General features: G+C 40.4%; 1 protein-coding gene across 2 annotated transcripts; it reads left to right on the top strand.

Annotated features, from left to right (window-relative positions):
• Nucleotides 1–42632: 42632 nt before the first annotated feature.
• LOC140739411 (sideroflexin-1) lies at nucleotides 42633–122459 on the top strand. 2 transcript variants are annotated; one of them, XM_073067693.1, is made up of 11 exons: nucleotides 42633–42767; nucleotides 79280–79451; nucleotides 81504–81674; nucleotides 87777–87875; nucleotides 88132–88207; nucleotides 92390–92475; nucleotides 96874–97001; nucleotides 100167–100216; nucleotides 105289–105338; nucleotides 113949–113996; nucleotides 121478–122459. In XM_073067693.1, exons 2-11 carry the CDS (start codon nucleotides 79288–79290, stop codon nucleotides 121572–121574), a joined length of 969 nt encoding a protein of 322 aa, XP_072923794.1. In that variant the 5' UTR covers nucleotides 42633–42767; nucleotides 79280–79287; the 3' UTR covers nucleotides 121575–122459. The 2 variants fall into 2 exon arrangements, with proteins under 2 accessions (XP_072923794.1, XP_072923795.1); XM_073067694.1 differs by lacking the exon at nucleotides 42633–42767 and adding an exon at nucleotides 68675–68694.
• Nucleotides 122460–144179: the final 21720 nt, after the last annotated feature.

The following is a 144179-nucleotide window of genomic DNA, read 5'->3' as shown; positions in this document are numbered from 1 at the left end:
CATCCATAGGAATAAATTCCTGATCGTCTAAGGGGAGCTTGCATCATTAAATTTAATTAGCATTTAAGAATGGGGACAAAACAGTTTCGATGGCAGAGGTTTCCCTGAAGAAATCTTTGTATGAAGAGCAAAGTGGAATCACCATCACCAGTATGGCTTGCAAGTCAGGCAGCATCTATGGGATGAAAAACAGAGTTAATGTTTCAGGTTGAAGACAAAGAGTCTGACAAAGACTCTTCAACCTAAAACATTAACTGTGTCTTGTTCCTTAGATTCAGCCTGACGTGCAAGCCATACTGGTGATCGGTGGCTCCAATTAGCTCTTTATTTACACTTTACAGTATTTCCAGCATTTTTTTGGTTTTATTTTTAGATTTCTGAAATATGCAATTTTTCTTATTATCAAAATAATTTAATGCTATTATGCATTAGATTAATCTAAAATAATCTAATATTGCCTCTCATTGTCCTATGTACCATTCTAAACACAAGAGATTCTGCAGGTGCTGGAAATCCAATGTAACACACACAAAAAGCTGAGGAACTTAGCAGGTTAGGTAGCATCTATGGAAAGGAATAAACTGTCGACACTTCAGACCAAGACCCTTCATCAGTACTGGAAACAGGAAGAAGCCAGAATAAAAAGGTGGGAGGAGGGATGGAGTACAAGCTAGAAGGTAATAGTTGAAGCTAGTTTGGTGGGGGAGGGGATATGAAGTGAGGAGCTGGGAGGTGATAGACGGAAACAGAAAAGTTTCCTCCTTCTTCAGCCTGATAAGAGGAGAGCGGACATTGGGAGAAAGGGAAGGAGTGAGTGGCATCCTGGATAAGCAGGTAAGGAGAATAGAAGAGGTAAGAGGAGAGCCAGAGTGGGGAGTTAGAAGGGGAGGGGGAGAGGGAAACAATTACCAGATGTTAGAGAAATTGATGCTGATGCCATCAGGTTGGAGGCTATCCAGAGAGAATATGAGGATTTTGCTCCTCCAACCTGAGGATAGCCTCATTATAGCAGTAGAGGACTTGTCAGAATGGGAGTGAAGACTGGAATTAAAGTGGTTCGCCACCAGGAAATCCAACTTGTCATGGATGGAGTGAAGGTGCTCGACAAAGTGGTTCTCCATTCTACATCGGGTCTCTCCAGTGTAGAGGAGGCCACGTCAGGAGCACTGGATACCGTAGACAAACCCAACAGGTTCAGAGTTGAAATGTTGCCTCACTTGGAAGGACTGTTTGGAGCCCTGAATGGAGGTGAGGGAGGAGGTGAATAGGCAGCTGTAGTACTTCTTACACTTGCAGGGAAAAGTGGCAGGAGGGAACCTGCTATGCCTGCCATGGGACCTAGCTATGCTTGCCTTTTCATTGGCTACATGGAATTGTTCATGTTCAAAGCCTTCTCTGGAAATCCTCCCCAACTCTATCTGTGCTACACTGATGACTGCAATGGTGCTTTTTCATGCACCCATGCAGAGCTCGTTAATTCCATCAGCTTTTCCTCCACCTTCCACTCTGCCCTTTAGTTCACTTGGTCCAATTCTGACACCTCCCTTCCCTTTACTGATCGCTCTGTCCCCTTCTCTGGGGACAAACTGTCTACTGGTGTCTTTTATAAACCTACTGGCTCTCATAGTTCTCTTGACCGTACTTCTTCCCATCCTGTCATCCATAAAAATACCATTCCCTTTTCTTGGTTCCTTCATCTCTGCAGCATATTTCCAGGATGAAGTTTTCCTATCCAGAATGTCAGAGATGGGTTCCTTCAAACAATGATGTTTTTCTTCATTCAACTTTAATGCTGCCCTCAACCGTATCTCCTCCATTTCCTAGACATCTGCCCTCACCCAATCTTACTACCGCCATAACAGAGGTACAGTTCCTCTTAACCTTACCTACCACCCCGTGGGCCTCCCCATCCAGCATACCATTCTTGTAATGTCCACCATCTTAAATAGGATCCTACCACCACCAAGTTTATCTTTACCACCCTCCCCAACTCACTGCTTTTTGCAGGGAATGCTCTCTCTGTGATTCCTGTCAATTCGTCCCTTCCTGTTACCCTTCTTAGCACTTATATCTGCAAGCAGAAGTCCTACACCTGCTCTTTCACCTCCTCCCTCATCTCTAATTGCCCCTAAGGAGCCCTTCCAGGTGAGGCAATACTTCAAATCTGATCTTGCTGTCTACTGAATCCGGTGCTCCAAATGCAGCCCCCTCTACAATGGTGAGACATGACATAAATCGAGGGAGGCTTTATCAAGCAGCTTTCCTCCACCCACTAAAAAACAGGATTTTTCAGTGGCCAACCATTTTAATTCCAATCCCTACTCCCATTTCCACATGTCAGTTCATGGCCTCCATGATGAGGACACCATCAGGTTGGAGGAGCCACACTTCATATTCTGTCTGGGTAGCCTCCAATCTGATGGTGTAAATGTCAATTTTTCTCCCTCCCACTTCCCTCTTCTTCCAATTCCCACTCTGCCCCCCTCCCCCTTACTTCTTCTCTTCTCCTTACCTGCCTATCAACTCCCACCAATACCTCACCTCCTTCCCTTTTTCTCCCACGGTCCACTCTCCTCTCCTATAAGATTCCTTCTTCTTCAGCCCTTTACCTTTTCCACCTGTCACCCTCCAGCTTCTCATTGCATCCCACCTGGCTTCACCAATCACCTTCTAGCTTGAACCCATCCCCTCCCCCTCCCACCTTATTATTCTGGTTTATTCCACTCTCCTTTCCAGACCTGATGAAGGGTCTCAGCCCAAAACACCAACAATTTATCCCTCTCCGTAGATGCTACCTGACCTGCTGAATACCCTCAGCATTATGCATGATGTACCTTCTGAAGCTGGTACCCATACGATGATTTAATGCGTTATCAATACTTTTCCGTGTAGCTTAGACTGCTTTCTGCTTTCATTGGATTTAGATTTGCATTGCATTCAATGACTTCTAAATATAGCAAACAGCTTTAATAACAGCTATCAGCAGTACTACCATATGTTGATCTTGACCCTCTAGTGACTGAGCTTTCATCCTTCAGAAGTGATGTCATTTTGGCATGTTTCCCTCCTTGCCTCATGAAATGAAGATATTTTGAACATGCAGTCAGGCTTTGACAACAGTATGGATAGATTATTAACATTTAAGATTGTTCTCTATGAAGCAGGGATTACAATAAAAAACTTTAAATTCTCCCTCCTTCGCTCACGTCTTTCTCACCCAACATCTTCACTCAATGCCTATTTTCTCTGAGTTTCCTTTGTAAATGTGTTTTCTCTCACTCTCCAGCTGCCATCTCCTCACTCTCCCTTGGGCTAGTGCCATTCCCTGCACACTAATTGCTATATTTTACCCCTCCTGACTATTTCCTAATTGCCTTTCCCTTCCGTCCTAGTAGCACACTGCTCATGCCTATACATCCTCATACCCCACATTTACATACCCCCACTTCCCCATCATCTAAACTTTAGGCAGATCTTCAGCCATGCTCCTGCTGCAGCCTAATGTTAGAGTCATAGAATAATACAGTATGGTTGAGTTGGGCCAAAAACAGATCCTTTGGCCCAAATTAACCATGCTGACCATAATGACCAATTAAGCCAGTCCCATTTGCCCAAAATCCCTCTAAAGTTTTGTTATACATGCACCTGACCAAGTCTCTTTTAAAATGGAGGCAGTGGTCACCCTGTAGCCTTTGGTGGGTTTGGCACCTATTTGGGCCAATTAGGATTTATTCATCCTTCAGGAGCAAGAGCTGTTAATTAAATCATTATCTTAGCAGCCACCTCTTGTAAGGTTGGTCATCAACAACAACAAAATCTATTCTGCCTCCACGGTGTCAGCACAGCCTTCCACTGTCTGAGGATAAAAGTGTTCGAATACCATGACCTCAAAACCAGAACCAAGTTCATAGTTGACCAGATGGCAGTGATCCTTGTCCTCATCTACACATTGGCAAGATATGCAGCTTACATTATACATTTCAAGACACAGGAGATTCAACACCAATGTTGCCTTTGCAAAATGCTCCAACCAATTAGTAGGATAGACAAAGAAATGTCAGTCCTTTCTCAGGCTAAAATCACCAGTGATGAGACACAGGTCATGTTAATGCTGCTTTGATGGGCAGGTCATGTTAATGCTGCTTTGATGGGCAGGTCATGTCACCCCATACTTTCCAAACACCCAAACCAAGCACTATACTTTGACCTCCAGAACAGCAATTGAAGGGAAAATCCTTCAAGAGTATCAGTTTAGACTGTTTTTGTTCAGTGCCATTTAAAAGCAGCTTAAAAGCCTTTGACAACAGAAGCTATCAAGGAAGACCAGTGTAGGATCCTATGTTGGATAGTTGCATCAGGACTGCCTCTGCTCTAACAGGACTAACAGGGCTGCAGCAAGTTAGTGTGGTCATGGAGAATTTTGTGGATGGGAGGCCAAATGCAATTAGATCCAGACACCCAAAATAATTCATATTCTAAAAGTATTAGCTTATCATAAAATATAACAAATAATGAAAAAATAGAAAACTTTAAAACTACAACTTAGCATTGAATATCACCATCCTCTCAAAGCTAATCAATAAGCTTCAAGATCTTGGACTCAACATCTCCTTGTGCAATTGGAGCCTCTATTTCCTAACTTATGTATCCCAGTCTGTTCGGATTGGCAACATCTCCTCCACGACCTTCATCAGCACAGGTGTACCACAAGGCTGTGTGCTTGGGCCCGTTCTCCTCGCTTTACACTTATGACTGTGTGGATAACCACAACTCTAGTGCCATATTCAAGATTGCTAACAAAACCATTGTCACAGGTCAAATCCAAGGTGGTGATGAATCAGCATGTAGGAGGCAGAGTGAAAATCTGGCTGAGTGGTGCCACAACGACAATCTCTTACTCAATGTCACTTTGAACTTTGAAATGACATTTTAAAACATTAAAAGGCATGCGAACAAAAAAAACAATTAAAGTTCAAAGTAAATTTATTATCAAAGTACATATATGTCACCATATACAACCCTGAGATTCATTTTCTTGTGGGCATAATCAATAAAACCACAATAGACTAACCATAATAGAATCAATGAAAGACTGCACTAACTTGGACATTCAGCCAGTGTGCAAAATACAACAAATTGCAATTATAAAAATAAAAAACTAATTAATAAATAAGTAAGCAATAAATATTGAGAACATGCGACAAAGAGTCCTTGAAAGTGAGTCCATAGGTTGTGGGAATATTTCAATGATGGGGCAAGGGAAGATGAATGAAGTTATCCCCTTTGATTCAAGAGCCTGATGGCTGGGGGGTAATAACTGTTCCTAAACCTGGTGGTATGAGTCCTGAGGCCCCTATACCTTCTTCTTGATTACAATAGCAAGAAAAGAGTATGAACTGGATGGTGAGGGTCCCTAATGATGAATGATGCTTTCTTGCAACAACGCTTCGTGTAGCTATGCTCGATGGTGGGGAGGATTTTATCCATGATGGACTGGGTTGCATTCACTTCTTTTTGTAGGATTTTCCATTCAAGGGCATTGATGTATCCAAACCAGGTTGTGATGCAGTCAGTCAATATATTCTCCACCACACATCTATAGGAGTTTATCGATGTTTTAGATGACACACTGAACCTTCGCAAACTCCTAGGAAAGTGGACGTGCTGCCATGTTTTCTTCGCAATTGCATTTACATGCTGGGCCCAAGACAGGTCCTCCGAAATTATAGCACCAGGGAATGTAAAGTTACTGACCCTCTCCACTCCAATCCCCTGATGAGGACTGGCTCATGGACCTCTGATTTCCTCCTCCTTCAGTCAATAATCAGCTCCTGGATCTTGCTGGCATTGAGTAAGAGAATGTTACTGTGGTGCCACGCAGCCAGATTTTCAATCCCCCCCCCCCCCCAAATGCTGATTCATCACAACCTACAACAGTGGTGTCATCTACAAACTTGAATATGGCATTGGAGCTGTGCTTAGCCAGACAGTCATAAGTATAAAGTTAATAGAGCAGGGGATAAACACACGTCCTTGTGGTGCATCTGTGCTGATAAAGATTGTGGAGGAAATGTTGTCGCAATCCGAACTGACTGGGGTCTGATTGGGATCAAGGATCCAATTGCACAAGGAGGTATTGAGGCTTATTGATTGGTGTTAAGGGAATGATAGTATTGAAAGTCAAGCTGTAGTCAATAAAGAGCATCCTAACATCCAGGTGTTCCAGGATTATGTGCTGAGCCAATGAGATGGCATCTGCTGAGGACCTGTTGCTCTGGTAGTCAAATTTGAGCAGAACCAAGTCACTTCTCAGGGAGTAGTTGATATATTTCATCACCAACCTCTCAAAACACTTTATTACTTTGGATGTAAGTGTTACTGGATGATAGTCATTGAGGCAGGTTACCACTTCTTAGGCACCGATATCAGTGAAGTCTACTTAAAGCAGGTGGGCACCTCAAGCTGCCAAAGTGAGAGGTTAAAGTTCTCAGTGAACACTCCAGTTGATAGCCCAGGTCTTTAGTACGTGCAACACACACAAAATGCTGGTGGAACACAGCAGGCCAGGCAACCTCTATAAGGAGAAGCACTGTCGACGTTTCGGGCCGAGACCCTTCCTCAGGACGAACTGAAAGGAAAGATAGTAAGAGATTTGAAAGTAGTGGGGGGAGGGGGAAATGTGTGGCCAGGTACTTCATCTGGCACAGGTGCTTTTTATGGGTTCACCCTCCTGAAGGTTGGTGGTCAAAGCAAGCACAGAATGCATTGAGTTCAGCTGGAAGTGAAGCTCTGTTGCCGTCTTTGTCACTTAATTTTACTTTATAAGCAGTGATAGTATTCCAGCCCTGCCACAACTGTTGAGCTTCTTTTATTGATTCGAGTTTAATCCAAAAATGCCACTTCAACATAGTTACTTGCCATGCACTAGAATAAACATCCTTGATGACTGCCTCATCTCCATTGAAATCAATAGAAAGATAGTCCCCAAGGAAGTTTGTACAGGATCTGCAATGTAACTGAGCATCAGATCACACAAAATGGCAATTGCAAACAACTAATTACAACTTTGGGAAACTTCCCATGTTTGCATGGAAATCCCAATGCTACAATTATGCTGGCAAATGCTGACATTCAGCATATTAGCATAAAACAATAATTCATATTTACCAGCTTCACCACCTCTGGATGCCTCAAATAGTTGCTGAAATGCATACCTTTATTTTTATGTGGGAAACATTAAGGATCCACAAGCAGAAATGACTATTTTATTGCTAGTTAACTGATGGAAGATTTGATCATGTCATTGAACAAACTTTCCTTCTTTGTTTAGAATTGGAACTAATCTTGGCGTTGATAATAACAAACGCTGCATCATACAAACAGAAACTTAGATGAGGAGTGAGTAAAAGTAGGTCATTTGAACTTTCAACCCTGCTTTGCCTTTAAATCAAATCATGACTGATGAATCACATTCAAGACTCTATTTCTACTTTCTTCCCTTATTCCTTAATCCATTTAGCAGTAAGAATAAAATAGACTATTGTGAATATACTTAATGACTTGGCTTCAATTGGTATTGGCAGTTGAGAATTCCATAGATTCGTCACTCACTGGTTGAAGAAATTTCTCCTCATTCAGCCCTACATTGTCTGTCCTTTATCCTCAGACTGTAATCCCTAGCACTGGACTCCCAAGCCATCAGGAAAGTCCAATCTGCATCATTAGTTTTGCTAGAATTTTGTGAGTTTCACTGTGATTCTCTCTCAGTCTTCAAAACTTGAGCAAATATAAGCGTCATCCACCCAACCTAAATTCATATATCTGCCCTACCCTTCAAAGAATCAGAAAGAGACACAAGACACTGCAGATGCTAGAATTAGGGACAATATACAAAGCAGTGGAAGAACTCAGTTGGTCAAACATTTATGGAGGTAAATAGACAGTCAATGTTTTGGGTCAAGACCCTTCATCTGAAAGCAAAACTGTACACAGTTCTCAAGGTGTGATTACACCATGGCCCCTGATCAATTGCAGCAAGATATTCTTGCCCCTCTACTCAAATTCTTTCTACATTTATTTGCCCTTTTACCCACCAACTGCATCTATATAAAGTGATTAAATGGGCTATAGGTTAATCGGGCAGCCACTTATTTGGGATAACTCTTAAAAGAGCAAAACCAAATTAAGAAAATAACCAATATTCCCTTCATTTATTTGGGATGCTTTACCATTTAATTGGGGGCAAGACACTGTTAACTAGCGTCAGACATGTGCACTTCTGTGGCCATCAGACACTACTCTATGCTTAGAGTGAATAGTTTTTAAAATAGTGTCAGTTGAGTGTGCTTGTGTTCAAAATGCAGTGATTTTTGTTATTGATAGTTGGTGAGAAATTAGCGGTAGAACAATTAAGAACTGTTTTGCTCAATGTGGTTTCAAGCATTAAGGTTTGGAGATGCCAGAAACAACTGAAAGTGAAAATAAAATTATTTCACTACTTCAACAAGTTAGAAACTACGCAGAATTTGAAGGTATTGACATCACCTTGAATGTTACAAAGAAATTTAAGATTTTGAGGATGAAATCATTGAAAGCATTATGAAGGCAGTCCATTATCTGCATTACGTTACTGTGCTGATTTTGTTCATTTATAGTCAATCAGAAGAACACAGCAGCATACATGTATGCTGGATGAGTTCCACAGTCGATAACAATTAGGAGCTAATACATTTTTGTGGTACAGTAATAGTATTGACAGCGTTTTAATTTGTTCTGTATTTCATTTAAATACATAATTTGTTGCTCAGTTAATTGGTAGTTTGTCTGTTTTATACATGTTTGACTATTTCCATGAACCTTCAGAAAGTTGGGGCAGCCACTCAATTGAGTCAAAATATACTGGTCCCAATGTGTCCCAATTAAACAGAATCCACTGTACTTTCTTGCAGTGACTTGTACAGGTGCACACTCAGATCTCATTGTATTTTTCCTTTCCCAATATATCACCATTTAGATAATATTATGGTTCCTGTTTTAGCTACCAAAACAAATAGCATCACATCATACCACATCTGTCCATTCCCTCAACTTGCCCCAATCACACTGCAGCTTTTCAGTATCCTCCTCATGGCTTACACTCTGATCCAGCCTAGTGTTGCATGCTGACTTGGATATATTTGATTTAGTTTCCTTGTCTAAAACATTCCTTGTGAATACCTGGGGTTCTAACATTAATCCTTACAATACACGATCAGTCATTATCTGTATTCCTCTTCTTTGTTTCCTGTCTGTCAACCAGTTCCCTATCCAAGTTATTACATTACCCCTAAGCTATAAACTTTGTACACTAGGTGGGGCCTTATATAGAAGGTAAGCAATGCCACAGATAGCACATTGTTCAAGCTTTTCTGCTCTCAGGTGTTTGCAGAGGATGGTCAGAAGGAAAATGCTCCAGAGTATTTATTTCTGAGAATGATTTTATTGCATTTTTATGTCTGGTTGGTTGTAGATTAAGCAAAAGAAAGATTGGGAAAAGAGGGATGAAAGGGTTAAGAAGTGCCTAATCATGATGTTTCACCCTTCATGGGCATTGTAAGGTTGATGAGCCAGCTGGCTTTTAGCTGCTTATGCTTTGTGTGTTCACATAAAGCCTGGGTTTAATTTCTCATCTCACTTAGAAAACAAATCTGTAAATATGCAATGCCATTTTTGATGATAAGAGGGCATCAGCTGGCTCTGTTCTTGTTTCACAACAATAGAATTGTGCAATGTGTAGAGAAATTCACCACAGTCCTATCAATTCCCCACTAAAGATTACAATCATAACATTATTCATGCACAACATCTGCCCCTTGTTCCATGGAACCTTCCTGATGTTCAGATCTGTGTCTTTAGCCTTTTTCACCATTTAAATGAAGCTTGAAAATATACAATTTTTTGAGCAATCAACAGATTCCTAAAAAATCATAATTTTTAATGAATTGGCCATTTATATCCCTGTCTAGATTATGCATTTGAAAAAGCACATTGTCTGTTTTCTTACTTTCTCTTTTTTAATCACAAGAAAGTCTGCAGATGCTGGAAATCCAAAGCAACACACGCAAAATGCTGGAGGAACTCAGCAGATCAGGCAGCATCTATAGAAATGAGCAAACAGTTGACATTTCAGGCCGAGACACTTATCGAAGAATTGAGGTTTAATTAAGACTCAAATATCACATTAGATATGCTTTCTTTGCAATTGCTTCTTTTCTAGTTAGTTAATCAAATGTCGACTCTTTATTCATTTCCATAGATGCTACCTAACCTGCTGAGTTCTTCCAGCATTTTGTTTGTTTTGTTTTCTCTCTTGCCTCCTGCACCAAGAAAACCACTTTGAGGTTTTGCACACCTTCCTGAGCTGTGTTTGGTTTTGTTAATTGCTCCATTATTGCCCTTGTGTTATTATTTCTTTTTCCAATTAATCTTCTGCCCACGCTTTCATAGACTTTCCTTTTATTCTTTTCCCCATTTCTGCCTTTCCTAGCTTCTATGCTTCCATAAAACCAGTCACATTTCATTCTTTTTCCAGAATAAAGGTAATCACAATTGTAAATATTCACTTTTTTTCACTCACCACTTTTGCTGCCTGACCTGCTGAGTATTCTCACCATTTTCTGTTTTAATGAAGAATGCGGCATTCCTTTTAAGTTACTAGGCAAAATAATTCCAATAAATAGTCTATCGTGATTTTAAACAGGTATTTTTGCCCCTGATGGTTCTGTAACAGTCATATGGATTTTGAGCACTCTTAATGATAATTTTGGTTTAAGACTCAAATATTAGATATACATTAGATATGCTTCCTTTGCAATAACTTCTTTTCTAGTTAGTGAATCAATTAATAATGCAATGTACAATTTCAACAAGATCTGTCATTTTGTTGATAAAGGTTCATGAGGGAGTTAAATGTTTTCTGTACATTAAGATAATAATTGGATCACCTTAAATAGTTAAATATGAATCTCGTTCAGATATCCATATTGTCTAAATTAATTGTTTACCGACTCACCCATTGAAATCTGATTTCATCCATTTCTGGTGCTCTAACTGGTTCCAAGACTTTGTTCTAATTCCTAAAAGGGTTTCATCAAAACAAAATTGCCAAAACTAGGACAGCCTTACTTTTAGAAATTGCTTTTATGGTTTTCTCTCTTTAAAAGCATTAGAAGCTGACTTGAATATTCACAGTCAGCAGCTGCTTGCTGAGCTCACAGCTTCTGTCTCACATGAACACTTGCATCTGGGAAATGGGTCAGCACTGTTAAAGATGTCCCTCCGAAATAGCCATGGGCTTGAGGGAAAATAGGGTGGTGGTAAAAAAGATGTATAGGGTGGAAATAGAGGGAGGGAGGAAACTGAGGGAAAGCAGGAGAAAGGGGGTAAGAAATCAGGGTAGCTAAGGGTTAAACATAAGAGATTCTGCATATGCTGGAAATTCAGAGCAACATACACAGAATGCTGGGAGAATTCAGCAGATGGGCACCTTCTGTGGAGAGGAATAAACAGTCTACATTTTGGGCTGAGACCCATTAAAATGATTTGTTGGTTAACTAGCCCCCATTATTATGAAATGGCCACATTTTGCACCATCCTGAGATATGATCCAGTATCTAAATGGACAGTTTCTGTTCTGATCATGAGAGCCACAGATTTGAGCATCTAGTACCCAGACAATGCATTTTTTTTATCAGTGCTGCTTGTCAAACACTAATGAGGGAACTCAGCAAACACAGAAATAATATCCTGTTGGAAGTTTTTTTTAATTAAATACAATCACTGAAATTCTTCATGATGTACTTTTTGTTTGATTGTAAGTGAATAAAAGTAATATATTTTCCATCTTTACATCTGATTACAGTTGGTAAATCAAAAATGCTCACTGAAAAAGTTGATATCATCATTTATGCAGCATAGAATGGGGAAATGGCACCCATGTTAGAATGGATTTTCACTGAAATACTTAACCCGGTATCCTAAAGGGAAGACTTCTGCTGGAAATTGATGCAAAAAAGAATTAAAACATGCACAAAATAACTTACACGTACAGAAAAAAAGTTTTATCCTTCTATCCTAATTTTCAGGCTACAGGGTCTTACTTCCACCAAGAGCTTTTTATTTATCAAGGAGTACATAAAATATTCCATCAGATCCTTCTGCTCTAACTCGTTTTCTAAATGTATTATCTTTACCTATATCAGGGATGGCCAACCTATGGTGCATGTGCCAAAAGTGGCACATTGCACCCCAGTGATAATAATAAAAAAGTAAGCCTACTCATGCAAAAAGTATTAACCAAAAACCGATTTTAACAGGAATTCAAGTAGCTTAGAGCTAGAAATGGGTTTTACTGAGAATAAATCTAAAACTTAGCAATTATTTTTAGCGATTTTATTATTTCATGCACATCTTTTGATGAATGGTATTTTCTTTCACATTAATCTGTTTTCAATTTTTAAAAAATTTTCAATGAATCAAAGTAGGAAAGAAAGTTTTTTGTTCTGCAGTCGTTCCATAACTGTTCAATACACGTTTGATACTTGTTTGATCCTGAGGCGCCAGGCGTCTGCACCAGCGGTGCGTCGCAGGTTTTTGTCAGTCAGTTTACAATTGACACTCGTGCGCTACGGAGTTGTGCTGCATTCGTCCTTTGCGAACATTTGCAGTTTTGTACTTTTTCAAAAATTAAGCCTTGTTTTTACATTCAGTTACCCATCACAGTGCAAAAGAAAATGAGCAAAAGAAAAGCAGAAAGTGATAGTAAGCGTGAATTCAATGAACAGTGGGAAAATGAGTTCTCGTTTATAGCGGATCCATCAGGAAAACCGTTGTGCGTTGTTTTTTGAAAATACTTCCTCACATAATAGAAGACATGATCTTAATAGACACTATAAAACACAACATCAGAGTGAAATAGAAGGAAAACTGAAGCTAGTGCTTGGGTCTGAGTTAGAATATGTGATTAAGAAAAAGGAAGAAATCAAAAGAAGACAAAATATATTTGTTCAAAGTCTCATTAAGGTAAGTAATGTTTATCTTGTTTTTATAGTGAATCAATATATCATGTAAAATGCTAAATATGTTTATATTAACATATTTTACAAGAATTGAGTGGGGGTACAAGAGTTGTATGGCGCATCTGAACTCATGCGTGAAAAACTTGACGAATGGAATGTGAAAGGTTGGCCCCCCCCCGATCTATATCTATATAATGTGTGTACAGGTAATTTTTGGAATTTTACTTTACTTTCTGACCTGTAAGTTATTAATAAAAAGAAACTTTATATTCTTGAATAACTCCAATGATATAAAACCTAAGGCTTTCTGGTGAGATTACACAAACATGCATATCCTGCATTTGTACATAAACTAGCTCAACAATAGTAAAATAGACAATCTGTAATCTGTTGAATTGGTTTAAGTATATACAAATTAACAAGTCAACTCACTAGAATATTGTATTTACATATTTTAGGTTTATATTTGAAAAATAAAAAATTGCTTTACCCCTTTGATGTTTAATCACAATGTGAGAATAACATATGCCACACCATTCTGACAATTTCAATGTTTTTTTTAAATCAGTTTTTTTTAAATCAGTTTAGGATGAAATTACCCCACTGCTCTACTCTCGCTACACTGATGCCATCTACAGCTCGAATGCCATCTATAAATTTCCAAAAGACAACCACTGTTGGCTGAAATTTTGGATAGTGATGAGAAAATGTACAGGAGTAAGATAGATCAACTAGTTGAGTGATATCACACCAACAACCTTGCACTCAACATCAGTAAGACCAAAGAATTGATTGTGGACTTCAAGAAAGGGTAAGATGAGGGAACACACATCAGTCCTCATTGAGGGATCAGAAGTGGAAGGAGTGAGCAATTTCAAGTTTCTGGGTATCAACATCTCTGAGGATCTATCCTCAACCCAACATTGATGCAGCTACAAAGAAGGAATGAAGGTGGCTATATTTCATTAGGAGTTGGAGGAGATTTGTTATATCATCAAAGACACAATTTTCTACAGATGTACTGTGGAGAGCATTCTAAGCGTCTGCATCACCATCTGGTATGTGGGTGGGAGGAGGGAGTGGAGGCAATGCACAGGATTGAAATAAGCTGCATAAAGTTGTGAATTCAGTCAGCTACATCATGGGCACCAGCCTCTTCAGCATCCAGGACATCTGCAAAGAGTAAGGTCTCAGAAAGGTGGCATCCATCGTTAAAGACCCCCATCACCCAGGACATGTCCACTTCTCATTGCTACCATCAGGGAGGAGGTACAGGAGCCTAAAGACACACACTCAATGATTCAGGAATTTGTTCCTCTGTGCCAGCAGATTTCTGAATGGGCATTTAACCTATGGGCAATATCTCACTACTATTTTTTCCTCTTTTATTTAATGCAAATTTTAATATACATATATGTACTGTAAATTTGTTTTTATTATGTATTGCAATGCACTACTGTTGCATAACAACAAATTTCATGACATATGCTGGAGATATTAAATCTGATTCTGAAATTTATCCTAAAAATGTAAAACATTTAACACAGATATTTTGGACAAAATTGAGAAGTATTCAGTCTATATAAAATTAAGATAAGGGCAGGGCAGTAGCACAATATTTAGTACTATGCACATAGTCCTGCCTGGGTATTTTGCACATTCTCCCTATTAACCACATTGATACCCCACCCCCACAAGTGCTCTGCTGGTTCAAAAGATAACTGGCTGCTGTAAATAAACCCAGCTGCAAGTGGCTGGTAGGAAAATCCAGGATGAGGTTAACAGACATGTGGCGGGTAGGTTACAGACAAATTAGTGGGAAAAGGGATTGATGGGATTGAAGTATGGCTAATCCAAGAAGGCATAATTTTAAGATGGTTGGAGGAAAGTATAAGGGACACGTCAGAGATAAGATGTTAACACAGAGAGTGGAGTGCACTGCCTTGGGTGGTGATAGAGGTGCATACTTTAGGAAGATATAAGGGAATCTTAGATGTCACATGGATAAAAGAAATACAAGGGCTATGTGAGAGTGAAGTGTAAGATTGATATTGGAGTAGGTTAAATGGTCGGTAGGAAATTGTGGGCCAAAAGGATCATACTGTTGTATGTTTCTCGTTCTAAAAGCCAGTATAAGACTTGACAGGCTTTATGACCTCCTTCTGTGTTATGAGAAAATATGAGATAATTACTTCATGTGAAGGAAAAACATTCAGGTGTGGATATATACAAGGTTGAATAAAGAACACATCCAGATAGAAGACAACCTTTCAAAGTGTTCACCTGAGCACTTAATTATTCAAAATTATGCAAGTCCCAGTCTGAATATTGTCCTAAAATCACTGTACTAAGTTATTGTTTTAGCATATTTGTGACATAGCAAAATAGCACAGTCCACTGACTTTAGTAGGAATAACTGCAAGTTCCAAACTGCTAATTAAATTTGCTGATGATACTATACTGATTGGCCCAATCTCAAATAATAATGAGGCAGCCTACAGAGAGGAAGTCATCATCCTGACACAGTGATGTCACGAAAATAACCTCTCCTTCAATGTTGCAAAAGCAAAGGAGCTGATTGTGGACTACAGGAGAAAAGGAGGCAGGCTAAACCTTATTGACATCAATGGATCTGGGGTTGAGAGGGTGAACAGCTTTAAGTTCCTCAGCATAAGCATCACCGAGGATCTCACATGGACTGTACATACCAGCTGTGTGGTGAGAAAGCACAACAGCACCTCCTTCACCTGAGACGGTTGAAGAAGTTTGGTATGGGCCCCCAGATCCTAAAAACTTTCTTCAGGGGCATAATTGAGAGCATCCTGACTTACTGCATCACTGCCTGGTATGGGAACTGTACTTCCCTCAATCGCAGGACTCTACAGAGAGTGGTGCGGACAGCCGAGCGCATCTGTAGATGTGAATTTCCCACTATTCAGGGCAGCTACAAAGACAGGTGTGTACAAAGGGCCCAAAAGATCATTGGGGACCCAAGTCACCACAACCTGTTCCAGCTGCTACCATCCGGGAAACAGTACTGCAGCATAAAAGTCAGGACCAACAGGCTCCGGGACAGCTTCTTCCATCAGACTATTAGACGGATTACTTCATGCTGATACAATTGTATTTCTATGTTATATTGACTGTCCTGTTGGACATACTATTTATTGTAAATTATAAATTGCACATTGCACATTTAGATGGAGAAGTAATGTAAAGATTTTTATTTCTCATGTGTATGAAGGATGCAAGTAATAAAGTCAATTCAATTCAATTCAATTTTAAGTTAACTCAGATGTTTCTTGTGATTCTTTTATGTACTCTTAATAAAATTCTGCAAATGATTTACTGTTGTTCATACTGCGGTTAAAAACTAATATAAATTACTTTGACTATTTATCTTTGAGTAAAATGTAAGACTGATTCACTAATGATGAGAACTTAAGAAATAGGAGCAGGAGTGGACCATATATTTACTGAGGTAGGCTCCACTGCTTCGTTGGGCAGAGAATTCCACAGATTCATCATTCTGGGAAAAGCAGTTCCTTCTCATCTCCATCCTAAACCTACTGCCCCAAATCTTGAGGCTATGTCCCCGAGTACTAGTCTCACACGCCAGCGGAAACAACCTTCCTGTCTCTACCTTATCTACCCCTTTCATAATTTTATATGTTTCGATAAGATCTCCTCCCAATCTTTTGAATTCCAGCAAGTACTTGGTTACTCTTCGGTCGACCCCCAAATAATGATGTCATCCACAAGTTTTGATGATCTATATATCATATATTAGTTGGTTGCTTCATAGGAAGAGGAATTCTCAAAAGCCAGTGAAAAAGAGATGCTGCTTACAATAACAAGCATAGAAAGCAGTTGTATTTGGCAATGAAAACACTAAATTACTCAGGATGACACAACTGTGTCCATGCTAGAGTGTATTACTGAGACCACATCACAAAAGAGTGAAATATACTTTGGATACCATACTGATTTTGCCAATTTGTAGTTTGACATCATGAGGGAATATTCTGAGTTTCTGTATTAATCTTGGGTTCTGATTAAATTGCGTATGCACAACACTTTCCCGATGCTTTGCAGTTCCCAGCTAAGAAGGCAATTAGACCGGTTTGCTTCAAAGATCATTGTCAGGAATTGAGCCCCGAAGATGCTTATGCAATGTCACAATATATGCAATATCTCACTCAAATATTCAAGGTGATGAATGCTTTTCAATTGTTCTATTCAATGAACTGTACCAATGGCCCTAAAATTCACCTGAATCATTCCATTTCCATTATTCACTTATCCAGAATCACGATCGTTAGAACTCACAGTCATGAACATTGTCTGTTCCTATTCTTATGAAGCATCCCTGCATTCTGACTTGTGTTCTCAGTGTCTTTCACTGTTAAAAGTGAAGTCTGAAAATTTATAGCAACACACACAAAATAATGGAGAAACTCAGCAGGCCAGGCATTACCTATGGATAAAAATTACAGTCGACGTTTTGGGCTGAGAGCCTTCTTCTTGGGCACCCTATAGCTTTTTCTGAACTCAGCAAGACCATAATCAGCTAGCAATGTTCCAACCATTTACACCTCTTTCTCACCTATTCAAATATTCTTCATATGTCCTTTACTTTCTCCCTTCCCTGCATTGAGCATGCAGAAAAGTACACCCAGTAAAAAAGCAATTTATTTCACAAGTGAAAGATACTGGAAATCCAAGCAACACACACAAAATATGCTGGAGCAACTCAGCAGGCCGGGCAGCACCTATGGAAAAAAGAACAGTCGACATTTTGGGCCAAGACCCTTTGGCAGAACTGGGAGAAACAAAAAGTTGATAAGCGAAACCGAGGGGGAGGGATGAAGTAAAGAGCTGGGGAGTTGATTGGAGAAAGAGATACAGGGCTGGAGAAGGGGAGTCCAATAGGAGAGAACAGAAGGCTGTGGAAGAAAGAAAAGGGGGAGGAGCACCAGAGGGAAGCGATGTACAGGCAAGGAGATAAGGTGAGAGAGGGAAAAGGGGATGGTGAATGGTGAAGGGGGAGGGTCTATTACCATAAGTTGGAGGTCAATATTCATGCCAACAGGTTGGAGACAACCCAGATGGAAAATAAGGTGCTGTTCTTCCATCTTGAATGTGGCCCCATCACGACAGTAAAGGAGGCCATGGATTGTCATATTGGAATGGGAATAGGAAGTGGAATTAAAATGAGTGGCCACTGGGAGATCCCACTTCTGCTGGCAGGTGCTCGGCGAAACAGTCTCCCAATCTACGTCAGGTCTCACTGATATACAGGAGGCTACACTGGGAGCACTACACATAGTACATGACCCCAGCAGACTGTATGGGGCTCTGAATGGTAGTGAGGGACGAGATGTCAAGGCAGGTGTAGCACTTGTTCTGCTTGCAAGGATAAGTGCCAGGAGGGAGATCAGTGGTGGGGGAATAAATGGACAAGGGAGTTGCATAGGGAGCAGTCCCTGCGGAAAGTAGAAAGTGGGGTGGGGGGGCAGACGTGCTTGGTAGCGGGATCCCACCGGAAATGGCAGAAGTTCCAGAGAATTATGTGCTGGATGCTGAGGCTGTTGGGATGGTACATGAGGAAAAGAGGAACCCCATCCCTGATAAGGTGGTGGGGGAATGGGTTAGAGCAGACGCGCAAGAAATGGAAGAGATGCAGTTGAAGGCAGCATTGATGGTGGAGGAAAGGAAGCCCCTATCTTTGAAAAAGGAGGACATCTCCATCATTCTAGAATGAAAAGCCACATCCTGAGAGCAGATGGGGTGGAGACAGAGGAATTGAGAGATGGGGTTGGCATTTTTACAAGTAACAGGGTGGGAAGAGGTGTAGTCCAGGTAGCTGTGAGAATCTGTGGTTTATAATAGACATCAATGGATAATCTCCCTCCAGAGATAGAGACAGTGAGATTGAGAAAGGGAAGGGAGGTGTCAGAAATGGACTAGGGTATAAGTTGGAGGTAAAGTAGATGAAGTCAACGAGTTCCACATGAGTGCAGGAAGCAGCACCAATGCAGCCAATGCCATCACCCTTCTCTCAATTCCTCCACCTCCGCCGCATCTGCTCTCAGGATGAGGCTTATCAATTCAGATGCTGGATGTTTGAAGAGTTACCTATGCTGGAAGAGATCCCTATTCAGTATATCTACATAGAACACTTCCTGCTTTCCATAGGGATCACTCCCTAAGCGACTCCGTTGTCCATTCTCAGAAACTGCCCCCTTCAGAGGACTCAGTGCAGTGCTCCCTTCTCCTTCCTTGGAGATGATTGTCAACCCGGATGGAGTCGCAAGATCCTCAACTGGGTCTTTGGCTGCCAATTAATCTTTAATTACACTTGATTACCCACAGTGGAACGTGGTTATAAGGGTGCCAACCATGCTGTACCTCCCTAGTGAAGAGGGATATGTCTGCACAACTCGGGAGTACCTTTACCAAATGCCATTGCCCAGGCAAGAGCTTTGCCAGAGAGATGATATAGGCCACTTTGCAGCAGTCAGAGGGGAATGGTGGGTTGCACCTTGAAAGCCAGATAACACTGAATAAAAAGCCCTCTCCAGGTCACTGGGTGGCCATTAAATCACTCTGGCACCAACAGGTTCAGAGACTCAGTAGTTGGGATGGCAGCAGGGGTTTACTGGCTCAGCTAGATGATCTCAGTGAGAGTCTGCAGGGCACCTAAAATCCACTGGACCACACAATTATGTCCACTCCTAGCTGGCAGCGCTGGTCAGAGATGCTCATATTCTGCTGGCTTCACGTTGCTGCAGCAGAGGAGGGTGCCAGGCTGAGTTGAACCAGGGTTGTTATGGCAAAGGTCCACATCTTTAATTTGTGGACTACCAGGAGAGACGGAGACCAGGTTGCAGAGGAGACAAGGATGATGTTGAATATCTTTATTTGAGGATTGGTTTGCAAAAGATGCAGCCAAGGACGCAAGAATCACCACACACCTGATAGATAAACTCAAGATAAACAAAACACAGGTAACTTAGAGAGAAAGCGAGCAAAGTACAAGTGCACAGATAACTAAAATAAGACACAGGTGAAAATAATCAGGAGAGGAGGAGTGTCAGAGCCTGGAAGTCTCTGGCACCTCCTGGTGATCAGACCAAAGCATGATATTTCTATGCTTAATCTTGAGCAACAATTTTAAATCCCTAAACTGACTATTTTTTTAAGTTCAAAGTAAATTCATTATCAAAGTACATATATGTCACCACGTACTACCCTGAAATTCATTTTCTTGCAGACATTCACAGGAGAACAATGAAATATGACAGAATCAATGAAAAACTACATACAAAGACTGATAAACAACCAATGTGCAAAAGAAGACAAGCTCTGCAACTACAAAAAAAGAAACAAATAATAATAATAATCATAATAATAAATTAATAAGTAAATAAATAATACTGAGAACATGAGTTGTAGAGTCCTTGAAAATGAATCCATAGGTTGTGGAATAAGTTCAGTATTGAGGTGAGCAAAGTTCTCGATGCTGGTTTTGGAGCCTAATCATTGAAGGGCAATAACTATTCCTGACCTGGTGATATGGGATTTAGGGCACCTGCACCTTTTTCCCAATGGCAACAAAAGGAAGAGAGCACGGCCTGGCTGGTGGAGGTCCTTTATGATTGATACTGCTTTCGTGTGGTAGTGCTCCTTGTAGATGCGCTCAAACGTACAGAGAACTTTTCCTGTGATGGACTGGGCTATACCCACCACTCTTTGGTAAGCTCTTCTGTTCTTGAGCGCTAGTGTTTCCACACCAGGCCATGATGCAACCAGTCAGGATGATCTCCACCGTGCATCTGTAGAAGCTTGTCATCTCTGAAATGGTAGTGCCAAGGAATTTAAAGCTATTGTCCCTCTCCAGGTCTGATACCCTAATGAGGACTAGCTCACGGACTCACCCCCGTTATCTTCCTCCTGTATTCAATAATTTTCTCGATGGTTTCACTGATGATTAGTGACAGGTTGTTATTATAGCAGCATTCAACTAGATTTTCAGTCTTGCTCCTATATGCCAATTCGTCACCACCTTTGATTCAATCAACACCAGTGGTGTCATCAGCAAACTTAAATATGATGTTGGTGCTGACTTAGCCTCACAGTCACAAGTATTGAGCAAGTGGTGCAAGAGCTAAGCACATAGTCTGTGGTATACTTGCTTATGGTGATTATGGAGGAATGTTGCTGCCAGTCTGAAATGACTGGGACCTGGTAGTGAGGAAATCTAGTATCCAGTGCTCAAGAATGTATCAAGGCCTACGTCTTGCTTATGGATTAGCTTCAAGGGAATGACAGTCTTGAATGCTGAGATGTAGTTAATGAAGAGCATCCTGATGTATGAATCTTCACTGTCTAGATGTTCCAGAGCTGAGTAAAGAGTCAATGTTGTGACAGGAGGCAAATTGAAGTGGATCCAACTCACTCCTCAGGCAGGAAATGATATGCTTGATGACCAACCTCTCAAGCACCTCTCACAGTGGATGCAACTGGATGAAAGTCATTGAAACAGGTTATCACCTTCTGCTTGGATACAGCTATGACTGATTCCTGCTTGAGGCAACAGTTAATAATGTTATAGCCCATTTGCAACTCTGTCTCATCCTCACTTTTTTAATTGTTCCATTCCTTTTTAGCCTCCGTCCTCATTTATTTTGTCAATCAGTTCTTAGCTTCCACTCTGTCACAAACTCCCCCTTAACATTTTCATCCGCTTTGCATCTTTTCAGACCTTTGTGCTTCAGTAAAGTAGGATAATGTGAAATGGAACTGGCTGGGGGAGTGGAGGGAGAACCAGATAAGGAAGGATGATGAGCAGATCACGGGGATAGGAGACACATTGTAGTCGATAGGAAGATGGAACCAGAAGGGGATGGGGAAAATATTGTCTAACAGTGTTTAGTGGAAGGGTTTGGGTTAGGAAGGAGGGGCTGAGAGTACCTAGGCAGATCGGGAGGGAGAAAGGTACACTGAAGATATGTGTTACCCAGAAATGGAAAATTCAGTGTTCATACCATTGGGCAGTAGACTACCCAGGTGGAATACGAAGTACTGTTCTAGCCTACATTTGGCCTCACCATGGAAGTGGGTAGGCTGAGAACACATAGGTCAGAGTAGCAATAGCCATCTTAAGCTATCAGTTGCACACCATTTCAATTCCCCATACCATTTCCAACCCTGTCTGTCTTCAGCTTTTTATCTCCCTTCTATACTCTGTCTTGATGCAGGGCATTAACCCAAAAAACATCAACTATCTCTCTACCTCCACAGAATTTGCCTGACCCACTGAGATCCTCCAGCAATCTGTTTACTTCTCTAGATTCAAGCATCTACATTTTCTTGTGTCTCTATGGTCCTTGTGGTGTTTAGGACATTGTAAATCATGTACATCTAATAAACTGCTTGTTATTACCTTTGTCCTTTTCTCAAGGTTCTTTTCTTAAGTTTTCCTGCTTGTCATCTTTCTTGGAGATTTACAACAAATCCGTGCCATCAAATAAATATTTACACCCTTTTATCCACCTAAATGTGTATTTATTTTAGTTATAACCATGGAATTCATTGTGCAAAATACAAATCATTACTATCATTTCTAGGTATCTATTAGTCTCTACTTTAATACTGTATTTACTAAACAACTAATAATTACAAGTAAGCACTATCTATTCTTGTTATGTGATACTCTCATTGTTTTGTTCAAATACTGCATCCTGGCTGCTCAACAAAATATATTCCCTTATATAAAATTCTCTTACTTTAGATTTATCCATACCATAGACCTTTTCTTAAAATGAAGTCTACCGTCAAACTAATGATAAATCCTGAAAATTAACCTTTAAGTTAATATTTTGTATTAACTCATCCTCCGATTTACCAGTTTCCAGTTTTAAAATGTAAGTGGAGTTAACAGTTATTACAAATCAGTTCCAGGTCTGAATCAGTACTGTTAAAGAATCACTCTCTTTTCAGAGATCTTTAACCTACTTTGAGTAGAATATTCTGTTACTTTTGATTCTCATCAGCATTCAAGATCATCGAAACATCAAATAATTGAAACATTTCAGTAGTCTTTAGTTAAGAAAGGCTCTCAAACAAATGTAATTTAACCCCAGGCCAGGAAACAATAACTGATTTCAGATATTCATCTAATTATAATTTTATTTATTTGTTGAACATTTAATTTTAGAGAGAATTCTTTTCCATTCCTGACTTTCCATGATTCTTATTTAAGGGCAGGATTAGAAAATTCCCTACATTATTTCTGCTTAAAATTATTCCTGCAACTGTACAAAATAGACTTAATCTAATGGTCAAAGTTCTCACTTCAGTAAGCATGGTCAAATGGGTAAGTTAAAGCTTTACACTGGTTTTCTCCTGTGTAAGCCTTATTATTAATAATTCCATCACCTAACCACTACAGCTAATATATTTTGTCAGTCCTTTATAGAATCATAGAGTCATATAAAAGTACAGCACAGAAACAGACCCTTCAACCCATCTAGTATGTGCCGAACAATTTATTCTTCCATTCAGAAACCAACTGCAGCTTTTCGATTTCTAGCAAATTGAGTATATTTCTGGCTCCGTGTGCAACCAATTACACTGAAATGAATGCCTCTCTGTAAGAACTGCAGTGACATCTGAATTTCCTTCCTTCCACTCCCTTGTTCTACATTCCTTTGTCAGTACAGTATGTCCAATGTTTGCATAGTTAATGAAATCTGTACTGGAAATAAAGCAACTCATGCAGATTAAGATATAGGAGCAAAACTAGGCTATTTAGCCAATCACGTCTGCTCTACCATTTCATCAGGGTTGATCCAATTTTCCTCTCAGCCCCAATCTCCAACCTGACCCTACTTAACCCTTCATGCCCTGACCAATCAAGAATCTGTCAACCTCTGTCTTTTATATACATTAAGGTCTGGCCTCCACAGCTGCCTGTGTCATCAAATTCCACATATCCACCACTCTCTGGCTGAAGAAATTTCTCCACACCTTCAATCTAAAAGGACTTCCCTCTATTTTGAGGTTGTGTCCTCCGGTCTTAGGCGCTCCCACCACAAGAAACATCCTTTCCACATCCACGCTATCAAGGCTTTTCACCATTTGATAGGTTTCAATTAGGTCACCCTCATTCTTCTAAATTCTAGTGAATACAGGTCCAGAGCTATCAAATGCTCTTCATATGACAAGCCATTTAATCCTGGAATCGTTTTTGTGAGCTTCCTTTGAACCCTCTTCAGTTTCAGCACATCATTTCTAAGATAAGGGGCCCAAAACTGCTCACAATACTGCAAATGAGGCCTTACCAGTATTCTATAAAGTCTCAACATTACATCTTTGCTTTTATATTCTAGTCCTCTTGAAAGGAATGCTAACATCCCATTTGCCTTCCTCACCACAGACTCAACCTGAAAATTAACCTTTAGGGGATTCCTGCACAAGGAGTCCCAAATCCCTTTGTGCCTCAGATTTTTGTATTTTCTCTCCATTGAGAAAATAGTCATCCTTTTCATTTCTTCTACCAAAGTGCATGACCATATACTTCTTGATACGTACTATATTCCATCTGCCATTTCTTTGCCCATTCCCCTAATCTGTCTAAGTCCTTCTGTAGTTTCCCCATTTCCTCAAAACTATCTGCCCCTCCACTTATCGTTGTACTGTCTGCAAACCTTGCAACAAAACCATCAATTCCATCATCCAAATCACTGACATATAATGTAAAAAGAATCAGTCCCAACACATTTCCCTATGGAACACCACTAGTCACTGGCAACCAAGCAGGAAAGGCTCCCTTTATTCCCACTCTTTGCCTCTTGCCAATCAGCCACTGCTTTATCCATGCTAGAATCCTTCCTGTAATACCTGTTAAGCACCCTCCTATGTGGCACTTTGTCAAAGTACTTCTGAAAATCCAAGTAAACAACCTCGACCGATTCTCCCTTGCTATTTCTTCAAAGAATTCCAACAGTTTTGTCAAGCAAGATTTTTCCTTGAGGAAACCATGCTGACTACAGCCTATTTTATCATATGTCCAAGTATCCCAAAACCACATCCTTAATGATCAACTCCAACCACTGAGGTTAGACTAAATGGCTTATAATTTCCTTTCTTCTGCCGCTCTCCCTTCTTAAAGACTGGAGTGACATTTGCAATTTTCCGGTCTTCCGGAACAATTCCAGAATCTAGTGATTCTTGAAAGATCATTACTGATACATAACTTGTGCATCAAACATTTCCTATCATATCTACAAACAATTGCATATAGAGAACTAGATTTTAAAATGAGTAAAAAAGGTCAGAATAAGATTTTAAAATGAGAGAAAGATCTCTCCTGTGTTGACAGTGTTTGTGATTTGCTATTACTGTATATTTTCCATTTTCTCCAGAATTACATTATATAAAGGCATTATAGGGGAGAAAGTATTGGGGGGATGTTAGGGGTAGGTTCTTTACACAAGGAATAGTAGTGTGTGAACATCTTGCAAAGAGTGGCAGTAGAGACAGATACATTAGTGGTATTTAAGAAACTCTTAGGGACATGGATGACAGACAAATGGAAGATTATGTAGAAGGAAAGGGTTAGATTGATCTTAGAGTTGGTTAAAATGTTGTCACAACACTGTGGGCCAAAGACCCTGTAATGTTCTATGTCCTATGTTCATTATGCTAAAATAATAAGTTTAAACCCTTTATAAATATAAGGAATTTACCCAGTCAAGGATGAATGAATTATTCTCATTAGTAAGCTGAAAACAATTTAAGTTCACAAATTTTTGTCAGCGGTCTGAGGCATTAAAACCATGCAAATCAGTTTCCTTCTTTTCATGATATATTGCAGCATCTATTGGGGAAAAAAAGATTACAATTTTCTGACAAATTACGGAAAATTCCTTAATCTTCTATTAAGAAACCACGAGTCAACATGAATTGAATGCAAAGTAAATTTTTATATATTCATTTTACCTTTCATGTAAGTTACACAAGGACTATGTAAGTCAGCAACTTTTGTTGACTTTACATTTAACTGAGGTCAGTCATCTAACTAGGACAGCAGAAGCATCTGCCACCCTTTCAGCAAAATTCCAGCAGAGGTCAGTACATTACCCAAAGGTAGATGTTTAAAGGTGTTTGAAATAACAGCTTGCCAATTTACTCAATGCTGAGTAATGATGAAAGATAGTTCTCAGCTGAGTATTTCTGGCTATTCACCAATAAGTACACAATTTATGATAGGTTTTTGGCAGAAGGTATAGATAGCTATATTCAAAAGAAAAAACAAAACTCTTTGTTAGCTATCAATAAACAACACTTAATGTACAATCTAACCTTAATCAATCAATTGATATGAAAGAATGACAGTGCAGTTACTGTGAAATACTACTTGCATACTGCCCGGTTTGCTGCTGGTGTTTAGGGGCACATTGAAGATCCTCCATCTGTCTGTATAGAAGGATTCTTCACTGGTTTCCTTAACAATATTTTTTGAGCAGTCAGAGTTGTTAGCCCTGAGCCGGATCGCTCAACCTCGAGGGCCGTTGGACCACTCTTAGTCTGGCCTCTACCTTTTGACCTGTTTGGCATGGGTGATATTACTAAGAGCCAAAGCACAAGGCCCTGACTCTGGCCAACATAGCTCTCCTGGTCATTGAGGTACGCATGCTTACAAAGCCTACAAGGTTGTGGTCATCCTGGAGATACTGACAGAAGAAAGCTCATAAAAGTAGGAACAATGAGCTGTTCAAAAGTACAGTAAGAAATTCCAAGGAGAACAACTGTGCAGAGCCTGAAACTTAAGAAATAGAATTAAAATACTGAATTAAAAGAGTTAAAGAGAATGTACAACCCTGGAGGAACACATGGAGGTAAATTAAGTAAAAAGTCAAAGGTTGGAGAGTAATTCTGCAAGATCTTACAATGATCAACATATCTTGTCAAAACATAAATGACAGAGGGACATGAACCTGCCTAGGCAAAAAATAATTGATAACCTGTAGTTTCTAACAGAGGGAGCTAGGAAAACAGTTAAGGAGAACTTGGAGAAATCTCATCTCAAAGCAATAAATAAATGATTATGTCAAAGAATTGTTGAGTGTTCTGAAAGAAAGAAGTCCGGCTAACCCATGATCAGAATCCGGGGGTCTAGGCCCAAAGGTCAAACACATACTTGGCAAGTCCTGGAGCAAATTCCAAAGTTGGAGGCCCTAAGGCTGAGATCCTGTGAATCCGGGACTAAGGACTGGAGGCAGCCTGTCTTAGGATTGGAGGCCTATCTGTGTATGTGAGAGGGTGGGTGGGAAAACAAGTTGGTTTGCTGTTGTGGCTTGTACTGTTCTATTCAACATTGTGGACATGCTAGGCTGGTGTTGAAATGTGTGACAACACATGTGGCTGCCTCCAGTACCTTCTTGAGTGTGTTGGTTGTTACCATAAATGATGCATTTCACTGTAGATTTCAATGTACATGTGATAAATAAGCCTGAATCTGAATTTCTTAGCTGGAGGAAATTTCCCCAGAATGAAGTTAAGCTTAATCTTCAATAAATAAGACTTTAATTTTCTGGCATCATCATTATGTGCCACGTCGTATGACTGGGAGATCATGATCTATCCATAACCATGATTGTTCTTGGCAAATTTTTCTACAGTAGTGGTTTGCCCTTGCCTTCTTCTGGGCAGTGTCTTGTAAAGATGGGTGACCCCAGCCATTACCAATACTTTTCAGACATTGTCTGCCTGGCATTAGTGGTTGCATCCCAGGACTTGTGACATGCACTAGAACTCATATGACCATAAATCACCTGCTCCCATGGCTTTGTGTTACCCTGATTGGGGGGGGGGGGGGCTAAGCAGGTGTTACACCTTGCCTAAGTGTAACCTGTAGATTAGCGGAAGAAAGAACACCTTGCACCTCATTTGATAGAGATATATCTCCGCCCCACCACCTAGTATTAACTAATTTTAAAAAACTACATCCTGAAGATTTATTTGAGAAAATATTTTCGTTTTGTTTTTCTAATAAAACTGTAAGCAATAAATTACAGCCATGTAGAATTTACATTTCTCTTCAGAATGCTGTATTTTGCTTTCAAAAATCTTAAATAGATTGCTGACCATTTCAGTTGGCTGTGGGTTAGGCTGATCAGAGCATGTTAGAGAGAGGAAGTACCAGCAGGAATGGAGCAAGAATCTGCCATAGGAAAGGAAGAAAATGGTGACTTTGCTCAAGGAGTAAGAAAGAACTAAATTGCAAATATCACAGAGCTGATTTACATTAGGTTACCTGCAAAAGTACATGCCAGATTTCAGAGCGCATATACAGTACCTCATGTGTAAAATGCAAACAATTCAATGCCAACTTCCAGATCAATACTGATATTCCAAGCAGAAATTGCTTGAAAGTAAGTATGAAGCAAAGGACAAACTCACTCAAAAAATTGTTCAGGTGATTGTGAAAATGGGAACAACTTGGAGAACTGATTTGCAAAAGAGTCCCTTCTTGAGAACCCTGTCACATGCATTCATTGATCAGTTCTGAACTAAAAAGATATTTTTCGGTTTGCCAGTCAAAGAGCTTCATATCTCTTGTCAATAAAAGACACTGGACATGAAAGAACCCTTGTTCATCAACTAAATCCCATACTGGGAATGAGAATTAAAATTGCATTTCAACAATAATATGTAGAATATTTAGTGTTTATACATCTAAAATCTATACCTTGCCGGTTCTCCAACCATTCAATGTATGTGGAAAAACTTGATACATCTTTTAACTCTGTTCTCCTGTTTATTATTTGAAAACTTCAAGGCTAAATAAGACTCTTTGGTCAGGCACTGCAGTTTCAGGGCAAAGATTCCTTTGAATCATGAGTTTCCAACCTGGATCCACAGACCCTTCAGTTAATGGTAGCAGTCCATGGCATAAAAAATGTTTGGAACCCATTCTTTGGATTAATGTAGATGTTATAGGCCTTATATTTAAGAAATAAATTTCCCAAAACTTTGAAGATTACAAATTAATCTTAAACTATTTTTCATGTATATGATAAACAGGCACTGCCAAATCAGTTTATAATGTATTCTAACTCTAGCCTCTACAAATCAAGATGTTAGAATATTCTGGAAAAAGCACTGTGCACAATGGCCAGATTTTTGCTGTTGTAAACAAAGCCACTACCCTGTTCAAATGTGGTTCCTTTTCTCAGATTGATGACAGCAAAGGAAGAGCATCAGTATCTGCAAATAAGTATGCCATGATTTATTCTACTTGTCTTTTTCTGAAGCTTCGTTTTAAAATTGGCACTTCAATCTTAGGTTTGATATTTACATCTTAACATATATATTTTATTTTAATTATCCTGTACACATTTTAAGTAAGTAATATCGTAAGAGTAAAAAAAACCAGGATAATCCAATGAATTAAATAAAAATGTATATTATAAAATTGAGTATGCATTTACTGTTATTCTGTTTATTGAGACTAACATTTTGTACATCTATTAGTATTGGTTTATTATCATATGTACTAAGATAAAATGAAAACCCTTTGCTTTATGAGCCACTCAAATAGATTATACCATAATAACTACATTGAGATAGTAAAAAGAAAATAGAATGCGGAATATCATGTTGCAGTTACAGAGAAAGTGCAGTGCAGGTAAACAAATAAAGTACAAGGGCCATGATGACGAGATCACGAGGTCATCTTTTAGCATTTGAGAGGGCCATTCAAGGGTGTGATAACGGTGAGATAAAAGCTGTCCTTGAGTTTAATGGTACATGCTCTCAAACTTTTATATCTTCTACTTGAAGAGAGGAAGACAGGGATGGGAGGGGCCCTTCTTTTTTAACAACTTTCATGAGGCAGTGGGAGATGTTGGTGGAGAGAAGGCTATTTGAATCATATCCTGGGCTGTGCTCAGAACTGTTTGCAATTTCTTGCAGTCTTGGGCAGAACAGATACCACACAAAACTGTGATGCATCCAGATTGGTAAGAGTCATCGGTGACATGACAAATATCTGTCGCTTCCTGAGGAAGTTGAGGAGATAGTGTGCTTTCTTGGCCATAGCATCCACGTCATCTAATTGACTAAAGGTTTTTTCTGCAATCTAAATTATCTAAGATAATTTACCTTTAGTTCACCTAAGTGAACTTTGGTGAAAAAATAAACCACACCATACTGAACCAAAATAAAAAGAAAAGAAAAACATTAAGATGAACGGACAGAATAAAAAGATGATAATCTTTTATTTATTAGTCATTTAAAATTTATAGATTGTGTTAACATTATTCCACACATTTTATGTACGCTGCATAGTAACTCATAAAGCAACAAAAGTTTAAAATGAATAACAATATACAACCTCACTGTTCCATGAATTTATTTGCATATCAAAGGAATAAACTCAATCTGCTAAAAAGATCTAATACTTGCAAATTAGTAACATAATTAGGTAATTTTACTGGATATCTAAAGTATTATGAAAGAACAATTTACCGAAGTTGATCATTCTTTTGCTATGTAAATTAATACCACATGCACAATTTGATCCTATTGTTCAAATTAATATATTCTTAACAATAAGCTGACTGATTTAGAAAAGAAGGATCTGATTTCTTCTTTTAAAAATTAATTTTATTGCACTAATCAGATTAGGTGAACTCCACCATGGATGCTCCCCGGCTGCAAAAGGAGGAGGGTTGGCATCGAGCTAGCATCCCCATCTGTAAAATTCCAGGGCTGCAGAAATTACACAGAAGCTCCAAAGACCTCATCCCTGGGAGGGAAAGGATCTTCAAAGATGGGCTACACCTGGGAACACTTGAAAGACTGACCCAGGGAACAGAGGAGTCCTGTGTGCAGCTGTTGGTGGCCAATGCCCCTGTAGGGGTTATGGGCTGAAGAGGGATCAGATTAGGTACTGTATTTCCAAATGCCTAATATCTATTTAGATAAAATTTTCAACCAAGCTATTGGCTGGACAATTGTTTTATGGTGTTTACAATTTTCTCCTGAGTCAGTGAAATGCAATCAATTTTATTAACTATCCTTCCTTCTTTAAATGACTGTATTGACCCTTTTAGCCTTCTTTACTCAACGGAGATGATTAATTTAATTTAAACTGATGCAAGTCCACAATATATCCTTATGCTTTTCCATAAATTCACTCTACACTGTTGACATGGAGTTCATCCATACAGTTAACTCAAACAAGTTATTGGGTTGAATTCCTTTCCTTTTAGCTGTTTAAAGCTACAACTGGAATAACATTTGCTGACATGAATTGCTGCAAATCCATTGCAATTTCTTCTTGGATATATATTTGCTATCAGATGATTTTAGAGTCATAACATTCTGTGTTATATCTTCAAGTATTAGACATACAGGGTATTATATTTGAAGTACTCCAAAATGACCAGGAAACAAGCGCTTCTGTGAAGTGGCACATGGCAGTGGCCGATATCAAAATATCAGCGGCCAAAAGCTCTCTCGCTCTTTCCAGAATTTCAAACGCATTCCTGTCAGAAAAGCAAAATTGATAGTCAAACAGCCCACGAGACTTGTTAAAGCTGAATAGAAGAATCATACATCTTTATACTTGTTTGCTGCCCACTGCCATCTCTGAGAATGGAATATACATGAAAAGTTTAATTATCCACAAGTGGTTAGACTGCAGGGCTTTGATCTCATTTCTTGGTTCTGAGATCACTTGGCTCTTACATGCAGGCTTGGTTAATTAATATTCATGTAATCGTGTGTTGCACCTTCAAAAGATAGTGAGGAATAATTACATTACAAGACCAGTGCTACACCCATTAGGTTGACGGGTTTACTATACACCATCAGGATAGATCTATAGAGTCTCTCAAAAGCAGAGGTGGAGGAGTATGCCTCATGATCAACTCCTCTTGGTGCACAAATATATCAGTGCTGTCCCAATTCTGCTTACCAGACCTGGAATATCTTGCAGTTAAGTGCTGTGCATTTTACCTATTACAGGAGATTTCTGTGATCACTCGGGTAGTGGTTTACATTCCTCCTCAGGTCAATGTCAATCAGGCTTTATATAATCTAAGCAATGGGATCAACATGCACGAAACAGCGCATCCTAATGCCTTCACCATCGTTCTGGGGGATTTTAACCAGGGCAATCTGGAAAAGAGCATTAAGCAATTACCATCAACAGATTATTGCAATTCTAGAAGAAACAACACACTGGACCATTGTTACACCACCATCAAGAACACCTACCGTGCTATTCCATGCCCTCACTTTGGGAAGTCTGATCAGCTGGCTGTACTTCTACTCCCAGAGTATAGGCAGAGACTGAAGACTGCAGCACCAGTAGTGAGGAGAAGAAGGTATGGACAAGGGAAGCACAGGAACACTTACAGGACTGTTTTGAATCCGTAGTCTGGACCATATTCAGGGATTCATCTTTGAATCTAGATGAGTATGCTGCAGTTGTTACCGAATTCATTAAAACCTGCTTGGATGAGTGTGTGCCTACAAAGACTTACTGTACATTCCCAAAACCAAAGCCATGGATGAACCAGGTGATACGTTGTCTGCTGAAGGCTAGATCTGTGGCATTCAAGGCTAGCAACCCAGAAAACCAGGTATGATTTGTGGAGGGCTATTTCAAGGGTGAAGAGGCAATTTCGTATGAGGTTGGAGGCAAAATCAGATGTATGACAACTCTGGCAGGGTTTGCAAGACATTACTTCCTACAAAGCGAAACCCAATAGCATGAATGGCAGGAATGCTTCACCACCAGATGAACTCAATGCCTTCTATGCCCGCTTTGAAAGAAAGAATATAACTACAGCTGTGAAGATACCTGCTGCACCCGGAGACCCTGTAATCTCTGTCTCGGTGGCCAATGTTAGGCTGTCTTTAAAGAGGGTGAACCCTCACAAGGTGGAAGGCTTACCAGGAGTACCTGGTAAGTCTCTGAAAACTTGTGCCAACTGTTACGTATCCCGTAACTGGATCACTTACCAGCAAAGATAGAGAGGTCCACTGAAGTCTGATGGTACCATTTTTAAAAGTTTTTATTTATAAAGGGGCACAAAAGGAAGGTTAATACAAACATTCAGATACCATAAGTCGTCAATACACAATCTAAAGCGCAGGTATAGTAATGATCAATCAGAAATAAGCTCTATCGTTGTCTAGGGGATAATATCTTGTCCATTTGGAAAAATATAACAGTCATTCAAAAGTCGGCAGGCTTCAGCCTTTTGGGAACCGCTGAGTTTCCCGTGTTGGAGAGAGAGAAAGAGATTGGTGAGAAAAGGAACACTTGCCCAGGTCCTTACGAAGCAAAGCTGTGGAATCAGGAGAGCAGGCTTTCCTGTTGTTAGTTAAAAGTGATTGTCCGTGATTCCAGCCACAGACTCCCGATTCGGAATCTAACGCACGTGGCTTCCTTCAAAATGGCTTCCCGCTACGACGGGATCGCTATCATGTCTCCTTGGTGCGTCTAAAGGGGTCGTCCCCCCCAGACCCTCCTTTATACTTCCTCACGGGATCACAGGTGTCAATCTCTCTCTCAACCAGCCCACTTTGACCGAGGGCTTTACACGTGGTCTTCATGAGACAATAGTCAGGGTCGCTTTATTCTGCATCCCGGTGGAACGTGGTATTCAGCACGTCTCTCTCTCTCTCTTGGGTCATTGAACCCCCCCCCCCCTTCACTAGGGCTCTTGCGATTCTCGCAAAGGAGGGGGCTGGTATCATAACACCTCCCCTCTTAAACGTTTTTTACCAGCGGTTAAAAACAGTGGTATAGCGTCTTACAGGATTTTTGGAACCTACCACCATACACAAGCTTTTCTTTTCACAGAGTACTACTGTTATACATTCAAGTCAGTATCTAAACAGTTAACGATTACAGTGTCCCTTTCTTTAATATCTTAACATCGCGTACCGTACTGAAAATCTTGTAGCATCAGACTTCAATTAACCGTCGCCTCTTTTTCGGGGAGTCCCCCCCGTGGGGAACTTGAGTAATTTGGCGTGGTGAACTCCCGCCCGTCTCATTCATCGGGGTCATCGTATTAACACCACTTAGACCATTTCCACCTAATTCTGTAATTTTACCCAGGCAGCTAGCCCTTTTGTCAGGACCATGCAGACTGATGGGTTTCAGTTCGAACCTTTCCCTCAGGCCGCATTTAAATTCCGGCTTTTTCACAGCGCTCTCTTGAATAACAACAGCGGGTGGGCACCTTTACATTCCAAATCAACCTGTAATCGATGCGCAGGCACCGCATTACCAAGCCCTCGTTTCTGTAGCTTGGTTGCTTCTTCTGACACCAATCTAAACTTTAAATTTTCTTCATTCGATTTGGGAACTACAAACTTCCCATTCCCTTCAATAATGATGTTTATTCCCCCATGGTCGAGTTCCACTTTAAGGTTCACCACCCCTTCGTGTACCAACACCTGGGAACCCTCCCTTCCCCCAATTACCAGGGTTAACCCTGTCTTCACTAAACCCAGTCCATCTGACCCACAGGGACTGCATTCCTTTTCAACTGAATCAAATACCTCAGACTTGTTCTGAGCTCCATTACTAGGTTCAGTACCACGTGCATCCACATCTTGGACACACTCAAACGGGACATCTGCCTCTCCCAGGCTTTCAATACCCGTACCCTTTTCAAATTCTAAATTCCCCTGATCCTCCCAGTTCCTCTCTGGGCAACTCCCTTCCGGAGTAAATTCAACCCCGCGGGCTGAAACAACCTCGTCTGCCAACCCAGCGGACCTCTCCAAGGTAATGGCATCCTTTTCACCTAGGACTGCCTTCATCTCATTATCGGGAACACTTTGATAACTCTCAACTTCTTCAAACAGGGCTGCCACCCCCGACAGATCATCCATGTCCAACTCTGGACCTTTTAACAACTTTTCCCGTCTCTCATCTTTATTTCCTACCTCTAGGACCTTTCTCTTCGCTAAGGGAAGATCTCGCTCCTCTCCCTTAACCCCTTTTACTTTACTGCTCTTCGGTTTACCAGCCTCAGAACCCTCGTGGTACAGGGTCGGTAGGACCGTCTCGGCCAAATCAATATTGGCCAGATTTAAACTGCTCGCTTTCTCAGCTGCCTTTCTCGACAGGCTGCGAATGCTCGCGCCTGTGGTACAGACTGGAGATGTGAGGGGCGGGGCTGCAATCCTCACAGGCGGATTGAGCCGGGTCCAAACTTGCCCCGCGGCTAAATCATTTCCGAGGAGGACGTCCGCGTCAGTTCTCGGGAATTCTGCTGGCACCCCTATTTCGACTGGTCCAGATACCAGCTCACAATCCATAATTACCTGATGTAGGGGCACCATTTCTATTCTTGTACCTATCCCCTTCACGGCGACCATTCCCCTTCCCCGACCGAAATCTAGTATCTCACGGCGGATCAACGACAGCTCCGCCCCGGTGTCTCGCCAGATTCGGACGGGAATGGGTGGGTCTCCCCCCTTCACGGACACAGTTCCGGGTGACAGCCAGGTCTCTGACCCTTCTCGTACTCTGTCTACCCAGGGCTCTCTCGTCGATTTACTGATTACCACAGCACACCCGATAGGGACCGCTGCTCTCCCTGTTTCTGGCTCCTTTCTCGGAGCAAAGCACCTAGAGGCAATATGTCCTCCCTTCCCACAATTAAAACAGGTCAAGCCCGGAAATCTCGGGCCGCCTGGCCTTTCCCCCACAACCTTACCACTAGCTCCCGGCGGGACCTCTGCCTCAGCCGGCGGACTTTCCCTACCATTCCGACGGTCTCTCGGGTAACCTTTTGGCGAGGAAATCTTTAGGCTGTGGGTTAGGGCATATTCATCTGCGAACCTAGCAATTTCTGAGATGGACTTATTCGCCTTCTCATTCAAATACATCCGGATCTCCTCCGGAACACACCCTTTTAATTCCTCGATCAGAAATAACTCCCTGATACGCCCATAATCCCCATCCACCTGTTCCGCGGTGCACCAACGGTCCAAGAGCACACCCTTTTCGTAGGCTAGCTCGGTATACGTTTGATTCCACCCTTTCCGTAAATTTCTGAACCTTTGTCTATACGCTTCAGGTACTAGCTCGTAACTCCGGAGAATGGCCTCTTTTACTTTGGCATAATTTTCCGCTTCCCCTTCCTCGATGGCCAAGGCCGCATACGCTCGTTGTGCCTTCCCCTTTAACACACTTTGTAACAATGCCACCCACTGCTCTTTGGGCCACTTTTGATTTACTGCCACCTTTTCAAAAAGCAAGAAATAACTATCAACATCTGACTCTTCGAATGGAGGTACTACCCTCAACTCCCGACTAACATTAAACCTCTCCTCTCGATCTAACCCTAGATCTCTTCGCTCTTTCTTTAACTTCTCCATCTCCAAGTCATGTTCCCTCTGTTCTCGTCTGTCCTCATACTCTTTGCTTTTCGGCTCGTTCCCTCTCATTCTCGGCTACTTCTAGCTCTTTTAGCTGAATTTCATGCTGTCTTTGCTTTTCAGCTTGGTCCCGCTCTTTTCCCACCTCTAACGCCTTTAGTTGGAGCTCCTGGTCCCGTTTCACCTCTAACTCCTTTATGTGGAACGCCTGCTCCCTTTCTTTCTCAGCCCTTTCTTTCTCTCTCTCAGCCGCTTCCAGCTGCTTCATTTTAAATTCATGTTCCAACCTTAATTTCTCCAACTTTAGCTGATCCATTCCACTCGCTGGTACTTTTTCAGGGATATTTTCCAAGACCCCAGCTTTGAACACTTTCTTCCCAATGTAATACCGAGTTATGACCCCTCGCACCTCCCGCTTTTTCATGGACGACCTCACTTCTGCGAGGTCCAATCCCTTCGCCAAATTTAACAAGTCTGATTTGGTGGCCGCCTCTAGCGCCTCCACAGTCGGGTTTTTCATAAATTCATCCACGTCCATCTTTGCTGGTTTCCCGTCTGGCTACCCACGTACCAGATCCAATTTATTTTATTTATTTATTTTTTTGACTTACAAACCCAATTCACTGCCCTCCCAATTAGGTTTCAAATCTCGAGACGAGGCACCCACATTGTTACGTATCCCGTAACTGGATCACTTACCAGCAAAGATAGAGAGGTCCACTGAAGTCTGATGGTACCATTTTTAAAAGTTTTTATTTATAAAGGGGCACAAAAGGAAGGTTAATACAAACATTCAGATACCATAATCCATCAATACTCAATCTAAAGCGCAGGTATAGTAATGATCAATCAGAAATCAGCTCTATCGTTGTCTAGGGGATAATATCTTGTCCGTTTGGAAAAATATAACAGTCATTCAAAAGTCGGCAGGCTTCAGCCTTTTGGGAACCGCTGAGTTTCCCGTGTTGGAGAGAGAGAGAGAGATTGGTGAGAAAAGGAACACTTGCCCAGGTCCTTACGAAGCAAAGCTGTGGAATCAGGGGAGCCGGCTTTCCTGGTGTTAGTTAAAAGCGATTGCCCGTGATTCCAGCCACAGACTCCCGATTCGGAATCTAACGCACGTGGCTTCCTTCAAAATGGCTTCCCGCTACGACGGGATCGCTATCGTGTCTCCTTGGTGCGTCTAAAGGGGTCGTCCCCCCCAGACCCTCCTTTATACTTCCTCACGGGATCGCAGGTGTCAATCTCTCTCTCAACCAGCCCACTTTGCCCGAGGGCTTTACACGTGGTCTTCATGAGACAATAGTCAGGGTCGCTTTATTCTGCATCCCGGTGGAACGTGGTCTTCAGCACGTCTCCCTCTCTCTCCCATTTCCTGTGCCTATTCAGCACGTCTCTCTCTCTCTTGGGTCATTGACCCCCCCCCCCCCCTTCACTAGGGCTCTTGCGATTCTCGCAAAGGAGGGGGCTGGTATCATAACACAACCAACTGGCAGGATGTATTCAAGGACATTTTCACCCTTTCACTGCTACGGGCAGAAGTTCCCACTTGTTTCAAAAAGGCAACAAATATACCATTATGTCTAAGAATAATGTGAGCTGCCTTAATGACTATCGCCCAGTAGCACTCACATCTACAGTGATGAAATGCTATGAGAGTTTGGTCAGGACTAAACTGAACTCCTGCCTCAGCAAGGACCTGGACCTAAGGCAATTTGCCTATCGCCACAATAGGTCAATGGCAGACGCAATCTCAATGAATCTTCACATTGCCTTAGACCACCTGAAAAATACAAACACCTATGTTAGGATGCTGTTCATTAACTATAGCTCATCATTTAAAACCATCTGATTTAAACCATTTAAACCATTTAAAAAAATCTGATTGACAAGTTTCAGAACCTGGGCCTCTGTATCTCCCTCTGCAATCGGATCCACAACTTCCTAACCAGAAGACCACAATCTGTGCAAATTAGTGATAATATCTCCTCCTCGCTAACAATCAACACTGGTGCACCTCAGGGATGTGTGCTTAATCCACTGCTCTACTCTCTATGACTGTGCAGCTAGGCATAGGTAGGCATAGTACATTATTATACTCTCTGACATGACTGTGCAGCTAGGCATAGCTGAAATACCATCTATAAATTTGCTGATGATACAACCATTATTGGTAAAATCTCAGATGGAGATTTGAGGGTGATGTGAAGGTGTTCAGGGATGAGATATACCAACCAGTGGAGTGGTGTCACAGCATCAATCTTGCACCCAATGTCAGTAAGATGAAAGTGTTGATTGTGGACTTCAGGAACGGTAAGACAAGGGAACACATACCAATCCTCATAGAGGGAATCAGACGTGGAGAGAGTGAGCAGTTTCAAATTCCTGGGTATCAAGATCTCTGAGGATCTAACCTTGTCCCAGCAAATCGATACTGTTATAAAGAAGGCAAGAAAACGGCTATACTTCATTAGGATTTTGAAGAGATTTGGTGTGTCAACAAAGACACTCAAAACTTTCTATAGATGTACAGTGGACAACATTCTGACAGGCTGCATCCCTGTCTGGTATTTGGGGGGGTGGGGTGGGGCTACTGCACAGGACCGAAAGAAGCTGCAGAGGGACATAAATTCAGTGGCCTCCACCTTGGGTACTAGCAGACAAAGTACCCAGGACATCTTCAAGGAACGGTGTCTTAGAAAAGTTAAGGACCCCCAGCACCCAGGGCGTGCCCTTTTCTCATTGTTACCATCAGATAGGAGGTACAGAAGCCTGAAGACACTGGGTGATTCAGGAACAGCTTCTTCCCCTCTGTCATTCAGTTCCTAAATTGATATTGAACCTGTGACCACTACCTCACTATTTAAATATATATTATTTCTGTTTTTGCTTGATTTTTAATCTATTCAATATACGTATACTGTAATCGACTTATTTATTTATTTATTTTCTTTCTATCGCCGTGAAATTTGTTAACTTATGTAGTATTGTATTGAACTACTGCTGCTAAGTTAACAAATTTCATGACATGTGAAGGTGATAATAAAACTGATTCTGATTCTCTGTAGCACTCTTCATTGAATTTGAGTTGATCCCCTGACTTGATAGTATTGGCAGAGAGAGGGATATACCAGACAAAGAGGTTACAGATTGTGATAGCGTGCATTTCTACTGCTGCTGATGGTCCACATTATTGCCTCATTTTAAGCTCCTAGAGATGTTCCAAGTCATTCCCATTTAACATCAAACATGATGAAGGCTGTTCTTGGTGTTATGAAAGGACTTTCCCTTTGCAAGTCACCTCTACATGTTATTATGTGGAAGATGCATCTGCCACAGATACATTGATGAGTGTGTCATATTGGTACCCCCCCCCCCCACTATCTTTTGCAATGTGGCACATCTATCTGTGACGGTTTGTCCAGCAATGGTGTCACCAAGCCATCTTTAATGATGGACATTGAAGTGCCACACTGAAGTTCTTCTTTCAAATGTTATTCAGCACTGAATCATCTATTGAACAGGACAGCAAATGGTAATCAGTTGGTGATAAAGAGTATGAGACTTCATGGGGCCTAGATGAAAGACTGAAGATCCCCAGTCTACCTATTCTCACCTGATTCCTGACACAAAATATTAACTATCCATTTACCTCCACAGATGCCGCCTGACCCACTGAGCTCCTCCAGCTATTTGTGTGCTCTCCACCTATAGACCCTATCCCACTGTTGGTGAGATGGGATGTACCCAGCAATTATAATGGAGAAATCTGGCACGTCATTTGAATGATAATCAGACTATTGCTGGATATCTTTATGAGGTAACTTTCCTATATCAGAACCCGGATGTTTGTAAAGAGGACTTTGCAGGGTTAGTTGGGCGTGAAACCACATTGCACCATCCAAATTCTGTGCCAAGGTCAATGCCAGGTCATCCATTTTAATCATTCTTTATGTCAACATAGTTTCTAATGTTAAAGCTGGAGATGATACAGTTTGTTAGTACTTTTCAGATAGTGCTTAATTTAAGAACAACTTCTCAGTTAGTTCTTGAGTTAAACAGGCCAGACAGTAAAGACAGCAGATTCTACTCCCATCCCCCCCCCCCCCCACCCATTCTATGGCATGAGTAGATGAGTTTTTTAGGGCAATCGAGTAATTTTGTGGTCATTGTAACTAATGCCCAGTGTAACATTTCATATATTCCAAACTGACAATGTTGGTATCATCTGTAAACTTTTAAATATGACCCCCTTCCATTAGGAAAATTCATTCATATATACAATGAAAAACAAAGGACCTTACAAAGAACCTTGTGAATACCCACTACATGGAAAAAAAAACTACCTTTAGTTACCACCCTTCACAAACCTTTCCCGTTTCCTATGCTTACTCTGTCCATACACATAAAATAATGGAGGAACTCAGCAGACCAGGCAACATCTATGGAAAAAAGTACAGTCGATGTTTCAGGCCTGCTGAAGGGCCCGAAATGTCAACTGTACTCTTTTCCAAAGTTGCTGCCTCCAGCATTTTGTGTGTGCTGCTTGGACTTCCAGCATCCGCAGATCTTCCCTTGTTTTTGATTGGCCTATTCTTGTCAAATTACTTTTCAATCTCCCAGTCCTCTAGTTCTGATAAAGGCCAGGGCCTTCACTTTGTTCTCACTGCAAATCTGAAAAACTTGCAATATATTGTATCCTTGCCAGGTGACTCAAAGATGTTGAAATTCTGTGTTTTTATATATATATATATATATACTCTTTTGATGATGGTATCACATTACACTGAAGCTAAGAACAAGCCAAAACCCAAAGGCAACTGCTTATAATCATCTGCATTCCAAAGCATATACAACAATTAATTGGTCACTAGCGACCAAAAGGCATGTTTCAGATTATTCAGATGTGAATAAAGTCCATCTTAATGCTGTGAGCACAACCCATTGTGGTGTGAATGCATTTGCATCATTTTCCAAATGTTCTAGATTTAAGCAATGTTTCATATGCGATCAATGTATACAATCGTCACAGTGTAAAACAATGCCACTGATTACTCAACAAAAATAACTGATCATTTATCTTGCTGATTTTGCATACCTTGCCAAGTAAATTGGCTGCTATTTTGCCGATGCAGCAATTGGACTTCAAACTTAATTAACTGTGAAGTGGTGTATGGTGATATGGAGTGGTTGTATAAGGTGCAAATTAATGTTCAAACCTACTTTGTCTGTCAAAATATTAGTCTATCTACTCAGAAATGTGCAAAGAGCTAATGATCAAAAGTGAAAAAAACACACGGTTTTATGGACCTATAATTTTGAGAGGTTACAAGAGGACTAAAATAGGAATAGGAATAAAAATCTTATTGCTCTCAGAAAGGGCCTTACTGAGAAAATACCTGGAATGTTGTGTACTGTTTTATTTCCATAAAAGGATATCCTTGCCATATGAGTGCATCAAAGATTCGTCAGAGTGGTTCTTGGGGTGCAGTATGATTGAATAAACACCCTGTATGCTGCTGTTTAAATTGGTGAGCAACAAATCAGAATACAGTACAGGCTTAAGCTACTCATTAAGGTTGGGAAAGATGTTATGAGAGATCCTGCAACATACTAAATTCCTAGAAGTGCTCTATCACATAGATGTGGGGATAATGTTCCCCGAGATAAGGAATCTAAAAATAGGGGTCACTTTCTCGGATAACGAGATAGGTTATTGAAGATAACCGAGACAAAATTTCTTCATTCTGATGGTGATGAATCCATGCAAACCTCTATCTTAGAGAGCTGTGAAGGATTAGTTCAGTTAATAGATTTCGCAAGATTAAGATAATTGAAGGACATGGGGATAGTGCGGGAAATTAAATCTCATCTTCTGCAATAAGCCACAATGCATTTGGTCTGAGGTAGAACAGCAGCCTTTGAATGGCGCAGACTGGACCCGGCACCGGGACGAAACTGCCCCTCACGCTTCCATCGGAGGCATTCATTCCGATTCTCATTCACCTGTCACCGTCGCCACTCCGGGGTCTCGGCCCGGCTCGGCTCACGCGCAGGCAGGCGCTTTCACGCTCACGCTCACGCTCACGCCCCTTATCCGCGTGTCGGGAGACCCCGGCACCCGGAGCACCCCACCCCCTCCCTCCCTCCATCCCGAACGTTTCCCCATGCACGTGTCCGTTTAGTTGGGCTCGCGCGCTGTCAGCGGCAGCACTTCCGGGTGAAGCGCTTCACCGATCAGTGGCACTACTGACTGGAAAGTGGCAGCGAGAGCGGCGAGCGGTAAGTCGGCGGTCGCTGATGTCCGTGATAGACTGTAGATTGCCGTTTCCCGTCGTGAGGTGACGGAGTGGCTTTCTCCGGGGGGGTTTGAGCGGGGTGGGGGGTGTCCCGCGAGTTGAGCAGGACCGAGGCAGTAGCCGCCGCCCCTCAGGACCCTCAGCCCCTTCAGTCACTTGGTGATCAGGGAGGGAATCCTGTCCCAGGCATTGGCAGCCCGGGATTCCGATGGCCACTGGTAGTGTTCAGCGCTGAGTAAATCACATGAACGGCCTCACCATTGCAAGGATTCCTTGCTCATTTGATTTGGCTTGTTCGCTTAGCAGCTGCTGCAATAAATGTTGGCAATGTATGTTTGTACAATACAATTATGCGCGATATAGCGAATGGGCTCAGTTGGTCGGTTTTCTTTCTCCTCGCCAGTCAGTTTTGATTGATCGACACTGTAGGCAATTTAGCCGTGTATTGTGGATTACTAGGAATCGTGTTCACGTTGCTTACGTGTCGCGGAAAATTTTGCTGACTGCCTATTTTAATCCTTTGGAGCTCCGTTCAACTATTATAGTGATGCACAGGCTTCAGTATTTCTGATGGAATGGTTTCCTGAGTTGCACCAAAACAGCTTGCATCTGAGATGAAAATGAAGCTCTGGAATTGATCTATCAATTGAGGGCATGTTACATAAAAATAAAATCAACTCAGTAAGCTGGCTTTGCAATAATTGGTTTAATTTTTGTTGATTTCAGTTTCAGCACGCATCTCTGGTTGGTATAGACATTTACATTCTAAATTATGTTTTCTGTTCGTAGCTAAATGTAAAAGATTATTTTTGATCCCTGTAGTTTCATATGCTGTAGTGTAAACTGCTGACTGTTCATACTTGTTTCATTTACAGCCCATATCATATTAAATATTAACTATCAACTCGTTATCTTAGGTTAAAGCTTGCAGTGTTTCACAAATATTTTATTATTTAATTGTCCGTTCACAATGTAAAAATCTTTTACTAGGAAACATGCTATAGGCAAAATAATAGGCTGATAAATCTCCAAAGGCTGTTAACTCTCCAAGACCTGACTGATGGCTCACACCTTTGGGACAAATGGCTGCAATGATAGTGGATGCAGCAGTTACAATCTGTCAGAATTCTTTATGCAGTATTCTGTAGAGATGTTAGAAGATTAGAAAAATTATAGATGTAACTTCACTGTCAAGAAAATCAGGGCAGACACTGGCAATGACTGAAGTGATAATGAGAAAGACAGAAAGGTGATGTTGAGGTCAAGGTTAGATTACCTTTGAATGGATTGAAAGGTGGAATAAGCACATTTGGTCAGTTTGGCATACTCCTGCTTGTGTCCTTGGACTATTTTTGATTAATTCAAAATTATTTTGTAAGTTGGAAAGAAATGTTTGTCGGTGTAAAGTGAAAATTTAATGTTTAAAGTCTGAATGAGGTAGATTTGCGTTAAGAGAAATTATCTAAGTTCTAGTATAACATTTTTTCCAGAGGTTGGGCAGCGTCCCTCTTCCATCCATACATAAGATTTTTTTCATAAACAATGCAAATTCCTGTCTATTCCTCCTTCCCCACTGATCTCCCTCTTGGCACATATCCAAGGGAAAGCGGAACAAGTGCTACACTTGCCCCTACACCTCCTCCCTCACTGTCATTCAGGGCCCTAAACAGTCCTTCCAGTTGAGGCAACACATCACTTGTGAGGCTTTTGGGGTCATATACTGTACTGTGTCCAGTGCTCCCAGTGTAGCCTCTTGTATTTCAGTGAGACCTGACATAGATTGGAAGACCACTTCCCCAAGCACCTACGCTCTGTCTGCCTGAAATAGCAGTATCTCCCGATGGCCACCCATTTTAATTCTGCCCATTCCAATATGTCTATCCCTGGTCTCCTCCACTGTCATGAAAAGGCCACATTTGAGTTGGAGGAACAACGCCTTGTATTCCATGTGGGTAGCCTACAACCTGATGGCATGAACATCGATTTCTCAAACTTTCAGTAGTGCCCCCACCCCCTTCTCCTTCACTATTTTCCATCCCCTTTTCCCTCTCTCACCTTATCTCCTTGCCTACCCATGCCTAATGCTGCCTGGCTTGCTGAGTTCCTCCAGCATTTTTTCAAGGAATTTGCCTGGAAAATGGATGAAGGCAAGGCAGTGGCTGATTTTGTCGTGGTTACTTGAAATGACCTGGAGACACAGACAGTTCTTCAAGAAAATTAAACCTTTGTTTGCAAACAAAGGCTGAGGCAGTCAATGAACTTGTCACCGAAAGCCCACCGAGCTCCGGTGTACAGCATTCTTTATAGTAATTTCTTATCTCAGTTACATTTCGGTTTCATCAGCATACCCAATCAAGTTTTAATTGCATATCATCTATATATGAATTAATTAATCGTTCTTGCCTAGCCCGTGGTGCGCCACCATTATATTTCACCCGTTCGCATTGGGGCCTTATTCGTGGCCAAGATTATGTTTTCCAGACAACCTCCCTCACATTACATTCCTGCTCGCAGCATCCTGTCCGCCACCGTTATCTCGTACTAAACAAAGGCTGAGTGTAATACATGGGATGCATCTCAGCTAATAGTGCTGCTAACCAAACAGGTGTTCTGTAAGTGCCATAGTATGCAGCTAAGAGAGTACAAAGTATCTAGTGAAAACAACACATAGCAAAATGTGTCTAGTAAAATAATACATATTAATATTCAGTACCTAGAAGTGAGTACATAGTATAGTAAATAGCTAATACATAGTGATTATATTTCAGGTATATATAATGATTATGTCAGGTATATTTCTCAATATAATCCCCCCTTTGAGACCCACAGGGTCTCACACAGAAAGAGGACACTCAGAGGCCGTGCACCAAAGCCAAAATAAAGTCCAGCATTTTAATCCCAAATTTGGGTCAACTGTAATTTCCATACTTGGAGCTCAAAATGATCTCTCTCTGTTACCCTAGGCTGTTGAGCCAAAAACCTGTCCCTCCATAGCTGAGACAGGAAAAAAGACTCGGACACCCTTACAGACTAGTGTCCACATCATTAACACCCTCCAGTCCGCTTGATGCATCGTGCAGACTGTAACAGTACATCATCGGTTTTTCCCCTTGTCTGGGGTCAGATTCAACAATTTCCAGGAGCATCGGGAATTGTTTGGCTGTCGCACGCATTATTAAAGTCTTGAGACATGGAAGAAAACAGCACAGAATAAATGCACAACTTATCAGCACAATGCCTGCAGTCATTGCCAATTTAGTCAGCCACGCACCCCATCCCCCTAGTTTGCTTTCTAACCAGTCAAACCACTGATGCCCAAATCCTGCATTCTGTTTGACCTCCTTCCGCAGATCCTTTAATTTATTCATTGCTCTGGTGAAAGACCCTTCTGGGCTAGTATTGTTCGGTATGAAAGTGCAGCATTGTTCTCCAAACATTACACACACACCCCCTTTTTCTGCTAATAGCCAATCCAGTACCTGTCTGTTTTGCCACGCCATCCTGCTAGTTGCATCCAGCTGTTGCCCTAAGGCCTCCAGCGCATCATCGGTGTAGTTGATGAACCTCTGTTGATTGTAGTATATATAATTTATCCATTCAACATTTTTGCTTATCCCTATCACAGGTATGAGAGCTTCCCACCCTGCAGCAATCTCATTCCGTGCCTTGAATTTGTTAGGTATACCTCTCGGCTGTCCTATACTGTCAATCCGGATTGTCGGGTTAGGTTCATATTTTCTCTTCCGCCGTAGCAGTGTCCGCTGCTCAGGGAAGTTAGCGCTGGACTGTACTTCAGGGGACAGTATAACTTCCTGAAGCAGCATGACATGCGTACATGTTCCTGCCCAATTGAGGGGGAGCGTAGATCTCAGATCTCCTTTCTGTCCACACAGCCACCAAGTGTCTGCTAATGGGATAGTTTGAGAGTCCAATGCTCCCTCAGGAGGAGGGGTACCCATTGTATGTTTTTTACCTGGGGTGACGTCCCATGTCTGAGTGCAGTTGCCTTGGAAATGGCCAACCGGGCGAGTGCCCACCCACATGAAGCATTCATAACTCAGATGACCCTGCATTATAAATTGTTCCTGCATAGGTGTTTGGCTCCTTTTATTTATAGCCCAGGGTCTACTATAATTACAGTGATAGGCAAGCCTGTTTTGGTCAAAATGCGAGGACGCCTGATATAGCATACACCAATATGGGCACATGGGTGCATTGTTCAGACAGTTTCTATAACAGGGATCAGTGTTAACACAAATCCTCATGTAACAAGCCCTGGCACTGACTGGACCAGGACATCGTTGCCCACATCGCTCCCTGTGTTCCCTACGCCACTGCGCACAAGTGGAAGAATTATAAGGCATGGGGACTACATGCTGCGCAGGGTTTGCCTTTGAGCACAGGTAGCAATTCTGTCTTTCCATCGTGCTTGCTGTATACATTGCCCATTGGTACCATGTGTTCTCCTGTCGTGGCAAAACGGTGCGTGCTACTTCTCTTACTGCGTGCTCCCGAGTTTCCCAGGGTTACATCATTCCCATGCCATATCCTCCATGTTGATGGTTTCCAAATCTGCACTATAGTAGGCAGGTGTGTTATTCTGTGGGGCAAAACTGATTGTACCCAAACCATCCCCATTATCTGGAGGAATACTACTATTCCCAACTTCATTCCCAGAGTCATCAGAATTACCAAAGACCTCCCTTACCACCTGGTCAAATTCCTGTGCTGCAGTGTCGGCTTCTTGTTCCTCCTGGCTGGTCTCTGCAATTTGCTCCTCCTCACCACTTACCTCGGGTTCCACCTCTGACTGTACCTGCGGAACTGCCCTAGTGCAGTGGTTGAGATGATACCAAGTGGAACGCCCTTCCACCTGAACCGCAGTGGGTGATGCCTTGATTACCGTGAAAGGCCCTTCCCTTCTTGGTTCGTTCCACTTCCTTCGAAACGCTCGCACGTAGACCTGATCTCCCGGTCAGATTGGTCCTTCCCTTTGGACAGTCTCCGGCTCTTTCTGTTTTTCCTGTGTATAAATAGACTGATGTATCATAGTTAATTGCCACATATATTGTCTTAGTTCAAGTTCCAATTGCTCTAAACTGGGTCCCTTATATGGTCCCCTCCATTGGGGCACTGGCATGGGCCTTCCAGTTAGCATTTCATGTGGTGTCAAGCATGTTACCCAATTAGTCTGCATACGGTAACTCATTAATGCTAACGGTAATGCATCAACCCAATTCAGTCTAGTCTCTGCACAAATTTTGTTCAGCTTGGCCTTCAGAGTGCCATTGATTCTTTCCACCATGCCCTGTGACTATGGGTGGTACACACATACAAATTCTCAGTATTTGTAATACCAATTTGACCACCTTTTGGATGAAGGCCGAACCGTTGTCCGAGCTGATTTCCGTAGGTATTCCAAATCTTGGGATCACTTCATTTGTCAGGAACTTTACCACTGTTCCTGACCCTTGATCCTTCAAGGGTATTGCCTCTACCCATCTGCTGAACCTGTCAATTACCACCAGAATGTATCTTTTCCCTCTTACCGTCTTTATCATATCTATGTAGTCGATCACCAGATGTCAAAATGGTCCTTCAGGCACGGGTATGTGACCTATTGGGGTTGCAATCCCCCTTCGAACATTATTCTGTGCACAAACCTCACGTTGTGCTAAAACATAGTCTACCGAAGCCTGTAAGTAAGGCGACCAGAAACCATCCTTTTTTATTTTCCCTATTACTTCCCCCCTTGCACAATGGTCCACTCCATGTGCTTCTGAAATTAGGATAGTCAACAAAGGAGTAGGTGCTACCCACAAACCATCCTCCGTGCTCCACAGGCCTTCTGAGTTCTGCTTGGCCCCCCGTCGCCTCCACATTGTCTGTTCTGCCAACGTTGCCCTACCTTGCATTTCAACCAGGTCCTCTATCATGGGTTCTGGCTCTAGGCTTACCTGGGGTGCAATAATAACTGATGTACACCCAGACGCTTTCCTGGCTGCTTCATCTGCAGCTTGATTTCCTTTTGTTATCATACCATTCCCTTTCTTGTGTGCCTGGCATTTCACTATAGCCAGTGCTTGGGGTTTCATAAGTGCTTTTATTAAGTCTGAAATTTGCTGACAATACTGAATGGGGTCTCCATTACTTTTCCTGAAACCTCTCTGTTTCCACACTGCCCCAAACAGATGACACACCCCATGGGCATATGCCAAATCAGTGTAAATGTCTACTTTCTCACCTTCCATCATCTCACATGCTGCTGTTAAAGCCTTAAGTTCTGCTAGTTGGGCAGAGCACGGTTGTGGACAAGCTTCCACTCTGATGGTCTTGAAGCTTGACTGGTCCTGCTGTACTATTGAGAATCCTGCATGATTTCCATCATAATCCCTATAGCAAGAACCATCTACAAACAAAACCTTTTTATCCGAATCCTCTAGTGGCTCTGACTGTAAATCTGCTCTCAGCTTGGCAAATGTCATTGTTTTCCCTACACAATCATGGGGTTCTCCTTCGCAGCTCAAAGGGACATAATCAGCTACGTTACTGGTGGTACATCTTTGTATGGCTACATTTGGAAATGTCAACAGCATCTGATACGCTGCTATCCTGGCTGGTGTTAACACAAATTTCCCTCTATCCAGCAATTCTGCTACCTTGTGGTGTGTGTACAGTGTCACAGGATAACCCATAGTTACAGATGATGCCTTCTCATACGCATAGTACAGTGCTGCCAATCCCTGATAACAAGGTGGATACCCCTGGGCCACCTCATCCAGTTTTGCACTGTAGTACGCTATTGGCTGCTTCGCTTTCCCTGTACCTGTCACTTGTGTCAGCACTGCTGCAGCATAGCCTTCCCGTCGATTAGATACATACAAATGGAAAACCTTTTCATAGTCAGGCAATGCTAATGCTGGGGCTGACTGCAATTCCTGCTTAATAGTATTGAAAGCTATCTCCGCCTCCTCATTCCACTGCAGGCTAGTTCTCAAATTGGTATGGCCTGCTTCCTTCATTATCTTCCTCAATATACAATCTCAGCATATTCTCCAATCCAATCTGAGCTATATCCTGTCATTCCCAAAAACGTCATCATCTGCCCTACTGTTTGGGGCTTTGGAGCATTCGTTATCGCCTCAATCTGACTCGGCGCTACTGCCTTTACGCCTTTAGATACCATCCTTCCTAAATATTCCACCTGCTGCTTACAAAATTGCAGCTTTTTCTTAGATACTTTATGTCCTCCATATGCCAGTTTCTCTCAAAGTGTCACAGTATCCCGTTCACACTGCTCTTCACTTTCAGAGCAAATCAACAAATCATCCACATACTGTATCAGTGTACTTTCCAGCGGAATGCCATCCAAATCTTCCTTCAATACTTTATTAAAAACATATGGTGAATGCTTAAATCCTTGTGGCATTCTAGTGTAGGTGTACTGGCTGCCTCTGTATGTAAATGCAAACAAATACTGACACTGTTCGGCTAGGGGAATGCTGAAGAAAGCCAAACACAAATCAATTACTGAAAAGTAGCTTGCTTCTGGCGGGATGTTAGTCAGCAGTGTGTGTGGATTCGGGACCACTGCTGCCAAATCCTCCACTACCTCATTCACTGCTCGTAAGTCATGCACCAGTCTCCATTTAGACCTGTCCGCTTTTGGGACAGGCAACAGCGGAGTATTGCAGGGGCTGTTTACTCTCTTAAGCACTCCTGTCCCTAACAGTCCCTGTATCGTCGGCGCTATACTTTCCTCTGCTTCCGGTCTTAAGGGATATTGTGGTCTCCTAGGTGGAACTGCTCCTTTCTTTAACCTTACCTCCACCGGACTGGCTGTTTTTATTTTCCCCACGTCCGTGTCATGTTGCGACCACAGAATAGATGGCAACTTGTCCAATATTTTATTTTTCTGCCGACCCTTTGCCTTCCCCAACAACGGCATGTGTGGCTGAGGAGTTACTTCAACTTCCTTCATAGTTCCTGTCACATTTATGTTTACCCCTATTTTAATGTAGTTGTTGTCTCCGGATATCCATACCTCAGGCATAACCTTTCTCCAAACTGTTACGGTGCTTACCTGCTTTACTAGGGGTCCTAGGTCTTTAGACTGGTATCCCTCATTTACCAGCAGGGTTATGTGGGGTACAGCTTCTGGCATCCTGTACCATTCCTTCAAGAAGGTATTCCACTTGATTTGCAGGGCTGCCCCCTGCTTCCCAATTACAATGGCTTCCCCTTTTAGGTGTTATCGAATATCTGTCCTCATGTTCCACCTCCTCTCTACCTCCTTATTCTGAGCCTCATCGAAAATTACAGTACAATGTAACTCAGATTTGGGTGCTACAGCCTCAGGTAATATGGCCTGCACGCCCTGTTTCCACTTTTCCCAGGTATCCCAGATCTGATCTTCTATGTCCCCTATCCAAAAAACATTGGCTCTCTTATCTTCTTGCACTATTAATTGAGCCCCTGCTCTTTCCACACTTAACCCATTTCTGGTGCATTCTAATTTTAATTCCAGTTTCAATAGAGCATCTCTGCCTAACAAATTAATCGGAGTTCCTTTAGATACTAGTACTGGTAAGACAATTCCTTTATTTCCCATTTTCAAATGCACTGGAGCCGTGCACTGTGTTAACTGTGTTTTCCCCGAGAACCCTACCGTCTTAATAAATTTTCCTGACATGGGAAGGTGAAGGGCATACTGTGGCTGTACGCAAGTGTACGTGGCTCCAGTATCTATCATCATTGGTGTCAGTTGCCCTTCTAAAATAACCTGAACCATAGGTTCCTCCTCTGCCTCCCTCATTATCATTGGGTAATGTCCCTTCCCACTCGAGTTCTCGGGGCACCCCTAATACCTTGCATAGGGGTTTACAGGTCCGCTCGGACCCCCAGGAGCCGGCATGTGGCCAAACTGTGGCTCCCTTGCCATCGGCTCCTGCTGATACGAGACAGGCCATGGTTTAAATGGGCAGTCTCTCTTCATGTGTCCAGGCTGGTTGCATCCCCAGCACAATCTTTCTATCTGTCTTTCCCCCTGTCTCCTCACTAATCCTCTCTGCCCATAACTCCTCTGTCCCCCTCCTTGGGAGTTCCAGTCCTGTCTGGGCTGTTGCTTAACTCTACTCTTTCCCCAATAGGGCAACTGTGGAAATGCTCCGCCGAAGACATTCATTATTGGCATGGGGTTTTCTGGCCCTTGACTGACAGAATGACCGGTTCCTCCATCTAATGGTGTAATGGCTGTACTCACACTAGTGGTGGCTGGCAGCATCTTTTTGCTTTTTTCTTTGTCCTTCTTTTTCAGTTCTTCAAGCTGCATTTGCAATAGCTTTCGCTGCACCTCTTCTTGCTGCTCAGCCAGCTTTCGTTTGTCTCTTCGATATTTCTCCACCGCGTGGACTACGTGATCACTGAATGCTCGTGGGGTCAGTGATGACAGCCCAACCACTTCCTCCAATTTAGACTTGACCTGCGGAGGCATTGCATCCAAAATGCTCTGTCGGAACAGTGAGTTCAGAAACAAGCTATTTTCCACCTCTTGCTCAGTCTTCAGTCTCCACCTTTTCAACTGGTTTTCTACATAGGCTGCTGGGTTTTCAGTGTCTCCCAGTAGTTCCCCCTTTAAGGCTTTGGGGTCTACTCTGGGTGGATAAAGCTTCCTGAGGGCCTGCCATACCCTCTGTCTTACTGGATCAAAATTGGCCCCATCAGTCTGTGGGCTGTCCACATTCTGCAAGCCAGCCATTTCCATCAGTTCTTTCAACTTGGAAGTTCCGCAATCTTATCAGCAGTGCCTTCAAATCTCCCATAGCCAACAATCATCCCGTTGTTTCCTCCTCAAAGGCTCTAATCCACTTTCCTGCCCCCTCGTGCAGTCTAGGCAGAGTACTTTTTCAGCCCTTCCAGGTCCTGGGATCCCCAAGGGATATACTGTACTTGTCCTGATCCCTTTACCAGCAGTGGCAGCATTTCCTTCTCCCCGTTCCATGTAATCAAGCTTCCTTCCTCACTTGGTTCTTTATCTATTGCTGGCCCTAGTACTACTGGCTGCCACTCATACCTTCCTGGGGTATACCTTCTTCCTTGCTCCTTCTCCACTCTAGTCCCCTCTTCCATCTCCAATATCTGCCTTTCCGTCTCTCTCGTATTTCCTCCAAACTCTCGTCTCCTACCTTCCTCCAACTTCCTCTCAACTTACTCCATTCTTGCTGTCTAGATGATTCCTGTTCTCTTCTAGTCTGTCTGTCTCTACAGTATAACCGATACTCCTCATATTCCCTCTTCTCTCTCAGCTGCTGTAGCCTTTCCACTTCTCTTTCCATCTTCCTTCTTTCCTGTTCTACCTTTATCTTTTCTCCCTCTATCTCGTTCTTCAGCACCTCTCTAACCTTCTCATATTTCCTTCTTTCCTCCTCAGGGTCCCAGACCTCTACTTCCCCCTGCAGGCTTACTGTTCCTGATATAATGGGGCATTGCTTGGGCATTCCCTGCTCATGATAGGGAGGGGGTCTTTCTACTTCTTTCAGATCCAGGTATAGAGCTGAAGCCGGGCTTCTGTTAGATTTTTCCTCTCCATCACCCAACTGTTTTTCCTGTTCCCTTTTGTCTTTTTCGTTTATTATCAATATCCTGCCTGTTTTTCTCAATCTCTCTCCGTCCATCCTAAAAAGTTTCAATACTTCTATCTCCTGCTCTCTCCTTTCCTCCCTTTTCTTGGACTTATCGTTTGGTTTATGATTTTTAATTAGTGCTTCCATCTCTTCACACAAACTTACATCGAATGTCCCTTCTTTTGGCCATTTCGTGCGCAGGTTTTTGGTTCTTTTTTTCCCATTTCTCTGAAATTGCAATAATCTCACCTCTACTTACCGGGAATTTCTTGCACAGTATGTCTACTGCTGTTCCTTTTTCTTCCACCATGGTGTTTTCTCCTTCTCTTAGGTACTATTTCTTAAAAGTCTCACAGTTCAAATACTTCCCTGATCCTATCTTTACACCTAGCCCTACAGTTTATTCTACCAGTGTTTAAGCAATTTCTCAAATACTTCTTGCCTTCTATTCCGTTCTGCCCGAACAGCCCTCAACTTAGGGCATTACTCACAGAAGTTTCTCTTCACTCTCCCTGCCCGTTCAGCCCTTCGCTTTGTGCGAAGCAGTATCCACAGGGATTTGCTCTATTATTCCTTGCCCTGCCCGTTCAGCCCTTCGCTTTGTGCGAAGCGGTATCCACAGGGATTTACCAACACCACGTGGAATTTTCTTTACTCAACTTCTTGTTACCTTATTCGTACTTACCCCCACTGCAGTGTTCTCGATCAATCCTCTGAGCCTCCTGTCAAACCCTCAATTCTGCCAGATTCTTTGGATCGGAGAGACCCTTCGGCAGTTGCTACACACTTCTGAGTCCCCGAGACCCCCAAAACCAACAGAATTTTAATCCAAATTGTCGCAAAGAGCGCTTACCTTTTTCTGGGTGCACCCGTAATTCTGTTAGCTCTGTAAGGGCTCCCGAGGGACCGGGAAGCAGCCTCAACCCGCCAAATCTTTTCGGCGGTTCTCTTTCCGGTCCTGCTGCGGTCGCCAATTTTGTCGTGGTTACTTGAAATGACCTGGAGACACAGACAATTCTTCAAGAAAATTAAACCTTTATTTGCAAACAAAGGCTGAGGCAATCAATGAACTTGTCACCGAAAGCCCACCGAGCTCCGGTGTACAGCATTCTTTTTAGTAATTTCTTATCTCAGTTACATTTCGGTTTCATCAGCATACCCAATCAAGTTTTAATTGCATATCATCTATATATGAATTAATTAATCGCTCTTGCCTAGCCCGCGGTACGTCACCATTGTTTTTCACCCGTTCGCATTGGGACCTTATTCGTGGCCAAGATTATGTTTTCCAGACAACCTCCCTCACATTACATTCCTGCTCGCAGCATCCTGTCCGCCACCGTTATCTCGTACTAAACAAAGGCTGAGTGTAGTACATGGGATGCATCTCAGCTAATAGTGCTGCTAACCAAACAGGTGTTCTGTAAGTGCCATGATATGCAGCTAAGAGAGTACAAAGTATCTAGTGAAAACAACACATAGCAAAATGTGTCTAGTAAAATAATACATATTAATATTCAGTACCTAGAAGTGAGTACATAGTATAGTAAATAGCTAATACATAGTGATTATATTTCAAGTATATATAATGATTATGTCAGGTATATTTCTCAATATTGTCAGTATGGACTTTAGTAAGGCATTTGACAAGGTGCTGCATGGGAGGCTTGTTAAGAAGGTTCAGTCTCTCAGCATTCAGGATGAGGTAGTAAATTGGTTTAGACATTGGCTTTGTGGGAGAAGCCAGAGAGTGGTAGTAGAGTGTTCCCTCTCTGACTGGAGGCCTGTGACTAGTGGTGTGCCGCAAGGATTGATGTTGGGTCCTTTGTTGTTTGACATCTATATCAATGATTTGGATGATAATGCAGTAAACTGGATCAACAAATTTGCAAATGACACCAAGATTGGGGATGTAGTGGACAGTCATAAAGGCTATAATGGCTTGCAGAGAGATCTGGATCACCTGGAAAAATGGGCTGAAAAATGACAGATAGAATTTAATGCAGACAAATGTGAGGTTTTACATGTCGGTAGGACCAACCAGGGTAGGTCTTGCACTGAATGGTAGGACACTGAGGAGTGTGGTAGAACAAAGGGATCTGGGAATACAGGTGCATAATTCATTGAAAGATGGGATGTTATATTGATGTTGGTGAGGCCTAATTTGCAGAATTATGTGTAGTTTTGGTCACCTACCTATAGGAAAGATATAAACAAGGTTGAAAGAGTGCAGAGAAAATTTACAAGGATGTTGCCAGGTGTGGAGGGTCTGGTTATAGGGGAAGATTGACTAGGTAGGACTTTGCTCCAAGGTGGTCAATTTGGTGCATGACTTGAGCCATAATTCCTGGAGCTAGTTAATCTTTTCAGCATTCTTGAAGCTTTTGCATTCCATCTATAGCACAGCTCCTAGGGTTGGACACTCTAGGAACTGCACTATTGGAAGAATGTGGATGGACAAGAATCAGTGGATGTAGTGTATTTGAACTTTCAGAAAGCTTTCAGTAAGGTTCCAGATAGTTTTAAAAAACTGTGTAAACTTAAAGTGCATGGAATTGGGGGAACATACTACTGTGGTTAGCATGTTGGTTAGCAATCAGGAAACAGTGTAGCGGGAAATGAAATCTATTCTAAGTGACAGAAAATGACTCATTGGCTACTGTAGGGTTTCATACTTGGACCTCTGTTATTTAAATCATGTATAAATCTTCAAGATAAGTGAAATAAATGTAATAGTGTGGATCTCTGTGGATGACAAAGCTGGGATGGATTTTGTGCTAAGAAGTTCCAGTTTAAACAGGTCAAGTGAGTGGGGAAATACCGGGAAGATAATTTGTTATGTGCATAATTGTGAAGGTATCCACTTTGGCAAAAAAAAACAGGAGGGAAGATTATATGCATGGCTAAGGACTAGGGATGAGGGAGTTGCAATGAAACATGGATGTTCTTGTAACCCAGGTGGTTAGCAAATGTCCATTGGCCTTCATGGTGAGAGATTTGCATTCAGGAGGAGGTTGCCTTAATACAGTCATATATTGGTTTTTGGTGAGAATTGTGTGTAGATTTGGCATCCTTACCTGAGAAAGGATGTTCCTACTATGGAAAGAATGAAGCAAAAGTTCACCAGACTGACTTCTGGGGTGTCAGAACTAATACAGTATATGAAATGAGATTGAAATTGCTTAGTTTCTGTTTACTAGAGTTTAGTAGAATGAAAGATGACCTTGTTGAAACACACAAATTCCTGATGGAGTGAACAAACTTGATGCAGGAAGAATGTTCACAATCAGGAGTAAGTCCAGAATGGAGGGCAAAAGTAAACGAAATAGGATAAGCTGTTTAGGACAGGAATGATCAAGATGGCGCTGGTGAACTATGGTGATGTATTGTGGGCTACTTACAAAACTTCTAAATCTACCTCGCACTGCAATCTGCGGCCTGTAATTTCCCTTTAAGCAACAAACTTTTGAACCATCGTAACGAACTGGAGATTTGACAATCTTCAGGTGAATTTGTCAGATTTAACTCTCAAGCATACAGATGGAGTACCTTTAAGTGAACCAAAGCTACATTGTCATGGCCAGAAGAGAGGGAGGAGGGAAGGACTCCAAGTGAGGTCAAAATGCCAAGGAATGAAAATTCCTCTGCCCAGCAACTTGTTAACAAGTTGCTGGAGAATAAGACTGAGAACCTATGGTCAAGATTGTTTTATCGGAGGAAAATGAGAGATTGCTCTCTCTTTCACTGAGACATGGCTCACTCTGGACATGCTGAATATGTCTGAAAGACCCAAAGGCTTCTCAACACACAGGATGGACTGGACTGCTGACTAAGAGCAAGCAGAAGGAGGGGTCTGTGATTCATGATAAGCTCTTCATGGTGCTTGGACATAGTGATTTTGTTGCACTCTTGTTTCACCAATCTTGAACATATGATGATCAAGTGCCAACTGTTGTACTCAACAAAAGAGTTCTCCTCTATGATCCTGGCCACAGTTTACATACTGCCAAAAGCCACTGTTAATCAGGCACTGAAGATATTGAATGCTGCCATTACCAAACAGGAAACATCCCACCCCAACACATTTCAAATCATAGTCGGGAATTCAGTCAGGTTTGTTTGATGAAATCTTTCCCCAATTATCATCAGCATATAATCAGCAGCACACATTCAACCACTGCTATACTATGATTAAGAATGCCTACCATTCCATGGCTAGACTGCATTTTGGGAAATCTAATCACTTGGCTATCCTCCTCTTGCCTGCATGCAGGCAGAGGCTGATGAGCAAGGCTCCAGAGATGAGGACGACAAAGAGGTAGTTGCGGAAAGCAGAGGAGTGGCTACAGGACTGCTTCAACTCGGCAGACTGGGCTGTGTTCAAGAACTAATCAGGATCTGAATGAACACACCACAGTTGTCACAGACTTTATAAAACAATCATAGACAAGTGTGTCCCCATCCAGAAGCCCTGGATGAACTTTGAGATCCACAGTCTGCTGAAAGCCAGATCAGTGGTGTTCAGGTCTGGTGACCATTTCACATACAAAGTAGTACCGTAGATTCCGGACTACAGAGCGCACCTGATTAAAAGCCGCTGGCTCTAATTTTAGAAATAAAATCATTTTTTAAATTATACAGGCCGCTTCGGATTTTAGGCCGCACCGAATTTCCAGCGGAACGGATTTTCAGCGCACTGGATTTCCGGCGGACCGGATTTTCGGCGCACTGGATTTCCGGCGGACCGGATTTTCGGCGCACCGGATTTTCGGCCGCTTGTAATATGAGATATTTACACAGAAAGATATTACACGTGTTGGGCTTCAAATTCTGCCCTGTGTTCGTTTTGGAAGAGAGACAACCAACACCGGATTACAGTGCAGCGTGGCTTTATTGCAGAACGCGTTTTGCCTTCCCCTTACATTCTGCTCTTATTTATACTCCTTTTTCCCCCAAACCAAACCCTCGCTACACATATTTGGTGAGGCTAAACTTTGTTATACCTACCGGTATTTGGTAACATCGGACACTTGTGTCCTTATTGGCCCGATACCATTCACACACGAGTTTTACTGTTTTTTTGTTTACTGAATCGCTAGCAGTTTCGGTGCAGCGGAATCCTCAGTTTCGCTCCCTCCCTCCCTTGTACTGCTGTCTAATATCACGTGAGCCATTCCTGACCTGAAGCGGCAGTCCCAAATTAAATCTCCACCGTCTCACCATCGATTCATGTATGCCAAGATTACGCGCAGCAGCTCGATTTCCTTGTTCAACCGCCAGATTGATTGCCTTTAACTTAAAAGCTGCATCATATGCTTTTCTTCGAGTGTTTTCCATGTTGATGAGGGTGAGTACAAATGGCTGATTTACAATAATTTGTGAAGTGCGCTTGATTTATCGTACAATTTCATTGGACCTCTGTGAACTACTCATCAATTTTATTGGTCTACTGTTACGAGGCAAAATGTTTTGGCGGCATGGGAAAAAACTTTCTATTAGCCGCACCTTATTATAAGCCGCTATGTTCAATGCTGTTCAAAGCATGGGAAAAAAGTAGCGGCTTATAATCCGACATCTACGGTAATTCCAGACTAAACTTGAATCACTGAAGGATACTCGACTGCTGTAGCGGGGCTTTAATGCTATTATCTCTGACAAAGTGAAACCAAGTAACAGGTGACAACAAGGCTTCACTCACAGATGAACTCGATACCTTCTTTGCTCATTTTGACCATCAAAACATGGAGGAATTTTTACAAACTCACATCCCCTTATAACCCTGTGATTTCATTCTCTGAGGCCGATACGAAAGCACCCTTCAGGAATGTGAACCCATGGAAAGCATCGGGCCCAAGGGTACCTGGCCGTGTATTAAAGACCTGTACTGATCAATTGGCTGGAGTGTTCACTGATATCCTTAACCTCTCGCTTTGGCACACTGAGGTCCCACCTGCTTCAATCAGTCTTCAATTATACTCATGCCTAAGAGGATCATAGTAGCCTGTCTCAATGACTATCATCCAGTAGCAATTACTCCACTGTGATGAAGTGCTTTGAGAGGCTGGTGATGAAACATATCAACTCTTGCCTGAAAAGCAACTTGCATCTACTCTGACTTGCCTTCCATCACAACAGGTCCACAGCAGATGCCATTTCATTGGCTCTTCACTCAACCCTGAAACTTCTGGATAGCAAAGGTACATACACCAGGATGCTCTTTATCAACTACAACTTGGCATTCAATACTATCATCCCCTCAAAACAAATCAATAAGCTTCTAGACCATGGTCTCAATGAGTCTTTGTGCAATTGGATCCTCAATTTTGTCACTTACAGACCGAGGTCAGTTTGGATTTGCAACAGCATCTCTTCCACAATCTCCATCAATACAGGTGCAACACAAGGCTGTGTGCTTAGCCCACCTGCTCTAGTCACTTTTCACTAATGATTGTGTGGCTAAGCACAGCTCCAATGCCATATTCAAGTTTGCTGATAACTCCACTGTGGTGACAGCAAAGGTGTTAATGAATCAACATATGGGGGGGGGGGGGATTGAAAATCTGATGGAGTGTGCTGCAACAACAGCCTTACTCAATGTCAACTAAGGCCAAGGAACTGATTATTGACTCCGTGAGCCAGTCATCATTGGAGGATCAGAGGTGGAGGGAGTTAGAATCTTAAAATTCCTTGGTGTTGTCATTTCAGAGCATCTATCCTGGGCCCAGCACGTAAATGCCATTACAAACAAAGCACAGCAATGTCTCTACTTCCTTAGAAGTTTGCTAAGATTCAGCATGACATCTAAAATTTTGACATATGTCTATAGATGTGTGATGGAGAGTGTATTGACTGGTTGCATCATGGCCTAGTATGGAAACACCAATGCCCTTGAGCGGAAAATCCTACAAACAGTAATGGAAACAGCCCACTCCATCACGAATAAATCCCTCCACAGGTTTGAGCATATCTATGTGGAGTACTGTCGCAGGGAAGCAGCAGCTTTCATCAAGGACCACCACTGCCCAGGCCAATCTCTTTGTGCTGCTTCCATCAGGAAGAATGTACAGGATTCCCAGGACTCACCACCAGGTTCAGGAACAGCCATCAAGCTCTTGAACCATAAGGATAACTTCACTATAGGGAAACTATTCCCACTGAACTGGACTCGTCTTCAATGACTCTTCATCTCATGTTCTCTATTTATTGCTTATTTATTTGTTGTTATTATTGTATTTGCACAGGTTGTTGTCTTTTGCACTTTGGTTGTTTGTTCGTCCTGTTAAGTGTAATCTTGCATTGATTTACTGTGAATGCCGGCAAAAAAATGAATCTCAGGGTTGTATACGGTGACATATATGTACTTTGATAATCAATTTACTTTGAACTTTTGAAGAATTTCCTCACCCAAAAATGGTAAACTCTGTATCACAGAAGGCTGAGTCCAAATCATTAAATATATTTATAATTTCAAAGTATAAATTTGGATATGTTACCTTTCACTACCTTGAGATTCAATTTCTTGCAGGCATTTACAAGAACTAAATTTATATTTATACTTTGAAATTTCCATAAAATTTATGGAAAACTACATATAAACAGACAAAGACCCTTCTTTTGCACATGGGTTGTTTGACAAACTTTGCAAGTACAAACAGAAATATTGAGAACATGAGCTGTAAAGAAGCCTTGTAAGTGAGACTATGGGTTGTGGAATCATTTCTGACTGGTGATGTTGCAGTTACCCATTCCTGTTCAGAAAACTGATTGTTGTAGGGTAATAACTATTCCTAAACCTGGTGATGTGGGACTCAAGGCTTCTTTATCTCCTGTCCAATGGAAGTAGAAAAAAGTGAGCATGGGCTGGACGGTAGGAGTTTTTGATGATGGATGCTGCTTTCTTGTGGCCCCATATAATTGTATACTCAGTGGTGGAGATGGTTTTGCTTGTGATGAACTGGGCTGTATCTACCACTTTTCTGTAATCTTTTCCATTCCTAAGCATTGGTGTTTCCATACCAGGCTGTGATGCAACCAATTGGGATGCTCTCCACTGCACATCTATGGAAGCTTGTCAAAGTTTTGGTGACATGCCGAATCTACACAAAGTTCTAAGAAAGTAGAGGCACTGTAGAGTCTTTGTGATGATACTTGCCTGCTGGTCCCAAGACAGATCCTCTGATTTGTTGACAACAAGGAATTTAAAGCTACTGACCCTCCCCACCTCTGTTCCTCTAATGAGTACTGGCTCACTATCGCTGGCTTCTTTCTCCTGTGGTTGATAATGAGCTCTTTGGTTTTGCTGATGTTGAGTGAGAGGATCTTCTTGTAGCATTCGGCCCGAATTTTAGTCTCCCTCCTGTAAGCCGATTAAATATACTGATTAGATTTAGATATGACTGGCTGTCCATTGTATTTGACAATGACAATTAGATTTGTTCAGTTCTTCAGATGATGTGAACTATATGAAGAAAACTATGTGGGAGAGTGTTTAAAGTGGAAGCCGTTAACACAGGGGTGGTTCCACTCTCAACCTCAGAAGTCTGGGTCCAGTGGTACAAGTAGTTATCACAACTGGAGTCTTCTTTGGTTGCAGTCGATGACCATGACTACTGCTATGCCTTGTCATGTCCTTCGCTATCCAAGAAGCATTGTAGAATCACCTTCCTGGCTGTTGGATCTTACTGTTGATCTCATCTGCCCAGTCAACCAGATCTGACTACACATGCTTGGACAGGCATGTCCATATCTCAGCGGGGTAAGAAGCCCAAAAGTTACCCTCTCCTGGTTTAGGCTGCCTGTTGAAGCAGTGTACTGCAATGTGGCTGCTGTCACTTGCAAACAGCTAGATGGGAACCAAGTGTCCAGAGGAGACCAAAGGTGAGTGAGCTGGCCCAAAATGGACATGACCAACCCCTTCAGCAGAGGTGCTCCCCTCCCTGAACACTGCAGATAAGAAATAATTCTGACTAAAGAGATTAAGAGATATCGAATAAAAGCAGGAATGGGATAATCATCTGTAATTGTATTAATGGTGGAATAGGCTTGAAGGTTCAAGTGGCCTACTAATCTCAAATCAGATTAATTATCACTAATTTAGGTGAGGTGAAATTTGCTGTTTTGCAGCTGCAGTACAGTGTAAAGATAAATATTACTACAAATTACAAAATAAATAAAGTGAGAAAGAAGGAATAATGTTCATAGGTTTATAAACTGTTCTGAAACCTAAAATATTCAGTTTGTTTTCTGTAATCTGTCCTTTGCAATGCATGGAGTTGATTAAACTAACCTGGTGCAGGTTTGGTGTTGTATTCCCTTTGTAAGATCTCTGAAGTCAGTGCTTTCTTCCCTTATCCTCAGAGGCTATTTGTCAAAACCCCAGTGAATACCCGTAAAAGAAGTTAGGGACTTGTAGTTTTTTGTCTGTATTCAGACTTCATGTGGAGCTGTCAGTATTTTTTTTTTTGAAAATTGAGGTGTACACTGTGGTTATGATAAAAACAGTATTTTCCTAATGTCTGCCTAGATTTTACACTCCAACATTGGGATATTTAAAAGATAATCACTTCACATTGGTTTGAATATTGATTTGTTAATCTGAAGCCACAAATTGATGCTGGGAAAAAAAATAAGACTGTTTACTTTGATTTAATTTTACACTACCATAAACCAAACATTGGTATATAGAACTCATGGCACTCCAACAGACCAATCTGCCCAAATAGTATAAAGCAATACTTGCACACGATATGACTACTTACACCACACAAAGTGTGCATACAATGCAGAAGTAGACCATTGACTCTTTCAGTTTGCTGTGCTGTTCAGCAACATTGTGGCTGATTACCTCCAACTTCATTTCTTGCAGTATCCATGGACCCATTGTTTCCCTAAATATCCAGAAATATAATGATATCTGTTCTGGATAAATTTGACTGAATCTCCAGTGTTCAGGGTAGAGAATCTCAAAGATACGTTGCTCTCTGAATTAAGACTTTTTTTTCTTCTCCTATACAATATTTATTCTGAAACTACAACCCCTGAAAGATTTTTAAGTTTTAGTGAATTCAGTGTCATGATGATGAGGAGTTCCATCCATCTCTTTCAATTATCTCTTATCCTACTAATGAAATGTGTTAGTGCTATCTGGTTCAATCATTCATTTCATGCATCAGCAAGTTACATTTGCTTCCTGCTCTCATAGCAAACTGTCAGCCAGATTACAGCCTTTCAGTTCACAATCATGAGCATAATTTTATCTTCCAATATCCATTAAATATTCACTGTATCTTTAAACTTAATCTTTTCCAATCAAGTTTCCACATATAATACTACACTGAAAATATCCTGATCAAACCTAAAAATGAGGTACATTACACTGTATCGTTTGACAAGTTTGACTACACATTCCTCCACTGCACCTCTTTTATTATTTGGATATATTGAGCTCAATTTCGCATTTCCAATTTGCATATCTATATGGCCAAAGAATCCAAGGCATCAACTTCTTTCTCAAATCTAAATCTTCCAAATCAATGTACTGTATAAATATTTTCTGTTTGTGCTATTGTGTTTTAGTGATATCATCTGAAAGCAAGTTATGAATTTCCACAAATGTGCTTATGTCATCCAGCTTTGCCTGACTGATACCTCCATTGTCTCTGCTGTCAGCCAGCTTGTCCGATATATAGTCCTGACTGGGGTGCACTTTCTTACTGCTAAGCAAATCCCACTTTTTAGCCATTAATTCCATCCCATTTCATTGACACTGCCAAGACTTAACTTCACCATTTGCATTCTATCTCACCATAAACTGAGCAGCAGCTAACCCCATATTCCCTTTATCATAACAAAACGTACTTGTCTTAATCTTATTCTGCTGAAGTACTCATTCATATTAACAGTAGTACTTCGGCTGCTGCTGTCCTGGATAATATTCCTCCTCCTGATCTTCCTAAAATTATTAGTTCACTTCATCCCAACAGATTCTATATATTGTGCATCATCACACCATAGTGGTTTCTGATTCACCAACACCCCATTAGTTGCCAAGGGGCTGGTATCTGAAAGTTACCCATTTGAGTATGATCTCGTCAATTATGCAATGGTGTACGTAATGGAAGTTTCAGGATAAACTTCATAGGTATGATCTGATTCATTTTATAAAAAAAAAAGATAAATCCAATATGTCTACTCTCAATTATCAATAAAGTCTACAAACTGCCCACAGTTGTTTGCTTGGGCTACTTGACAGCATTTTTTAAACCTAAAGCCTCAACTACCTAGAGGGAAAAGGAAGCAGTAGCATAAAAGTGCTGTGACTGGCAAGGTCCACACGAAGTCATGCTCAACAATTTAAAAAAATATTCTGCTAGTCCTTCATGGTCATTGGGTTTAAATCTTGAAACTCACTATCAAACATGACTGTAGGAGTATCTCTCCCAGAAGGACTGTAGGAGTGTCTTTCCCAGTTGGACTGTAGTAGTTCAAGAAGGTGGCTCACCACCACTTTTTCAAGGGTATCTAAATATGGTCACTAAATGTTGGCCATGCCAATGAGGTTTTGCATGAATTAGATTTAATAGCAATGATGATCAGCATGCCATTAATGGGAATTTTAGAGAAGTAATGTCTGGAGGGAATAGACAAAAAGATTTTGGAGCTAATGTTGCAGATGAGGATGCAGCATTTTTGTACCATTTCATCCCAAAATGCATTGAAATAGAAAATTCACATGAAATCTTCCTTCATCTTTTATTCAAAGGCCTTGCTACAAGTATAAGTAATTTATTGGCTGTTGTGCTAACATTATATGTTACCTTTTGTTACATTTTGTTCAGTGCCAGTTTATCTTGCACCAGCATGTTTTTTGTTTGGCTAGATCCCAAAAAAATGAATATGTTAAGTTAGCTCAATATGAAATAAACGAGTCATGTTTAGTAGAATTGAACTTTTGGAGAGAACAAAGCAATCTCTTTGAAATTCCATTGAATATCCAACAAATCTTTCTTTAACTTCAACTTCCCACTCCCCAGAATTTTGTTCAAGGTGATGAGTTCACTCATCAAATATATCCATCTCCTTCTGGAACATTAACACTGAAACCTTAAGCAGAAGAGATTCTGCAGATGTTGGAAATCCAGAGTAATACATACAAAATGCTGGATGAACTCAGCTAGTTAGGCAGTTAGGCAGAAAGGAATAAACAGTCAATATTTTGGGTCAAGTTCCTTTAAAGAGACTGGAAAAGATTGAAGAAGAGGCCTGAATAACTTGGCGGGGAGGAGGAGTGCAAGCAAGTAGGTGATGGGAGAAGCCAGGAGGGTGGGGAGGAGTAATGAAGTGAGAAGCTGGGGGGGGGGGGGGCTGATAGATAGAAAAGATAAAGGGGTAAGGATGAAGGTATTTGCTAGGAGAGGTGTGTGGACCATGGGAGTAAGAGGAGGAGAAAGGCACTAGGGGAAGGTGACAGGCAGGTGAGGAGAAGAGGCTAGAGGGGAACCAGAGTGAAAAATGGAAGAAGAAGGGGGAAGGGAGAGGAGAAAAAAGAACTGGAAGTTAGAGAAATCGATATTCAGGTTTGAGGCTAGTCAAACAGAATATGAGGTGTTGCTCTTCCAATCGAGAGTGGCCTCATTGTACCAGTAGAGGAGGCCATGGACCAACATGTTGAAATAAGAATGGGGACTGGAGTTCAAATGATTGGCCACTGGAAAATACTGTTTGGTGCAGATGGAGTGAAGGTGTTTGACAAAGTGTGCTCGTCTGAAACCTTAGTTCCCTATGAATGTTTCTCCATCTATTTGCCAGCATGCTGATCGTCACTGATATAAGCAATATTGACTTATCTGTTTTGTGTGGCATTTGTGTTCCAATTCATCCTAAGTACAACTTTTATTCAAAATGCTAGCTATAAGGTGTCAGCAAAATTTTCAACTGCTCTGAAAACCTTATTATCTCTCCTTTTCAGCACTTGGTTTCACACTTAATTATCTTCCATCTGGTTGATTTTCATGGTCTTCTTTTGAATTATTTAATCTCCAGGCATTAATATTTCTGTTGGCTTGGAATTTTGGAAAACCCATCTCATCATTCATTATTGCAATTTTACCAGCTTTAACACCAGATTATGTCTAGCTTGGAGGATGGTTATGTAACACCTTTCTGAATATAGAAGACCTCTTTAAAGCAAGTTTTTATGGTTTTAGGCAAGAACAACTTTTCCTTCATTTTTGTCATTGCATTTACAGTATATTTTGGATTTCTGTGAAGCAGTATCAAGAAAATTTTCTATTTATGCCTGCTGCATCATTTTATAAATGTATTTAGAACACTTGTGTTGCAGAGTACTAAAAGCTACGATGTAGAATTTCCATGATAGTTACTTGGTTTTGTTTTTGCCTTCATTCTGTAATTCCACTATGGAATTTTTTTAACCTAGTTATTCTGTCAACAGAGGAACTGTTCAGATTTGCATTTTTCATTATTTCTATTAGCAATAGAAAAGCTTCTGTTGGCAGACCTTAACATAAATTGTAAAGAAGCATGAAACCCAGAGTTACGATGATGGAAGTGAGCAGAAACCAGGGAGGAAAGTAAAATGGCAAAATTAATTATACTATTCCACATGTAGTTATTTACGGTTTCTACGTAATGAGCATCAACGTAATTCTTGTTAGTTTATTTAGCATTCAGATGCTTGATGATGGAAGTTTATGTAAGTGAGTATTTTTGCTTTGAGTGACCTTTGATCCAGATGGCAGCAGATGCAACAATAAACTAGGATTTAGTATTCATGGCATTCTGCCCAGAATTTCAAAGATGATCTGCAATTTATAGCTTAGCTGTGTGTCTTCTATAAATCATGAAGCTGCAAAGTATTTTTAATTTTGTGCAAATGTAGTAAGTGACTCTGAATCCTGACTGCCAATCTAACAAAAAACTGTTGTTCTTAGCTAAATGTTGACATGTTGGTATATAGAGCTTTGTATGATGAAGATATTTGCCCTAAGATAATCTTTAGCTTTTTAATATATCTAACTATATCAATATAATCAATATAAAAATATCTCTGGAAAGACTTTACTCCTGATAATTATGGCATTCATCTTCAAAGGGTTCAAAGTAAATTTATTATCAGTATGTCACCATATGCAACCATAGGATTCTATTTCTTGTAAGCATACACAATAAATCCAAGAAACACAATAGAATTAATGAAAGACTGCGGCCAACCTGACCAACAGGCAACCAATGTGCAGAATATTCCAGTTAATTTGGCCATCGGTTAATTGGGGCAGCTGCTTATTTGAATCAACTCTTGAACAAAAATTAAATCAAGAAAAGAGCTAGGAATTCCTTTGTTTATTTGGGACAATTATGAACTCATTGAATTGGGACAGGAAACTGCTGCCAAACATTTTCTAACTATCGGCAGTCATGTGCACATCATGTGGCCGTTAGATTCTACATTAGTGGTTGCCAATCCTTCGATTGTGATCGACTAGTCAATCTTTGAGTCTTACCCAGTAGATCCCAAAAAAAAGAAAAATAAATACACAAATACTGTTAAGAGATTGTTTCCGGGTTGTGGGGTTTTAGTTCCGTTCTTTCTGCCCAGTGCCCATGTGTGTAGCTACCCTGCCACGCGCTGGTCTCCAACCAGCAAGGAAACGATATGAGTCAGCTGCACCTTTCCTCATTCCCTGTCACGCCCGCTGTTGAACTTGAATGCACACGAGGTCATTACCCAAGCGCGTCAGGGATCACTGTTTGGCCTCAGGTAACCGGCCGCTTTGAGCGGCCGACGAGAAGTGCCATTGCTACCAGCCTGGAGCGTGGACAGATGAGTGCCGCCTCTAAACCCGTTTAGCACACCGAATGTTCGTGGGGAACCCGGTGCTAAAATATTCACAGATGACCTAATTCGGGCTCAGGGTTTTGTAAGTAGCAGAGCAGCTACCTCGCTGCTATCTACTGAAACAAACTTTTGTCGGCCGATAGATCCTACAAGAGGGGCAGACGCGCCCTGTCGCACTCCTCACTCGGTCGGTCGGTCGGTCGCTCTCTCCGGACTGCAACCACCACGGCCCCGATACGGGAACAGACGCACCTGGCCAAGGTGGCGGGCAGGTGGGCAGGACGCTGGAGCTCGGACCCGGGGGCTGTCTAATGAAGCAATGAATCTCTCAAAACTTCTTCAGCACCTTGTGTCCAAGCACCCTGCTCTTAAAGACAAACCCCACTGAGTTTTTTTCCAGCAGAAAAAATGTGAGCAGCGCAGGACAGCAGGTAAGTGCTGAGAGCAACGTAAAGTAAATTGCAGAATAGACTGGACGTAAGGAACCTGCTTCGAGTATCGCTGCAGTCCGGTCGTGATTAACACCCCCCCCCCCACCCCCGTCAGCTGGTCCACAAGAATATTGTCAATATTAAACCAATCCGTGGTGCTAAAAAAGGATGGTGACCCCTGGTGTTCATACATTATTTCTACTTCTGGGTTGCGGGGTTTTACTTCCGGTCTTTTCTGCCCTGGTGCGCATGCACGTAACTAATTGATTTGGAGTCAATCTTGCCTTTCACTAAGGCCGAGGTAGGGAATCTTGGGCTTCAAAAGGTTGGTGACCACTATTCTGCACCATGCTTAGAGTAAACACGAGGAAATCTGCAGATGCTGGAAATTCAAACAACAACACACAAAATGCTGGTGGAACACAGCAGGCCAGGCAGCATCTATAGGGAGAAGCGCTGTCGACGTTTCGGGCCAAGACCCTTCGTCAGGACTTAAGAGTAAACAGTTTTTAAATAGTGTCAGTTGTGTGTGTTTGTGTTCAAAAAGCAGTGATTTTAGTCACTGATAGTTGATGAGAAATTAACAATAAGACAATTTGATACTGTTTTGCTCACTGCAGTTTCAAGCATTCTGACTTGGAAACTCAGCTCTCACCTGTGGCTCCAAGTAGCTGTTTGCATTGGTCAATGGCCACACACCAGTACACTGCTTCAACAAGCAGGCTAAATCAGGTGAGGATAGCCAGTAGGTCTCAAATCCCATTGAGGTAGGGACAGGCCTGTCCTAGCATGCAAAGTCAGCTCTGGCAGACTGGGTGAGTGAGATCCAATGGCCAGCAGGTGATTCTGTAATAATATGTGGAGAGCCAAGGGCATGACGAGGCACAGAAGTCATTGTCATCAACTGCAAACAGGGAGAACACTATTATGACGTCTACTTGACCCACTGGACCCAAACTTCCGATGTCGACAGACTGCCCCAGTGCAACAGCTTATCCACTTTTAAAACTCTCCTACGCAGGTTTCCTGTCATCATCAGATATAACGGACAGCCACCAGTAGTATTGGTAATATTCTAATTTGTTTTGTAATTAATTTAAATACTTAATTTGTTACTCAATTAAACAGTAGCTTGTATTTTTATACTATTTTAACTATTTCCATGAAACTTCATCTACTTGGGACAGAGATATATGATAAAGTATATCAGATATACTTTCCAAGGTGGTGCTGGAAAGATGGCAATGCTTTGCCTGCAGCTCACAAAGCTATTAGATACATTTCTTCAGAACTGCAATTGAATTGACTTTATTACTTACATCCTTCATATACATGAGGAGTAAAAATCTTTGTTACATCTCCATCTAAATGTGCAATTTATAGTAATTTATAATAAATAGTATGTACAACAGGACGGTCAATATAACATAGAAATACAATTGTATCAGCATGAATGAAACAGTCTGATGGCCTGGTGGAAGAAGCTGTTCCGGAGCCTGTTCGCCCTGGCTTTTATGCTGAAGTACAGTTCCCAGATGTTAGCAACTGGAAAAGTTTGTGGTTGGGGTGACTTGGGTCCCCAGTGATCCTTCGGGCCGTTTTTACACACCTGTCTTTGTAAATGTCCTGGATAGTGGGAAGTTCACATCTCCAGATGTGCTGGGCTGTCCACAACACTCTCTGCAGAGTCCTGTGATTGAGGGAAGTACAGTTCCCATACCAGGCTGTGATGCAGCCAGTCAAGATACTCTCTAAGGTGCCCCTGAAGAAAGTTCTTTGGATTTGGTGGTCCATACCAAACTTCTTCAATCGTCTGAGGTGAAAGAGGTGCTGTTATGCTACAAACCTCAGCCTGTAAATTCACTTTGAGAAATGTCTACAACCTATGGACTCATTTTCGAGGACTCTTGATCTCATATTCTCGATATATATTGCTTATTTATTGTTATTATTTCCTTCTATTTGCACAACTGGTTGAATTTTGCACACTGGTTGAATGCCCTAATTAGTGCAGTCTTTCATTTATTCTATTATGGATTTATTGAGTATACCCGCAAGGAAATTAATTTCAGGGTTGTATATGGTGACCATATACAGTATGTATTTTGTTAATAAATTTGGTTTGAACTTTGAACATTGAGCAGCGCTGGAGGTCAGGACTGAACCTGGGTTACCAGACCTGTGAGGCAGAAGTTTAGCTGGTTGTGCCCCAGTGCTGCCCTTCCTAATGAGATTATTGGGATTTTGGGATATCTGTTGTTGCTATAGGTAATGTGATATTATCTTTAAATCTAAAATGAATTCATATATTATAATTATTTGGTTTACATCGCAATTATTTTATAATATAAGCATTTTTAGAATCTAATCTCTTATGAAACTTAACTTTTTATGGGGATATTCTTAAGGTAATGCATGTATTCTAAAATAATCTGGTGGCAACTGAAAAAGAGAATTATCACTGATTAAATTTGTGTAGGTTTATTGAAAGTAGTAACATATTTAATACATTAGACTCTGACTAAGCAGCTAGAAAGAATAAATCAAAGAATTGACATCCACAGTAACATAGCTCCAAATCTGGTTCAATGTTTATTGTGCATCGGCTGTGTTGCTGTATCACTTCTCATGAAAGTTAATCTTTTTGAAAGAAAATGGAAATAACCTCATATTTCATGGTAATCAAAATCTACAGGCTTCAGCCAGAATCAAAACATTGATTGACTTTTTTATTTGTTAATCGAACAAATATTTCAGTTTTACTGATCGGTGTTTGTGAATCGCTTTGAAATAATATGCTATGTGAAAATAGTCTTGCATTCTGCTTTGCTTCATTCTATTCTGTTTAAAGAATAGTTTTTATGCACTCGTGATATCAGTAAATAAGACAAATTCTTTTATACAATACTTTGAAAGGGTGTTCAGCCACCAATCCTTTGTTCACAAAAATAAGCATTATAACCAGGGATTTTGATCAATTTAACTGAAAATTTTTACTTGTGATTCTCATACCCCCTTTTTTCACAGAGGAGCACAAAAAAACAGGGAAAATTGTAAAGCATGAAAAACTAAAAATTCAAAAACCAAAATGTCAGCTATTCAAAATTATTCATCCCCTTTTGCTAAGTAGCATAGTTGAAGCACCTCTCGCAGCTATTACAACCAGAAGTCTTTTTGGATAAATCTCTGTTAGCTTTGCACAACGTGATGGAACAAGATTTGCCCATTCCTCCTTGCAAAATTGCTCAAGCTGTGCCAGGTTAGTTGGGGAGTAGTGGTGGACAGCAATCTTGATGTATTTGCATGTAAAATGTTCTATCAGGTTAAGGTCAGGACACTGATTGGGCCTCTCAAGGACATCAATTTTCTTCATTTGTGAAAGATGGTTCAACTAAGCACTGAGCAAAGGAAAATGAATACTTCTGAACAGCTAACATTATAGTTTTTGAATTTTTAGTTATTTTTGTTTTACAATTTACCCTTTTTTGTGCTCTTCTTTGAAAAAAGCACGTTAAGTAGCAAATAAAAATTCTCAGTTAAATTGATCAAAGCCCTGTTTCTAATACTCCATTATGTGAACTACAGGTTGGAGATTGAATACTTTTTCAAGGCATTGCAAATCCTTCTGAAATACTGAAACTGTTTTCAGGAAAGACGATAAAAGAAAAGTATAATTATAGTCATGAGGTTAGTTAATGATTGTCAATGTCACCCACAAGTTGCTTGTTATTCCAGAAGAACTGATTATATTAAAATAAAATTGCAAAATAACAGTTTTGTATATTATATTTTATTTCTGAAGTGCACTTTACTGACTTTTTATTTGGCCTGTTGTATCTTTAGTTCTCCATATAAGGATTGACAAGTTCTCTGCCTGTCTTTTATTCTAGAAGTTGAGCAACCAAAGTAGATTGACACTAAACTTGTGCTAGGGCACTGCTTCTGAAAATGCGCACCATTTACTTGTTTGACATAATGTAAAAGATTCCATGATATTACTCTGAAGAAGTATGCAAGGTTCCTTAGAGATATGTCTGACATTTTTTTCCCTCAACCGATGCCACTAAAAGCATATCGATATTTGGTTAGCGCAAAAAAACTACAGACAATGGAAATAAAAACAAAAAACAGTAGGTCAGGCAGCATATGTAGAAGTGAAAGGACCAAGTGGTTCAAAAACAAGGAAATGTTGCAGTTAAACAGAAAAGGAAGTAATTGATATGTCCCTTCAGGTTACACCTTCTGACTTTATTGTAGCTGATTGCATGAAAACCTTTTTGTGAGGCACTTGGGTTTCTTTCAACTTATTTCCAGCAGTTAGTTATTGGAAGCATAAAAACGCTTGTTTTTGGTCAGCTGTGCAAAGTACAACCAGTTTGAGATGTACAGTGGGATCCAGTTAATTGGACCATCGATTAATCAGGGCATCTACTTATTTGAGACAGGAGACTGTTGCCAAACAGTTTCTAACTAGCACCAGTCGCGTACATTTGTGTGGCTGTTAGACAGTACACTGTGCTTAGAGTGAACAGTTTTTAAAATGACATCAGTTGCATGTGCTTGTGTTCAAAAAGCAGTGATTCTTGTCACTGTTAGTTAGCAAGAAATAAACAGTAGAAGGATTCAGGCCTGTTTTGCTCACTGTGGTTTCAACATGCAGGCTTGGAGATGCCAGGAGTAAAAGTGAAACAATTCCACTTCTTCAACAGTTTAGGAACTACAAAGAATTTGAAGGTATCAACAATCATCTTCAATGCTACAATAAAAATGAAGACTTGGAGGATGCAATCATCGAAACCATTGTATGAAGGCAGTCCATTACCTGCACTGCATGTTTGTGCTGATTGTGTTTGTTTACAATCAATCAACAGAACACGGTAGCATACACTGGATGAGATCCTCTGATGGCTATTAGGAACAGTTTCATAGTACTGTAGTAAAACTGGTAATGATATTATTTCATTTAAATACATAATTTTTTTACTCAGTTAAGCTAGTTAATTAATTACTCAGTAAACTACCTAATCAACTCGTTAGTTTGTCTTTTTTATAGCTTTTCAACTTTCCATGAAACATTGTTTAATTGGGGCAGCTGCTTAATTGTGTCCCAATTAGCCCAAATCCACTGTATATTATTATGAGGGGTTTTTTGGAAGGAAAAACTAAATTCATTTTTTTTAGAAAAACTTCTCTTCCTTTTTTTTATTTCTGACATGAAAAATATACATTTTTATATTTTTGATCCTTGTCAGGTCAGTAAATTTTTGTTGCTCATGTTGTCCACATGGTTCTATGTGGAGTTCAATGTTCTAGATTGTTTACATACTTTGATTCCAAATCCTGCACAGAAATTATGAAAAGATTTGCAGTTAGTCACATTGCACTGCATCTTATTGTTTGCAGTTGTCAAATAACAAGCTGTATGGTATTTGCTAATTAAAAGGGAAACAAGAATACTTCAGTACATTTCTTCTCCAAAAGTAAAAAGAAAACATTGTTGATGCTCAAGAGGCTCTGATCATCTCAGTGCTTGTTTACACATTGACTTTAAAATTAGAAACAAATAGGGAAGGTGTATATGTTAAATTTTCAGCAAGTGGAATATGGATGTTCCTTAGATTTTCCCTCGAAGTAGTCTACAAATAGCTTCGAAACAAAACATCTTTTGAACTTGTTTCACAGGAAATCATCTTTTTTTGTATTGTTTTTCCATCTATACTTTGGGTAAATTCCACCATAATTGTCTGGCTGCTTTTCTTCCCTCAATGGGAACAGCAATAGTGCTTGTATCCCTGGGCTACACACAACAGATGCTGGTCCATCCATGTCGTGGTTTTTTCATTTCTCACAAACGACCAGGAGACGCAGAAGGTTCTTCAAGAAGTTTTAAGCTTTAATTTGCAAACCAAAGCTGAGACGATCACTGAGCTAGTCACTGATTGCCTGCCAATCATTGTACATAGCATTTTTATAGCAATCTTCTTATCTTAGTTGCATTAACATATCCAATCACTCTATAGCTGCATATCATCTATACATTAACTAATCAATCGCTCTTGACTAGCTCTCGATTTGCCACCATTATTTCTTTCCAGTTCACATCTTGGGCCTTATTCCTGGCCACGGTTGTTTCTCAGTCAGCCTCCCTTAGTCTCCCTCAACATTCCATTGCCTGTTCGTATCATCCTGTCTGCCACCGTTATCTCTTCATAAGCCATTCTATTGTATAATATGTGGAGTACATTTCAGCTAAGCACATTTCTGCTAATGATACACAGGTGTTCTTAAATGCCAAGTTTGTTTCTGCTAATAATACATAGATATTCTTAAATGCCATAGTATATACCTAAGAATACAATGTATCTAGTAAAGGAATAAATGCATAGTAAATACTCAGTAGTCGTGGTTATATAGTGAATGCTGCTAATGCATAATATATTTTCCAATATCCACTGAGTTCTTTTAACAGGTGTATGGAAAACATGTAGACCTGGAAAGCAAGGACATGTTGACTAGTGATGAGCTACAGGGATCGGTGCTGGATCCATTGTTGTTTCACATCTTTGTCAATGATCTTGATGATATTATGGTAAAATTATTCAGCAGTTTGCAGATTACACCAAGCTTGGAAGTGGAGAGAAGTTTGGATAAGTGCATGGATGGGAGAGGTAGGGAGGGCTGTAGTCCAGCTGCTGGTCAATGGGACTACTCAGATTTATAGTTTGCCACTAACTACATGTGCTGAAGGGCCTCCTTCTGTGTTGCAGTGCTCAATGACTATGATGGACACAAGAATAACAGTGGGTGACAATTTTTTTTCGAAATTGTTGCTTACTCAGAATTTTTTTTTGTCTATGATAGCTTGAAGCTGAACACATATAATTTCAGACTACTTGTATCCCATAGGAACTTGGACAAATTAACTTTTATTGAATATGATGCACTTAATTGCATAACGGTGCTGATGCTTTGCAATAGTTCAAATAAGCCAAAAATATTTTGTTGATTTTCGTTTGTACTCGGTGCTGAGGCTTCTCACTTAAGTGTATGACAATAATCAGCCAGCACAGATGGATTGCAATTGCCCTAATACAGTTTCTCCATGACCACAATGTCCTAGTGAAACCTTTCACCATACTCATCACTGACAGCCCCAAGATTTGTAAGGAAGAAGTCTAAAAGGAAATGCAGAAATTGAGTCTATAGTGACATGTTGCACTTCATGGTTTTGTATGCTTAAAGCAGGTTGTCAACAAATTGCATAGTTTGGTGCTCTAATTGCCAAAAAAATTTCAACAACATCCTTGAATGTTTTCTATGAGATTTTTCTCTGGTCTCATAAGAAGTTCTTTGAATTGCCTGTCATTGATGACCTGTTTGATTAGTGGCCCAACAAATTGACTTGAATTATGAATTAAAATAACAAATATAGACTATTTATTTTTAATGATGCGTGATAGGGAAATTTCATGGTGATAATTTTTTCTCCAGTCCTGCTGAAGGGTCTCGGCCTGAAACGTTGACTGTACTTTTTTTTCATATTTGCTGCCTGACCTACTGAGTTCCTTTAGAAGTTTGTGTGTGTTGCAGAAAGCAAAATCTTTGTTGTCCAGTGTAATAAGCAGTATGTAGTTTCTGTCCAGAATGTTCAAAGATTAATTCTTACTTTTGAACCTCACTGAGTTACAATGTTTTTTGTATATGAACTTCCATGAAAAAGTTTCATAAGAATATCCTCTGTGAGCTCTGTCCCGTTTTCCAACCACGTACATGAAGCAGGGCAAGGACTGTATTGCCAGTGAGAGTCAAGATGATCATGTCCATGAGGTTTTACGTGTTGGATTCCTAGGCTGGAGCTCTTTTGCTATCCGTGATGCATAAGGGAGAATACTCAAGTGTTTACCCTATGCTGCAGGGCTATTAGATACGTGCACATTGTTTTTCAGGTACCAACTCTTAAGATAACTCTAAAAGACTCTCAGCAGCCAGTTGGTGTGTGATTGTCAACTGCAAATTGTGCATTCTAGTGCCTAATGCCTTAGCACCAATTGTTGAGTCCTTATTCAATCAATCTGAAGTTATCTCGCAGTTGGTTTGATATACCAATAATAATGTAGTTCTCATGCAGTAAAATACATTGCATGCTTTACAAGAGATGGCTGTTTTAATTGACGTACTCACTTTGTGTGTGCAACATGTGTCCAGATGGCCAAGCATCAAGTATGTGCCTTTGTCTCTCTTGAAAGGAAATTTCACAATTATTGACTTATTACTGCAATCTACAAATTTAACTGAGCTGTATTTCTTCCAGGTGCGATGCAGTTCATGTTAAATATTTCTTCTCTAATTCACTAAGACCAGTTCACCGTCACCATTTCCTTTCAAGATCAGCCAGTTCAGGGTATGGAATTCTCAACTTACAACTTAGGAACTCTGGATTTCCTGTTCTTAATTCTGTTTGGGGATACTTCCCTTTTTTGAAGATTAAGAAACAAAATCAGTTATAGAGGGAGATCTAAACAAATTTTCTAATCAACTATGTCATCCGGTTTCCTTCTACCCACATGAAAATGTGCATAATATCTCAAAAAATAATTTGTGTGTTTCAGTTGCTTTGTAACTCAATGCAGTGCTCCACAGCGCAATTCTGTTGCTGATTCTTTTGGACACATAATCTGAAAAGTGCATTAAAATATTTCTGGAGAAATATGTGTGTATATATATATATATATATAGTTCAAAGTGCAAAATTGAAAAGGGCACTGTTATCAATGTAAGCAAAAGTAAATATGATTGAAATGCTATGGCCAGTAGTATGCCACATGAATCGGTGCTGGAACTCATTCTGTTATAGACAGGTATGTGTTGGAAGTATGATCAATAACAAATAAACTCTTCTCAGACATCCAATCGGGTATAGGTATCGATTATAACCAACATTTTGATGACAGACTCCACCATCTTCATCAGGGATGATGCCCAGGCATGTCTACTCTGGTGGTAGTCCATCCATCCTGATTGGTTAGACCTCATCCAATCAAGTTTTCACTCTCCCACCTTGTTTACAATCGAATTCCAGCTCTTACTTGAAATGAGACTTTCATCTTTGTTAAAATTCTTTTCCTCTAGTTTAATTTCAATGGTTTCTTCTACAAGACAATCCCAAAAACCATCAACGTGGCATAGTAGTTTAGTGCCATCAAAGTCACAATCCTATGCGCATTGCGAATGCAATGTTCAGCTACTGCTGATTTCTACGGTAACCCAAACAAATATAGCTCCTGAGCTCCGTGGTGTGGATTTCTACCGCATGTCCATCTAGCCGATATATACTGCTCTGTATTCACGGAGAATCCTGTAAACACCAGCTGACCTCAGTCCCAGGTCATTTTTGATCTACATAAGCTGCGATTTGAGCTTCAGTTCATTAATAATATTCTGATAAGGAGTTGACCCAAAAGGCTTCCGCATGAACTTGGATCATGTAAGAACTGTAAAGTAATATGGCTTAGTAAGATAAATTATAAGGATAAGAGCGTTAAAGCTGACTATTTTGGGAGAGGGCACAAGGATGCAACCTGGGACAATAAAGCAAAAAACAACATTTACAATATGTTAGCAAAGCCTAGTTTTAAAAAATGTACAGTCTTTTGTCATAATTTCAGAACAAACTAAAAGGAAGTGGGATTTTGTATATGAATGAACATGGGGGCTGTAGTGTTATGGGGGAGTTCATAGTAAGGAAAGGAATACTTAAGTACATGTAAAAGAGGGGAAGATGAGGAAGAATACAAAGATTAGGAAAGGATTCAAAAGCTTCAGATGCCAAAGACAAAAAAATAAAATACTGATTTATTCTACAAGTACATACATATATTATGGAAGGAAAATCAATATTTGAATATGCTCAAATTTGGATGTTCATGATAAAAATTCCAGGCAGCAAACACTTAAAATATCCTGTTTTTTCGGTATTTATCAGGGGATAGGGATTAAGAGAGCACATTTGAAGAGAAACTTACAAATTGTATAACCATATTTAAAGGAATAGATATTAAATCAATTAATTAATAAATAAATTGGATAAATTCTATACTGTCTGCATCCCAAGGAATAAAACCATGATGGCCCCATCTCAGGTGTAAGTGACTGGGTTTATTTCGATAGAGAGGAACTATTGTGAGGGAGAGGGACGGCTGTATGTTAATTTAATTTAATTGTTTTTGAGTCTTCTAGTGTTTTAATTATTCTAATTTTTCAGTTATGTAATTTTTAATTTCAGATGTTTGAATATCAGAGACCTAGGTAAAATAAAAATATTTGACAATTTTGACAGATGTTAAACCTTAGAACATTCTGAACCAGCTGTCAATGCACTTCTCACACTCAGGAAATTTGTGATCATGGATTAGCTGGACTAATGTGGTTTTCACCTAGTTGTATAATTGCAAGATTAAATTGTAATGTGATGAGCATTATTTCTAAAAGAAACTGCCATTTCATATATTTGTAGTTGAATTGAAATATGGTTGGTTTGAAGAAGAAAAATTATCCAGCTAGTAACTTTGTTGCTTCCTTTGTAAAGGTTGTAAGATGACTGAAGAACTGCTATCGAATATCAATATTAAAGAGCCACGATGGGACCAGAGTACTTTTATTGGGAGAGCAAAGCACTTCTTCACAGTTACTGACCCCAGGAACATTCTTCTATCAAATACCCATTTGGAGAACGCTAGAAAGATAATACATGATTATAGGTATTGTACAGCGGAGTTTTGGTATGGCATTCTGCTTTTTCTCATTATTCCTACAATCTCACCTTGTGTATTTAAAAATTAAACAATGTTGGAGCAGTTTGTTATAAGCCGAATGCTTTTTAATAGAACATTTAATATAGCTGGTATTCTCAATATCATGGAAACAAACATATTAGGGAGCAAGCTATCTCTGAACACAGCAAATTTTATGAAATAAGTACAATTAATATTAATGAACATTTGGGTAATACTGAGAACATGAGTTGTAGAGTCCTTGAAAGTGAGTCCATAGGTTGTAACATCCAACATATTTTGTAGGCTTTTCTATTCTTGGGCATTGGTGTTTTTTACACCAGTCCGTGATGCAACCAGTCAGGATACTTCCACTATGCATCTATAGAAGTTTTTCCAAAATTTTACAGTAGATGACATGCCAAATCTACCCTAAATCCTAAGAAAATAAAGGTACTGCTATGCCTTCTTTATAATGCTGGTATCAGAGAAGATCTTTGATATGATAACACCGAGGAATTTAAAGTTATTGATGCCCTCCAATCCCCTAATGAGGACACATGATTATTCTTCCTCCTGTAGTCAATCACCAGTTCTTCGGTTTTGTTGGCATTGAGTGTAAGTTTTTTGTTCTGGCACCTTTCAACAAGATTTTCAATCACCCTCCTATATGCTGATTCATCACCACCATTGATTTCGGCCAATAACAATGGTGTCATCAGAAAATGTAACTGTGGCATTGGAGCTGTACTTGGCCTCACTGCCATAAGTATAAAGTGAATAGAGTTGGGGGCTAAGCATACAGCCTTGTGGTACACCTCTGCTGATGGTGATTGTGGGGGAGATGTTGCCAATCCAAACCTGGCTGGGGTCTGCAAGTAAGGAAATAGAGAATCCAGTTGCACAAGGATGTACATTGAGGTGCTATATTTTGGTAGGAATAATCCAAATAGGACATACATGGTAAATGGTAGGGCATTGAGGAATGCAGTAGAACAGAGTGATCTAGGAATAATGGTGCATAGTTCCCTGAAGGTGGAAACTCATGTTGATAGGGTGGTGAAGAAAGCTTTTGGTATGTTGGCCTTTATAAATCAGAGCATTGAGTATAGGAGTTGGGATGTAATGTTAAAATTGTACAAGGCATTGGTAAGGCCGAATTTGGAGTATTGTGTACAGTTCTGGTCACCAGATTATAGGAAAGATGTCAACAAAATAGAGAGAGTATAGGAAGATTTACTAGAATGTTACCTGGGTTTCAGCACCTAATTTACAGGGAAAGATTGAACAAGTTAGGTCTTTATTCTTTGGAGTGTAGAAGGTTGAGGGAGAACTTGATAGAGGTATTTAAAATTATGAGGGGGATAGATAGAGTTGACGTGGATAGGCTTTTTCCATTGAGAGTAGGGGAGATTCAAACAAGAGGACATGAGTTGAGAGTTGGGGGCAAAAGTTTAAGGGTAACACGAAGGGGAACTTCTTTACTCAAAGAGTGGTAGCTGTGTGGAATGAGCTTCCAGTAGAAGTGGTAGAGGCAGGTTCGGTATTGTCATTTAAAGCAAAATTGGATAGGTATATGGACAGGAAAGGAATGGAGGGTTATGGGCTGAGTGCAGGTCAGTGGGATTAGGTGAGAGTAAGCATTCGGCACGGACTAGAAGGGCCGAGATGGTCTGTTTCCGTGCTGTAATTGTTATATAGTTATAAGGAGGTATTGAGGCCAAGATTTTGGAGCTTAATAATTAGTTTAGAGGGTGTGATAATGTTAAATGCTGAGCTGGAGTCAATGAAGTGCAATAGTTTGAAAAAAGACTACATGCTATTTTCAGGGTACTAGAAAATGTCAATAGTTAATTTTTAAAAAATTCTTCTCATCTCTAGTCACTACTCTTTAAAAAAAAATTAGAACCATGGAAACAGAAAAGAGTTATCTGCTTCATTTGGCATCTAAATCTTGTTTAGCTATATTTTTCTAATTTTTTTGAGAGTTTACTTTGGATGATTTTAAGCAGATTTTATTCATTAAATATATTGTGTTAGACAAGGTATCTTAGCTCCTGGGCTTACAGAAGATGAACTTTGGAAAGCAAAGTATATCTACGATTCTGCATTTCATCCAGATACGGGAGAAAAGATGATTCTTATCGGTAGAATGTCAGCTCAAGTACCAATGAACATGACAATTACCGGATGTATGATGACTTTCTATCAGTGAGTAAAAGACTTCACATTTAAGAACTTACATGTTTTTCATAACTGCTGAAAGCCATTTACTGCCACCAGCTTGCACGTGGGAAAGATGTATTTCCCTGTCCTCTTGCTATTTAATCCTCTTTTTTGGGAAGACGTGGTAACATGACAGACTCAGGAAACCTTTTTTTCCACAATTACGAGAAAATCTGCAGATGCTGGGAGTCCAAGCAGCACACACAAAATGCTGGAGGAACTCAGCAGGCCAGGCAGCATCTATGGAAAAGAGAGTCAACATTTCAGGCTGAGACCCTTCATCAGGACTAGAGAAAAAAAAAGACGAGTCAGAGTATGAAAGTGGGGGAAGGGGAGGAAGACCATAAGGTGATAGGTGAAATAGGGGGAGGGGGGTTGTGGGGGAGGAGTGAAGCAAAGAGCTGGGTAGCTGATTGGTGAAAGAGATGCAGGGCTGGAGAAGGGGGTATCTGATAGTAGAGGACGGAAATCCATGGAAGAACGAAAAGGAGGAGGTGCACCAAAGGGAGGTAATAGGGCAGTAAGGACATAAGGTGAGAGAGTGAAAGGGAACGGGAAATGCTGAAGGTGTGGGGGTTATTATCGGAAGTTTGATAAATTGCCATTCATGCCATCAAGTTGGAGGCCACCCAGATGAAATGCAAGATAATGCTCCTCCTCCAGCCTGAGTGTGGCCTCATCGCCACAGTAGAAGAGGCCATGGACTGACGTATCGGAATGGGAAGTGGAATTAAAATAAGTGACCACTGGAGATCCCACTTTTTCTGGTGGACGGAGCGTAGATGCCCTCATCTTTTTCCCCCAGTCCTAACAAAGGGTCTCTGCCTGAAAAATCAACTGTTCTCTTTTCCATAGATGCTACCTGGCCTGCTGAGTTCATCCAGCATTTTGTGTGTGTTACCTAAAACATGCCAATTTAATTTGGAGAAATATTAACTGTGGCAGAAAAACAAGTCCATAATCAATTGATTAAACAAACAAGTTAATGCTTCTGTAGTAATGTACTTTTGGACTGTTTACATTTGAGTTTTTAAAAAGAAATGGGCATTAATTCTTGGAAATTTTAAATACTGTATTTTTTTCTAAAATGTCATGGAGAGTGGCATCTTTGGGTATTTTTTTTCCCAAATAGTCATGAAATTCCCATAATGTTTTTCATATTAGTCTACTGAAAATAGTTTGTAGCTTATATTGTATAGTATCTTACCAAAAAAGGTAATTTTACTCTGAAGGTTCTCCTCCTTTTTATACTGTTTGAATACTTTTCTGCTTTTTGTTGGCTTTTTCATTCTCCCTGCTCAGTTTCTGTTGAGTGGAGGTCAGACAGGATTGCTGAGCTGAGTGACGGTAGCAAGTATCATTAAGGATTTGACTATCAAAAACTTGAGATGCTGTAAATGCTCACCAGGTGAGTATTGCTAACACTGGGGCAGCATGGTAGCATAGCAGTCAGCATAACGCTATTACAGCACCAGAGGCCCGGGTTCATTTCCCACCGCTGCCTGTAAGGAGTTCACACGTTCACCCCATGACTGCATGTGTTTCCTCCGCCTGCTCCAGTTTCATCCCACATTCCAAAGACGTACAAGTTAGTAAGTTAATTGGACACATGGGTGTAAGTGGGTGGCACAGGCTCATTCGGCTGAAATGGTCTGTTACTGGCTGTAACTCTAATTAAATAAATAACATATGTAAAGATCTGGTTGCATTTGTTGGAAGAGAAGATATTTTATGTCAAATACCATTTTAGTGAACCTGTGTTCTGACTTTGTGTCATCCATCTCACATCTATGAAACTAACATTCCTTTAAACACTTGTCAACCTTGCCTTAAATATTTCAGGTAATATGGTCCAGCTGAATAGGATAAAGGCAGGGTAACATCTTTGGTGAGGTTAAAGAGAACACCTGAAACCATAGTTGTATGCTGTTAGACAGGGCAGTAAAGGACACTACCAGATAAGGAATTGGTGTTCCTTGAAGAATCACAGTGTAACTTAGTGTTCATGTTTAGGAATATGAGGGAGGAATTATGTAAGATCTAAATTACAGCTTGTGTGGCAAGTAAAGGCCAGCATTGGCTGGTTAACCTTACAGTCTTTTGCTGCATTTTTCTTTCAGTGAATTTCAATTTCTATGTTGCAGTAAGCACTGAAAGGTGACTTGACTAATGCTCACAATTTACTGTGTAAAATGAATTTATAAGTGTGACAGATAGCATGACCTCCAGGTGCCATGGATATCGCATGGAGAGGAAACATCTTACCGTATGGATAGAATAATATTATTAAAAACATAATATTATTCCTGTCTTGGCAGAATATTTTACATTTATATATGTGGAAATATCCCAAGACAAGCTATATCGCAAGCTTCTGATACCTGAGCAGAATTTCAGGATGTGTTACTGATTAATGATTGAACAGGTAAAAAGACTGAAACAGGATTATGAATGTCACCATGTAAGGATTCTGTGATAATGGGTAATTCAAAAACATGGTAAATGGACTGAAGACAAAGGTCAGAGAAGAATGCAAGTTAGCTGGGTTTTTATAGACTAAAGCGAAACAAAACCAAGGATGAACATGCGTGAGAACTTTAAGCTCAACACACTGGGAGAAGTGGGATATGCGGAAACCGGTGAAGATAGTCACCAGGACCAGATTAATCATAAGAAAGCAAGATGGTTCTGAATACAGAGGATTTCTGTAGTAGCTTGAATGACTAGGGAGGTGAAGTGTAAGTGGAACTGAGATAAGATCATGAATGAGGCATTATAATTTGTGTAATTTTTCCTTTTACATTCTAAATTAGTGACATGCACAGATGTACCCATGTTGTCCTTTTAATATTTTCATCTGACTTGATAAATAAAATGCTTAATGTCTGCATATACAGTGCCCTGTAAAAGTATTCAGCCCCCAATCCTTTGCTCACATAAATGAGTATTACAACCAAGGATTGTGATCAATTTAATTAAGAATTTTTATTTGTGAATCATATCCTCCTTTTTTCCACAGTAGAGCACAGAAAAACAGTGAAAATTGTAAAGCACAAAAAACCAAAAATTCAAAAACTTAAATGTCATTAGTTCAAAAGTATTCATCTCCCTTTGGTCAGTATTTAGTTGAACATCCTCTCACAGCTATTATGGCCAGTAGTAATTTTTAGATAAGTCTCTATTAGATCTGCACAACGTGATGGAGTATGATTTGCCTATTCCTCCTGGCAAAATTGCCAGATTAGTTGGGGAGCAGTGGTGGGCAGCAATCTTGAGGTCTTGCCAGAGATGTTCAATTGGGTTAAGGTCAGGACTCTGACTGGGCACCATATGGTTGCTCTGGGTAGTGTGCTTTGGGTATTTGACCTGCTGAAAGATGAAGTTCCTCCCCAGTTTAATCTTCCTGGCAGAGGCTAGCAGGTTTTTATCCAGGATGTTTCTGTATTTAACAGCATTCATTTCCCATCAATCCTGACCTGATTTCCAATCTCTGCTGCTGAGAAGCATCCCCATAGCATGATGCTCCCTCCACTATACTTTACAGTAGGGATGGTGTTACCTGGCTGATGCACTGAGGCCAAAATGTTTCACTTTAGGTAAAGGAAGACCTTCTTCCACACCTTTACAGTATCTTCCAAGTGACACTTTCCAAAGTCTTTATATGCCAGGATATGCTTTTTTGCCAGGACTTCTTCCTTGCCACTCTTCCATAAATATCCTTAGAGATTGTGGAGTCATAAGCTTATTCTCCAGTTGCTGCAACCTCAGAGTGACTGTGGTGTCACAGTGGCCTCTCTTTCAAATGCCATTCTTCAGCAACTAAGTTTAGAAGGGCAGTCTGACCTAGGCAGTCTGGCTGTGGTTTTATATTTTTTCCACTTTTTCACAATGGACTACACTGAGCTCTGAGGTATGTTCAGTGCCTTTGAGATGGTCTTGTTCCCTTATCCAGATTTGCGCTTCTCTAATATCATTTCCCTGACTTGTCTTGAATATTCTTTTGTCTTCATATTGGTTTGGTCTGTTGAAAATTCACCATACTGTTGGATCTTAAAGAGAGAGGGGGTATTTATTCTTATGAATTCATTGGGGGATAAAATTAGGGTTTTCTCCAATTTTCTACATCAAATTGGGTGAGTTAGTAAGGTAATACATATATTGCACCTAAGGAAAGTTAGCATTGTAATTACAAAGCGGATGAATATACTTTCAGCCCCACAATTTTGGTTTTCAATTTTTAGTAAACTGTTGACAGGTTTTGGAATTTTTCTACTGATTTGACATGATGTACAATGTTTTGTAGAATAGCTCAAAAAAATCCTACTTCAATATAGAAAACGAGGCAGTAAAATGTGAAAGGGCTAGCTGATGGTGTAGTGGCATCAACAGTAGACTTTGAAGTGAATAATCTAGAGTTTGAATCTGATTGGGCAGCAACAGTGCCTGCATGGAAGAAAGGCCTGCAATCTATTTTCGTATCTTACCATGAAAACCCTGTGGACAACTGCGCTATCCTTAGGGTCGCCATGAGTCATAGATGACTCGATTGCATTCAACAATTACAAAATGTGAAGATAGCTGTGGGGGGCTGAATACTTTTTCAAGGCACTGTAATCAGAGAATTCTTTTCGATTTGGTAATTTATCTTGTTTTTGAAAATAATATGACAGTATTACATTAAAATATGTTTTGGGCTTTAACACGCACAAATTGGATGTTATAGAATAAGTAAATAGTACTATCAAAGCACATAGATTTAAAGATCCTCAAATTTGTTAAGCCCTTGTATTTTATAAAATACTTTCTAAACTTGTGATTTTAAAAATGTGTAATAATTCATATATACTTGTTACCCTATCAACTATGAAATATGTCTGCTAAACCAATTTACATCACAGAGTGCTGGAAACAGTCAAACATCTGTGGAGAGAGGAAAGTAGGATTAATATGTCAGGTTTATGACAAATCTTCAGAATCCAAGGAAAGAAAAGCCATCATGGGAGCTATACTATCTACATGGGACAGGTAGGAAATGGAATTGGGACCAGGGGAAGCAATTGAGGATAAATAGGCAACCATTTTAAAAGCATGAAGAGGATATCAGAAGGAAGAGACTGGTACACAAAATATTACTGTTGACTATGATCAGATGGATTGTTAAGAAAAAGTCAGAGTACTTTTTTTTCACTTGACTTGCCACAATGAGAGGAAAGCTTATAGATTTTGATAGTAATGACGTTTTCAAGTTTTAATTTGAAGGTTGGACTCTTAACTGAAGGGTTTCGGGTTCTCATTTTAAAAAGGAGCATTTGCTTTGAAGGGAGATAGTAATGTCATTGACTTTATACTTGTATACAATCTTTCCAATTCTCTATAGTATTATGCTGCAAATTAGGCTGTTAGTGTAAAATAAGAACATTATAAATGTTTTGCAAGATTCCTTTTTTAAGAAGTAATAAAATGACCAAAATCTTTTAGTTGGTCAAACATAGGCTTCTTGAAATACTGAAATATTTCAAAACAAGTAGACTGTACCAAATTACTACAAACAAATTACAGACATGCTAAAATAGGCTCCAGACCTTATATAAGTATATAGAATATGAGGAGTGGCTGGTTGGTACATAAAGTACCCTACAGATCTGGGAAGCTTTATGTACAATTTGCTGTCTCCATCAGTATATTTTCGTCTTTGCTGATTTTTGTTGTATCTAAACTAGAGTTGCACTACCTTATAGTCTCCTGTTTTCTATATATGTTCCCATCTTTCACTCCAACTTTTTTGAAGTTTTGATTATAAAACTCATTTTCTCAGAGTATTCTATTGTGATTTTTTCAGGCTTGAAGACATCCTGTCTCTGATTTAAGTCTTCTTCATTCCTGCTGCCTCCCAGAACCAAAGCCTTTGGCTATTCACATTGTATATCAAGCTTGCATCAATACTTAAACTTATTATAAATAGCTTAGAAAATATTGTAATCCTACTAAAATTGGTATCGAAAGATCTGCACTTGATAAGCTTCTAAACTGTGACAGTTACATTTACTGAATACAGTAATAAAACGTTTTCACCTAATTTGACTTCAGGACTACTCCAGCAGTGGTATTCTGGCAGTGGATTAATCAATCCTTTAATGCTATAGTGAACTATACGAACAGAAGTGGAGATGCGCCAATAACTATAAAGTAAGTGATAACTGCACTCAGATTTTCTTCAGTTTCAGTATTTACCAATATCCCAAGTTATTGCTTTGACTGATTAAAATTTTAAAAAAAGAAAAATGAGGTTCATACATATTTATAGGTAATTTCTTATGTAAAAACATATTAATTTATTACTGATGTTAAAAACTGTATTTTGTCACAGCTAATGCTGCTTAAGTTTTATTATTTTCAAAATCTTTAAATTTAGTTGTTATTTTAATTTTTCTTTCAATTACAGCCAGCTTGGTGCAGCCTATGTTTCTGCTACAACAGGTGCAGTAGCAACAGCTCTTGGCCTTAATTCACTAACTAAGGTATCACTAACTTGAATTCATGCATGTTTTATTCATTATTGAATATCGAAATGGTAGTGAACACTTTTTGTTGATTTTTTTTGTGAAGATACGATAAAGCACTACCCGAGGGGGTGGTGCTGGGCAGAGAATCCCTCAAAACTCTCATTGTCTTTTACCATCCATACTCTCACTTTTCTATGTTGCCCACCACTCTCTATATCCTTCTCATCTCTCCAGCTCAGCAAATGACTGGACATTTAATAATCTGGGCATTATTACCATCATCCTTAAGGAGAGTTGAAATAAATGAATAAAAGTTTTTACACTAATATTCAAAATTATAATACATTTTAAAGGGATAAATCACCCACTCAGAATATAAAAGCACTGGCTGCTGATCATATCTAATACGATCCTAGGTTCACTTGGTGGTCTTCTCTTCTCAAGCAGATCCTCTGGATCGAGGATGACTTGCTTCTGATCCAGTTCTGTTCATTCTGAAGTGGCTGATGAGGCCATTGTGGGTGCTACGGACTCTGCCACAGGTGGGGTAGGAGGTCTTGATGGTGCCGGAGGTTGATAGGTAGTTTGGGGTGTAACGCATTGTTTTGTTGTTCACATTCGGCTTCTGTATGTGGTCAGTGACTGAATCTCAAGTCCTTCATGAATTCATATTTTTGAATTTGAGCAGTGATGGACCAGGGATTTCCAGATATCAGTGGGACTGTTTCATTTTTCCAAGGAGCCTATGAGAACATAATTGAAACATTGACTCTCTCTACCCACATCATGTGCTGTGATAAAGATTGGAATACTTTGTCTATTTTGGGAGTCTGTCATTAGGTACACAATCAATGATCATTGGACTGACTTTACATAATCAAGTTCTGGAATTATTTTCCTGTAAGGTGACTGTGGCACTGATTCCCTTAAAGGTTTTCGAGACTAAAGATAACATCATTGCAGGGCTGCAGATTTTCTCTCAGGTGGGGTTGGAAGCACTTGCACATTGGGTGTTTAGCAGGTAATGTGCTCTTTCCTCCATTTATAATGGACTTTTGCTCCTATCACAGGAATTTGAAGCCCTATTATCCTTATACAACACCATTCTCCAATATCTCCAATTATTAAATTGTCCATCTTAACCCTCCAGAAAGTGTGGACCACTTTCTGTATCTTAAAAGCTGTTTCTCAGAAAAGGCAAACAGAGATGAAATTCATTATCATTTCCAATGTGCCAACAGAACCTAGGGCAACTGAGGAAAAAGGTGTATGAAGATCAAGATTTCAAGCAGAGTGCAAAATTCATAGTCTGCAAAACAGCAGCGATCCCTATGTTTCTGTGCCTTGGAGTCCTTGCACGAATAGCACGAATGCACACTAGAGATGTATCAATGATATTTCTGCAAAATCTTCTGAATCTACTGGCACAAGATCAGTGTCATCTCCCAAGCTAAAGTCCCAACTGTTGATCCCTAATAAACATTGAGTCATTTTTATGCAGTGTCATATGGATTAGATATCTGATACAGACACACAATTCCAAGATTGAAGATGTTCTCAAAGTCTCCTTGGAAACATGCAATATTCCCTTGGACTTTTGGGAATCACTAATTCATCACATTCAAAGTGGAGAAGGTGTAATCAGCATCACATTGAAAATTTCAAATGCAAAGATCAGGAGCACACAAAAGTTCAGTATATAAAGGAATGCAGCATTTCGCAAATTATGTACCTACCTGTTGCACGAGTACTAAATTCTGTGAGTCACAGTGAATCAGTCACCTCAGAACACACAGAATTCAAGTGTTGTTAATAAAGGACTACCTAAGTGTTCTAACAATAAATTAGAAGAATTTTGAGAGAACAATGTTGATGGTGTTCCTCTAGTGCTGTGAGATCCCTGCTTTCTAGAAACTGAAGGAATGGTAAGGTCCACTGTGGACGGAGCTTTGTGCCAGGTTTGTGGTCTTGATCTGTGCTGGTACACTGAAGACAATGGTGAATTAGTTTATAAATGTCTGCCTTTGTTCAGGGGTGACTCCACAGGTATGGGAAGTGGTCCAGGTTTTCCAATATCGTGTCATTAACTTGATGACTGAAGTTGGGGTGATCTTGAGTCTGAACTGGAAATTATGTTAATTCAACAACTTCCCCTTCGCCCTGCAGAATAGTTTTGCTTTAGTGGGAAGCTCGTATGATGCATGATGGACAATGTGCTCATTGTAAAGATGTAAGTTTCTCCTTGATAGATAGCACAGGCATGGGTAAGTTAACTGATTTAAAGTTCTGAAATCTTGTTGCAGAGGTTTGTAAATGGTCCTGTGCAGCTTATATGCAGGTCCTTATACAGCTATTAGAGAAAGCTGCTTTGTATTTCCCCATTTGCAATGACTTGAGTGCAAAAGACAGTGTTAAAACATTGAAACAATCTTCAGACTGAAGTGCTAAATGGGTATATTTCAGCCTCCACCTGGCACAGAATTCAGACTTTATGGGGTGATTGAAATAGACTAAAGATTTTGAAAAACAGCTGAAAATATCCATTTGTAATGAAGCCATACACTACAGTTCGTTTACCACTATCCAAGGTGTAGAAATGCAACTAAAATGTTGGAAGGTGTCCAACAATTGAAAAATAACTTGGATATGTTCTGTCCACAAAAGAAATACAAATGTTATATATCCAATTCACCCTCTCTCTTCCATCCCCATCAGCTAATTTCAGGAGGTAAAGAGACTTTCTTTGACATTAGTAAACATTCACTTGTGGTACCTAGGAGCCTCAGACAGTGAAGTGAAGTTATTAGAACTGGCAGAGCTACATCATCTTCGATGGGTGTTGTAGAAAGCACAAGGAGCAATTGGTGGTTATGATAGATACCTCATTTTATTCACAGGTTGTCATCACCTGAGGGTGATGTCCAGTGCTAAATGAACCAGCTGCTTCATTGTTGATCTTCCCTTCATGTCAGAAATAGGGCTGTTCACTAATGATTGCATTCACACATTCACAACATTAAACAGTTCCTACCTGCATACTGCGAAATCTAGACACTGGTGAGAATTGTAAATGACATATAAATGCCGGCCACCATATCAATTACAAAGGAATCTAGCTTCTCCCATTATTTTCAAAGGCATTGCTGTCACTGAATTTTGTCATGAAAATCTTGCTTGTCACTGAGTGAAAAACTTAACCAGACACATAAATGTTATGGTTATGGTTAAAGGATGGTTGTGGGATGATTACCAACTCCCAAAAACCTCTTCAGGTGAAATCCAAAAGCATTGTGGAAGTATCTCCACTTCTAAAGAAGGGCACTCCAATATCATTCCGACTTTGAACTAATCTAATAAAAACAGTCCGCTGTATTGGTTCCTACTCTAAATATTAAAAACAACAGCTGCTTTCACTTGCTCCCCCACCAGAATTCGGTGGCTGCAATAGTGCACTTCTTTACATCTCACAAGTCCATGACATTTGCTACCTTGATAGAAAGAACCAAAAGGTGCAATGGATTCTACCTTTGTCAAATTAACTTCCAAGATGCACTCTAGCCTGATTTGTGGAATTTTAAGATTGCAGTCTATCAGATTTTGAAAATTCAGAAACTGTGCACCACTGCTTTATGGGTGGTCAGTAAATATTGGCTATGCTATTGCTGACCTTTACTCTGGAAAGATTATGCTTGTCATGTCATATTTGCATTCTAACTACAAGTATCAATGCAAGAAACAATATTAGTGTCAAATCTATTCTGTTCCTTTAGTTCTTAGAATTGTTTAACTCTTAATGTGAGCATTTCAGATCTGGGTTAATTAGAACTAATGACATAATAGAAGGTTGTTGTGGCTTTGCAGTTTCAGATATTTAATTACTAAAATCTGACGATAGTTTGCATGATAGAATATTTAGTGCTACTGCACAGCAAGACTTAATGCAGTTCAGCCTTTCATCACTACCGTAAGAAAATAAAGATTTTCAGGGCTACGATTTATTTAGTAATTAATCTTTTAATGAGTAGTTTAAAAAAAACTGAGGAAAATTATTCAGAAGATGAAGATTTAGTTATTTAGTAACAATTATATGGGGTACTTTTGTAACATTTACTTAGATGTAATTATTAAAGATTTGGAATGATACCTCTGTAGATTTTCTTGTGAAAGAAATAATTAAAATCCTTTTATTCTATGCAGCGTGTGACACCTCTAATAGGACGCTTTGTTCCATTTGCTGCAGTAGCTGCTGCCAACTGTATAAACATTCCTTTGATGAGACAGAGGTAAGGTTTTCTATAGTTGTAAGCACAGATTTAAAAGTGAAATGATCCTGGTGGTGGCACAGCATAATGCATCATTATAGATGTTGGATCTGGTGATGTTATGATCCTGAGGTTCTTTGGAAGTCAAGAATTAGACATAATTCTGGTGTTATTCTAAGCTATTAGGCGTTATAAAAACAAACAAAGACAGGTAACAATAAGTTGTGGTCATTTCACATTTTAAAAATTAGCTCAGACTAAATGGATGAAGGACATACCATTGATAAGAGGTAACCCATGAAATAATCATGTCCAGTGGCATGACACAAGCTGCAGAGAAGCTTCTAGAAAAATATCAAATCAACGATATTACCGTAAGTTCCGGTGTATAAGCCAAGAATTTGACCCTAAATTTTGGTCCTAAAATTAGGGGGTTGGCTTACACAGAGGGTGCCAACTTTGGAAAAATGAATACATGGAAGACAGGTCGTATTTATTGGTTGTTTTTGAGTCAAATTCATTCCACTGTCAACTCATGAATTCTTTGAATGATTTGTTTAAACTCACATCTAGTGGCTGGAGCACAAACATCAAACCACTGGGGATGACTGCAATGTCTGTATTTTCAGCTTTTAGTGCTGCTTTTGTCTCACCTGACAAGTGCGCTTTGAACATGTCCCAGACAAGTAGTGACTTTTCTTTCCTGAAACCTTCGGGCCGTCGACGCCAGCAACCCGCTTCGTCCATCCAGCAGTGTTCTTGAACGTAACAACACCCTGCGGGAATTTTCTGAGCAATCTTTGTTTTTTGTCTCAACACAAGATCACGTCTATTCATAAATTGAGTGCACCATCTTCACATAGCTTTGAAATTTTCGCTGACCTCACAGTGTTTCTCGTCCCATTTCAACACTTGAACTCGAATCATTTCTCTGGTAACAATGTATCCAGACGATCGTTGGTGATTCACTTTTTCTTCCCGTTCTGGCCACTGGTATGTTTTCCTGTGATTTGCACATTTTGTCTTTGACATTTCCCTCAGTGTGCCCTCTGCCTTTCTCCACTCTCTCACTTGTTTCTCGTTTACACTAAACTTCTTAGCAACTGCAGAATTATTCGTTCCTTTAGCAAAATCAACAACCTTCAGCTTGAAGCCAGCATCATTATGCATTCGTTTTAATCTTTTGATCATGGTGGTCGCAAACTCAATACTGAATACACGTACTGATCCTGCTACCCCGTGTTATGTTTTAACGAGATTACGATGGTTTCACGGGAGTTACATTTCAGAGGATTCTTTTCCTTTGGAAACCTAATCCAAAACTTATCTCCCTGATTTATTTATTAAGAATTGGCTTATAATGCTCTACAATGCGTAGGCCTTTTTTTTTAGCAGGTACTGGTTCACAGAATTTCCAGGTTCCAGATCCAGCAAAACTGAGTACTGGCATGTGAGATCTTGTGATCTTTTCTGGTTAAATCAAAAACCTGTACAAAAGGGGTCAGCTTATACAAAGGTAACATGAGAAGTCACTTTTTTAGCCTTGAAAATGGGGGGTCTGCTTATACTCCAGGTTGGCTTATACACTGGAGTTTACGGTATTACTGAAACTTCACTGAATAATTCCACGTAAATAGTTGATTATATAGAAGTTTAAACAAGCATAGAGAAAGCTAACCTTAAAGAAGAATAACAATTTAGACTCTAATCCAACATGGTATTCAGTCCCAGCTTTGTTGCAGTGGTAGACATTTAACACAGGTGTTGCATTTCAATGAGATGTGGAGATATTTCTCTAGCCAGCGGATGGTGAATTTATGGAATTTATTACCACAGGCAGCTGTGGAGACCAGGTTGTTCGGTGTATTTAAGGCAGAGCTTGATAGGTTCTTGATTGGACATGGCATAAAAGGGTACAGGGAGAAGGCTGGGGAGTGGGACTGAGGAGGGGCAAGAAGGATCACCCATGATTGAATAGTGGAGCAGACTCGATGGGCTAAATGGCCAAATTCTGCTCCTATGTCTTAACAGTCTTATGGTCTAAGTTATCATGGACAGTTCCTCGACTTTTATAAGGAAATAGCAGAATAATGGGAGCTGAACAATTAACTCACCTTTTCATAATTTCGTGACTAGAGAAACAATGAAAAATAAAAGTTGAAGGAAATGACAGACATCTTTGATAGTGTAAAAGAATGCAAATGTTACAAAAGATTAGCTTTTGTAAATAAATAATAATCTATCATAGGCCTGTTCACTAGGAAGGAGGGATAGCCATGGAGGATCTTTTGTAATTAATGTTTGCCCTTTTAAGCCTCCCATTGTTGGCCATGCGAAGGAAGGGCAAAGTTTCAAACCTGTATTTTCCCTTTGTAAAATAAATACTTGCGTCCTGTTTATTGTGGAGCTTTATTTACCTTACAACTGGGAGAAAATATATTTTTCAGATGAATGTGATTTAAGGTACTGAAAGCACTTTTCAGTACCTTGTAATCATTGGTTGATTTACCAAAATCCATCTTGGCCACATACAGATTATGGGGTTTATTTTAAGCAATGATGTAAGTATAGTGTTGAGTAGTAAATTTTTGAAATCTAAATCATTAAAATTAAATATTTTTGAAAAGTTATGGAAGTTTATATAGGTTTTTATTGCTGAAAAATAAGCTATTTACAGTAAATAAAGATACGGGTAATACAGTGCGTTGATAAAGTATTCAGCCCCCACCCCCCAACCCTTTGTTCACATAAATAACTATTACAACCAGGGATATTGAACAATTTAACTGAGAATTTTTATTTGTGAATCCCATGCTCCATTTTTCACAGTAGAGCCAAAAAACAGGGAAAATTGTAAAGCATGAAAAGCTAAAAATTCAAAAACACAAGTATCAGCAGTTCAAAAGTATTCACCCCCTTTGCTCCATTCTTAGTTGAATCACATCTCACAACTATTACAGCCATTAGTCTTTTTGGATAAGTCTCTAATAGGTTTGCAATATGTGGTGGAGCATAATTGCTCAAGCTGTGCCAGGTTAGTTGGGGAGTGGCAGTGGACAGCAATCTCGAGGTCTTGCCAGAGGTGTTCAATTGGGTTAAAGTCAAGGACATCAATTTTCTTCATGTGAAGCCACTCTATATTTGCTCTAGCAGTGTGCTTCGGGTCATTGTCCTGCTGAAAGACTAACTTCTTCCCCAGTTTAAGCTCTGTGGCAGAGGCTAACAGGTTTTTATCCAGGATCTCTCCATATTTAGCAATGTTCATCTTCCCATCAGTCCTTACCAGGTTTCCAGCCCCGGCTGCTGAAAGGCATCCCCATGGCATGATGCTGCCTCCACCTTACTTTACAGTAGGGATGGTGTTATCTGGCTGACGTGCAGTATTAGGTTTACACCACATGTACCACTTAGCAATGAGGCCAAAAAGTTACACTTTAGTCTCATCTGGTTACAAGACCTTTTTCCATATCTTTGCAGTATCTTCTGAGTGATGCTTTGCAAAGTCTTTACGGGCAATGATAAATGCATGTGTTGTTTTTTTAGCCAGGGCTTCTTCCTTGCCACACTTCCATAAATACCCTTTATGTGCAAAGCCTTAGAGATGGTGGAGCCAGGAACTTTATCTCCAGTTGCAGCCACTGATTTCTGCAGCTCACTCAGAGTGAATTCTGGCATCGTAGTAGCCTCTCTTGACAAGGGCCATTGTTCTCTGGTGACTCAGTTTAGAGGGACAGCTTGACCAAGGCAGTGTGACTATGGTTTCATATTCTTTACACTTTTTCATGATGGACTACACTGGGCTCTGTGCCTTTAAGATGGTTTCATACCCTTCCCCAGATTTATGCTTTGCTATTATCATTACCCTTGTCTTGAATACTTTTTTTGTTTTAATTTTGGTTTGGTCTGTTGAAAATCTACCATACTGTTGGACCTTACAGGGAGAGGGTATATTTATTCTTATGAATTCATTGAAAACAAATTGGGTGAGTTGGTAAGGTGATAGAAAGTATTGTACCTGAGGAAAGTTAGTGTAGGAATTAAAAAGGGGATTTAATTTTTAGTAAGTTGTTGACAGGCTTTGGAATTTTTCTTTTGATTTGACATGATGCTCAATGTTCTTTTATATTAGCTCAAAAATTCTACTTCAATGTAATTTAAGTTTAGAAAATGAGAGTTAAATGTGAAAATAGTTGGGGGCTAAATACTTTTTCAAGGCACTGTAGCTTGAGAGCAGAGAAAAAGCACTTGAGTAAGCTTTCTTTATATTTGCACTATAGGTTCTTTAAAGATAAATGATAAACTTGCTACTATGGTGCAAAACAAAACAAAGCTCTCTTTTGGAGATAAATGCTGTTTTAAAGTTTGAAATACAAAGTCCGAACATTCTGGAAATTGCAGTAATCTATTTTTATTCCATAGAGAATTAAAACATGGAATACCAATAACAGATGAGAATGGTAACCGACTGGGAGAATCAACAAAAGCTGCTCAACAAGCTATCGTACAAGTAATCATCTCTAGGATTCTTATGGCTGCTCCTGGCATGGGTCAGTGGTACTAAAAGCAAATAATTTTAACAATCTGACTTATTGAGTTCTGGTCAACACATTTTTGTTTTTTTAATTATTATTAGTTATTTGCACACTGTGTTGTGGCCAAGAGAATACGTATTTATATTTAGTGTTATGGTTTGTTATTTGAAACATGCCTCACTTGCATTGTGAATAGACGTCACGGTAACTTAACCCACTGGTAAACGTGGATTAAGTGATGATTTGGAAGTTAGTGGTATAATTCTTTTCCAATAGTAGCAACATTTTAAGTTAATTTTTCAGTCTTGTTTGTTTTTTCTGGATTTCATATTTTCAAGTGTTGCTCACAATTATATTTAGTTGTCATTGATAGATTTAATATTTCCTAATGGCTTAACAGTACTATAATGAGCTGCAACTCAAGAGGTCAAGCTTTGTGTTTCTTTCAAACTCCAGTATATTCTTTTGTTATAGCTTAGTGATTCTGTTTGATAAACCAGTTTTAAAAATCTAATCTTGCATAAGAGTAAAATCTCTCAGTAGGGTCTATCCTCCATTATAACAACAAAGAATAACTTTTAAAATGGCAAAACATAATAAGGTACATCATGGAAGCATTATCAAACAAAGTTAACATTATGTACTTCTGGGTGATTTCCCAGAGATGCCTATAAATGAAAAATAAATAATGGTTTATCAGCGATCAGAATAAAGCATATAAACTAACAAAGTGATTGGTCAAGCGTTAGCAGAAACCATTGAGTCAATCACATCTCAGCCTCCAGCTGAACAAGGAATTAGGAAGGAAAGTTAATGAAATTCTAAATCTAAGCTTTTGAGAATTTATTTTAAAAAATGCAGTGCTAGTTATCTATCTTCCCATTGTATGCCTTGTGTTTCTTTCCAGATCTTAACCCTTTTCTGGAAAGTTTATTTTCCAATTGTACCACTGGATTTGCATAAAAATGAAGGACACAATTTAAGCATGAATTAGTTTCCATTAAAGTAAAAGTACAATTACTGATTCAAAGTAAATATTATTACGCAAGTACATGCTGTTTATGTCACGATATACTACTCTGACGTTCATTTTCTTTTGGACATTTGCAACAAATACAAAGAAACACATTAGAGTCAATGAAAACCTGCACGCAAAAATGATCAAACAACCCATCAACAAAATACAACAAATTGTGCAAATACAAAAGAGGAAAAACAAAATAATTAAGATAATTGAGAACATGAGATGTACAGTCTTTGAAAGTGAGTCCATAGATTGTGGAATCAGTTCCATGTTGGGATGCATGAAACTAACCCACTCTGGTTCATGAGCCTGATAGTTGAGGGGTAATAGTTGTTCATGAAATTGGTGGTGTGGGACCTAAGCCTCCTATACTTTCCTTCTTGATAGCAGCAGCGAAAAGATATCATGGCCCGACTGGTGGGAGTTGTTAATAATAAATGCAGTTTTCCTGTGATAGCTCTCTTTGTAGATGTATTTAATGGCGGGGAGTGCTTTACTTGTGATGGACTGGGCCATAACCCCTAATTTTTATAGGCTTTTTCATTCAAATGCATTGATGTTCCATACCAAGCCATGATGCATGCAGTCAGATACTCTCCACTGTGCATCTATAAAATTTTGTCAAAGGTTTTAGATGTCATGCCAAATCTTCACAATCTTCTAAGGAAGTAGAGGCACTGCCATGCTTTTTAAAATAATGGCACTTGGGTGCTGTGACCAATTTAGTACATTTAGTGTAGCGATTAGCACAATGCTATTACAACTCAGGACATCGTGGAGTTCAATTCTGGTGCCATTCCATGAGGAGTCTCTGCATGTCCATCCTGTGAAATGTGTGGGTTTTCCCAAGTGCTCCAGTTTCCTCCCACAGTCCAAAGATATACCGAGAATGTTAATTATTTACTTCCTGTTATACCGCTATTGTCTAGGGCAGCAATGAAGGTCCTCCATCTCTAGCGGTGTTCCTTCATCATGTCAGAGGCTTCCTCGTGATTTTCACTGCTGTAAATCATGCAAGTCCCAGGCGGAGACTCAGGAATACCATTGCACTCAGATGTAGAAGGTTTCTTCATGGCTGTTTCTGTAACAGCTTATTTTACCAGTCAGGGTTGTTAGCCCTGAGCTGAACCCCCAAATCTGGAGGACCGGTGGACCACTCTTAGTCTGTCCTCTACCACTGGCATGGTGATCATATCAAAAGCCAAACAATAGGGCCCTGATTCCAGCCAACATTACTCTCCTGGTCATTGAGGCACGCAAGCTTCCAAACCACAAGGTTGTGGTCCTCGTGGAGGGGATAGGTTAATTAGTCATTGTAAATTGCCCTGTGGTTAGATCAGGTTTGTTGAGATTGCTGGGGTGGCATGGCTCGAAAGGCCTACTCTGCACTGTATTGCTAAATAAAAATAATTAAAATAAGAGTTTGTAAATGTTCTGGATGACATCCTGAATCTTCACAGACATAAGAAATTAGAAGCACTATCATGCTTTCTTTGTAAAGTGCTGGACTCAGAACAGATCCTTTGAAATTATAATACCAAGGAATTTAAAGTTACTGACCCTCTCCACCTCTGATCTCCTGATGAGTATTGGCTCATGGTCTGTAGTCAATACTCAACTCTTTAGTTTTGCTGATGTTGAGAGGTTGATTCATCTTGATTCAGAATGTTGCCTCACGTGTACAGATTTACAAAGATAATTGGGAGAATGAAGAAACAAGTGGCCTAAATCTATACAGTTTTTAGATTTGCATTTGCTCATTGTTAGTGGTAATTTATCTACCCTTGGCAGTCTGCATATACAGTATCAACAAAATTCCTATCCTACCATAGTTTTGTGAGCTATTGTGATTCCGCCCATCCTAGTGGTTGGAATATGAGGGTTTAAATGCTTCCAGCTGGAAAACAAATGATATCCTGACCATACTATTACATTTTGTAAATACTTAACAGTTGTAAAATTCTACAAAATCTAATTATTTTATATTTAGCATGCCAAACAACTTGCTGCAAATGCCTCATACCATTTATATGCAACTATTTTGTTAATCTTAAATCCAGAATAAGATTGAATCATATTGTTGCTAAAACTTAAATGTTTGTTCTGTCTTAAACTGTGAACAATGTAGTGTATGGACTTTTTTTAATTATTTTTAGCTATCCCTCCATTTATAATGAATACATTGGAAAGGAAAGCCTTTTTAAAGGTATGTTTCTTTTGAAGTTGTCTTTACTATTACTTATCATTTTACAATGTTCATTGATATTCAGTTTGCTACTACTTTGAAAAAACAATCATTATGCAATACACGACTAGCTTTTTATTCTTGAGATGCATGAAGTATTTTATAGTGAATTGAAATCTTTAAAAAAGGTTTCATGTTATCCATCGTGTGTACAATGTAGATAAAACCATTTTGAAAATAAATTTAAAATTATTAGAACCTGGTCTATGAGCCTAGTTAAACCTAGAGTATGTAAATACCCAAATTCCAAATGAAAATGAGAAAGAAAGGATGTTTTACTAGCATGATGATATGCAATACAGTGGATTAAATTAATGTAATTGTAATTCTTGTTTTGCTTGACTCTAAATTGGTGGTCTTCCATCTGAAGGGAGAGATAAAAGTCCACATTTTATTGATACAGAAGATCAGGCTAAAAATATATGTTGAAGGAAAATCAAATCTGTGCACATTGACGTAGTTATACAGTCAGCTGGCAATGCACCATCTTAGACCATAAGATATAGGAGCAGAAGTAGGCCATTTGGTCCATTGAGTCTGTTCGGCCATTCAATAATGGGCTGATACAATTCTTCCAGTCATCCTGACTCCCCTGCCTTCTCTCCATACCCATTGATGCCCTGGCTAATCAATAACCTGTCTGTCTCAGTCTTAAATGCACCCAATGACTTGGCCTCCACAGCTGCCCATGCCAACAAATTCCACGGATTTACCACCCTCTGACTAAAGTAATTTCTCCACATTTCAGTTCTAAATGGACGTCCTTCAATGCTGAAACTGTGCCCTCTTGTCCTAGAATCTCCTACCATGGGAAATAACTTTGCCATATCTAATCTGATCAGGCCTTTTAACATTCGGAATGTTTCTCTGAGATCCCCCCTCATTCTCCTGAACTCCAGGGAATACAGCCCAAGAGCTGCCAGGCGTTCCTCATACGGTAACCCTTTCATTCCTGGAATCATTCTCGTGAATCTTCTCTGAACCCTCTCCAATGTCAGTATATCCTTTCTAAAATAAGGAACCCAAAACTGCATGCAAGACTCCATGTGGTCTCACGACTGCCTTATAGAGCCTCAACATCACATCCCTGCTCTTATGTTCTATACCTCTAGAAATGAATGCCAACATTGCATTTGCCTTCTTCACCACTGACTCAACCTGGAGGTTAACCTTTAGTGTATCTTGTACAAGGATTCCCAAGTCCCTTTGCACCTCTGCATTTTGAATTCTCTCCCTATCTAAATAATAGTCTGCGTGTTTATTTCTTCCACCAAAGTGCATGACCATACACTTTCCAACATTGTATTTCATTTGCCACTTCTTTGCCCATTCCCCTAAACTATCTAAGTCTCTCTGCAGGCTCCCTGTTTCCTGAACACTACCCACTCCTCCACCTATCTTTGTATCATGGGCAAATTTAGCCACAAATCCATTAATACCATAGTCCAAATCATTGACATACATCATAAAAAGCAGCGGTCCCAACACTGTCCCCTGTGGAACTCCACTGGCAACCGGCAGCCAGCCAGAATAGGATCCTTTTATTCCCACTCTCTGTTTTCTTCTGACCAGCCAATGCTCCACCCATGCTAGTAACTTCCCTGTAATTCCATGGGATCTTATCATACTAAGCAGCCTCATGTGCGGCACCTTGTCAAAGGCCTTCTGAAAATCCAAGTACACCACGTCTACTGCATCTCCTTTGTCTACCCTACTTGTAGTTTCCTCGAAGAATTACAGTAGGTTTGTCAGGTAGGATTTTCTTTTCGGGAACTATGCTGGCTTTGGCCTATCTTGTCAGGTGCCTCCAGGTACTCCATGATCTTATCCCTATCAATCAATTCCAACAACTTCACAACCACTGATGTCAGGCTGACAGGTCTATAGTTTCCTTTCTGCTGCCTCCCACCCTTCTTAAATAGCAGAGTAACATTTGCAATTTTCTAGTCATCCTGTACAATGTCAAAATCTTATCGATTCATGAAAGATCATCATTAATCCCTCCTCAATCTCTCCAGCTACTTGCTTCAGCACCCGGGGTGCATTCCATCAGGCCCAGGAGATTGTCCACCTTCAGACCATTAAGCTTCCTGAGCACCTTCTCAGTTGTAATTTCCACTGCACTAACTTCACTTCACTGACACTCTTGAATGTCTGGTATACTGTAGACGTCTTCCACTCTGAGAACTGATGCAATATATGCATTCAGTTCCTCTGCCATCTCTGCATCTCTCATTACAATATCTCCAGCGTCATTTTCTGTTGGTCCTATATCTACTCTCGACTCTCTTTTACCCTTTATATACTTCAAAAAGCTTTTAGTATCTTCTTAGATATTGGTCACCAACTTCCTTTCATAATTTATCTTTTCCTTCCTAATGACCTTCTTAGTTTTGTTCTGCAAGTTTTTAAAAGCTTCCCAGTCCTCTGTCTTCCCACTAGCTCTGGCTTCCTTGCATGCCCTCTCTTTTGTTTTTACTTTGGCTCTGACTTCATTGGTCAGCCACAGTAGTGTCCTTCTTCCCTTTAGAAAATTTCTTCTTATTTGGAATATATCCGTCTTGCACTTCCCTCATTTTTCACAGTAACTCCAGCCATTGCTGCTCTGCTGTCCTTCCTGCAAATGTCCCTTTCCAGTCAACCTCGGCCACTTCCCCTCTCATGCCATTGCAATTTCCTTTGTTCCACTGAAATACCGATGCATTGGATTTTATTTTTTCCCTCTCAGATTTCAGTGTAAACTTGATCATTTTGTGATCACTGTTCCCTAAGTGTTCCTTAACCTTAAGCTTTCTTATCACCTTCAGATCATTGCACAACAGCCGATCCCCTGGTGGGCTCAACAACAAGCTGTTCTAAAAAGCCATCCCTCAGACATTCCACAAATTCTCTTTTTCTAGAGGTCCAGTACTGACCTGGCTTTCCCAATCCACTTTCATGTTAAAATCCCCAACGATTATCATGACATTGCCTTTTTGACACACCTTTTCTATCTCCTGCTGTAATTTGTAATCCACAACCCAGCTGCTGTTTGGATACCTGTATACAACTGCCATTAGGGTCCTTTTACCCTTGCCATTCCTTACCTCAACCCATAGAGACTCTACACCTTCCACTATGTCATCTCTTTTCAACAATTTAATATTATTTCTTATACACAGAGCCACACCACCCCCCTGCCTACTAACCTATCTTTCAGAAACACCATATATCCTTGGACGCTTAGCTCCCAATGGCAGCCATCCTTTAGCCAAGTTTCAGAGATGGCCACAATGTCATATTTGCCAATCTGTAGCTGAATTTCAACATTGTCCATTCTATTCCTTAAGCTGTGTGCATTCAAATATAACACTTTCAGTCCAGTATTTGTTGCTTTCTGTTTTAACTGCACCACGCCTCTATTGCCCCGTAACTCATGCCACTGGCTGTGATTAAGCCTCATCTCCAACCTGTTCTTTCTATAATTTCTGTTGCACACTATCTTTGATTTATTGGCAACACGAGTGAATCTGCAGATGCTGGAAATAAATAAAAACACAAAATGCTGGCAGAACTCAGCAGGCCAGACAGCATCTATGGGAGGAGGTAGTGACGACGTTTCGGGCTGAAACCCTTCATCAGAAGGGTCCTGATGAAGGGTCTCTCAATCACGCATTAATATGACTGATTATGCTATTCTTGCGTTCATTAGCACATGGCACAGGCAACAATCCTGAGATTGCTATCCTGGAGGTCCTGCTTTTCAGTTTCCTACCTAACTCCCTGAATTTTCTCTTGAGGACCTCCTCCCTTTTTCTACCTATGTCATTGGTACCAACGTGTACCAAGACTTCTGGCTGTTCACCCTCTCCGTTAAGAATACTCTGCACCCGATCCGAGACATCCCGAACCCTGACACCTGGGAGGCAGCACACCATGCGGGTATCTCTATCAGGCTGATGGAACCTCCTGTCTGTTCCCCCTCACTATGGAATCCCCTATGATTACCGCATTCCTCATCTTCCTCTTTCACTTCTGCACCACGGAACCAGGCTCAGTGCCAGAAACCCAATCAGGTCATTCCCCTGAACTGCATCCAAAACGAGATCATTACTGAAGGGGCTGGCCACAGGGTTCTCTCTACTATCTGAGCTCTTCCCTTCGCTTCCCTGACCATTAGCTTTCGCTGAAGCCTGAATGAGTCAAAGCCTCTCACCACTGGCCTACTCCTGACAATGGCCACTCCTTTTATCCCTTCTGTACTTTTATTTAGTTTGTCGAGTTCAGTTGCCACTGCTGATAGGCCCCACACAATGGCCTAACACCCGCGAAGCTCTCGTTTTCTTTGGAGAAAGCATATCAAGAAGCAAAATAATGACTCCGTGATGCAGAGAGCATGTTTCATGGTAATTGAGAAATGTGGCTACATCTCAATGACGCAGACCTAGCTTGTTAGAAAATGGATGATTTTTCAATTTAAAAATATAATTATTTGAAGCAATTAATTTTTCTGTTGTTTTTACCTTCTAAAATTATTTTCCAGCCATTAGAATATTTATTGTCAAAGCCAAAATGATTATGCTTCACTTAGCCTGCATATGAGAAAGCCAAGGAAAGCATATTCTTTTGATTTCCATTTTTTTAATTTTGTAAAAATCTTTTCCAAGTATTGAAATGCACAAGAAACAGATTTTATTAGTCAGCCCATTTGTGTAAATATTTACACACATACTGAGAATGAAATAAGGACCTATAATCATACTTGAAAGAAACAACAGTTTGCTCAGTGTGGGGGAGAACACAAGGAAGAAAAAGATAGATTAAGCATTTCAGAAAACCTTTCCCTTTGGCTGCAGTGGTATATTTACAATATTGTTTTAACTGACCAGTTAATTCAAAAGTTATCTTAACAGTAATAATTTTATGCTTTCTCTTTTTGATTCTACAGTATGTCAACAATCCAAAAGTTAGCAACCTTGTTCTTCTATTATTGATAATTAAATGGATTTGCAGACCGAATATTTATAAGATTTTTGTTTCTTTCATTTTTGTAGCGATTCCCCTGGATGAGTGCACCAATTCAAGTGGGTTTGGTAGGAATCTGGTGAGTAGAAGAATCTTAAAATCTCCCTCTTTTATATATCTAACCATATTAGTTCTAAATTGAAGGCAGATAAAGACCAACCTTTCCAATTAGTAGTTTTTAATAGAACATTTCCATTTTACATGGCTCATCACCAATCTAAATGAAAATAAATTTTGAACAATAAGTTTTGTATTAAGTTCAAGTAAATTTCATTATTGAAGTACCTGTATGTCACCATATACAACCCAGAGATTTATTTTCCTGCGGGCATACTAAACAAATCTATAGAATATAGCAATTTTGAAGTGAGTCTTCCAGTTTGCTCCATTGCCCAGTCTTGCTGGGATTTCCCGGCGTAATGCTTTTGAATCACTTCCTGGATTCTATGTCTAGGATCCTGTTAGTTTTAAGGAGAATTATAGGGTAACAATTTTGCTTTAGTTTGTTGTTGTTAATACTTTTTAAATAACCTAAAATTCATTTCATATTTTAATAATTCTTGTGTTTCTAGATCAAAGATGAAAAGACTATTGAGAGCAATAACAAATTTTACAACCAACAACACCCCATCCATCAGCTTTCCAACAGTCATATTCCTGTTAGGAGGGTATGATGGCAGGTGTTGTGATGGAAATGAGAAAGGTTCTTTGGGTCTCAAGGCAAGAGCTCTGGACACACAGTTTTAACAATAAGGAGTTTATTTACAAGGGGAGAAAAGGCTTGGGAACAACACAAGCGGCTCCAGTATTCGTACAAATGCGCTTAAAATAGAGGAGCGTGCGAAGAGTTGGGTCTGCAGTACAATACACGGGAAAACGGTGTGGGGACGGAGCACAGGTACACAAACAAGCAGGGGAAAAGTAACTACAATACTTGCCCCCCCTTGGCTATGGGCAAGCACGGCTCTTTGCTAAAGGGACAACAATAAATGCTCCCACAACCCTATTCAATGCATACCTTACCTGGAGTGAAGCAGGGTGGTCCCTCGAGGATGGCAAAAGAGAGCGAGCCAAGCACATGCTAAGGAGGTGCTCTGTGAACTGTACGGGGCTATTAGCGAACTGCAGAACACACATCCTGATGGTCTGTTTATTGTCGCCAGTGATTTTAACCACGCGAACCTTAAGTCAGTGCTCCTCAAATTCCATCAGTATGTGGACTTTGCAATGAGGGGGGAGAACGTGTTGTACCTGGTTTACACAAACATCCCCAATGCATACCGGGCAGAGCCTCGCCCCCACCTCTGATACTCAGACCACATCTCTGTTATGCTCATCCCAGCATACAGACCGCTCGTCAGGCGCTCCAGACCAGTTCAGAAGCAGGTGAAAACCTGGCCAGCAGGAGCCATCTCTGCTCTTCAAGACTGCTTTGAGAACACTGACTGGTACATGTTCACGGAGGCTGCAACCAATGGCAACTCTATCAACTTAGAGGAGTACACAGCATCAGTGACCAGCTACATCAGCAAGTGCATTGATGATGTTACTCTGTCCAAGACCATCACTATACGTGCTAACCAGAAGCCATGGATGACCGCAGAGGTGCGTGTGCTGCTGAGGTCCCGCGACTCCGCCTTCAGAGCAAGCGACAAGGCAGCTCTAATAACAGCAAGGGCCAAACTGTCCCGAGCCATCAGAGGGGCAAAGCATGCACATGCCCAGCTAATCCACAGCCACTTCCAGGACAGCGGCGACACGAGGCGCATGTGGGAGGGCATCCAGGACATCACCTGACTGTGCAGGTGATGCCTCCCTCTCAGATGCGCTGAATAACCTCTATGCCCGGTTTGAGGCAGAAAATGACGTGGCAGCGATGAAGTCTACCCCTCCTACAAATGACCAGGTGCTGTGTCTCACCATGGCCGACGTGAGAAGAACCCTGTGCAGGGTCAACCCACGGAAGCCTGCTGGACCAGACAACATCCCTGGTAGAGTGCTCAGAGGATGTGAAGACCAGCTAGCAGATGTTCTCACTGACATTTTCAACATCTCCCTGAGCAGCGCCACCGTTCCAACGTGCTTTGAGGCCGCCGCCATCGTCCCCATGCCAAAGAAGTCTTCAGTGTCCTGCCTAAATGACTACCGTCCCATTACACTTACATCCATCATCATGAAATGTTTCGAGAGGCTCGTCATGAGGCACATCAAGGCCCTGCTGCCCCCCTCACTTTTACATTTACATTTACACTACACGCTGCATCGGCAAAGGAAACAGCATTATGAAGGACCCCATGCACCCTTCATACAATCTCTTCTTCCTCCTGCCGTCTGGGAAAAGGCTCCAAAGCATTCGGGCTCTCACAGTCAAACTATGTAGCAGTTTCTTTCCCCAAGCTATCAGACTCCCTTGCCCTATTGTCCTGTTTATTATTTATTGTAATGCCTACACTGTTTTTGTGCACTTTATGTAGTCCTGTGTAGGTCTGTAGTCTAGTGTAGCTTGCTCTGTGTTGTTTTTTTTACGTAGTTCAGTCTAGTTTTTGTACTATGTCATGTAACACCATGGTCCTGAAAAACATTGTCTCATTTTTACCATGTACTGTACCTGCAGTTATGGTCGAAATGACAATAAAAGTGACTTGACATGTAGCACCCTTTATAGGTCAGGGGGCCAATGGCTTGGTGCTAGACAGGTTTATCCAATTAAGGTGGCCAATGGTTAAGTATGCATTGATCAGTTGGGGGGGGGGGGGGCGAAATGTTGACTGGCAGGTGGTGTGACCTCCGACCAGGTGAGGGCAGTGCTGTCACGGGACAGGCACAGCTCTCTGGTTACAGCAGGGTTTTCTTAGTGCATCTCCTGAAGTCCATCTGTCTCTAGACCAGGGTTCCCAAACTTTTTTTAAGCCATGGACCCTAACCATTAACCAAGCAGTCCATGGACCCCAAGTTGAGAACCCCTGCTGTAGACCATACTACTCACTCTAGGATGCAGTGGGTCATGAAGTTATGCCCTACAACAGGGGTTTGATTCTTGCACTGTCTGTAAGATATAAGTTCTCCCCATGACTCCCTGGGTCTCCTCCAGGTGCTCTAATATCCTCTCCCATTCCAAAGACATACAAGTTAGAGATAGTAAGTTATGAGCATGCTGTGTTGTGCCAGAAGCATGGTGACACTTGCAGGTTGCCCCCAGTAAAATCCTCTGATGCAAAATGATGCATTTCATTTTGTTTCAATGTTACGATGTACATAAGACCATATGATATAGGCACCGAATTAGGTCATTTGGCCCGTTGAGTGTATTCTGCCATTTCACCATAGCTGATACAATTTTTCCCTTTGCTCCAACCTCCTGCCTTCTCCCCATATCTCTTCATGCCCTGTCCAATCAAGAATCTATCAACCTCTGCCTTAAATATACATAAAGAGTTGGCCTCCACAGCTGCCTGTGGTAATGAATTCCGCAGATCCACCACCCTCTGTCCAGAGAAATTCCTCCTCATCTCCATTCTAAAAGGATGCCCCTCTATTCTGAGGCTGTGTCCTCTGGTTTTAGACTCTCTTACCATAGGAAACATCCTCTCCACATCCACTCTATCAAGGCTTTTCACCATTCAATAGGTTTCAAAAAGGTCACACCTTTTTTTTTCTGAATTCCAATGAATACAGGCCCAGAACCATCAAACATACTATGCAGAGGGACTTGTGAGTACTTGTGCATGAATCGCAAAAGGTTGGTTTACAGGTGCAGCAGGCTATCAAGAAGGCAAATGGAATGTTGGCCTTCATTGCTAGAGGGATTGAATTTAAGACCAGGGAGGATAAGAAACAACTGTACAGGGTACTGGTGAGACCGCATATAGAGTACTGCTTGCAGCTCTGGTCCCCTTACTTGAGGAAGGATATACTGGCTTTGGAGTTAGTGCAGAGGAGGTTCGCCAGGCTGATTCCAAAGATGAGGGGGTTAGACTATGAGGAGAGGTTGAGGTGCTTGAGACTGTACTCACTGGAATTCAGAAGAATGAGAGAAGATCTTATAGAAACATATAAAATTATGAAAAGGATAGATAAGATAGAGGCAGGATAGTTGTTTTCACTGGTAGGTGAGACTATAACTTAGGGGATGTAGCCAGAAGATTCGAGGGAGTAAATTTAGGACAGATGAGAAACTGCTTTTCCCAAAGAATCTTGAAGCTGTGGAATTCTCTGCCTAGTGAAGCAGTGGATGCTACCTCTGTAAATATATTTAAGACAAGCTTGGATAGATTTTTTGCATAGTAGTGGAATTAAGGGTTGCGGGGGAGGCAGGTAGGTGGAGATGAGTCCATGGTCCAATCAGCCATGATCTTATTGAATGGCCAAGCAGACTTGATGGGTCAGCTGGCCTACTCCTGCTCCTATTTCTTATGTTCTTGTTTTAAATCTCTGAACAACCACCACCAACATATCACCTGTGGAGCCAGAGGAGCCAACACACTTGACTACTGTTATACCACCATCAAAAATGCTTACTGCGCCATCCCACACCCATACTTCAGAAAGTCCAATCAACTGGCTGTACTTCTACTCCCAGTGTATAGGCAGAGATTAAAGATTGCAGCATCAGTGGTGAAAACCATGAAGGTACGATCAAGGGAGGCAGAGGAACGCTTACAGGACTGCTTTGAGTCGGTGGACTGGACGATATTCAGGGATTCATCTTTGAGTCAGAATGAATACGCTACAGTTGTCATTGACTTTATCAAGACCTGTGTGCATGAGTGTGTGCCTTCGAGAACATACCGGTCATACTCAAACCAAAAGCCATAGATGAACTAGGAGATTTGCAATCTGCTGAGGGCTAGATATATAGTATTCAGGACTGGTGATCCAGAACTATACAAGAAGTCCAGGTACAACATATAGAAGGCTATTTTAAGGACAGTAAGGATTTCATTTGAGGTTAGAGATGAAATCGGATGCACATCAGCTGTGGCAGACTTTGCAGGCCATTTCTTCCTACAAGGCGATACTTACTTCATGAATGGCTGTGGTGCTTCACTCCCAGACTCAACTTTTATTCTAGCTTTGAAAGGGAGAGTAAAACTACACCTGTGCGAATCACTGCAGCATTTGATATAACCCTGTGATCTCGTGTCTTGAAGGCCGACATCCGAATATCATTCAAGAGGATGAACCGTCACAAGGCGTCAGGCCCTGATAGTTTCCTGTTAAGGCTCTGAAAACCTGTGCCAACCAACTGGCAAGAATGTTCAGGTCATCTTCAATCTCTCAGTGCTGCAATCAGAGTTTCCCACCTACTTCAGAAGCACAAAAATTGTACTTGCCCAAGAAGAGCAGGGTGAGCTGTTTCAACAACAATCACCCAATGACACTCCAATCTACTGTGATGAAATGCTTTGGAGGTTGCTTATGGCGAGGACCTAGACCTGTTACAATTTGCCTATCACCACAATAGGTCTACAGCAGAAACAATCTCACTGGCTCTCCTATCAGCCTTGGATCACTTGGAGAGTAATACCTGTGTCATACTGCTGTTTGTTGACTCCAGTTCAACACAATCATACTCTTCGTTCTAATCAACAAGTTCTAAAACCTGCACCTCTGTACCTCCCTCTGCAAATGGATCATTAACTTCCTCACGGAGAGACCACTTTCTGTACGAATCAAAAATAACATCATCTCCTGACTGACATTTAACGCTGGCGCACCCCGAGGATACTCCATTGCTCCAATCACACTACACCCATGACTCTGGTGCTAGGCACAGCTCAAACGCCATCTGTAAATTTGCCAACAACACAACGATTGTTGGTAGAACTTTAGATGGTCATGTGGAGGTGTACAAGAGTGAGATAGATCAGATGGTTGAGTGGTGTCGCAGCACTAACCTTGCACTCAATGTCATATGAAGGGAACATGCACCAGTCCTCATCATGGAATCAGAAGTGGAAAGGGTGAGCAGTTTCAAGTTCCTGGATGTCAACATCTCTGAGGATTGGCCCAGCATATTGATGCAATTACAAAGAAGGCACTATAGCAGCTAAATTCCATTAGGAGTTTGAAGAGAATTGGTATGTCATGAGACATTCATAAATTTTTACTGAAATACTGTGGAGAGCATTCTAATGGGTTGCATCACTATGGCATGGAGGGGCCACTGCACAGGATCAGAAAAGTCTTCAGCTCCATCATGGGCACTAACCTTACCAGCTTCCAGGACACTTTCAAAAGGCAGTCCTTCATAAATGTGGCATCTGTCATGAAGGACCCATATCACCCAGTACATGCCCTCTTCTCATTGATACCATCAAGGAGGAGGTACAGAGCCTGAAGGCACAGACTCAATGTTTCAAGAACAGCTTCTTCCCCTCCGCCATCAGATCTCTGAATGGACATTGAACCCATGAACACTACCTCAGTATTTTTTTCTTCTCTTTTGTACTAATTTTATTTACTTTATTATATATACTTATTGTAATTTTTAGTTTTTATTGTTATGTACTGCTGCCACAAAACAACAGATTTCATAACATATGCCAGTGATACTAAACTCTGTTGTGGTCCTTGAGGTAAATTGAGAGGTCAAGGCTTGATCTTCAGTGTATGAGGTCCTTTCAAGAGTTTTATAATAATGGTGGTATGTGTTCTCAAGCTTTTATATCTACCCAATGGAAACTAAATAATCTTACTATTTCTCTAAATAACTTGACGACACACATTCTATAAAATGTACTTTTATGTCCTGCAGATGGACAAGCTCACAATTTCAATGGTTGCTTAACCATTTTCAACTTGAATGGGATGGGAAAAGAGAATTATATAATTGTCTTTGACATCCCTAGCAAGGACAAGCTTGGAAGTTTTTCTCCCTCTTAGCCAGTATCCAATCACTGAACTGTATATTAGATTAAATAAACTTTCACTGGATGTTTTTATTTGCTAAATACGTTGAGTTGCTTAAACTATATAAGTGCTATTTCATGACTCTTAGCAGGCACCTAGTTTCTTGACTGTGATGTTGGACATAATGTTATTGTACAGATCTCCCCAACAGCTCCAGTCCACCAGCATGTTTCTGTTCTTTATAATTATTTTTCCCTTCCATCAATCCCACTTACTGACGTTCTGAATGATATCCTTCATTAATAGTATTTTTATGCTGCTCTTTCTGGCAGTGCTGTCTCCTTTTGTATTTGATTTCTGTCTTCAAAATATCAAAGACTCTGCAATATTTCTTCTTTAGGATTGGTTAGCTCAATCTCCTTGACTGCATTTTGTGCTACTAACATGTCCATCGTTATGTAAGTGCTTCCAGTAAATTGCCTATACTATTACCATTTTACAATTTTCCCTCATAATTTGGTCTTTTTTCATTAATGCATAATAACAAATAAAGAGTCATTACTTTGACATTGTACTTTGCCTAGTATTGCCCAAATCATTGAACAGGTTGGCAAGGCTTTTTTCTATGCTGTAACTATACTGTTCAATATCCTTGACTTGTTAAGTTTATTGATTTCACCTTGTCTAAAACTTTTCCTGCATCTACCAATGCAGCAATTGCTACTTCCAAGTTCCCACCCTTCCATCATGTTACCAGACCCACCTTTTTAATTTGAAACCCTATACGTATTGATTACCTCCTGATTTTAAACAGAGCTCTTCTTAATGGAGTACTTCCCTCATTAACTAGTACTTATGCTGGTAGTCCAAAAATCAAAGCCTTATTTCCAATACCCCACCCTTTGAGCAATGCATTTGACAGTCTCCTCAATTTCAAAGTGCAAGTACAAAGTAAATTTATTATCAAAGTACATGCATATATGTCATCATGTACACCCAAAATTTGTTTTCTTGCGGGCATACACAGTAAATCCAAGAAACAATAGAGCCAATAAAAGACCACAGAAAAATAGGACAGACAATCAATGTGCAAGAGACAAAAAACTGTGCAAATACAAAAGAAAATAAATAACTGAATAGATAAGTAAGCAATAATTATCAAGAACATGAGATGAAGAGCCCTTGAAGTTGAGTCCATATGTTACGGAAACAGCTCAGTGATGAGGTGAGTGAAGTTATCTGCTCTGGTTTAGGAGCTCAAAGGTTGGGGGTAATAACTGTTCCTGAACCTGGTGGTATGGGACTTGAGGCTCCTGTACCACCTTCCTGATGGCAGCAGTGAGAAGAGAGCATGGCCTAGGTGATGGGGGGTTCTTGATGATGGATGCTGCTTTCCTGCGACAGCGCTCTGTGTAGAGGTGCTCAGTAGTGGAGAGGGCTTTACCCGTGATGGTTTGGCCCTCTGCTAGTTTCTACAAAGCTCCAGTGATTATCCTTTAGATTTTTCCTTCATCTGCTCCACTGCTGTCGTATCCTCTCTTACGTTGCCATTTGATGAACTTCCTAGCTGGACCAGTTTCCCATAAAATGGCAAAACAATTCTGAAGTTAGCATTAAAGTAGTAGTGATAAGTATGCCTGTGTAAAATCTTGCCCTGATAGTTAGAACATTTTCTGAAAAATTTAAACAATATGTTCAAAAATACAATTGTAATCAAAAAACTTAACCAATTTTCTTTAAATAGAATTAGTGTTAAGCTAATTGTGCATGAAATATATGTAGAAAATTTTTAGGTTTTTTTATCCACTTTAATTTTTGTTTATCTTTCTTATTACAGCTTGGTATTTGCTACACCTCTTTGTTGTGCATTGTTCCCACAGAAAAGGTAAGAAACCAGTTCATGTGTATCATGCTTGGTAAGATTTTGCATCTTAAGAATTTTTATAGATACTTTATATGAATGTACGGAGTTGAAATCCAAATCATACAGCTTTTTAACCCATCATGTTCATGTTGATAATAGTGTTCAGTTACACTAACACTACAATTTACTCTCCCTGTATTCCAATCAACACTACACAGGTAAAACTTCAATAATCCAGCATGCTCAGGACTTTGGTGCCAGACTAGTAGATTTTCTACGTTATTAAATGTGATTTGATTAATTCCTCAACATATTTTTGAACATCATTATAACAAATTTCACAATGGAACCAATAAGTTTAAAGGAAGCATGGAAATGTAACATTGGTAATTGGACAGAGGATGCAGGAATTCAGGCCCCAGTAAGTTAGATGCCAAACCATCAGAATTTGTAAACAGCTGGATAGGGAATTATTGAAGTTTTACTGTACTCACCTATACATTGGGTGCAATTTACATTGGCCAATTAATTTACCAATCTGCAAGTCTCAGTCATGTACAGCAGAAGCAATAAAAATCATGGTCAGATCGCTGGAGCAGTGAGGCAGAGATGCTCTACCAGCTGCATGACTGGGTCACTTTCTCCTTGGGTTCTGCTCCATTTTGTTTTAACTTCTGGCTTTTTGGTGAAGGTATCAAAAGTTTTGGTGGAGCTCTGTTTTGCTTTTCAGAATTATTAATACCTAACAAGCTGATTAAAATATACCAGAGAAGTTATGAAACACATTAATCAATGGACTGATAAAATGGTGTGCAGTATTTGGGGCTAGGAAAATGTCATTTAAGTATAGGGGAGTTATAACCATAGCAACTTGTATTTAGTAAACATAGCATGCACACTGGAGTTCCAGATATGTAGAATTGCACTGGCTGTAAATGGCAGTTCCAAAGGGATCCACCAGCATTTAGCTGCTGCCAGGTAGGTGATTCCTAGACTTGCACTTATTAAGTCAGGGAAAAGCTGACAAGTAAATGTATTGTTCATCTGGAATCAAACCACAGAGCCCATTTGTGCTGTGATTCCCTGGCACCATACTCGGAAATCCTTCTCCACAACCTAGACCAGGCAGAGCTAGCATAGGATATAAATCACTATTCATTTTAATGGGAATTTCAGATCTGGAGGTTGAAGAAATAATTAAAATGTATGTCTTTTGATCTGTTATTACTGACTTTTATATGTCACTGATTATCATGCATTTAAAAACTATTACAACAAAGTGATAGGATGGAGAAGTTCCATTCCCAGCCTTGTCAAAGGTAGCAGTTCATTCTCAGAACAGGGCCTCAGCTATAAGCTGATTGAGCACTTGCCACCCAATGACAGGGTATCAGCTCATATGACTCTCCATATCCAAACCTGGCAAGTACAGTAGGCAGGGTCTTTGAGTAGCAAATCCAAACAATGAGGTGAGTCCAGCTTGGTTAGGCCCATTATTGTAGTAATGTCATTAGATTAGTGGTTCAGAGATCCACCATGGAAACAGAGAAAATGAATTCAATATATTTAGCCATTAGTAGGCTGGTACCAGAGCAATTAAAACCTGACACAGGTACAGTCTACACATAACTTTTGACATGTATTTTACAGCTAATTCTCAATTTAATTTTGTTAAATTGGCTCATTTGTCTTTTGTACTTACTCCACTTTCTTTAATTCTGAATGACTGTTCCCCCATTTTCTTTTCGAACCTTAATGTTTACCATGTCAGGGGATGAAATAGTGCATTCTACGTATTCATTTCAATGCAAAGAAATGCTCCCTACATTCGTTATAAACTGACCGGTTTTATGATCCTACATTACAAATTAGCTACACTTCAAAAACAATTTAATAACTAATAACTGTGATCATGAGGAATCTGTCTCTGTCTCTGGAGACAAACAGGTGACCAATATGCTTGAGAAACATACTGAATCCCATGGCTATCTTGACTATACCTCTTCTCATCCTATCTCCTATGTAAAAAAAAATTGTATTCCCTTTCAAAAGCAAACACGAGGAAATCTGCAGATGCTGGAAATTCAAGCAACACACACAAAATGTTGGTGGAACACAGCAGGCCAGACAGCATCTTATAAGGAGAAGCACTGTCGACATTTCGGGCCTAGACCCTGGTGTTACACGAGCATTTTGTGTGTGTTGCTTGTATCCCCTTTTCTTAGTTCCTTTGTGCTGTATCTGCTCCCAGGATGAGGCTTTCCTTTCCAGGACATGTCCTCTTTCTTCAAAAAGTGGGGTTTCGGGTATCCCTTCCTCCCACCTTTGTTGCTGCTGTCACCTGCATCTCCTCCATTTTCTACACATCTGTGCTCACCCCATATTCCTCCCACCTTAACATAGAGGTCCTCTTGTCCTTATAAACTATCCCATGAGCCTCCAGATCCGACACATCATATTGAACAACTTTCTCCTTGTCTAAAGGGATCCTACCATTAAACACATCTATTCATCCCTCCCCACCAATCTCCTTCCCAGCACTTATCCCCGTAAGTAGCTGAAGTTCTTCACCTGCCCATTCACCTCCTCCCTCAGCTCCATTCAAAATTCCAAACAGTCCTTCCAGGTGAGGCAAAACATCACCCGTGAATCTGCTGGTGTCATCTATTATATTTGGTGCTCCCAAAATGGCTTCTATGTTGGTGAGACCCATCATAAATGGGGGAGGACTGCTTTGTAGAGCACCTCTGCTCCATCCACCAAAAGCAGAACATCCCGGTGGCCCAGCATTTTAATTCCTATTCCCATTTTCATTCTGACATGTTGGTCCATGGCCTCTTCTTGTGCCACAATGAAGCCACCCTCAAGGAGAAGGAGCAACACCTTAGATTCCATCTGGGTAGCCTCCAACCAGATGGCATGAATATTGATTCCTCACCTGCCTATCACCTCCTTCCCTTTCTCCTATACTTCACTCTCCTCTCCTATCAGATTCTTTCATCTCTAGTCCTTTGTTTCCTACCCACCTGGCTTCACCTATCACTTTCTAGCTATCCTTGTGTTCTTCCCTTCCCCCCCCCCCCCCCCCCACCTTTTTATTCTGCCATTTTCCTCTTTTTCAGTCCTGAAAAAGAGTCTCGGCCTGAAATGTCAACTGTTAATTCACTTCCATTGACGCTGCCTAACTTGCTGAATTCCTCCAGCATTTTGTCTATGTTGCACCAGATTTAATATCACTGACATATGTCGTGAAATTTGTTGTTTTCTGGTAGTAGTACATTGCAATACATAATAAAAGAACAAAAACTTACAATAAATATATATAAAAAATAAATAGTGCAAAAAGAGGGAAAAAAGAAAAAAAATACTGACGGAGTGTTCATAGATTCATTGTCATTCAAAAATCTGATATCGGCGGGGAAAGAGCTATTCCAGAAATGTTGAGTATGTGTGTTCAGGCTCCTCCTCCATGGAAGCAATGAGTCAAAAAAACAGCAGCCTGGCATAGTTATTACTATAATCCAGGTGATCCAGAGACAAGTTTATATCCAATGAGATTGCTTCCGCTATAGGTGAAAGGCAAATTACAGCAGGTCCAGATCCTTGCTTAGGCAGCAGTTAATTCTAGCCATGACCAACCTCTCAAAACACATCAGCACAGCAGATGTGAATCCCACTGGGTGATCGTCGTTGAGGTCACTCACCCTGCTCTTCTTGGGCACTGGTATAATTGTTGTCCTTTTGAAGGAGATGGGAAATACTAGCTGCAACGGTGAGAGATTGAAAATGTATTTGAAGACTTCTGCAAGTTGGTTGGCACAGGTTATCAGAGCCTTACCAGGTACACCATCAGGGCCTCATGTCTTGTGAGTGTTTACCATCTTGAAAGATGTTCTGACATCAGCCTCCAAAACAGAGATCACAGTCACCAGGTGCATCAGGGATTCACACAGGTGTAGTTTTGTGTTCCATTGGGGTCAGTGTTGGGACCACTTCTTTTCATGTTAAATTTTAATGATTTGGATGACAGAATTGGTGACTCTGTGATCAAATTTGCAGACAATACAAAGATAGGTGGAGGGTCAGGTAATGTTGAGGAAGCAGGGAGTCTGCATAATGACTTAGACATATTAGAAGAAATTTCAAAGAAGTCTATGGTCTTGTACTTTGGTAAAAGGAATAAAGGCCTACACTTTTCTAAATGGGAAGAAAATTCAAATATCGGAGGTACAAAGGGACTAGGGACTCATGCAGAATTCTCTAAAGGTTAACTTGCAGACTGAATTAGTAGTAAGGAAGGCAAATGCAATGTTAGCATTCATTTCAAGAGGACTATCAAAACAAGAATGTGATGCTGAGGCTTTGTCAGGCATTGGTCAGATTGCACTGGGGTTATTGTGGGCCCCTTATCTAAGAAAAGATATGCTGGCATTGGAGAGGGTCCACAGAAGGTTTATAAGATTGATTCTGGGAATCAAAGGGTTAACAAATGAGCGTTTGATGTCTCTGGGCCTGTACTTACTGGAGTTTGGAAGAATGAGAGGGGATCTCGTTGAAACCGTTTGAATATTGAAAGGTGTATATAGAGTAGGTGTGGAGAGAAATTTCTTATAGTGGGAAAGTCTAGGACCTGAAGACACAGCCTCAGAATAGAGAAACGTCTATTTAAAAAGGCATGAGGAATTTCTTTGGCCAGGGGATGGTGAATCTGTGGAATTCATTTCCACAGACAACTGTGGAGGCCAAGTCATTGGGTATATTTAGGGTGGAAGGTGATAGGTTCTTGAATATTTAGTTATCAAGGTTTACAGGGAGAAAGCAGGAGAGTGGGTTCAAGGGAAAATAATAAGTCAGCCATGATGGGCCAATTGGCCTAATTATTGCTCCTTTGTCTTATGGTCTTATTGGTATTCAAAGTTTGCATAAAAGACATTGAGCTCATCTGGGAATGAAGCTTAACAATGCAAGATCTTTCTACATAAACTGAATCCTTTTTTTTCTGAGGTCTATCCATGAGGGCACAATCATTCTTTATACATTCTGTAGATTTTCTTTATTATTTTATGTCCCTCAATCATATTACCCTTAAACTTATTTTTCTAATTAAGATTCATTTGCATCATGTAATTCTGTTCCTTTATCCTTTGTCATACCTGGCAATTTTTTACAGTGGACCACCTCTGAGTTAACTGTTACTTTTAATCAAGAGGTAAAGGGACTCTCTATTAATCTGATACTTTAACCTTCTTTTGATCTCTGCCTTTGTCAATTACCCAGAATTATTCAGATAAAGCTTTCAATTCATCCAGCGAATTGGCTTGCCTAGGGCATGACCTGAGATTTTAACCAGACCAAAATGACTGGGGAAAAGTACTTTAATATAGATTACAATCTCAACTTCATTTAATTTAATTTGTTTTGGTGTCACTTATTTGTCAAATATATTTAATGCTTCACTTAATTTACTTTAGCCATGGTTGCCTTAACTTGCATGTCATGGCTGTAAAACGCCAGCCAGTAGCGTTGTTGCATCCACACTGGACTTCGGGGTGAATGGTCCTGGGGGTTTGAATCTGGCTGGCTCCTTGCACAGCTTACATCTGTGCTGGGTTGACCATCAAGCTAGCAACTTGGCCTTGTAAAAAGCAGACAAATGCTAAAGAGACAGCAAGGTTGCCACCAGGTGTGCCACATGGCGCGGAGAGAAACAACCACGAGGCTCTGTAAAAGTACTTCTTAAAAGAAAATTCTCCTTTATTTCCAGTTTTAAAATTCTGGATGTTGTTTTCCATATTTGAACGTACTGACCATGAATTGACAATATCAGTATTTCAGATGTATTATAAAACTAAATATTCACAAATAATCTACTCCAAAGCTCAGATTCTGGCAAAACAGTTTGTACGCTTTAGGTCAGGATTGAGAGCCTATATTTGACTACATAGTAAAGGAGATCAAAAGATAACTCCTCCAGAGGCTGTAATCATATATGATATAAAGATGGTTGTGGCAATTAAAACCATCATGGCTTCAATACATCACTGCAGAAGTTCCTGAGGATTGGGTATATATAAGGCAGAGGTTGATAGGTCCTTGATTATTCAGATACGTAAGTTTACAGGGAGAAGGCAGGAGAATGGGGTTGAGGGGGATAGTAAGTCAGCCATGGTGGGCTGAATAGCCTAATTCTGCTCCTATGTCTTAGGGACTTACATCTGCAGTTTCATATCTAACAACATTTTTTTTCACCGGTGGCCTGATCAAACAGTGAACTATTTAATGCTTCTAACATTGAGCTCTATATACAAATCTTTTGATAATAAAACAGATCAAGTCAGCTATCTTCAATTCTGGACAAATGTCAGGACTGAAATGCAAGGTAATAAGCATCTTGAACAGGGGAAAGCCCAGCCTTGTCTCCCACTGTAATAACCTTAAATATCAACACCATGGGTGAGTCTGTGAGTTCCCTAATACCTGTAAGTAGCTCATATATTTATATGCCATCTGTGCAGAAAGGAATGCTTTCTCAATAGTTAGAATATAACAGCATCAACACGGTAGTGAAGACAATGAAAATGTATTCTGAAGAGAGCAAATGTCGAAAAATCATGGCCAAAATTCTGGAGAAATCAGAAAATAATAATTTTATAATTAAATCTTTAGTCATGGGAGCCAGCATTAAACGACAATATAATGGGTCAACAGAGCTTCATGTAAACTAGGATGCAAGCCCCAAAGTTTTGGATATCTTCAAGTAAATGGAGACTAGAACTTGAGAAACAGGTCAGAAGTACATTGAAATAATTGGTTCTAGAAATAACAAAGGTACGGATAAGGGTTTCAGTACAACAGCTGAAGTAAGTGTGAAACAGGGCAGGCAGTAAATCTAGAAAAGGCATTGGTTTTGTGATTGCAAGCTCATTCCAAGATCAAATTCAACACAAAGGCTACAAACTACCTTTACAGCTTCTGTTACCATGGAGAGGCATGGTCAGCTGCTACAAATGGAAGTTTATAATGAAGGCCAAAGAAAATGAATTTGATTTTGTCAGTGTTTGGGTAAAGAAATTTCTGCTCACTCAGTGCTGGATTTTGAAAAACAGTCTGAAAGTTGGCGATAACAATATAAGTGGTAGTTGTAGTAGTCATGAAGTCGTATGGGTATCACACAAGTGGAAACCACCACCCTGTTTTTGAATGAGATTGCTGAAGGCTGGTAAATACAGACAGAGGAAAGAACCAGCAATGGGTTCTTTTCACAACTGACACAGTAGCATGGGAGTGAAGGGTATACAGTACTTGAGGTGATTTGGGTACTGTGGCTGGATAGATACGAAAGAATTGGATATGTTGTTCCAACTAGCTGAATGATGGAGGAAAGGGTGTAACGCAGGATGATGCTGAATGAAAATTTATATACCTGGCTGTTCATTGACATTTAGACATTCTATGGAAATTATAAACTGTAACTATCTAAGGATGTCTTTAATTTCTTACAGCTCTATGTCTGTGAGTCGTCTTGAACATGATATTCAAGAAAAAGTTAAAGAGGCCAGCCCTGGACTGGAATGTGTTTACTTCAACAAAGGATTGTAAAAGCACAAAATGATGGAAGAAAAACAGCAAGCAATCCAGTTTGTAGTGAGTTCAATGTGACAGAACTTAAAACTATGTTTTTGTCTTAACCCATTTGTACTTTTACATAGTTTTTTTCCAGAAACCTTCTTTAATAATCTAAAAATACTAATCTAAACTAATAATGGTTGATAGTAGTTTCAGATAAAACTGTTTCAAAAAGGCAACAGTTTGTGCTGCCTACATTTATGTTGTTTGTTTCTAAAATAACTTATACCAGTGTAAGCCCCTCAATCAACTGACACAACACAAAACATTACTACATTGCTCATTTACTACAACAATGTTCATCCTGTTAGTGTTTGTACTGTGTTTGTGGTTATACCAAGTGTTAACATTTACTAATTAGATTAGAACAGAAAATAGATCTTGTAACTATGTCAAAATGTTATGCAAATATAATTGTATTAGAAATTAGCATAAACATTTCACTTCAAATTTATGTTTCAGGGCTGTATGTGAAAAGATCAGAAGGTAATTTTCCATAAAAGCTAAATTGTGTACTGTCAGAGCCTCTGCCACTTGAATAAATTTTAAACTCCAGATTGAGTATAAAGGACTAAATACTTGAAATAATATGGAACTTGATATCTCTGTTCGAAAGATGATCATGGCTTTAATGATAATTTCATTGGCACGTGCAATAAGCCTACAATGTTGCAGTACAAGCACATTCTTTAAAATACTTTACGTTCCTAAATATTTAATGCCTTCAGGATTTTTAAGATTATGTCGTGATTATAGTACAATTTTAATACAAAATGTATATTGTCTTTGCAATCTTTCAATCAATGAAAGTATTATTTAGATGAAACTGGAAAATAAAATGAAGTAAAGAAAAGATAATACAGTTTTTGTGTGAAATTATTTGTCAAAACACAAAAGTCAAAAACTAATAGTGTTGTCATCTATTTTACACAGAGATATTGTCAATGAAGAAAACTTAGATATAAAAATGAAATGACTGCAGTTGTCCATGTCAAAACGTGTTTTGGCCTGATAATGCTAATGAAGTAGAAGTGATTGTTGCTTTACATTATCCTCCTTGATTGTGCTTCAGCTATTCATTTGTTCATGCACTAAAACACAGCAGTTTTTCTTTTGGAACAACCCTTTTTCATGAATGCCACTGATTTAACTATTATCTTTCTATAGAATCTTTTATGATCTCTAAATGAAGATGGTAATGAACTGTGCAGAGCAACTGATTTTTCACTGGTTGGTGTGAAGCCAAGTAAAATAGGGGTGAAATTCATTCAGTAATGGGAATTGCAGCTTCTTATTAAAAACACAATAATCTGTACTACCTCAAATGTTGCAGCTTCTATCTTGTCCCACAAAGTCATCCATATTCATCATATTTATTTTTGCTGATTTATTTTGGTTTCCAGTTCCCAAAGCCACAAATATGAGTCATTTTTGTGTTTTAATCATCTTATAGTCTTCCTCCATCTGACCTCTACATTACAGTCTCTTCACCTTCAGTTTCTGAATTCATCATTCAGATAGTTTGTGCATTCATCCATGTCCCTATTCCCAAATGATGTGCGACAATTTTTTCTTGTCACAAATGGCTCCAGGTCTAATTTTAACTATTGGAACATGTTCCTTTTTTATATACATTTACATTTCATGCTAAGACTTATTAACATATAAATATGGTTTAAAATGATTTGTAATTTTGCTACTCAAATGCTTGAGCAACTACATATCAGCTCAAACTATATTTGCATCTGGGGCTTAATAGCTATCCCATAATAGTTAAAAGCATACAGTAGATTTAAAAAGTAAAGAATAGGATGAGGGTTGTTGGGCAAAAGATTAGATATGAAATCGATCTACAAATCAAATTCTGTCCACAACTGAGTCTGTACAGCCATTAATCAAATTTGGAATAGATATGTGCCTACAGCACAACTGTCCTGTAACTGTCCTACTGCTCCAAAAAGATTCCAACCAAGTTAAATGGCTGATAATAGAAACCTAATATCTCAGTTTGGGGAAGAAAAGTAATAGTATCTCGTGTAATAGCAACATGCTTAATACCAACATTGGTTGCCTGGCCAAAAAATCTCTGTTCATCTTGATAAGCCATAAAGATGTAAATTATTTAAGTTTGCTTATAAAACTTGGCCATATTTGCTGCCAATTTTATCCTGTGCTTGTAAGGTGTAATCTATACTTGATGAGCAACAATTTATTTAAAAACAATCGCAAAAGACCAAGAGGAAGAAAAGATCACATCTAATTTATTTACAAAGGCCTTTTGGAATTTGAAATCTATTGACTTTTATTTACAAGCTTGTATAATGCCACTTATACTTTCATTTCAAAATGTGGTGGTTTCCCTAATGTGACCTAGGCTCATTCTTTGTTACAATCTTTCCACTTACAATGGCATTGATTTCTTGTACGGTAGTTATCCTGTAACCACTTCCATTAGACGTGTATCTTTTTTGTTGATGTACATACATGTACTTAACAATGGTGACACCCCGTTGATGTCATCTATTCATGTACAAAATATGCAATATTCTTAAATTCATAGATACTGATATCAACTTAGCTATTGTAATGTTGAATCAGGTTCACGGGTCTGGCAAGTGAGACAGGAAATGCACTGACTTTGATCAGATATATTAATCATTTATTTACCAATAGGAGAAACTTGACCAAATATTCATGTTCCCCAATTTACAGACATTACAAAGATGACTACACAAAAAACATACATTCGACAAACATACTTAGCTAAAAGTGCACACAGAGCATACTTTCCCAATGGTGTAGCCTTAAACAAAGGAAAAAACGAGAAAATCCCTTCCATGTGCAATTTTATACACCCAGGATATTTGAAACTGGACACCTGGCATCTATCCAATGGAAAAAGCAAATGCAACTACCCAATCACAACGGAAGCAGCTTTTGATTGTCAGAATAAGGCACACCCCATGGGACAATTCACCCCTCAAAAGATGTAAACATGTTGATCCAACCCTTAGACTAATATGACTCTCACAAACTCACAGCTAAGCTATAGAGTCGGCCCTCCTTATCCGCGAGTTCCGTATGCGCAAATTCAACCAACCGCGAATCGAGAAAACCCAGAAGTGCTCTTCCAGCACTCGTTCAAGCATGTAGAGATTTCTTTTTCTTGTCATATTTCCCTAAACAATGCAGTATAACAACTATTCTACGTAGCATTTACATTGTATTAGGTATTATAAGTAATCTAGAGATGATTTAAAGTATATGGGAGGATGTGTGTGAGTTATCGTGGATCGGGATCGGAAAAAATCAGAGGTTCTCTTACTAAGTAAGTCAGAACAGGTACATCCAGTATTATTTAGTGTCAGTTAGTCAAATGTTTGTCTTAGTATGTACTATATATTTTACCTTTCTATGCATATAAAACGCTTAAGAACGTATGTTTCAGCGCCGGGCTCAGGAACAGAAGTTCCTGAGTTCTATCCAGTGACAGACCACTCCAGAGTGCGCTCTCCATCCGTGCCGGGTTGATGTCAAGGATCAAAAACCCCAAACCACAAAACCCAATAGTTAAACCACTGCGTTGCTCAGTAATAATTGTAGCTTTCTTCGGGCAGGACCTTTCTCACTTTATCCTTTAAAATTGTTCCAATCGTTGACGGATGTAGCCTCACGCTTTTCCAATGACCGAAGGTGTTTCACCTCTTTCCAATCGCTTTATTATTTCCACTTCATTTTCAATTGTTATGGTGATTATTTTTGTGTACAGAAACACTACAGATTCAGAGCTGCACTGCCAGGTCCTAATGTCCACCGCACTGAGACAGGTTAAATAAGGTCTGGGGTTCCGCTGGGTCCTAAGATCCACCATATTGAGACAGGTTGAATAAGGGACTTGAGCATCCGCATTTTTTGATATCCGCGAGGGGTCCCGGAACCAATCCCTTGCGGATAAGGAGGGCCGACTGTACATAAACCCAAGAGTAAAATACCCAGTACTGTAAACCCAATAGTTACCTCCCAGTATACTATAGTAGTCCACCAGTCTCCCTATGCCGCAAAAGGGAGTGTAATAGCCAATGAGCTGGTCTCCCACTTAACTTTATATCCTGACTCTGAGATTGAATCAACCTGGTGAGTGAAGTTCACCAACCCATCAGGAATGTAGGTGCAGCATTCTTCACCAACAACAGTACAAGTGCCACCTTCCCTTGTGAGCAGGTAATCCAAGGCATCAGTTCTTGGGACAGTCTGGCTGCACCATACTGAGAAAAGCTATCATTTAAAACATCCTTCCTATGCAATAGCCCTCTTACCAACCAGTGCGGGCAAGGTGCTCATCCAGGGCACTGGGGTGGCATACATTTAGCACCACATATCAACTACACGACAATTCGTAGGCCTTGGAACTGCATATCTAGTAAGTGCCATTCAACTTGCAACAAGTGCCCAGCTTCAGAACACCGACATAGACACAGTGGTCCCATGAATACTGCTCCTGCTCAAACTTACCATCCACCTTGCACCTTGTACCTGTACTCAACATACCACCTACACCAACACTCTGTCAGGTGGGGAAATCATTTTAAGTGTCAGGACAAACCTTTTTTTATTAAACAAAATATACTTTATTTAAAAATAAAATTATATACAATAACCATTCAAAGACTTTCAATTCTTTACAGTTGGTACCATTACTGTCTTTACATTTTCAAAGTTCAAAAGTTTTGCCACCCACGTGGCACTTTGTTCTTTCATATTTACATTCAGGGGGTAAACCCCCTACCCCTCAACTCCCACGGGAGAAGAACCCTAGACTGTGGTCCTTCCCCACCGGGCCCTTGCGGTGGCTGCACCGAGTTTGAGTGCGTCCCTCAGCACGTACTCCTGCAGCCGAGAATGTGCCAGTCGGCAGCATTCCCCCACTGACATCTCCGTGTGCTGGTAGACCATCAAGTTTCGGGCCAACCAAAGAGCGTCTTTGACCGAGTTGATGATCTGCCAGCAGCACCGGATGTTGGTCTTGGCGTGCGTCCCTGGGAACAGCCCGTAGATCAGAGAGCCCTCTGTTATGCAGCTGCTGGGGATGAACCTCGACACTGCCCCTTCCATCCTCCTCCACACCTTCTCCGCGAACCCACAGTGTGCAAAGAGGTGGGTCACCGACTCCTCCTCACTGCAGTCCTCCCGTGGGCAGAGGGGTGTGGGGACGACGTTCCAGGCGTACAGGAGGGATCGGACTGGGAGGGCCCCTCTCACTGCCAGCCAGATGAGATCTTGGTGCCTGTTGGTGAGGTCTGGTGATGAGGCATTTTGCCAGATGAACTGGACTGTCTGCTCAGGGAACCACCCCACTGTGTCCATCACCTCCTTCTCCTGCAGTGCCTGCAGGACCATATCAGCCCTTAAAGTACTCACTCCACCAGGGCTATTAAGGCTCAAGTCCTTTAAGACTGTTAACATGCTCTGGGTTGAGGTTGGCTGGAATAGACTACCCCTTCCCAGCTCCCCCAAAACAATGCCAAAACCTAAGAGGCCAGATAATTTCCCCCAACGGTCTTTCTTTATCGTCAAAGGGATTGATATCAGTGGCATCCCTTCTGTGACGTAGTAAGGAGTATTCATACAAATTCAGCAATCAGACTCGTTTGTTTTGTGTGCAAATTCAAATGCTGTCCACAGGAATGTATAACAGGAAATTAACATCCACCACTTTGTCATTCTGTAATGCAGGGAGATACAAATGCACTTGCTCCTGATCAGTCACTGGATATTTAGAATTGCCCCCCAAATGCTCAATTCCCTCTGAAATGTGGGCATCTCATATCCTGAATAAAGTTGCTCAAATTTCATATGGCCACTATGAAAAATTAGTCATCCCTAAAACTTATTACAAAAACCATGGGGAAACAAGTAACAAAGTAACAGACTAAGACACAACGAGCACATAACAGATTAGAACACAATACACAGATCACAAAGCCCGGGCTGTATTCCTCCTCTTTAAAACTTCCTATGGAACTGCAACAGTCAGTTAATTTCTGTTAACTGATGAGGAAAAAGCAACTGAGTGGGAGCCAACACGTTCACAGAATCTCTCTAAGGCAACGTCGTCAGAAACACTATAGGCAAACTGACACGTGTGGCCACACCTCACAATTTTCCGTATTCAAATCATTCACGCTCTATTTACAGGCAAGAGAGGTGCAGATGGAATGACCCCTCCCTACAACAATGACACTGCTGGCATATGTTAGCCGATATCCTTTGCAGGGAACCCTGAATGGAATGTGAGGAATCTGGCAGAGGGCAAAAGAAACCCTTACCAGCAGAGGACTTGAAGAATGACCATTCCCCTCAACAGCCTCCCTTTTTTGCTCCTCCTGGCAGTATTTCCACATTGCATAGAGGATGGGAATAGGAACCACACTTACTTGCTCCCCTGGAACCCCAGCTTTCAACAATGCTAAAAACATCTTTACAAGACATGAGGGATCCCTCACTCCCTGTCTGCTTATCTAACGTTTGTACTTGGTTACACACAGTCTATTCTACATACTCTAAACCTTGTAATAATTGAATTGCTGTACTTATAGGATGACCAACAGCTGGTGCTATTAAAGACAGCACTGCCCCTTTTATTGGGAAAACTGCCCCTGTAACCTCTTGTCCCACCATTCCAGAAGTTAATTCAACATTCTCTGGTGGGCTACCTCTATTGAGGTACATTTCTGTAGTTATACCGTGGAGAGCATTCTGACAGGCTGTGTCACTGCTGGTTTGGAGTGTATTGGAGGGGCTACTGCACAGGACCGAAAGAAGCTGCAGAAGGTTGTAAATCTAGTCAGCTCCACCTTGGGCACTAGCCTACAAAGTACCCAGGACATCTTCAAGGAGTGGTGTCTCAGAAAGGCAGCATCCATTATTAAGGACCTCCAACACCCAGGGCATGCCCTTTTCTCACTCTTGCCATCAGGTAGGAGATACAGGAGCCTGAAGGCACACACTCAGTGATTCAGAAACAGCTTCTTCCCTTCTGCCATCCAATTCCTGAATGGCCTTTGAAGCTTTGGACACTACCTCACTTTTTAATATACAGTATTTCTGTTTTTGCACATTTTTAATAATCTATTCAGTATGTGTAATTTACTTGTTTATTTATTATTATGTTTTATTTATTATTACTATTTTTTCTGTCTCTGCTAGATTATGTATTGCATTGAACTGCTGCTGTTAAGTTGACAAATTTCACGTCACATGCCGCTGATGATAAACCTGATTCTGATTCTGATTTTAAGAGCCCACTGGCGTAGAACTTTAGAACCCTTCTCTACTGTGCTTCATTCCATTTGGGGTCTAAAATTCCATTCAGCGAGACTGGGATGCCTCAGTTTAACTGCTGCCATTACCCAAATTCATAGTGATGCATTGTGCTCAGGGGAAGCAAGGCATTATTGATCATGTATTGGGACAATAAGCTCCCTAAGGCACCCATCTCTCTAATAAATAGGCTCACTGTAGTACCCCCTCATCCCATAACCATGCGGCCAAGGGCTCCCCAGCCTTTTGTCTGTACCTACTCCTAAACTCGCTAATTCCTTAGAGGAGAATTCTCTGAGATCTGTTGTGTCCCATTACAGCATCCCCCACACATTCCTGAACATCTTCCCCGCGCTCCTGCCTGAGAAGAAGAAACTGTAGCCTGATGATCCCCCCCCCCCCCCCCCCCGGCGGGTGTGGGAACTCGTAATTACTGGCCTGGCCCGTACTGTTTTGGATACACAAGGGAGAGAGAGCAATCATTTCGAAGATTAAACCGAGGAGTCCACTCTACTCTCTCTCCCTCATTTTCATCATCCAACCAGATTGATCCCGCACCCCAGTAGGATCATTGCCCTGTCTCAACATGGCTCAAACCTTAAAGGGATTAGGTTCCCAATTAGACTTTCGAGCTGCCTTTAAATTCTGTACTTTCATTAGCCAACAGGCTATCTATATATTTGTATCTTCAAGCTTCATGGCCCTGCTCTGAGCTACCAATTGTGATTCGCTTAGAATCACTATTGTTTTATACTGATGTCTTACAATTGCTGCAAAAAGCCAGAAAGCAAAGTATCCCCCAGCTATCTTTTCTTTTGGGAAACCCCAGTGATAGATAGATAGATAGATACTTTATTCATCCCCATGGGGAAATTCAACATTTTTTCCAATGTCCCATACACTTATTATAGCAAAACTAATTACATACAATACTTAACTGAGTAAAAATATGATATGCATCTAAAATCACCCTCTCAAAAAGCATTAATAATAGCTTTTAAAAAGTTCTTAAGTAGTTTACTTAAATACATTGAGTCCTAACCCCGGCATTTTAACATATCTTACTCCTGGCGGTTGAACTGTAAAGCCGAATGGCATTGGGGAGTATTGATCTCTTCATCCTGTCTGAGGAGCATTGCATCGATAGCAACCTGTCGCTGAAACTGCTTCTCTGTCTCTGGATGGTGCTATGTAGAGGATGTTTAGGGTTTTCCATAATTGACCGTAGCCTACTCAGCGCCCTTCGCTCTGCTACCGATGTTATACTCTCCAGTACTTTGCCCATGACAGAGCCCGCCTTCCTTACCAGCTTATTAAGACGTGAGGCGTCCCTCTTCTTAATGCTGCCTCCCCAACACGCCACCACAAAGAAGAGGGCGCTCTCAACAACTGACCTATAGAACATCTTCAGCATCTCACTACAAACATTGAATGACGCCAACCTTCTAAGGAAGTACAGTCGACTCTGTGCCTTCCTGCACAAGGCATCTGTGTTGGCAGTCCAGTCTAGCTTCTCGTCTAACTGTACTCCCAGATACTTGTAGGTCTTAACCTGTTCCACACATTCTCCATTTAAGTATAGAAGCAATATAATGTCCCATTTAAACTCCAGTGAAATCTAACTGGCCTGACCAATCTACTGGCATCCCATAACCCATCAGTAATTTAGCGAAACTTCCAAAGCCTGCATTATTATCTCTCCAACCTGGGGTTCTGCATCTCTCATACTGCGGGTCCTCGCTTTTAAATAACCTCTCAAAGAAATTCATTTCTCCTCAAGCAGCCACACTACAGCTCACAGTACCAAACGTAATGTTGAATCAGGTTCGCGGGTCTGGCAAGTGAGACAGGAAATGCAATGACTTTGAATAGATATATTAATCATTTATTTACAAACAATAAAAATTCAACCAAATATTCATGTTCCCCAGCTTACAGATACTACAAAACTAACTATTAAACAAACGTATGTACATTCAACAAACATACTTAGTTAAAAGTGCGCGCAGAGAGCATACTTTTCCAATGGTCTCGATTAAACAAAGGAAGATGAAAGAAAGTCCCTTCCACTTGCAATTTTCTATACCCAGGGTATGTGATACTGAACACCAGGCATCTATCCAATGGGAAAAGCAGCTGCAGCTGCTAAACTAACCAATCACAATGGAAGCAACTTTTGACAATCAGAATAAGGCACACCCCCACAGGACAGCTATCTTAACACAACCTGGACCAGGTTCACTTCATTAGATTTTAAGTGAGAATATGAAACAATGATGTTAAAGTATTATTTATATTTATTTATATATAATGTGTGTTCAATATTATAATTCTGATAACCATTAAGATACTCTGCATCCAACTTTTCTGATTAGAAGCATAGTTAGTTCTATCTTTCAACCTGTTATGAAAAACTGATGCAGAATTGAAACATAGCTAATTATTCACTATTGCGGTCAGATTTTTCAGATCAATAATATATACACTAGGATCAGACTCAGGTTTAGTATCACTGGCATATGTTGTGAAACTTGCTGTTTTGTGGTAACAGTACATTGCAAAACATAATAAAAAGCTAAATTACAACAAGCATATATAAAAATGTAAATTAAATAAGTAGTGCAAAGAGAGAGGAAAAGATACTGAGGTAGTGTTCATGGGTTCACTGTCCATTCAGAACTCTGATGGTGAAGGGCAAGAAGCTGTTCCTGAAACTTTTGAGTGTGTGTCTTCAGGCTCCTGTAGCTCCTCCTTGATGGTAGCATTGAAAAGAGGGCAATCTCCTGGGTGATGGGATCCTTAATGATGGCTGCTGCCTTTTGAGGCATCGACTTTTGAAGCTGTCCTGGATGCTGGAGAGGCTAGTGCCCATGATGGTGCCGGCTGAGTTTACAAATTTCTGAAGCTTTTTGCGGTCCTGTGCAGTGACCCCTCCTTTCTACGTGGTGATACAATCAGTTACAATGCTCTCCATGGTACAGCTGTAGAAATTTGTGAATGCCTTTGGTGACATACCAATTCTCCTCAAACTCTTAATGAATTATGGCTGTTGTCATGCTTTGTAATTACATCAGTAGGTTAGGCCCAGGGTAGGCCCTCAGAAACATTGGTACTCAGGAATTTGAAATTGCTCACCCTTTCCACTTCTGACCCCTCAATGAGGACTGGTGTGTGGTCTAACTGACTTTGAGTGCAAGTTTGTTGCTGCGATACCACTCAACCAGCTGATCTGTCTTGCTCCTGTACACATCCTCATCACCATCTGAAATTTTGCCAACAATAGTTGTGTCAGCAGCAAATTTATAGATGATGTTTGAGCTGTACCTGGCTGTTGAGAGAGTAGAGCAGTGAACTAAGCATGCATCCTTGAGGTATGCCAGTGTTGACTATCAGCAAGGAGGAAGTATTATTTCCGATCTGCACAGACTGCGGTTTCCCAGTGAGGAAGTTGCAGAGGGAGGTACAGAGGCCCAGGTTTTGGAGCTTGTTGATTAGAACTGAGGATATGATTGTAATGAACACTAAATTGTAGTCAATAAACCACAGCCTGACGTAGTTACTGTTAATGTCCAGGTGATCCAAGGCCAAGTGAGATTACATCTGCTGTAGACTTATTGTGGTGATAGGGAAACTGCAACAGGTTCATGTCCTTGCTTAGGCAGGAGTTGATTCTAGCTGTGACCAATGTCTCAAATTGCTTTATCAAAGTAAAAGTGAGTGCCACTGGCAATAGTTATTGAGGCAGCTGACACTGATCTCCTTGGAGACTCATAATGATTGTCACCCCTTTGAAACATTTGGGAACCTCTGGCTGCAGCAGTGAGAAATTGAAGATGTCCCTGAGCACTCCGGTCAATTGGTTGGCACAGGTTTTTAGAGCCCCACTAGGTACACCATCAGCCTGATGCCTTGTGAAGATTCACCTTCTTGAAAGATGTGATAAACTTGATATCTGCGAGAGATCACAGTGACCAGATGCTGCAGGAATTCACACAGATGTAGCTTTATTCGCTCTTTCAAAGCATGCATTAAAGTTGTTGAGTTTATCTGGACATGAAGCATAATATCATGCAAACCCTGCCAGAGCTGATGTGCATCTGGTTCCTGTATCAATCATGAATTGAATAAGTATTTTTCTTTGAATACCAGCCATGATAAAAGGTTTTCTCCAACAGCCCAGCTCCACAGAAAATTAATACTTGGATTTAGTAGTCAGAAATGTACCAATTCGGTAGGCAGGGTGAAATACACGTTATACTAATGAACAGCAAAAGACTGGTGCTTTTCCCAGGAAATACAATTTTTTATGGCACTGTTTCAATTGATGTTTGGGTCTTTATTTGCATCACGATTGCTCAGACAGAATCGCAGTTTACTTAGTGGCACACTGCACATACTGACTGGTATTAACAAGCAGCATCTTGGTATCCTTGCACAAGCATTGCTCAGATTTATGCATAATAAATTAAACAAGTTGTAGAAGAATATGCCCTGTTTGTGAAATCAATGAAATTGTAAGATATCACAGTAGACATCACTACTCAATTGGCCAAATTGAAGAAAGGTGAATACTTTTAGGATCACATACTTATTGTAGTTCTGAAGATAATTTACTTTTAATTAATGTTGCCTGTAAAACTTTTTTATAGTTTATGTTCAATTTGTTTTTCTTTTGAATGCTGCTTATACGATGTTGTAACGTCTGTGGTGCTGTTGCAAGTTCATTGCTCCTATGCATACATACAGTGCTTTGAAAAAGTATTCACCCCCCCCCCAACCCTTTGCTCACATAAATACTACAACCAGGAATTTTGATCAATTTAACGGAGAATTTTTATTTATGAATCATTTGCTCTGTTTTTTCACAGTGGAGCCCCCCAAAATAGGGAAAATTATAAAGCATGAAAAACTAAACATTCAAAAACTGAAATTTAAGCAGTTCAAAAGTATTCATCTCCCTTTCCTCGTACATTAATATAAATTATAGGCAAGTTTTACGGGCAACATTAATTAAAAGCAAATAATCTTCAAGACTACAATAAGCATGTACTTCTAAAAGTATTCATTTTTCTTCAGTTTGGTCAACTGAACAGTGATGTTTACTGTGGCATCATACAATTTCATAGATTTCACAAACAGGGAGTGTCCTTCTTTGATTTGTTCAATCTATTGTGCATAAAACCTGAACAATGCTCATTCAAGGATACCGAGTACTTAGCTGAGCCAATAGTCATTTTGGAGAAGTCTATATTAACTTTGCACAATGTCATTGAGCAAGATTTGCCTATTCCCCCCTTGCAAAATTGCTCAAGCTGTGCCATGTTATTTGAGGAACGGTGGTGGACAGCAATCTTGAGATCTTACCAGAGATGATCAATCGGGTTAAGGTGAGGACTCTGACTGGGCTGCTTAAGGACATCAACTTATCTTCATTTGAATCCACTCCATGGTTGCTCTGGCAGTGTGCTTTGGGTCATTTTGTCCTGCTGAAAGTCGAACTTGCTCCACACTTTAAACTTTATGGCAAATAGTATGAATCTACCTCCACCATACTTTACAGTAGGGATGGTGTTACCTGGCAGATGCACAGTATTAAATTTATACCACATGTACTGCTTAGTATTAAGGCCAAAATTTTCCACTTTAGTCTCGTCTGACCACAAGACCTCCTTCCACATCTTTACAGTATCTTCTAAGTGACACTTTATGAAGTTTTTATGGGCAAGGATATGCTTTTTTATCAGCAGTGGCATAAATCTATTACAATGCTTCAGTCAGGTAACACCATTCCTACTGTAAAGTGTGGTGGAGTTATCATCATGCTGTGGGGATGTTTTTCATCAGAAGGGACTGGAAATCTGATCAGTATTGAAGGGAAGATGATTGCTGCTAAATACAGAGAGATCCTGGAGAAAAGCCTGTTAGCCTCTGCTAGAAAGCTTTAACTGGGGCGGAAATTCATCCTTCAGCAAGATAATGACCAATAGTACACTTGTTGGAGCAACTATGGAGTGGCTTCAAATGAAGAAAATTGATGTCCTTGAGTGGCCCAGTTAGAGTCCTCACCCTAACCTGACAGAACATCTCTGGTAAGTCCTCAGGATTGCTGTCCCTGCTGCTCCCAAACTAACCTGGCACAGCTTGAGCAATTTTCCAAAGAGGAATGGGCAAATCATTTTCCATCATATTGTGCAAAGTTAATAGATAGATAGATAGATAGATAGATAGATACTTTATTCATCCCCATGGGGAAATTCAACATTTTTTCCAATGTCCCATACACTTGTTGTAGCAAAACTAATTACATACAATACTTAACTCAGTAAAAATATGATATGCATCTAAATCACTCTCTCAAAAAGCATTAATAATAGCTTTTAAAAAGTTCTTAAGTAGTTTACTTAAATACATTAAATACAATCAACCCCGGCACTTTAACATATCTTACTCCTGGCGGTTGAATTGTAAAGCCTAATGGCATTGGGGAGTATTGACCTCTTCATCCTGTCTGAGGAGCATTGCATCGATAGCAACCTGTCGCTGAAACTGCTTCTCTGTCTCTGGATGGTGCTATGTAGAGGATGTTCAGGGTTTTCCATAATTGACCGTAGCCTACTCAGCGCCCTTCGCTCAGCTACCGATGTTATACTCTCCAGTACTTTGCCCGCGACAGAGCCCGCCTTCCTTACCAGCTTATTAAGACGTGAGGCGTCCCTCTTCTTAATGCTGCCTCCCCAACACGCCACCACAAAGAAGAGGGCGCTCTCCACAACTGACCTATAGAACATCTTCAGCATCTCACTACAGACATTGAATGACGCCAACCTTCTAAGGAAGTACAGTCGACTCTGTGCCTTCCTGCACAAGGCATCTGTGTTGGCAGTCCAGTCTAGCTTCTCATCTAACTGTACTCCCAGATACTTGTAGGTCTTAACCTGCTCCACACATTCTCCATTAATGATCACTGGCTCCATATGAGGCCTAGATCTCCTAAAGTCCACCACCATCTCCTTGGTCTTGGTGATATTGAGACGCAGGTAGTTTGAGTTGCACCATATCACAAAGTCCTGTATCAGTTTCCTATACTCCTCCTCCTGTCCATTCCTGACACACCCCACTATGGCCGTGTCATCAGCGAACTTCTGCACATGGCAGGACTCCAAGTTATATTGGAAGTCTGATGTGTACAGGGTGAACAGGACCGGAGAGAGCACGGTCCCTTGCGGCGCTCCTGTGCTGCTGACCACCGTGTCAGACCTACAGTCTCCCAACCGCACATACTGAGGTCTATCTGTCAAGTAGTCCACTATCCAATCCACCATGTGAGAGTCTACTCCCATCTCCGTTAGTTTGTGCCTTAAGATCTTGGGCTGGATGGTGTTAAAGGCACTAGAGAAGTCCAGGAATGTAATCCTCACAGCACCATTGACCCCATCTAGGTGAGAGAGGGATTTGTGCAGCAAATACGTGATAGCATCCTCCACTCCCACCTTCTCCTTATACGCAAACTGGGCGTGCCTGGTTTGTGGCCTCAGATTCTGTATTATCAGCCGCTCCATGGTCTTCATCACCTGCGACGTCAAGGCAACAGGTCTTATCCAAACTTATCCAAAAATACTACTGGCTGTAATAGCTGTAAAAGGTGATTCAACTAAGTACTGAGCAAAGGGAAATGAATACTTTTGAAATGCTGACATATCATTTTTTGAATTTTTAGTTCTTCATGCTTTACAATTTTCCATTTTTTTTTGTTGGGCTCTACTGTGAAAAAAGGAGCATGTGATTCATAAATAAATTGATCAAAATCCCTGGTTGTTATACTAATTTTTGTGAACAAAGGGTTGGGAGCTGAATATTTTTTCAAGTCACTGTATATTTGTGTAGATGACAGACTTGAGTTGACTTAATCATGAACTATCTTTCACTATCTGAATGTGATTTCAAACACAGATATAGCCTATCTTTATAACTTTTCACTCCCTTGCTTCTCAAAACACTATCTACTTGTGCATTATACAACAAATTTGCTTGTATTGCCCTTTGAAGAAGAATTCCAAAGGCTTGTGACCCTATGAGAGGGAAAAAAAAACTCACCTCACCCCCATCTTAATTGGTAATTCAAGTTTCTCCTATGATCCATCTCCATCTATCCTGAGGATCAATACCTCCTCAGGATCTTGAATATTTCAATGAAGTTACTTCACCGTTGCCGCCACAAAGCAATATATCAAGTAAATCTGTGATAATAAATCTGATTCTGGTCCTTCTAAATTCCTTTCAGATAATAAGCTGAAATTAATGCTTTGAAATAAGAAATTGTCCACAATGAAAATTCCCACTACTAGATTTTCCCAGTCCCAAATCTTCACTGTAACAAGTATCAATCAGAAATGAATGAACAGCAAATATCTCCTTCCAACCTAATGCTCATTCTAGTTAGCCCCTCTTCACCCTCCTCTATCTATTACTTCAGGGCAGTGCACAACACTAAACATTATAAGCCACTTTTTATAATGCTGCTTACATTGTAAATGAATACTGCTATTTATACACATTTTATTCCGTATTGATACTTTAACCTCTAAGTTTATTTTTATTAATTCCTCTTTCTTTTTAATTGTTGAATATTGTTGCTGTTTGTTGCACTTTGTGCCAAAAACCTCATCAGATCCGGTAAGGGTTAAATAGGTGGGTTGCTGGGTGGAAGGGCCTTTGCCACACTGAATTTCTAAATAAAATAAATAAATAATAGATTCCCCATACATGTAAACATATATGGTGAATAAAGTTGATCCTTGATCCTAAGAAATACCTCAGCCTGAAATATTTAAATTTAATTTCAAAGTTTTTGCTATTTCTGAAGCATGCACCAGATGGAGCACTGTGTAGCTATAATGGAATAGAGATGAGAAGGGAGAGCAAATTGCATTTTTAAAAAAGAAGAAAGGCAATAATAGTAAATTACTGTAAAGTCAAAATTTATATTGGGAGTCCTTGTGAACTGCAACTAAATTGCTAACTGCATTGGGTATTGCAAAAATTTTCTTACTGAGATAGATCATTGATAGATTTAATTTTCGAGCAGCACATTCCATTAATCCCACCTACATTGCTATGAAAATATTGAGTTGAATCTGAATTGGAATCTTGTGGGATGTAATTTACCACTTGCTTGTTGTTATGCACCATGAATCACTGGATCTACAAGCTGTATATCTTCCACCAATACAATATTAGGATTTAAGAAAGCAAATGGAACAATCGAGAAACTATTGTCAATTGGATTGGCTGCATTGGAGTCAAATCTGGTGCAGTTTAAAGTTGGAAGGAGATTGGATTGGATGAAGGCAAAACAAGAGACACATCATTCATCAAATTCCCTCCAGAAGCAAAGTGATCACACAGGTAAAGTTGTTGAACTGGACCAAAGAGTTTGATTTTATTAATGATTATAAAACCATTAATAATAGCAGCAATATGTATTGATATGGCATCCTTAACATGTAAGAGTGTGATCAAACAAAGTTTGACCATGAATTCCATGGTGTTATTAAGACTGATAATCAAAGTTTAGCTAATTAGCTTTGATCCTGACTTCTGGTGTTGTCACTGTGGAATCTGTGCACTCATACTGTGAAAATCTGGATTTTCAAGAAATACTCTGGTGCATTCCCATACCACAAAGATGCTAGTTGGTAGGTTAATTGGTTACTGTGAGTTCCTGTTAGTGGATATTGGGTAATATCAAGGTGGAGTTGACGAACATGTGAGAAAGAATAGATTACAAGGAAATGTGGGAGAATGGGATTAATGTGAGAGCCATAATTGACTCTGTGGGCTGAATAGTTTCATGGCAAGAAAGAGAGAATCCTTGATTGAGATTAAGTCCAGAACAGATGAAAGTCCATTACCCAAAAACTCACCAGGTTGTACATGTGCACTGATGACTCCTTGGTCAATTCCACAACATCTCAAGTTGCTTTCCATTGTTACAATGTTCTCCAGCTAAATACAATTAAATGCTGGGGTTTAATTCATTTTTGTTCAGGAGAAAGTTATCCTAGATAATGATAAAAGGTATATTATTGAGCAGATCACCGGTTTACTTCTTGGTTTGTGCTGACATTATGTTAATAGTAGGATGTAATTTCCAACCCCTGTTTAAATTCAGTTATGATAAATGGATCGGCATTCTTATTTCTGATCACGTATAGTTGGGCATACATGAACATTGGGCTCTCACCGTTAGTGATTAGTGATTCTCATTGAATCCTGAATATTGAAAGGCTAGACAGAATGGACATGGAGAGCATGTTTCCAATAGTGGCAGTGTCTAGAACCATTGGGGACAGTCTCAGACTAGAAGGACATTTGGAACCACAGAACATCACAGCACAGAAACAGGCCTTTTGACCCTTCTTGGCTGTGCCAAACCATTTTTCTGCCTAGTCCCATTGACCTGCACCCGGACCATATCCCTCCATACACCTCTCATCCATGTACCTGTCCAAGTTTTTCGTAAATGTTAAATGTGAACCTGCATCTACCACTTCATCTAGCAGCTCATTCCACACTCCCACCACTCTCTGTGTGAAGAAGCACCCCTCCCCCCATGTTCCCTTTAAACCTCCCCCTTCACCCTTAACCCATGTCCTCTGGTTTTTGTTCTCTCCTAGCCTCAGTGGAAAAAGCCTGCTTGCATTCACTCTATCTATACCCATCATAATTTTATATACCTCTATCAAATCACCCCTCATTCTTCTATGCTCCAGGGAATAAAGTCCTAACCTATTCAACCTCTCTCTGTAACTCAGTTTCTCAAGTCCCAACAACATCCTTGTAAACCTTCTCTGCACTCTTTCAACCTTATTATTATTCTTCCTGTAACTTGGTGACCAAAACTGCACACAATACTCCAAATTTGGCCTCACCAATGCCTTATTCAACCTCACCATAACATTCCAACTCTTATACTCAATACTTTGATTTATAAAGGCCAATGTACCAAAAGCTCTCTTCACGACCCTCTCTACCTGTGACGCCACTTTTAGGGAATTTTGTAACTGTTTTCCCAGATCCCTCTGTTCGACTGCACTCCTCAGTGTCCTACCATTTACCTTGCATGTTCTACCTTGGTTTGTCCTTCCAAAGTGCAATACCTCACACTTGTCTGTATTAAATTCCATCTGCCATTTTTCAGCCCATTTTTTCAGCTGGTCCAAATCCCCCTGTAAGCTTTGAAAACCTTCCTCACTGTCCATTACACCTCCAATCTTTGTATCATCAGCAAATTTGCTGATCCAATTTACCACATTATCATCCAGATCATTGATATAGATGACAAATAACAATGGACCCAGCACTGATCCCTGTGAGCACTTGTCACAAGCCTCCAGTCAGAGAAGCAATCCTCTACTACCACTCTCTGGCTTCTCCCATTGAGCCAATGTCTAATCCAATTTACTACCTCACCACGTATACCTAGCGACTGAATCTTCCTAACTAACCTCCCATGCAGGACCTTGTCAAAGGCCTTACTGAAGTCCATGTAGACAACATCCACTGCTTTCCCTTCATCCACTTTCCTGGTAACCTCCTCAAAAAACTCTAATAGATTTGTTAAACATGATCTACCACGCACAAAGCCATGTTGACTCTCCCTAGTAAGTCCCTGTCTATCCAAATACTTGTAGATCCTATCTCTTAGGACTCATTCCAATAATATACCTACCACTGACGTCGAATTTATCGGCCTATAATTTCCCGGATTACTTTTAGAGCCTTTTTTAAACAACAGAACAACATGAGCTATCCTCCAATCCTCCAGCACCTCACCCGTAGATACCGATATTTTAAATATCTTTGCCAGGGCCCCTGCAATTTCAACACTAGTCTCCTTCAAGATCCGAGGGAATACCCTGTCAGATCCTGGGGATTTATCTAATCTGATTTGCCTCAAGATAGCAAGCACCTCCTTCTCTTCAATCTGTATAGGTTCCATGACCTCACTACTTGTTTGCCTTATTTCCACTGACTCCATGCCAGTTTCCTTAGTAAATACTGATGCAAAAAACCCATTTAAGATCTCCCCCATTTCTTTTGGTTCCATACATACCCGACCACTCTGATCTTCAATAGGACCAATTTTATCCCTTCCTATCCTTTTGCTCTTAATATATGTGCAGAAGCTCTTTGAATTATCATTCACCTTGACCGCCAAAGCAACCTCATGTCTTCTTTTAGCTCTCCTGATTTCTTTCTTAAGTATTTTTTGCACTTTTTATACTCCTCAAGCACCTTATTTGCTCTCTGTTTCTCTCTTCTTCTTTATCAGACTTCCAATATCCCCTGAGAACCAAGATTCCTTATTCTTATTCACTTTGCCTTTAACCCTGACAGGAACATACTAACTGTGCACTCTCAAAATTTCTGCTTTGAAGGCTTCCCACTAACCAATCACATCCTTGCCAGAGAACAACCTGTCCCAATCCACGCTTTTTAGATCTTTTCTCATTTCTTCAAATTTGGCCTTTTTCCAGTTTAGAACCTCAACCCAAGGACCAGATCTATCTTTATCCATGATCAAGTTGAAACTAATGGTGTTATGATCACTGGAATCAAGGTGTTCCCCTACACACACTTCCATCCCCTGTCCTAACTTGTTTCCTAATAGGAGATCCAATATTGCATTCTCTCTAGTTGGTACCTCTATATATTGATTTAGAAAACTTTCCGGAACGTTTTTAACAAACTGTAACCCATCTAGACCTTTAACAGAATGGGAGTCCCAATCAATGTGTGGAAAATTAAAATCCCCTACTATCACAACTTTATGTTTCCTGCAGTTGTCTGCTATCTTTCTGCAGATTTGCTCCTCCAATTCTCGCTGACTGTTGGGTGGTCTATAATATAACCCATTAATGTGGTCATACCTTGCCTGTTTCTCAGCTCCACTCATATGGCCTCGTAGACAAGCCCTCTAATCTGTCCTGCCTAAGCACTGCTGTAACATTTTTCCTGACTAGCAATGCCACCCCTTCCCACCCTTCATTCCTCTGCCTCTATCAAGTCTGAAACATCGGAACCCTGGAATATTAAGCTGCCAGTCCTGCCCCTCCTGTAGCCAAGTTTCACTAATGGCTATAATGTCGTAATTCCATGTGTCAATCCACACCCTCAGCTCGTCAGCCTTCCCCACAATACTCCTTGCATTGAAATAGACGCACCTCAGAAGATTATTACCACCACACACAACCCTTTTATTTGTGACTCTCATGAACTTTTAACATAATTTATTTTCACCCCCGCTCCACTATCTGCTCTGGCACTCTGGTTCCCATCCCCCTGCAAATCTAGTTTAAACACTGCCCAATAGCACTAGCAAACCTCCCTGCAAGGATATTGGTCCCCCTGTAGTTCAGGTGTAACCCGTCTCTCTTGTACAGGTCCCACCTACCCCAGAAGAGGTCCCAATGATCCTGAAATCTGAAACCCTGCCCCCTACACCAGTTCCTCAGCCACATGTTCATCCTCCAGAGCATTCTATTTTTACCCTCACTGGCACGTGACATAGGTGGCAATCCTGAGATTACCACCCTTGAAGTCCTGCTTTTTAACTTCCTACCAAGCTCTCTATACTCACACTTCAGGACCTCCTCACTCTTTCTTCCTACGTCAGTGGTACCGATGTGTACCATGACATTTGGCTGTCCACCCTCCCACTTCAGAATGCTCTGCACGCGATCAGAGACATCCCTGACCCTGGCACCCGGGAGGCAACAAACCATCCGGGAGTCTCTGTCACGACCACAGAACAAAAATTTCTTAATTTTTTAAGCCAGGAATTTCTTAAGCCAGAAGGTGGTAAATCTTTGGTATCATTGGAATTTATTGCCACAAGTCATTGGTTATATTTAAAGCAGAGGTTGAAAGGTTCTTGAATAAATTATCTTTAAAACATTTGAACAGTACTTATAATGGCAGCATTTTTTAAAACTGATGTGAATGGAACCAGGATCGCTAAGAAACATTAGCTACTGAGTGGTGAGAATGTGGAACTCTTTCCTGTAGAGTAATAGAAGCAAATATGGAGTGAGATATATTGAAATGCAAATCACTGTGATATATACCATCCATGTACTTCTTACATATTGTCCCTATAGAATTATGTAAGCAAGCAAGAATACTTAATCAAACAATATATTTAAAATATTACTGAAATATTATATACACTGCTCTCCTCCTTGCTGAGAAATAAACTCCAACTCAATAACTCAATATACAACAAACTCCATTGCAATTCAAATATATATATAGTATTCTACAAAGTACAAAGTAAATTTTATTATGGAAGTACATATACATCACCGTATACAACCCTGAAAATCTGAAAATTCATTTCACAAACAAGAGAACGTCCGCAGATGCTGGAAATCCAAGCAACACACACAAAATGCTGGAGGAACTCAGCAGGCCAGGCAACATCTATGGAACAAAAGTACAATCTCTGTCGGGTCTCACTGATATACAAGAGGCCACACCTAGAGCATCGACAGTGGTGGAGGCCATGTCCACAGGTGTGCTTAAGGTGGAAGTTGATAGTTTCCTGATCGGTCAGGGCATCAAAAGATATACGGCAAGAAGGCAAGTGTATGGGGTTGAGTAGGATCCCGGATCATCATGAGTGGAGCAGACTCGATGGGCTGAATAACCTAATTCTGCTCCTCTGTCTTATGGTCTAATTACAAAGAAGATGTGATAGCAGCTATACAGTACTTTATTCGGAGGAGATTTGATATGTCACTACTCTAGCAAATTTCTACAGATGTACTGTGTAGAGCATTTTAACTAGTTGCATCACGGTCTGGTTGGAGGGGCCCCTGCACAAGATGGGAAAAAGCTCAGCCAGCTCTGTCAGAGGCACTCCCCAGCACTGAGGACGGTTTCAAAAGGCGATGCCTCAAAAAGGCAGCATCCATCATGAAGGACCCTCATCACCCAGAACATGCCCTCTTCTCATTGCTAACATCCAGGAGGATTTATAGGAGTGTAAAGACACACATTCAGGAACTGCTTCTTTGCCTCCACAATTAGATTGTAATTTACAGTATTTATGTATTGCACTGCACTACTGTGGCAAAACTACTAGTTTTACGACATATGCCAGTGATATTAGAACTGATTCTGAATGGCTTGATTGTGGTTGTAATGATGAAGTGGGATAAGTAATTACCGTTAAAATGTTTGGAAAGTACAACA

Source organism: Hemitrygon akajei, chromosome 15 (assembly GCF_048418815.1).
Source record: "Hemitrygon akajei chromosome 15, sHemAka1.3, whole genome shotgun sequence".
Lineage (NCBI taxonomy): Eukaryota > Metazoa > Chordata > Chondrichthyes > Myliobatiformes > Dasyatidae > Hemitrygon > Hemitrygon akajei.
The sequence above is the reverse complement of the archived record's forward strand: the minus strand, read 5'-3'. Positions and strand labels throughout refer to the sequence as shown.

Coding starts and splice junctions, on each gene's coding strand:
- LOC140739411 (XM_073067693.1), top strand. CDS start 79,288: ATGACTGAAGAACTGCTATCGAATATCAATATTAAAGAGCCACGATGG. Junction 87,876..88,131: donor GATGCGCCAATAACTATAAA/GTAAGTGATAAC, acceptor TTTCAATTACAG/CCAGCTTGGTGCAGCCTATG. Junction 92,476..96,873: donor ATTCCTTTGATGAGACAGAG/GTAAGGTTTTCT, acceptor TTTATTCCATAG/AGAATTAAAACATGGAATAC.